At 37.2% G+C, this 144,179-nt stretch overlaps 1 protein-coding gene, 1 non-coding gene and 1 pseudogene across 2 annotated transcripts; 2 read left to right on the top strand and 1 right to left on the bottom strand.

Annotated features, from left to right (window-relative positions):
- Positions 1-6,494: 6,494 nt before the first annotated feature.
- Positions 6,495-8,894, bottom strand: LOC105863784 (band 4.1-like protein 2 pseudogene; annotated as a pseudogene).
- An 845-nt stretch (positions 8,895-9,739) lies between these two features.
- LOC105862956 (retrotransposon Gag like 4) lies at positions 9,740-107,592 on the top strand. Its single transcript, XR_012916000.1, has 3 exons — positions 9,740-10,957; positions 106,102-106,189; positions 107,497-107,592. It is a non-coding gene; the product is annotated as a retrotransposon Gag like 4 (transcript).
- Positions 107,593-133,143: 25,551 nt separating this feature from the next.
- On the top strand, positions 133,144-134,657 carry RTL4 (retrotransposon Gag like 4). The gene has a single exon (XM_075999492.1). The coding sequence runs from the start codon at positions 133,362-133,364 to the stop codon at positions 134,292-134,294; it is 933 nt and encodes a 310-aa protein (XP_075855607.1). The 5' UTR covers positions 133,144-133,361; the 3' UTR covers positions 134,295-134,657.
- The last annotated feature ends 9,522 nt before the right edge of the window (positions 134,658-144,179 follow it).

Consider the following 144,179-nt stretch of genomic DNA (forward strand, 5'->3'; position numbering starts at 1 on the left):
ACTTATCTAGAACTTACATGTATATAGGGCTCCAGGAGAACTTAACATGTATTATTTTGCATAAGCCTCACAACAATCCTGTAAGGAAAGTCAATTCTATTATCCACATTTCACAAGTGAGAAAACCAAGAGTTAGAGAGATTCTATGACATGCCCAAGGTCACACTGCCTTTCAAACCTAGCCAGGCTGACTCCAGACCTCTTAACTAGCATGCTTTTAACTGTACCAAACAGGTGGCAATGGGAAGTAATCAGTTATAGAGAGCAGAAGGATAGAAGGAGGGAAGCAGAGTCCCTTTCCTTGGCTGGGTGAGCACTGGGCTTGGCAAGTGTTCTGTGTCTTATGCTGGCTTTATGTAGAAGCAGTGGGTGCAGAGTCCCACCTGACCACAGTGTCCCTATAGAATCTAGCATTCTTTGCCACCTCTGTGGGAGTCTCTACTCCCCAGGAGGCTGGAAAGAGCAAGGTGGTAGGGTTTCTGCAGCGGCCATAGCCAGAAGCTTGTTCCAGTGTTGTCTATACACATGGCTGGCCAGGAGCTACATCTTAAAAGATGAGTTTGTCCTTGGCACTTCCTGTCCAATTTTGAGGGTCCCTGGCTCTCTCTTCTCAGCATCTTTTAGAAACCTGGTGTACATATGCCACCTCTGGGAGCCCAGATCCCTTCATGCTGGCATTCCTCCCATGGGCCTGCCATCCTCAGCAGTTCCCTCCTGCTAATAGCTCCTGATCCTGTTTTTGTCATTGACTAAGATGATAATGACAAATAGCTGATAATAGCTAACATGTATTAATCATTTTCTATGGGTGGGGCTCTATTCTAAGCATTTACATGCAACATCTCACTTAATTCTTACTACAATCCTATGCGTAGAACTCTTATTGTTCCTCCTTGATAGTGGAGGATGCTAAAGTTCAGAGAGGTTAACTTGTCCAAGTCACCCAACCAGTAAATGGTTAAGAAAAACCCACAATGAGATCTTTCTGTCTTCAAAGCCCATGCTCATGGGCATGTCCACTAGTCTATATTGCCTTGATAATATGTCAATAAGCAGGATTCCCAGTCTGCATGGTTAGCTGTTTCTTTCCTGCCTGAGAAAGTAACTTCACAGCAATTTTTTTTTCTTTAGAGGGTTTTCTCACTGCTAATGATCCCTTCTCAATGTCTTTGGAACTGTTGTACAGGCCCCACAGGACACACATTAGAAGATCCCCAGGATTGTTTTATTTTTAAATCTTTCTCATTTTCTCTCCATTCCTTTCTTCCATTTGTCTTACCCAAATTCAACACATGTTTCTTGTTTCCTCGAGAGTTTATATTCACATGTGATCCTCACTGTGCCATAGTTTGGCTAATTTGAACTTTGAGTGCTGCTAAACTTTCTTAATCTTGCCATGATATTCCTTCTGTTGCTTTTTCATTTTCCTTCTCTCAACAAGGACTGCCTGGCATCTGCCCTCACAATTGTCTCCCTGGCTTTTCCACTTCCTCCTCATCACTCACTCACAGGAGGGACTTGTTTACTGTCATACCATCCTTGTGAGGGACAGTAATAGCCATATTGGCTCCATTTGATAGTTGAGGAAACTAAGACACAGATGGCTTAAATGACGTACAAAGGATCACACATTCTCTTTGTCAGTTGTGAGGTCCTCCCTAGTACTATTAGATAAAAACAAAAGTAGGTGTTGAGAATGCCTGAAATCTGTGGGGGCTTCTAAAATATAATTTTGACTTAAATCACCATTTTCTGAATATTTTTGTTAAAGCACCAAGATTAGGATGGGGTGAGCTAAGATAGGGAGGCCTCTAAAAGAGACCTCTAAGCAGTCTCAAATCAGCTACCTAACTGAAAGATGAACGTGATACTTTGAACACCATTCAAATATAGCAAAGTAATTCACCTGCCACTCTGGGACAGAGCCCTGTTGAGACTTGATAACTTTTTTTATGATCTTCTTATTTCTGGGCTGAATCTCTCTAATACCATAATGAATGAGAATGTCAAAGGGAAACACAATAATATGTAGAAGTCAGTGCTGTGACTTCTAACTGAAGCATGAGCTATTGTGGGGAGGGGCCCCACCTTTTTATCAGTACTTAGCTTTACAATATCCTATAAGTAGGAATTATAGCTCTCTATTGGATAAAGGGATGGTGAGCAGGGAATTTGAGGACAGGTTGGGCCTAGGGGCAAAGAGACATATTTCCCTTTTCCTGGATACCAGACACACCCTCCTGGTCAAATTTTTCCCATTTAAGATGTTATTGGCATTCTCTGTGTACTTTCAGTACATGGCCTGCTGCCTGGAACATAGTAGAGACTTTCTAGGTGGGTGAGTGGATTTGGGCAACTATTGTGTGTTGATTGCTTGTTCTTGGTATCCGTTCAATGTGCCAGCCTATGCTGTACTTATCACAGACTCCTTGGAGCCAGTATTGCCCAAACCGTAGATGGAGTAAGCCACTGCACATAGTGTGGAAATACGGGGGGGGAGAGGGGGTTAGGATGATTCCAATAAACCACAAACAAAACTTCCTTGTGTTACCCAGGGCTGTTCAAATTGGGGCTTCTCTTCCTGTTGAAATGCAAATGCTCCTGGATTGTGCAAAGTGTAGGCAAGGGGACCATCTGTGCCTGTGCTTCACATATTGGCCTTATAAGCAGGGGACACTCAAAGCATTAGGTTAAATAAGACACATCTTTCTGGAGTGTCAATCTTTGAGATTTGAGGAAAAGGAAGTTAAGTACTTTTAGATGATTTAAATCATCATTTATATATTGAGGTAAGCATTGGTATTAGTGACCTCAGCTGCTATAACAAAATACCATAGACTGGGTAGCTTAAGCAACAAGAATTTATTTCTCATGCTATAGAGGCCTGGAAGTCCATGATCAAGGTGCTGGCCATGTGGATTCCCCATTGAGGGCTCTCTTTCGGGCTTGCAGACAGCTGTCCTTTTGCCATGTCCTCGTATTGCAGAGAGAGAGAGGAAGCAAGCTCTCTCATGTCTCTTCAAATAAGGACACTAATCCCATCCTGAGGGCTCAACCTTCACGATCTCATCTAAACCTAATTGCCACTCAGAGGTCCCATCTCCAAATACTATCATCTTGGGGGTAGGTCTTCAATATATTAATCTGGGAGGGGGTCACAATTCAGTCCATAGCAGTATCTAATAGAATAGTCTATTAAATTTATATATCCTTTTTTTTTTTTTACAATAAAATGAGAGACAGCAAAGAGATTCCAGTCTTGCAACAAATCACTTGTGGTCAGTGAGTATGACAAGGCTGAGAAGAGAAGGGCACTGAGAAGGAAGAAGAGGAAGAACTGAAAAGCTGGGGCCCTTGATGATTTTCTTCTCCAGTTCCATAGTTTGTTGGGAGGAAGGATGGCCTACCTGGGACCTCTTTTCCCATCTGATTCCCTCCACATTTCATTGGCCGTTTGTTGGCTATACTTCTAAAATCATCCTCAGATGAGTTCTAGAGAAACAGATTAATCACTGGATCCCAACAGGTTTCATTTCTGGGGATGGGAACAGGGAGCACTGGACAAGAATCCTGGCTAAGTAACCTCATTTAAACTTTCTGCAAAGTGCATGTGGAAGCAGCTACCCCTATAAGTAGCTTAGGCCAAGATTACTGACACTTCATTTCTTCCTCTTCTCTGTATTCAGAAAGTAACACCTAATGAGCACATACTCCTTTCTTTATACCTTGAAAGCCGAAATTAAGTGCAGCTTAAGTGGTATTTTCCACCCATTAGTTTATTTAGGATTCCCTGAGCTTTAAAACCTTTAAAACCTTCCCTGTAGGTGCTCTAGCCTGCCTCCTAACTCATCCTCCTTCCTTGATTTTTCCACATGTTCACATTTACTTCCTTTTAGTTCTTTTGCCCCCTTCCTTCATTTTCACAGAGATCTTCCCCTCTGCTATCCCTGTGAATTTAGGAAGACCTCTCACTTCAGAGTGACTGCTCTCATCTCAACCCAAACCAGTGTTTCTTGTTAATTTCACTCAATAAAAATAATTGATACTGGACATATGGTATTTTGTCCACAACCAATGCTACCTTAGTTCACTGGAATGAACTACTCCCTCTATAAAAATGCATTTATTCTCTTGGCAATAATATTAATAACAGCAACGACAGCCACCATTTTTAAACACCTATATTGTTATTTTTTCACATGTAATTATGCAAACAACCTTGTGTGGCTGGTATTAGTGTTCTTATTTTAGTATTGAGGAAACCAAGGTTCAGAGATGAAGTGGTTTGCTCAATATTTCTGCTAGAAAGAATCCTCTACTCAAAAATATCTCTGATGCTAGCTTTGCACAAAATTAGTCCTTGGGTACTTAATTAAAATTTTTATATTCCCAAGATAGGTAACCAATTAGCTTTTTTCCAGGCAACAAAGTGTAGTAGTTGAAAGCACAGGTCGTGGCATTGGACAAATTTGGATTTGAATTATGGCTCTGCTAGGTGACTTTGGAAAAGTCACTTCAACTCTCTGGATCTGTTTCCTTATCTGTAAAATGAAGATGATAGTTCCCATGTCTCAGAGTTATTATAAGAACTAAATGAGATGGTATCTGTAAAGTGCTAACAGATAAATGACAGCTTGTCATTAATAATCTAAGATTCAATTTGGAAGTGATACAAATCCTGCCAAGTAAGGAACAGAGCTTGATTTTCAGCTGCAGAAGAAGTTAAAGCTGTAGAAGAAGTTAATGTATTTTGGAGAAAATACCTCAGGACTCCTGGGAGAACTTTGCAAAGATTTCACCGTTAAAGACTGTGTTCATTCCCATAAGGAACGAGGCAGTAGGTTTAGAAAACAATTTGACCTGGTTTCAGAGGTCTTGCTGTATAATTTGAATAAAGCCCAATTCCCACATGGCCCCATGTCTCACAATGTTACAATCAATGAAATACAAGTCCCACATACAAACTGATCGAAGGGCAGTTGAAATCTTCATTGCAAACTCTCTCTAAAGTGCCAAAGATGGAGTACATTCATAAGGAACAGAGTTTTTCAAAATCTGTTTTTCTATTTCCTGCATTCTCAGTATGTTCCAGACACCACAGCTGCTTCTCAGCCCCATTTCTCCCCAACTCTATCTTCCCAAACTTCTCTCTCAAATAGAGCTCATGGAGACATTCTTGTCTTGCTTTCTGCCCCCATCCCTCTTGTCTAGATCAGCTCTTTGTTTCATAGGTTTACTTACCCAGATTCGACATCAAAAAGGAGAGTTGGGAACATGCTATGGACAGCCTGACCATCGTCAAGGAGTCTGAGTGTGAGTGTGTGTGTGTGTGTGTGTGGCTGGGTAGGGGTGGATGAGGAGGTAGATTGCAAGCATTTATCATTTAATGGCTTTTCTAGATTCAGAGCAATTTAACTCAATTGAAATTTTACACTTCCCCAAAATATGGTTGTTCAGACTAAGAAGGACTTTTTTTCTTTCTCTTTTGAATAGGAGTTTAGCAATTCACAGATGTAATACTGACCTTTGGGACTATTCTGATTGGTAGATATTTATGGTTTTTAGAAAAGAATAGTTACTCGATATAGTTCAGTGAAACAAAACAAAAAAACCTTCAAAATCCAGGGTTGTGGTAGCTGGGGGAGATAACACGATCGGCTCTGAGTGGTCTGATGTGGTGCTACACACCATATGCATGATCTTATTTAGTCTTCACAACACCCTGTGAAGGGGATACCATTATCTCCATTCTGCAGGTGAGGAAACTGAAACTTCCAGAAGTGAAGTATTTTGCCTAATGTCACTCAGAGGAAGTTGGGGCTTGGTCTCAGAGCTGTATGACTTCAATGTGATAAAGAGGAATAAAGCAACAATGCTCAAACAGTCTCAGAGTCAGTATCTATCTCCCTCTTTCTCTCTGTCTTGCTCTCTCTCATGCATATCCAGTCTGTGAGGGGTAGACTAAAAACAGGTAAGATAATGTGAAGGTCAAATCCAGTTATAGAGCTTGCAGATGCTGATGCTCTGGTGAAGACAAAGGAAAGAGAGGAGTGATTAAGGTACATAGGAACCAGCAAAAGTCACTCAAATGACAGAGCCATAAAGATGGATGCTAAAATGAAATTCAAGGAAAAAGCAGAGAGGCTGAGTAGTTGAGTATTCTCAGCATGGAATTTAAAGGAGAAAGAGATACCAAAAGGAAGTGGGCACATTTTGAATGCCTTCCATATACCAAACACTAGAATATATGTAAAGCTTAGATGACACTAATAGTTTATCTGCACATTGCCTAACATTTACAACAATCCTGTGAGAAAGCTATGCTCATCGTCATTTTACAGATTTGTATTTAATTCTTCAGACATACACATGTCAGTTACACGCCAAGCACTGGCTAGTGCGAAGAGAGTGTGATTCAGAGAGACTAGGGGCATGCGAACATCCATGGACCAGTGGTGAATGATCGTTCGAGCCAGTGTGTCCCCACAGGATCCTTAATCTGCCAAAGAGAGATTTAGAAGATGATAAAATGGCCACTTCATTTTGATGCTGACAACTTCAAGGCCATATGCTGAAATCTCCCCAGCAGAGACAGGAGAATCCTTCATAAGACTGTGGTCCACAACACCAATTGGAGCTCCATAAAGACTCCAGGAGACCTGTTTACTACTAGAAGCATGTTCAAAGTGTGGTGTTGGCCTATCTATGAGGGTGTTTGCCTAGCAAGTCTGAGCTTAGGTGCAGCCACTGTAGCAGAATTTGGACCCTAAGGTCAGGAACTTGGCCTTTGGTGGCTGTTGAAGCCTGTAGAAAGCATGATGCTCCACGCACACTTTCCTTAGCCTTTTCACTGCCCTGTAGTTGGCAGTTTGGATTCAGTGGTAACTGTTCCATCTCTGTAGGCCTAAATCTAATGTAGGAGTTACTGAACTTATAGGAAATTTTCAAGATTTTTCTCCAAGCAAAATGATTTGAGTCCCAGCCTGTCTTTTTAAATGAGGAGGCTGTCAGCACACATACCCAGCTTGATGTCCACACCTTCAGGGTCCTTGGCATCATGTAAGTCAATACCACATATGGGAAGTCCCTTTGCATTGTCTATGAACCAATAATCAGCTTGTGCTGGACACAAGCCCCTGTGGTTTTTGTACAGCTCTGCCACCACGTCTTCCAGCTCCTTATTCTGTGTGGGGGCAAAGTGATATTAACTGAGATCAATGCTGCCATGAACTTCTGGTTCATACTCTCCAAGTTCAGCCCGCAGTGTGTAGGATCCCAAGAGGGCATGAAACACAATGGAACAGGGCAGACGGCCATAAGTGATGTCTTACCGGAGCTGAATGCACAGCAAGTATCTGGTGATATCTTCAGTCAATTGAAAAAGATCAGGAGGATAGAACTTCACATTCAAAGTGAACAGCCAGGGAAGATTTTGAAGTTGTCTCTTTGTTTTTTATTGTGGGATCTAGCCAGTTTTTCTGCTCAGGATTTTCCTGAAATATAAGTCCAAAGTGATTGTTCTCCAAGAGATTGAGATGTTCACACACTTTGTGAAATAACACTTGTCCCTTAGCAGCTATACATAACAGTCACAGCTATATTCGGTGCCATCTAAGAGGATCACTTTACACTGGACACTTTTGGTCTTCTTGGTGCCTTTTTGAGAGGCCTCTGCTTTTAGCTCATTGGTCTGCACTTTCTTGGTCTCCCATTTTGCTGCTGCTCCTTCTGATTTGTCTTCCTATATTTCCTTTACCTTCTCCTCTTCTCTCTCCTTACTTCCTAATTCAGGAGGTTGTCTCTCAGCTCTGCTCACGGAAGGTTTTTATTCCTTGACTTCAACCTTAATCTCCAGGTGGCTTCCTCTGAGCCACTTCTTCAGCATCACCCTTGGCCTGTCTCTTTTCTTCTGGAAGGGTTTCCTCTTTATCTAAGACCTGTTTTTCCACGACCACATGGGTAGGCTCTTTTTTTTATCTCCTCCATCTTTGGCCACTAATAAATGACTTTTGTTTCTTTAGCCATGGGGGTATGAACTGAGAAATAACCCTTCTCTTAGATGGCAGTGTACCCCTGTCTCTTCTGGCAGTGTACACTACTTTCGCTTTAAACTGCAGGAGATGGCTGGGAACCTTTCTCCTTGGCATCAGATGGCTCATTCTGCTGGTTTGCTGCTACTTTAGGTTGCTCCTTGGTTACATCTGATAACTGGTCAGAGTCCTTCTTTGCTTTGGATGCAGAGCCTACTTTAGTAGTTATGGTTAAAGCTTATGCAGGCTGAAGATGTCATTGGAAGTTGGAGAAGCGTGTGGACCCCAGAAAGTTGTCTGCTACAAGACAAACCTCCAAAGCAGCCCTTCCTGTGTAGTCACTCTCTGCAGCTCACCTCCTCGTTCTGGAATTCCAGGCAGGCTCTCTAGTTGTGCTCTGGGTAATGGCAGAACCCAGCATGGAGAGAAGGCAAGCTGGCCTTGATGTCCTGACCCAATGTTCCTGATGCTGTCTATGGAACTCCTTGCAGTTCTTCCACCAAGAGACAGAGGGAGTGGGGTTGTGGAAGCAAATGGTGTGGGTGGCCAGCATGACCAGCAGTTTCTTGTCCATCCACTGGGGCCAAGTCCAGTAAGGGGCTCTCCTTGCCTGCCCTGCCCAAAGTGGCCCAGTGGCTCAGCCTACACAACCTGACAATGGGCATCTACAGAAAACCTGCCATTCATTGCATGCTGCTCAGCTGTGGGTCCCTCTCATGCACCTGCTGAGTCCTTCCTTGTCTTCCGCTGTCGTGCCCAGAGGTGGCACCGGCCACGAGTGGCCCCAGCTACCACAAATGCAGCCACATAGATTTGCAAGGCACAAAGTGAAGGCAGCGCAGTCCACGGAGGTAGCAGAGCCATGATGTCATCAGGCTGAGCTCCAGGCATGAAAAATTGAGAAGACCTTTTTTTGACAGTTGCTATGGTTTGAGCACATCCCCTCAAAACTCCAGGTGTTGAAACATACTGGCCAATGTGATAGTACAAAAAGATAGGGCCGTTAAGAGGTGATTTGGTGATGAAGGCTCCTCCCTTTGTGAATGGGATTAGGTGCCCTTATAAAAGAGCCTGATAGAGTTTGTCCCTTTCTGCCCTTCCACCTTCCACCATGTGAGGCCACAGCATTCTTCTCTTCTAGAGGATGCAGTGTTTGAGGCAGTATCTTGGAGGCAGAGACTGGACCCTCACCAGACAGTGAATCTGCCAGTGCCTTGATCTTAGACTTCCCAGCCTGCAGAACTGTGAGAAATAAATTTCTGTCCTTTGTAAATTACCCAGTCTTAGGTATTCTGTTATAACAGTACAAAGTGGACAAATACAAGAGTCCTCCATAGGAAAAAGATCAAGAACTGCATCAGTAGTGAAGAGGCCATTTTTTTTTTCCCCGTACCTTTCTCTTACTAGAAAGGGGCCAAATCCTGAGAAGGTAAGAATGGGGAAACAGAAAGAGCCATCAGAGAGTTGCCTGGTTTGTAGCTCCCAGTGTCACTATACGGATTTGAAACCTCTTCCTTTCCTCACACACACACCCTAACAAAGGAATGTCCAAGGGAACCAGAAGCTGTCCACTGAGCCCACCTTTGTTCCTGAGCTCCTGACAGGCATGAGGAAGTGGAAGGCAACACTGAACCATGAATTAAACAAAGTAGGATGAATTTGTGATTCTGTCTACCTGGAATTGCAGGTTCTCAAGGGGTAAAATTCAATCTTTCTATGCTCACTCACTTCTTGGTTTAATACAGTAATCAAATCTTCTCTGTATTGAAAGTGTTGATGTTTTCTTCCTCATGGATTTTTTGGTATTAATTTTGATTTTAAGAATTGTTGCATTAAACTATTATATGTTTTGATTACTGCTTCATTCTAATGCCTCATCCTAGTCCTGGCGCTGGCTTAAGCAAGTTTGAATGCAGGTGTAAGGTGTAAGGAAGGAGGGAAGAAAGAGACAATAAATGCTGTGCTCTAATTGAACTCTCAGGATCCTGTCCATTTTGTTTACAAAAATTGTTTTCTTCTTACTTCTTTAATTCTTCAGACCTCCTGGTCTTTGAAAAAGATGTCTGGTTTCAGCATTCCAAACTAATCATATTGAAAGCTGTGTTGTGTTCTTTACATCTACTAAACCTACCAGATAGGTATTATTTTCCTCATTTTGTATGTGAAATAAACAAAGATGGAGAGAGCTTAAATGACTTGCTAAGGACACACAGCTGGTGGAGTGGATGAATTGGTATTTCTGCCAAACCAGACCTCAGAACCTGTGGGGAAAATGCTACCTCTGTCTTCTGAGTAGTGGGTGAGCCATTGTGGTGGAACCTTGGAGAAATAAGAGACAGAAGATATTTGCATTATGATGTCATAGAGGCCATGGGGCCCCATGGAAACAGAAACAAGCAAAGATACTGGAGCCCTGGGCTCTGGGCTGGGACCCAGGGGAGATAGAGTATTAGGGTGCCCCAGAGGAGGTCACTGGGCCATTCCAGTCTTGTGCTGGGGGTGGACCTTTTCTGTCTGTGGAGGACATTTCCCAGAAATTAACACAAAGGATGGAATTAACAACGGGGCTCTGGTCAGTCCTGTAGGGTGAGTTGGCTGGGCCTCCTGTGACTTTGAACATCTGTCAGCTCAGTGACCTAGCTGGGAACAAGTTTGGACCAGACTACAAAGCCATAACAAGGCTGGAGATGAGGAACCCCTGGCCCTGAGCAGGGACAGGTTGTCTGTGGCTGGCCTGTATGACCAGAACAGACTCAGAAACTCAGGTTTCAGGCAGGTGAACTAGGCTGCCTACTCTGCTTGTTCAGAGCTACTGGGCTCTGGATCTCATTTCCCAGAAGAGACGGCAGCTCTGGGCCAATCATCTCCCCTCTGCTGAATGCCTGCCTTAGGCCCAATCGAAGAACAGGATGGTACCAGAGAAGGAGGTGAGAAGGGGTTGTATTCTGAATATATTTTAAAGGTGGAGCTGGCTTTTTGGATGGGATAGCAAGACAAAGGAGTCAAGGATGACTCTAGGATATTTGGGGCTGAATAACTGGAAGAACAGGAAAATTAGCCAAGATAGGAAGGCCAAGAGACGAGTATAGTCATGTGCTGCATGATGATGTTTCAGTCAATGATGGACCACATATATGATAGTGGTCCCATGGGATTATAATGGCGCTAAAAAATCCCTATCCCCTTGTGATGTCACAGCCATCATAAAGTAGTACCACAGCACATTACCTTTTCTTTGTTTAGATATGTCTACATTCAAGAATACTTACCATTGTGTTACTGTTGCTTACAGTATTCAGGACAGTAACATACTGTTCAAGTGTAGCCTAGGAGCAGTAGGCTGTACCATATAGCCTAGATGTGCGATAGGCTAGACCACCTACGTCTGTGTAAGTGCACTCTGATGTTTGCAATATGATGAAATGCATTTCTCAGAACCTACCCTATCTTTAAGCAATGTATGACTATCCATTCATGGAAGTAAGATTGGGTATTTTATTTGGAATGTGATAATTTGGAAATGTCTGTTAGACATACAAGTGGAAATATTGAGTGTCTTATTCAGGGGAGATGTCTGGGCTAGAATCTCAAATTGAGTGTTTTTATCACATAGCTCTTTTTTATTGCACTCTCATGTATCTAGACAAAATAGGCTTTTCCCCTTTATCCTGTTGTATTTTGCTTAAAAGTTTTCCTATCCCTAAATTATAAATATTTGCCTTTATTTTTCTGTAGAAAATTTTTTTTTTTTTTGAGATCGAGTCTTGTTTTGTCACCCTGGCTGGAGTGCAGTGGCAATAATCACAGCTTACTGCAGCCTCTAACTCCTGGGCTCAGCAATCCTCCAGCCTCAGCCTCCTGAATGAGCTACCATACCCGGCTTTTCTGTAGAAACTTATGGGGAATTTTTTAAAATACAGTTACTTCAACCTGTTTGGAATATCTGCTGTAAAGTGTAGTAAATCAATGCTAATTGTAAAATTTCTACTTTGAAGACTATTAAAGGTTTCTTCATGGCATAAAAAAAAAAAACAACTTGCCACACCCAGGCAGAGCCAAGCTGTGAAACTATGTCTGACTGGTTCTGGACCCTACCCTTCTGCACATCATATCGGAGGGGTTAAACGTTTAGAAAATAGGATAAAACTGGTCAAGCAATTCCCAGTGCTTGTTTCCAGGAAGTTAAGTACAACTCCCTAACACCATGTGGAATCCTAGTGATGGGAACTTTTTGATCCTGGTTGGCAGGAGCTCCTCGTCTCCCTTTGCTGTTTTGTTGGAGACGAGGATAAATGCTACAGAGCAAAAGAGATACTGCATTCATAAAAAGGCAAAAGGGCCAAAGAAGTAAATGATATAGTAGTGATGAGTTAAAGTGATCCACATAGAGGCTACATTAAGGACTTTTGAGATTGTTGTGTTGCTGAGAAATTGATAAGCAATGTCTCTTGGAAATTTTATTAGCTTTGGCAGCATGACAGATTGTAAATATGAGAATGCTTAAATGATACAGCTAGCTTGCTTGCAAGTTAGCACTACTTCCACAGCTGCTCTCTCATTGGAACCTCACAGACTGTTCTTTTGTTTTCCTCATCAATGTTCTCTTTACAAACATAAGGCATTAATACTGAGGAAACTGTTCTACCAGCCCTACTTTTCTCACACTCACCTACAAATTTTTAGGCCTTCCCAAGTTCTTCCCCTTTCCATGTATACTCTCTTTCTCTGCCTAAGCCCTTCTGGGTGATATTGATAGAGAGGTGTCCCTGTTTTTTCTGTCTTCTTAATGCACCTTCAGACTTAATTCCATGCCCCAAGATTCTAGGTTCTGTGGCTCTAACAGCATTCCTTCATATTGTAAAGCTGGGGAGTTGTAAAATAACTATGGCCTGTCATTAGCCATTAGCCAGGAATTTAATATTAATACATAGTGGCAGTTCTTACAGAAAACTCTCCTGGTAGAAGCCAGCAAGGGAAGTAGCAGAAACTTTATACTGCTGAGGAGAGAAAGCTCCAGAAGTCAGGCCTGGCATGGGGGTGACTTGGGAGGGGAACTCCCCCTCCAGGAGCCAAGTAACAAAGAGTTGACATTGGGAATGGTAGAAAGGTCCAGCATGCAACTTTGGCCTAGGCATCCCTCAGGAAGTGCTAAAGAGGAGGTGAGGTGGAATAGTTTGGTCCATAATCAAAGCCCATGGTTACACTGAGTGGTTCAAGGCCTCTTGATTTCTTATATCAAAATAGCCCTAGGGATAGAACCCAGAGCCTCCCCGACTCCACTCCCACTTCTGATCTCCATAGGACTGGGCACATGGTGCAAAGCCAGCCACAGCAGAACATTTACTTGAAATCTACTATTTTCTTTTCAAAAGTCATGTGAATCTGACATTCCATCTCTGTTCATTTCATTTTAATTTTATTCCCTTTTAGCCTCCTATCCCCCCTTCCCATTTTTTCTCCCAACATATGCAACTGTGCTCATGTGTTGTGGGTATCTTTTTATTTGAATGTATTATTCAAAAAGTATTGCTGTATGTACATATATTTTTAATGTAAGAAAATGGTATTTATTATATATCATCTGTGAATTTTACATTTTTCCTCTCAACACTGTGTATATAAGAACCATCCGTGCTCTTTGTGTACATCTAAAATGATACTACACTGAGGCATTATACTCCAGCATGCACGTAACCACATTTTGCCTGTTCACTTTCTCAGGGATGAGCACCCACAGGGCTGCCAAGTCCTTGCCTCCTTAGAAAGAGATGCAGGGAGCATCTTTCTACATGTCCTCATCTGGATTCATGTGCAAATTTCTTTGGAGTATATACCAGGAAGAGAATTACTGGGCCATAGAATGTGTGTTTGCTTCATGAGACTAAGTCATTGCCAGATTGCGCTCTGGAATGGCTACACCAACTTTGACTTAGCAGGGGAAGACAGCTTGTTCCTCTTTTCCCCCCTCTCTCCCAATCCTTGGCATTATCCAAACTTCTGATTTTTGCCAGCCTGAAATGTGTAAAGTGATAGCTCAGTGAATATTTTAATTTGCATGTCTGATTATGAATTATTAAGGTTTATATTAAATAACCAATCTGTAGTAAAGTTGATGTACTAAGAGTCAAGAAGGTTCAAGTTAATCCTGTTGTTTTGGATACCTAGAGCTTCTCCCTGGGTTAGGCATGCATCATTTTGAAAAGTGCAGTTATTAGCTGTGTGTTATTGGGAAGGTTGTTTTCCTTCTCTGAATCTCTATTTCCCCAACTATAAAAGAGGGCTGGACTAGATAATCTCTAAACGGCCCTAAAGGGTTTAATATTTTGCAGTTCAAATGATGTCATCTTCAACCATCAAATGCTGCACTATCCCTTCAGTATTAACCCCCTCCACCAAAAAAAAAATCCATTCAGTTCATTTTTCTACGTTGTAGCAATTTACTTTCCAATAACAGTTCACATCTTCTCCCAACCAGAGAAGTAAACTGTCTTTTTACACTCTCTCTCTAGCATGTGAACAGAATGACACCAATTTGTTCCTGCTGTTCTTTAGTCTCCCGCACAGCATTTGCCCAAATTACAGACCTATCAAACTCCACTGCCCCTAGTCGGAACAAGGGGAAGATTAAAAGACAAGCTTGAACTCAGCCACATGCTGCTGTAAATATGAAATGCAAAAAGGGGCTAATAATATGACATTATGGGCTGACAATCACATGGTACTCATTATTCTCTGTACCAAATGAAAGCCAATTCTGTCCCCTTTTTTGTGGAGGGTGGGAAGGAACAAGTAATGTCTTAGCCTTCCCTGATTCAGCCTTTAAGAAAAGAAAATAAACAAAGAAAACTAAACAAAGTCTTTAAAAAATTCAGTAATAATGTATTAGGTTGAATCATATGAAATTATAGTTTTGTAGGTAAAAACCAGTCAAACGTCAGCATGTTCATGTGGTTCAACTCAGTGGATGTGATACAGCCAAGTCTCTTAAAAATCCCAGAGAAGTAATTAACAATGACTTCATTAATACTACTCTTGTCTCTTTCCAAATGGGACTGATATGTATTCTTTGCCTGATACTCAGGGCTTAAACAGAGGAAACTATTGCTTTCTTGATGTTGAATGACTAATGAAAAGCTATGCTTCCCCCAGCTAGTTTGGCCATGAACACTTCCTTTCCTTCAGTACTGTGTGTGTTTGAAGACCATGCTGCTCACTGCAACTCTGCCCCCCAGGACTGTTGTCACAATCAAATATGATGGTGTCCACATGTGCTTGCTAATAGTTTAGAACTAATTGGTGGGCACACATGGGCACAGAGAGAAGTAAACGTTGTCAGAAATCAAGAAGGGGGAGCAGGGTAGGATGGGAGAAGTAAAAACCTACCTATCAGGTAAATGAACATTATTCAGGTGGTGGGCACCTGAATTATAGGCACCTATCTATTAATAATAGATCTGACTTAAGCATTATAAAAGCTTTCTGTGTAATAAAAACATTTGTACCCCCTTATTATTTTGAAATACAAGAAATATGATGGTTTCAGGTAAATCAGTGTATCTACTTTTAAAGCACCAGGCACATGCAAGAAATGGAGAGGAGCTACTACTTATTAAGTATGTGTCAGACATGGTGTTCAACATTTCAAATGCATCATCTATTGTAACCTTTGCAACTATGTGAGAAATGCACTTTTATGTCAATTTTATAAATGAGGAGGTTGAGGCACAGAAGTTAAATAACTTACTAAAGGTCACATAGCTAGTAAGTGGAAGGGTCTGGACTCAAAGTTCTGTCTGATTCCAAAGCTTGTGCTCTTTTCAATGCTCATTCTGCTTCTTATCACAGTCTTGAATGATTTCTAACTTTATTTGTGGCTGGTGCTTCAACAATGACATAGGAAGTTGCTAAAGTGCAAGAACTCTTGTATTCGAATCAGCTGATCATTGGTGCCCATTGCACTTATTTTAGAAATATTTATTGATCGCCTGTATATGTCAAGCAAAACATCACCAACCAAACCTCTACAAACATCCCTGACTTATGAATACCTTTTTTACTTGTGTTTCACTTTGCCCCCACCATCCAGGTTGCTTTCCGCTATGTATGCCAGAAACTTATCACAGACTTTCTCAACCCTGTATCCCAGAGACTTGGAACTTGCTCTTCCATCTATCTGGAACATTTTTCGTCTCATGCTAAATGTCACCTTATCAGAAAGGCCTTCCTTAAACATCTGATCCAATATAGAAGTTCCTTTCATTTTCTATCTTCTACTTTTCTTATTTTTTATCTATTGCACTTATTGCCATCAGTTTGTACAATGTCTACTTTGTTCATGTATTCCAAGCAATCCGGAACAGTCCCTGGCACACAATAAGTGCTTGATATTTGTTGAATGAATGAGGAAATGATTTTCACAGTTGAAGGAGATTTCATGTGCTTATGTTAATTATGCCATCATCATTTTGATAAGTGAAACAATACATGTATGATTAGGTTATTGTATAATGTTATTAGTAATAATTCTAAAATAGCTTTCATAAGAGCTATTTTTTTCTTACTGAAATACCTGTACTTCACCTTCCTATACTTTTTTTTTTTGAGACAGAGTCTCACTCTGTTGCCCCAGCTAAAGTGCAGTGGTATCATTGTAGCTCACTGCAACCTCAAACTCCTGGGTTCAAGTGATCCTCCCACCTTGGCCTCCTAGACTGCTAGGATTACAGGCATGAGCCACCATGCCCAGCTTCTGCTTCTTATTCTTTATGTGGCTTTTCATTTACCAACTTCTCTAAGTGTTACTCTTCAATTACATGGTAGAATCATTATAGATGATGTGATCTCAACATCCCCCCATGCAGACACCATTACCTTAATTACACTTTATAAAAAGCTTGACTTTTAATATCTACAAAAGAAACTTTTCCTTCAGAAACTTTCAAGCCTTGGGTTATTGATTAATGACAGCCAGATTTCATAACAGCCTATAAATAGAGAACTGAATCAACTTAAAACACCTATAATCAACCCAAGAGCAAAAGATGAGAGGAAAGGGAGAGAGAGAGAACATTCTGAAGTCTTCCTGGTTCTTCCAAGGTCAGCACTATAGACTAGTGCTGACATTTCCTTTGTGGGAGCTCAGTAAACAAATACTACAAGCTTGGATTGAACTAGGCATGCACGGGACCTGTGTGTGAGCCTTTCTTATGAGGACAAGAATACAAAAGTCTGACTTTGTAACCAGATTCAACTTTGTAGATTAACAGTTTATTATAAGGATACCTGATCTTTGTATGTCTCTTCTGACCCCATGAATAGTGAGGAGTAGTGAAGGTCCTAAAGTCTAGTTCTTTGCTCTCTTCATGCAGTGTGCGAATACCTCCTGCTTAGTCAGAGAATGAATCTCCTTCTTCCTTCCCTCCTTTGCTTCCTTTTACCTTGCTTCTTTAAAGGAAAGGCCATTCAAAATTTCAACAGCATAGACAAGATTAATGGACATATTGAAATAGCTGTACACTGTGCCCTTTCCTTCATGTGTAGGGCACTCTCCATAGTGACAAACAGCAAAACGTGATTCCTTTTTAAATATATATTTATTAAGATATAATTTAAGTAAAATAAAATGTGCAGGTTTTAGAAGTACAGTTCTGTGTGTTTTGATGAATTTGTACACCAGATAACTGACACCCTAATTAAAACATGAAACATTTCCATCTTCATGATAAATTTGTTTGGTGCCTCTCTCTACTCAATTCTTTCTGTTGCATGTACAGACACTAATCTGATTTTGCCACTATAGATAGATTTTTCCTGTAAGAGTTTACATAAATGGAATTATGCAGTATGTAGTCTTCTGTGTCTTTTTTCTTTCATTCAGCATAATGTTTTTAAAATCCATCCATGGTGTTGTGTATATCTCTAGTTTGTTCTGTTTTATTGCTGATAAGTATTCCTATTTATGGGAATCATTACAAATCATTACAATATGTGGTGTTTTGTGTCTAGCTTCTCCCACTGATAAATTTTTTGTAGAGACAAAAACCAAAAGAGTTTAGAAATTAAAGCTTGGGGAAAGAACTTCGAATTTCAAAATGGGATAGAGGGAGTATATGTTAGGGTCATCGCAGCAGCCAAAGTGGACTATTTTGTGATCAAGAGAGTGATCTCTGGGGGCCTTAAAATTGGGGCATATGCTGAGTTGGGATAAGAGGACCAAATGATCTGCGTATACTAGGGATGCAGGCTAGTCACCATTAGAAAATCAGAGTGGAGGGACCATGTTCTCTTGGAAGGACTGATCTTGATGTCTCCCTCTGGTAATTACTGTTTTGGGGTTTCTTGTTTTTGCTGAATATGCTTGTATTTGCTTTCTTTAGTTTTGCTCTATGGATCTTGAACTAAACCTGCAGTACTGTTGGATGTATAACCATTTTTGAGGTCATTTATTTCTGTATGCTGGGGTTTGGGTGTGGGTTCATATTAAACAAGATGTTCAACTCTTCCAGTTGTTTCTCAGTGAACATAGTTAATTGCCTTTGTGAATGCTTCTGGTGCTTGCCTTTAGGAAGGTCCTCTGAGCCTGACATCTTCTAATCTAGATGCGTTCCTATGTTGAGGTCCAATGGAAAGAAGCCAGCAAACTGTAGAAAAATCATTAAGTAATTTGCTTTCTGGGGGACAAGATGGTATGTTAGAGAGACAATAGAGCAGATGTAGTTAATGGTGGAGGTAGAAAAAAAAGAAACAGTGAGGTCTTTAGAGGGGTAGAAGCTACTCAAAACTATTAGTTGAGCTATATATCTGGAATTGAAGTTCAAGGTAAATAGCTTCTTGACTCTAACTATAGCTAATAAGTCTATGGCTAATAAGCTTATTTAACTATAAGCTTCAGTTTATAGCGTCAAACTCATATTAACACAAATGTCTTAAATTTCAGTTTTCTTACCTACTCCCCACCGTAGTATCAATGAAAAAGTAAATCTTGCATGTACTGGTTTGACTATCTTTAAACATCTTCACATCCTTAATTGTGTAGAAAGGGGTTTGGCTTTGCTTCTAAAAGAGGAAGGGGAGTAGGGGGATGAGTGCAGCCCAGGAATGATAATGGTTATTACGGGGCCATTAAACAATGGAGGGAGATTGAGATAGCTATCAAAACAACATCCACCTCATTGGGTTTGTAAGACCTGCTTTCAAAGAACTGTTTGTTTCCTTTTATGCTGGGTAACCATTTTAGGGTGGTATTTCTGAGGTTATGGACTCATAAATTGAATAGGGAAGCTTCCCTAGGTATAATGAAAAAAATAAAAATGACTAGTATACTTCACTACTCACCTGACTCTTCTGAGGCTCCTGCCTCCGGTATAGCATTTTTATTAAAACAGGAAAGGAAACTAACCTTTACTGAATACCTACAAAGAGAAAGAACTAACTGCTTTTATATGTGGCATTTCATTTAATCTTCTGATAACACTAAGAGATTCTATTACATTTTTGGATGAGAAAAATAATGGAGAGATTAGCAAATTGCCAAAAATCAATCAACTATGTAATAGTAGGATTGGAAGTGAACCCCGATCTTTTAAGTCTAAATCTCACACCTCATCTTTTATACACGACTCCCCTGCTAAACCAAATGTTTCAATGGATTGAACATTTAAAACGTGATTAATGAATAAAAACTCCCAGCCATAATCAGAAAGTGCATCATTAATTTATCAGTGACTATTTAATCCAACTATAGTTTTTCTTCCAGATTAGACTATAATGCTTGTTTCAACCCTTAATTTTTGTGGGCACATGTAGGATTCTGGAGGACTGCCAAGTATCTTGAAATCAAAAGATCTTGTAAAGCTACAAAGAGTGTAGCTTTTCCCATCTAATAGCTTTGTAGCATTTGCAGTGATTAAATAAGTCATAAATTTTCCAGGTGAGTCCTATAGGAAGTTTCTTATTGCTTCCATAACCCCACTTAATCAAGATCATTCTTCTCTAACCAATTTCAATATCACATCTCAAAGTAAGATAGGGACATAACCTTTTCATTAATGGCTTGTCTAAGGTTAGGCTCTTTTCAGTTTTTTGCTGTAGGGGGTATCTTAGAGTGATTAGATATGCATCCTCATTTTCTATTACTAGAGTTCTGTAATCTTACATAATAATGAGATTTCTTATTTGCATGACCTTTTAAATTAACAAAGCAAAGTACCTTCACATAAACTTTCTCATTTCACCCTTAATATAATTTTATATATTAATTTTGAATGTTTCATGTATAGATATATATAGATGAATATATAATATTATATAGATGTGATCATAATCTACACATTTATTTTTCCCTTTTCTTTTTTGCTTGGCTTTCCCTTCTCCTCTTATTTCCCTTTCATCAGGTAACCCATGCCACCTTTAGGATATATCCTTCCATATTGTCTCATGCCCATATATATACACACATATATGTCATTATTTTTAATAGGCTTGAATTTTACATGCACTTTTTGCATGTTGCTTTTCTAAATCAAGAATACGTTTGAAAATATCTCTCGAATAGCAGTAGTACATTAGTAGTTCTAATTGATAGATGATATTCTATGAAGTGGCTACAATATAATTTATTCAGCCTTCTCCCAATAGAAGAAACTCTCTAGCTTATTCTAGGCTTTTGTTTTTGTTTTTGTCACTATGAAGAATGCTGGAATAAATATGCTTGTACATATGCTTTTATTACAATGGAATAAGCTACAAGGATTGGGATTGCTGAATTGAGCAAGTTAATATTTTATTTCAATCGATGTTTCCAGATTGCTTTCTAAAAATGCTGTAAAACTTCACATTTCCACCAGTAATGTATGAGTGTCATTTGACTTTAAACTTTGTCAGTCTGAGGGTTTAAAGTATTACCTCATTTTTATTTTAATTTGCCTTTCTCTGACTGTAAGTGAATCTTTTTGTCTGTTAGTATTTTTGGACTTAATCTTCTATTAATTGATTATTCATTATCTTTGCTCATTTTTCTATTGAATCATCATTTTCCTTTCAATTTAAAAGAGCTCTTTGTTTTTATGCATAGTAACTCAGCATGCCACATTTTTGTTTATGATATTTTTGCCTATATTTTACTATATAGAATGTTTGAATTTTAAATGATCAAAGGTATCTATCTTTTGTTCTAAAGTGTCTAGCTTTCCTAGGTTTTTCATATACTCTCTAGTTTGTAACATGTAGTGTCCTGAATTTCTCAAATGATTTGATTGTATTATTATTAATATTTCATAAAGCTATAATCCACATACCATAAAATTCACTCTTTTAAACTATATATACAAAGCAGAAGTTTTCAGTATATTCACAAGTTTATGCAACTATCACTACTAAAGTCCAAAATATCTCCATCACTCTAAAAAGAAATCCTGTGCCTATTATGAGTGACTCCCATCTCCTTCCACCCCAAGTGGTATCAATTATTAATCTACTTTCTATCTCTATGGATTTGCCTATTCTGGACATTTCTTATAATTAGAATCATACAATATACAGCCTTTTATGTTTGGCTTCTTGCACTCAGTGTGCTTTTAAGGTTCATCCATGTTGTAGCATATATCAATACTTCATTCCTTTTGTGGCTGAATAATATTTCATTGCATGGCTTTTGTTTATCCATTTGTCAGTTGATGAATATTTATGTTATTTGCACATTTGGGCTATTATAAACAATGATGCTATGAATATTTATATGGACACTTTTCTATGAACATATGTTTTCAATTTGTTTGGGTATGTACCTACAAGTGGAATTCCTGGATCATATGGTAACTACATGTTTAACATTTTGAGGAACTGCGAGACTGTTTTCTAAAGCAGCTGACCCATTGTACATTACCACCCACCAACAGTGTAGGAGAGTTCCAATTTCTCCACATCCTTGCCAACACTTGCTATTTATTGTCTATCTTTTTGACAGATGCAGCTAGTGGATGCGAAGTAATATCTCATTGTGTGTTTGATATGCATTTCCCCAGTGACAAATGATGTTGAGCATCTTTCATGTATTTATTGACTATTTCTGTATCTCCTTTGTACAAATGTCCATTCAAAACCTTTGCTCATTTTAACTCTGTTATTAGTCTTTTTATTGTTGAGTTATAAGAATATATAAGATATATGAGACACCAGAACCTTATCATATATATGGTTTGAAAATATTTTTCCCAACTATAGATTGTCTTTTCCACTTGATAGTATTATTTGATGACAAAATTTTTAATTTTAAAATTAAATCCAATTTATCTGTTTTTTGTTGTTGCATGCTTTAGGTGCCATATCTAAGAAACCATTGCTGAATCCAAGGTCACTAAGATTTATACCTATATTTCCTTATAAGAATTTTGTTGTTCTAACACTTGCATTTAGATCTTTGATCAATTTTGAGTTAATTTTAGTATGTGGTGCATGGAGTCTAACTTAATTCTTCTACATGTGAATATCCAGTTGTCCCAGCATCATTTCATGGAGTAGTCATGGAACATATGCTAAAATCAATTGATAGTAGATATTAGGGTTTATTTCTGGACTTTTAAATATATTCCATTCATTTATATGCCTATCCTTATTTTAGTATCACACAGTATTATTTATTGTAGCTTTGTAATAAGTTTTTTTTTATTATTTTTTTTATTTTGGCATATTATGGGGGTACAAATTTTTTGAAAAAGGAAAATGTGAGTCTTCCAACTTTGTTCTTTTTCAAGATTGTTTTGGCTATTCTGTGTCCCATATGCATTTTAAGATCAGCTTATCAATGCAAAACAAAAAAGCTTTCAAAGGAGTTGAGTTGAATCTATAGATAAATTGTGGAATATTATCATCTTATTTTTGCAAAAATAAATTTAAAAGATACCAGATTAAATCTATACAGAGGTTTGGGGTATTGTTATCTTATTAAGTCTTCCAATCCACAAACACAGGCATCTTTCCATTTATTTACATCTTCTTTAATTTCTTTCAACAATGTTTTGTCATTTTCAGTGTACAAGTCTTGTACTTCTTTGGTTAAATTTTATTTCTAAATGTTTTATTATTTTTGATGCTATTAGAATTGTTTCCTTAATTTCATTTTCAGATTGTTCATTGCTAGTGTATAGAAACACAGTTGATTTTTATATGTCAATCTTGTTTCCTGCAATCTTGCTGACCTAGCTCTAATGGTATTTTGTGGATTCTTTAGGATTTTTCTATATATATGACCATATTATCTGCAAATCAAAATAGTTTCACTTCTTTCTTTTCAACCCTGGGTACCTTTTATTTCTTTACTTACCTTTACTTACCTTTATTTCTTTACTTACCTATACTTGCTCTGTATAGAACCTCCAGTAAAATATTGAACAAAAGAGGTAAAAGTGAGCATCCTGGTCTTAGTCCTCATCTGAAGGGGAACGTTTTCATTCTTTCACCATTAGGTATGATGTTAGCTGTGTGTTTTGTAGATAACCATTTTTAGATTGAGAAATGTCTCTTTTATTTTTAGTTTGTTGAGAGGTTTTATCATGAAAAGACATTGGATTTTTTTCAAATTTATTTCCATGTCTTATGAAATGATTATGTGGGTTTTTCCTTTATTCTATTTATATGGCATGTTATATTGATAGATTTTCATATATTGGGCCAACCTTGAATTACCCAAGATAAATTCCATTTGGTCATGGTATACTAGAGTAATACCAGCCTCATAGAATGAGTTGGCATCTGTTTTCTTTTCTTCTATTTGTTGATAGAGTTTGTTTTAATTTTTCTTTAAATCTTTTGCAGAATTCAAAAGTGAAGCCATATAGTCTTGGGCTTTACTTTATGGGATATTTATTAATTATTAATTCTATATATTATTATTGTTTTATTTGTATCTTTCTTCTTTATATGGTTTTGGTAGTTTGTGTCTTTCTAGGAATTCATTCATCTAAATTATCTAATTTTTTATTGTACAGTTATTCATAGTATTCTCTTATAATTATTTTACTTTTACAAGATTGCTAGTATGTCTCTTCTTTCACTCCTGATTTTAATAATTTCAGTCTCCTTTCTTTTTCCTTGATCAGTTAGAGATTTTTTAATTTTTCATCTTCTCAAAGAATGAACTTTTGCTTTTGTTGATTTTTCTCTATTGTTTTTTATTCTCTATTTTTTATTTCTACTATGTTTATTATTTACTTTTTTCTGCTTCTTTGAGTTTATTTTTAAATTAATTAATTATTTTTACAAATAATAATCATATAATGATGGGGTACACAGTAATGTCATTATATATGTATGCAGCATGGAATTAAGCTAATTAACATATGCATCACCTTAAATACTTATCATTTATTCCTTCTGTCTAACTGCAACTGTGCACCCTTTGACTTACATCTCCCCATTCTCCTCATCCTTAGACTCTGGTAACCAACATTCTATTCTCTGCTTTTATGTGCTTGATTCTTTTAGATTGCACATAAAGTGAAATTATGTGGCATTTGTCTTTCTGTGCCTGGCTTATATCACTTAGCATAATATCCTCCAGGTTGATTCAAGTTGTCACAAATGACAATTTCCTTCTTTTAAGGCTAAATAATATTCTGTTGTACATATACACCACATTTTTTCATTCATTTGTTGATAACACTTAGTTCAATTCCATATCTTGGCTATTATAAATAATTCTGTAATAAACATGGTAGTGCAGATATCTCTTTGACATACTGATTTGAAGTTTCTAGGTTATATGCCCAGAAGTGGGACCACTGGATCATATGATAATTCTATTTTTAGGTATTTGAGGAGCCTCCATACAGTTTTCATTAATGGCTATACTAACTTACATCCCCACCAATGGTGTACAAGGGTTCCTTAATTCTCCACATTCTCATCAAGATTTGTTATCATTCTTCTTTTTGATACTAGCCATTCTGATATGTATGAGATAATCTCATTGTGGTTTTAATTTGCATTTACCTAATGATTAGTGATGTTGAACATTATTTCATATATCTGTTCACCATTTGTATGTCTTCTTTGAGAAATATCTATTTAGGTTCTCTACTTATTTTTAATTAAGTTTTTTTTTTTGCTATTGAGTTTTTTAAATATTTTGGATATTAAACTCTTATCAGACATATTGCTTGCAAATATTTTGTCCAAATCCATAGAATGTCTCTTTATTCTGTTGTTTCCTTGGCTGTGTAGAGGCCTTTTAGTTTAAAGTGATCTCCTTTGTCTATTTTTGCTTTTGTTGCCTGACCTTTTGAAATGAAATCCAAAAGTCATTGCCTCAACCAATGTCATGTAGTTTTCTCCTTATTGTTTTCTAGTATTTTTATAGTTTAAGATCTTATGTTTAAGTCTTAATCCATTTCCTTGAGTTTAATTAACTTTTCTTTTCCTAGTTTCCTAAGGTGGAAGATTAGGTTGATTTGTTATCTTTCTTATTTTTTTAATATAAGTATTGATAGCTACAAATAAATTTTCCTCTTGGCACTGTTTTAGCTTCATCCCGTAAGTTTTGGTATGTTGTGTTTTCATTTTCATTCATCTCAAATTAGTTTCTAATTTTTATTATTGTTTCTCCTACTGTGATCAGAAAATATACTTTGTATAATTTCAATTCTTTTAAATTTATTGAGCTTTGTTTCATAACCTAATACTTGGTCTATCTTGTAGAATGTTTCATATGCACTTAACAAGAATGTGAATTCTACTGTTGTCAGGTGGAGTGTTCCATAGATGTCTTTTAATTCTAGTTGGTTTACAGTGTTGTTCAAATATTCTATTTCTTTGTTGATTTTCTATCTAGTTGTTCTATGATTGAAAGCAGAGTATTGAAGTTTTTTGTCCGTCCCCCCCCCCCAACCTGGGGGCAGCTGGGTTGGTAAATCTAATTATGGGTAAATCTGAGCATTGAATCCACTGAGCTCAGCTGGTGTGCAGTGGCTTCTGGCATTTGTCTGCCAGTACAGGCTTGTCAGGATTCTGGGGCAAGCAGTTATCTTGTTGAATTATGCAGAGAGTCAGGTAGTTGAAATGTAGATATCAGGCAAGACTGGTGATGCTTGTTGTGAAAATATCAGGAATGATACCCCGATCCCTCAGGCTAGATCAGACAATGGGTTGGACTTGTTAAAGACCTCTGTAGGTAGGCTGGGCGCCTGTAATCCTAGCACTCTGGGAGGCTGAGGCGGGTGGATTGCTCGAGGTCAGGAGTTCGAAACCAGCCTGAGCAAGAGTGAGACCCCGTCTCTACTATAAATACAAAGAAATTAATTTGGCCAACTAATATATATATATATAAATTAGCTGGGCATGGTGGCGCATACCTGTAGTCCCAGCCACTTGGGAGGCTGAGGCAGAAGGATTACTTGAGCCCAGGAGTTTGAGGTTGCTGTGAGCTAGGCTGACGCCACGGTACTCACTCTAGCCTGAGCAACAAAGGGAGACTCTGTCTCAAAAAAAAAAAAAAAAAAAAAAAAGACCTCTGTAGGCCCTCAGCACTGTCATATATAGTCATATATATATATATATATTTCAGAATATTACGGGGGCACAAATGCTTTGGTTACATACATTGCCTTTACACTGCCCAAGTCAGAGCTACAATTGTGCCCATCCCCCAGACAGCATGCACTGCACTGTTAGGTGCAAGTTTATCTATCCCCTCCTCCTCCCTCCCATCTGCCCGACACCTGATGAATGTTACTTCCATATGTGTGCATACGTTTTAATCGATTAGTATCAATTTAATGGTGAATACATGTCATGTTTGCTTTTCCATTCTTGTGATACTTTACGTAGAAGAATGGGCTCCAGTTCCATCCAAGATAATACAAGAGGTATTAGTTCACCATTTTTTTTATGGCTGAGTAGTACTTGATAGTATACATATACCACATTTTATTAATCCACTCATGTATTGATGGACACTTGGGTTGTTTCCACATCTTTGCAATTGTGAATTGTGCTGCTAGTTACAATTAAACATTCTAGTGCAGATATCTATTTTTATAGAATGTCTTTTTTTCCTTTGGGTAGATGCCCAGTAATGGGATTGATGGGCCAAATGGTAGTCATTTTTAGCTTTTATCTCTTTCTGCTTTCTTAAATTTTGTTAGTTTTTTACTTTTTGATGATAAATAAACTTCTTTATTTTCTTTTTTCTATGATGAAGACATTTAGGGTTACATATTTTCCTTGGACTACATTTTTCCATGTCTTATAGGTTGTAGTATCAAGTGTTCTCCTTTTGATGCCTTCTAGGTATTTTGTAATTTCATTTTCACATCATCCTGGAACCAAGGGATCTTTCTTAATTTGGTTTCCAAGTCATTAAGATTTTAATGTCCATCTTTTCATCTCTAATATCATTAAATTATGATCAAAGACTGCAGCCAATAAAATCCTTATTTTTTTCATTGCATTAAGGTCTCCTTGTGGTCAAGTAGTTGATCAATTTTGTTAAAGTTCCGTGGACTTACCAATGAATGTATTTTTTCTGTTTGAGGGATGTAATTTCATATATATAGTTAGTAGATCAAATTTGTTGCTTGTTTCCTTCTATTCCTCTATCTTTTTATTTTTTGTTTACTAGAGAAGCCTTATCTGAGAAAAGTATATATTGTCTGCCACTGTAATTTTATTTTATTAAGTTTTCCTTTTATTTTTAATAGTTATTGTTTTATATAGTTTTGTGCATATAAGTTTGTGCTGTTTACCATTACTTAACAACCATCTAATTCTGCCTTGTGCATTGAATCTTACATTCATTTTGTCTGATATAATAATTTTCATTTCTGCTTTTTCATTTTATCATTATAATCACTACCACCATAATTTAATTTGCTTAAATTATTTATTACTTTTTGTTGTAAACCTTTTTTGCCCAATACAAAAACCACTAGCCACATGTAACTATTTGTTCTTCTTCTTTTATTTATTTATTTTTATTTCAGCATATTATGGGGGATATATACATACATGATGAGTACGATGCGCACATGTAACTATTTGTATTTAAGGTATAATAAAAATTCAGTTACTCAGTTATTCTATTAATAGTCAAGTATTAAGTACTCAATAGCTACATCAGACTAGTGGCTACTCTATTGGACAACACATATATTGAACATTTCTACACCATAGAAAGTTCTATTGGACAGCACTGCTCTAGACTATGGGTTAGTGAACTTTGTATAAAGAGTAACATAATATATATTTTAGGCTTCATTCTCTCTGTGTTGCAGCTACACAAGCTCTGCTTTCCACATAAACCAGATATAATACATACATGAATGAGTATGTTCCAATAAAATTTTATTTATTGATTTGAACACTTTAATTTCCTATAATGTTCACATGTCACGAAATATCATTTTCTGGATATTTTCCAGCAATTTAAAAATGTAACAACCTTCCTAGCTCATAGGCCATGCAAAAATAGGTGACATGTCAGATGTGACCTCTTGGGCTATAGTTTGTCAACCCCTTTCCTAGTCTGTTACAGAGTTTTTCTTAAAGTATGTCCCTTTGGTGTTGAGTCCTTATTAAATATTTTAAATAAAGTCCCAGTCTGTCTATCCTAATCTTATTGTAATAATGACCATCTTCTCTTTCAATTTATTTATAGAATCAGACAAATAACAGATAACAGCCCAAGGCTTTGCTTATACTCTGCTGCCCATGGGCACTAGTACCCATTTGGTTCAGGAAAACTAATAGCTTGTAATTGGGAATTGAGGGAAGAAGTGTGATATTTAGTTCACCATGACCTCAGAATCTCTCTCGCCCAAAATTTAATCAGATCAGTTCATTATCAGAACATATGTGTTTATGTTATACACAGTCTCACACACTCTAAATAAAATTTTTCTCTGTCTCAGGAACACAATTTGGAGTAATTAAACTAAAAGTGGCTGACAAAAAATCAATTTGAGATTGATAACTTAATTAAGGATGAATTCAGGTAGTTCTATGGAATATATTACAGTGTTTAACTTTATCTGCGTTGTACAAATCATCTATTGATTATATTAACTAATTCTTTGAATGCGATATAATGTTAGCTCTGGAAGTAAGCCAATCCAACCTGTTTGTTTGAAAGATGAAAAAAATGAGGCCTGGAGAGTTTAAGTGATTATGATGGAGCCAAGAATAGAAACCTCAGCGCCATGATTCCTATTGTAATACCCTTTCTTTTTTTTTTTAATTTTTTTTTATTTCAGTGTATTATAGGGGTACAGATTTTAAGGTTTCAATAAATGCCCTTTCCTCCCCTCCCCCCACAAGTCTGAGTCTCCAGCATGACAATCCCCCAGATGGTGCACATCTCATTCATTATGTATGTATATACCTGCCCCCTCCCCCCTCCCACCTGCCCAATACCCTATTACTGTAGCACCTATGTGTCCACTTAGGTGCTGCTCAGTTAATACCAGTTTGCTGGTGAGTATATGTGGTGCTTGTTTCTCCATTCTTGGGATACTTCACCTAGTAGTATGGGTTCCAGCTCTAGCCAGGAAAATATAAGATGTGCTATATCACCATTGTTTCTTAGAGCTGAATAGTACTTCATGGTATACATATACCACATTTTATTAATCCATTCTTGGATAGATGGGCACTTGGGCTGTTTCCACAGCCTTGCAATTATGAATTGTGCTGCTATAAACATTCGAGTGCAGGTGTCTTTTTTGTAGAGTGTCATTGGATCTTTTGGGTAGATGCCCAGCAATGGGATTGCTGGATCAAATGGTAGATTCACTTGTATCGCTTTAAGGTATCTCCATATTGCTTTCCACAGAGGTTGAACTAGTTTGCAGTCCCACCAGCAGTGTAGGAGTGTTCCTCTCTCTCCACATCCACGCTAGCATTTATTGTTTGGAGACTTTTTGATAAAGGCCATTCTCACTGGGGTTAAGTGATATCTCATTGTGGTTTTGATTTGCATTTCCCTGATAATTAGAGATGTTGAGCGTTTTTTCATATGTTTGTTGGCCATTCTTCTTTCTTCTTTAGAAAAGTTTCTGTTCAAGTCCTTTGCCCACTTTTTAATAGGGTTATTTGATTTTTTCTTGCTAATTTCCGTGAGTTCTAAGTATATTCTAGTTATCAGTCCCTTATTGGATGCGTAGGATGCAAAAATTTTCTCCCATTCTGTAGGTTGTCTGTTTACTTTCATGACTATTTCTTTGGCTGTACAGAAGCTTTTTAGTTTGATCACGTCCCATTTATTTATTTTTGTTGCTGCTGTGATTGCCTTTGGGGACTTCTTCATAAACTCTTTGCCTAGGCTGATGTCTAGGAGAGTGTTTCCAACATTTTCCTCTAGAATTCTAATAGTTTCATACCTTAGGTTTAAGTCTGTTATCCAGCGTGAGTTGATTTTTGTGAGAGGTGAAAGGTGTGGGTCCTGCTTTAGCCTTCTACAGGCTGACAAAAAATCAATATCCAGTTTCCCCAGAACCATTTATTGAAAAGGGATTCTTTTCCCTAGCGTATGTTTTTGTCTGCTTTGTCAAAGATTAGATGGCTATATGAGGATGGTTTTATATCAGGATTCTCAGATCTGTTCCACTGGTCAATATTCCTATTTTTGTGCCAATACCAGATTGATTTAATTACTACAGCTTTGTAGTATAGTTTGATATCTGGCATATTAAGGAAGTCCCAGCTATAGCAGTCAGACAGGAAAGTGAAATTAAAGGTATCCAAATAGGGGCAGAAGAGATCAAACATTCACTGTTTGCTGATGATATGATATTATATTTAGAAAACCCCAAAGATTCAACCAAGAAACTCTTGGAACTGATAAATAAATTCAGTAAAGTCTCAGGATACAAAATCAATACACAGAAATCAGAGGCATTCATATACGCCAACAACAATCAAATTGAGAACCAAATCAAAGACTCAATTCCCTTCACAATAGCAACAAAGAAATTAAAGTACCTAGGAATATACTTAACCAAGGAGGTAAAAGACCTCTACAGGGAGAACTATGAAACACTGAGGAAGGAAATAGCAGAGGATGTAAACAGATGGAAATCCATACCATGCTCGTGGATCGGCAGACTCAACATCATTAAAATGTCTATACTACCCAAACTGATCTATAGATTCAATGCAATACCTATTAAAATGCCATCAGCATTCTTCACAGATATAGAAAAAATAATTTTACGCTTCGTATGGAACCAAAGAAGACCCCGAATATCAAAAGCAATTCTAGGCAACAAAACCAAAATGTAATGCCCTTTCTAATGCACCCCTCTGAGAACAAAAATGGTCAAGCCACTCTAGCTGAATGGGCAAGCCTCAAAAATCATTTGAAAATTAAAGATTTGTCAAAGAGTAAAGTCACGGAAAGGTTAATAGAATTGTTTATCCTATTACCATCTTAGATTATAAAGAATATAGGTCCTTCTTTCAAGATGCATTTCCCATGTCATGATTATATATGTAATTATAGATAAATCAACCAGTAAATCAATAATATACATAAATCAATTTATGTATATGAGAGTTAAACAGGTATAAAATATATGACATGGCTCCTATTGGAAGAGAGCTTATATTCTAATTGAGGGTCAATATTAGAAAAGCAAAAAAAAAAAATCTAGTCTAAGACTCCATAGTATAAGTAACACATGACTATGATAGATACTAAATTAGCTTGAAGGAGAGAAAGAGCTCTGTGGGTTGAAGACATCAAAGGATTCTTGGAAGCAGTAGAATTTAAAGGCATCCTTAAAGGAAGAATATGGATCACAGCTAGGATAACCATATAATTTATTGTCTAAACTAGGACACTTGAGAGTGAAATGAGGCATCATTAATAATTACATCAGGGTAATAGGTATAAACTGAGATTATCCCAGGTGAACAGGGACAAATGATCTCCATATTCATAAAGGCAGAGAGAAAGGTTCAGAGCATTCCAAATTAAGGAAACGGTTTAAAGGAAAAGGCTAAGATAAGAATGAGCTGTGTGTGTTCTGGATACAGAAAAGATGGTTTATATAAGGAACAAGTGAGAAAGAGGATTAGAAAGGCCCTTGGATGCTAGGCTAAGAAGCTTGATTTTATTCCATAAAAGTATAAACCATTTATGCAGGGATGATTTTCAAAATATTTAACAACCAGCACATCATGGGCACTAACAATGAAAAGACTAAGGCCATAACAGTGTGTATACTAGCTGAATATCTATTGTGAATATAAGATTTTCATGCAGGAGAGTGATATGATGAAATTGGCATTTTAGAAAAGTAAATGGGGCATGATGTGTAGAATCAATCACTGAAGAAGAGACAAGACCAGTGACCAGCAAATGTTTTTAGTAAAAGCCCAGGCAGTAAATATTTTAGGCTTTGTCAGATATATGGTCTCTCTTGCGACTCTGCCACTGTAGTGTGAAAGTAGCATTAGTCAATATGTAAATAAATGAGTGTGGTTGTGTGCCAACAAAACTTCATTTACAAAAAACAGACAGTAGGATAGATTTAGCCTGTGTGCCATAGTTTGCCGACCGCTGAACTAGAGGTAGAGGGACAGGTTAAATGGCAATTGCAGTAGTTCAGGCCTTTAGTCTGGGCTAGGTTTGTAGTCAAGGGAATCAAAACAAAGAAATCTAAATATATAAAATATATCTCAAAAATATTAAATAGTTATAGTTGTCTGGATAATCTGGGCAGAAATCCATCTTTAACAGTCTGAAAGAACCAAATAATTGAAAACAAAGTGTTTTCTCCTGTTGTCTGCATCTCCCCTTTGCTTTCTGATCATGTACACAGTTCTAGCCTTCAGAAAGGATGTGCCTATGCACATACTAAAGGGGTTGACAGGAATAAAGGCAAACAATGAACCCAGTCACTTAAACAGAGACCATTTAACCAGTTTAGCTAAGATTTTCACTAGAGTGGATTATGAATCCAGTAGGAATGATGAAGACACAACCACAAACTGAATGAATGAATCAATATATTCAGACGGATTATCAAGTACCAAAAATTAGCCAGAGAAAGTGGAAGAAATATCTGAGAAGATAGAAAATCTTTGAAACAAAGACCCGGGGGAATAGTAATGCTATCTTCTTAGGGAAAAAGAAAACACTTTTATGTCATTAGGACAAAAAAGCCTCCATGAAGCTTCTGATGTCTTCAGCACACAGCATTTTCTCTCTTTCAAGAAAGAAATAAAAGCATTTTAAACAAGACTAATTGAGCATTATGTGACATGAAATGAACTAAATAAAAAATAATTTATAAAATACTTGATGTGGGCAAATGGAAGTATTTAGAAGACAGAGAAAGATTATATCATTGAGACCTGACTGCGTGCAAAAAATGCAATTGTCAAATGATGGTTAAGTGTGGCTAACAAAGTTAGGTGGAAAAAGAAAGGGTGATACAGGAGGTTCTGGCAGTAAAAGAGGTTTACTAATCATCCATAAGAAACCAGGATCCAGTGGACACCTGAAACTATCCACTAAGAAATTAGAGCATCAAATCACCATCCAGTTATTTAGTCAGTGACCAACAACAGGTTGAGATGTCAATGAGATTGTACCAACATGGCACCAGAACGTCTGATCAGTTTGGTCAGTTCCCTCAAATAGCTGGTCCTTTTATGAGTGGGACTGGGGGATCAAATTACCTTTTGTTGTGTGATAAAATTCATCAGGTTGGTTTCATGAAATTGGCTGACCACACCATCCATTTGGTAACTGGGTAATTTGGTGGCCTGTATATATACAATCTGCATCACTTGCTATTCTGACTCCATTGTTTGGGGAAGATGACTGTAAGAAATTATTAACATCAAAAAATAGCTCCCTTATCCCAGTTCCTTATAGGATTCCAAATATATTATCACCAACAGAGGGAAAAAAAGGATAAGAATGACTCACAGTTGGTTCACAAGCAGCAAATGTAGAGGGTCAGATGAGTAATCTTAAAACTGAAAGGGAGGGCAATACATAGTACAGGGAGGGAAGACAGTAAACTTTTGATGCAATTCTTGGCACAATTTCTGCGTAAATAATGTTTCTTTTCCTGTACCCTCCCTACCCCCTCCTGGCCTTGTTAGGTGACAGGCTGATCCATTATACTACATGGTGCCAGTGACTAATAATAGCTTTAATGTATTTCTTTTCCAGAGGGTATTTGCTTTTTAAGAGGGGACTCTGGGGGCCTAACATAAAGAACCCATCTCTAAATGGAGAATTTCTGACACTGTGGTTAACCTTCAGGGAATTGAGGGGCACAAGTGAGGCAAATCTACCGAGTGTCCCTCAAATCACCCTATGTTGGGACACACCTACTGAGCATGAGTATAAATGCAGCATAGAATAATAAAAATCATAATATCTATCACACTAGAATCAGCATTTTTAATGAAGGGTTAAAAATATCATCTAACTCTACCATTCTCAACTCTGCATGCATGTTAGAATCACTTTGGGGCCTTTAAACAATAAGATGCCTGGAACCCACCTCCACAAATTCTGGTTTTATTGGTCTGGAGTGGATCCTAGGCACTGGTAATTTCAAAAAAACTCTCCAGGAGATTTTAATGTGCAGAGATATTTGAGAACCATCAACCTAATCCTAGACACTTAGGGGTTGGAAGAGACCTTACAAGTCATTAAGGCCAATCCCTACCTCTATAACAATTTTGCAAAGAGATTATCCACTTTTTGCTTGAACATCTCCAGGGAAAGCCTTCCTCCAGGAAGCTCTCCATCTCTGAACATGATGATCCTCATCAGCTACATCCAAGACATTCTTCTGGGAAGCAAGATAAACTATGAGAATGTCTCTTTTCTCTAAGGGCAATGACATACCCCAATCCTCAGTAATCAGGAGTCAAACAAATCTCACAAAATTCCTCTGGCACAGAAGAGAGAGAGAGAGAGAGAGAGAGAGAGAGAGAGAGAGAGAGAGAGAGAGAGAGAGAGAGAGAAGAGAAGAGAAGAGAAGAGAAGAGAAGAGAAGAGAGAGAGAGAGAGAGAGAGAGAGAGAGAGAGAGAGAGAGAGAGAGAGAGAGAGAGAATGTGTTAGTTTTAGCATTAGGAGTTCCAATAAAAAGGGACTTTGATGTCTGTCTATTCTTTCCCTGCAGTCTGTTCATCAGACCTAAAAAGCTCAAATGTCATGCATCTTAGCCAGGGCTAAAGGGATTAAAAATTAGTGGTGGCTTAGAACAGTGGTTTCCAACCATGACTGTAGATGAGCCATCTTTTAAAATACTTTGTACCTGTTCCTCTCCCTTCCCTTCTTTAGTGATAGCAGTTGGTACCTAACTTTGAGACTCTTACCTTGTTTCTCATCTTATTATCTCTCATTTTTGGAGATCTTGATAGAGAATTTAAATTATTTACTCTTCTATAGCAGTGTCTTCTTTAGTGTGTTCTGTAGCATATTAGCATCATGTAATGTTCATAAGAATTTCCTCAAACAAAAATTTCTATAGTTGAGCTGTTTTGAAAAATTCTGGTTAAACAAAGTTGAAATTCACTTCATTGTTGCAGGACTTTTCAGAGAGTTTGATATGCTTTGTCAATCTCCAAGAGCAAATCATAGTGCTTCGTAACTTTGGAAGAATTTTTTAAAAGGAAGCGGCAACCCAGGACTAGTGTATTGTAGAACATTCTTTGGATGGACAATTTAATGGTCTTCACTATAATCTGGATTGAGGAACATTAGTTTGGAAAGCATGATCCGAAGTGGTAGGAAACTTGGTGTTGAAAAGTATCTTGTCCCTTTGCTTGTGTTCTATAGCCAAACCTTTCCTATTCATGCTTTTTACCTCCACTAGGAAGACTCCTTTAGCCCCTCTAGCCAATACCGATCTCTAGAGTCTCTTTTTTAAACTCCTATGTGCTCACTGGCTATGGTGCTCTACTCCTAAATACTGGGTAATAAGTGTATTTCTCTCTAACTACTTCATTTTTCTTTAGCAAAGGGATAAGCTTTTTTAGGGAATAGTGGAACATTCTTTTTTTATATATATTCCACAGTAACTAGTCCAGTGCTAGCCTTAACAGTTTTTTATTAAGCAAATATTTACTGAACATCTACCATATGCCAGGCTTGAAAGTTAGCTTTTTTTGTATAGTAAAATCACATATCATTGTAACCAAACTTCTCAATTAATCCATATTCCACCACACTGCCAACTCCACCTCCCCTTATGTAGACACCCTCTTCTTTTACCAACGATTTATATGAGTTGAACCATACAAAAGTATTGTTATTTTTGACCCACAAAAATGCCAGTTTCCATTTCTATATTGTCTTTGAAAAACATATCATGCAGGAGGTTGTCTGCATTTAGGCTACCCTCAGCCCAGCCTCCTACAATTCTCTTATGTCCATAGCTGGCTGGTGATTGTGCTGACAGCTCCAGGGATGATGACCTACATTCTCTTGCCCTCAACCAGCAAGTAGAGCTTCTCTGGCGGTCACTGTTAGAACTCTAATGACACCCCAAACTGCAATTCCTTGAGTACAATCCCTGGACTACATAGAGATCTTACTGTACTCACTAATTCTACTAATACCCTTTCCTGGGACTGGTTGTAACACTATTGTGTCGATCTATTTCCTGACCCAGAACCTCAATTCCTGTGCTTAGTCCCCCTGTGCTCCCCAGCTATTTGTTTATCCTTGTCTTGAATCCCCAACCCGGACCTATGTTTGTATACTTGGACTTTATACTTACGTTTAGCTTTCTGGGTATCGATCCTTGACCTGTACCTCTACCTATGCTGGACCTCCAGCTAATCTGGAGTGTTGCTGAGTATTGCTGTCAGCTCACAAGATGGAATTGGGAACTTTGCCTATGCTCTTTCTGTTTCTTCTGACTCCACAGGTGCTATTCCCAGTGTCATCCTTATGACTTACTTTTAGTGTGTGAATCGGGTCCTCACTGGGCCTCTAGTCAGATTACTAGTCACAGGCCCACCAGTCAAACTTGCCCCCTGTTTCTGATCTTTCTTTGCTTGTCTTATTTTTTAAGAATCCTTGACCCAGGCATGACAGTCATTAGACTTTTTTCTAAAGCAAGATAGTAATTTAACCACTTTACGTTTCCAGCATCAGGTTTTATATAAGGGTATTTAATGAAATAGGAAAAAATGTTCATGATATATTATTAGGTTAAAAGTCAAGCTCCAAAATCTTGTGTACAGTATTATTCCATTTAAAAAAAATATATGTGTGTTACACACACACACACACACACATGCTTGCATATGAAAAAAAAAAAAGACTGAACAATTGTATATAAAAATGTTGACAGGTTTTGTTTGAATGATGGGATAATGAATTCATTTTTTCTTTCTCTATTTTCCAAATAATTTATAATGAACAGTTTGGATTTCTGTTCTTGAAAACATATATTATTTTTAAACATTTTTTTTTAAAAAGAGTTATAACTATGGTCATCTTTAATGTTTGTCACTATGGACAAAGACACTCTCCCCCTATTATAATCTCACAGAGTATTCCTTCTGTGGCCCAGCAAGCATCAAGTTACCACTGTCTTCAGCCCCTTTATAAGTATATTTCTCCCTGGAAGGAAGTGGCAAGGAGCCAATGATGAGGGAAAGACATACAGGAAGGGAAGAAAAATCTCAGCAATGGACTCAAATGTTCTTCTTCTTGTGAAGACAGAAAGGTCACACCATTGTGACACCCTCTTTTTTAATGGAAGGGGAATAAGAGAAAAGTGCTTGAAATCAGAGTCACAAAGAATAGCTGAGGTTCAGGAGGTGATAATATCCCCCCGTATTATGAAACACAGATCTTCTCTGAAGTAGCAGAGATCATTTTGCAATCACAATCCAGGAACTGAACTTACTGAAAACTCTGAAAGTGTGCAAAGCACCGAGGTATGCTCTAAGAAGCACAGGCAGGTAGAAACCTTGTCTCTTAAACTCTAATTAAGAGACGCAAGACATATAATCCCATGTAAGGGTCATATATAGAAATATCCAGCAAGGGATAATGAATGTCAAAGTGTTTTGTGTGCATGAAAACCTACCCAGATGCACATGAGCTGCTACTAGAAGAGTTTTTAGTACAGTGGTTTTCACAAACTTCAGTGGGCATCTGAACCTTCCAGAGGATGAAAAATATTCAGGTTCCCAGATGTCCTTCTCAGAAATTGTTCTTCAGAATGTATGAGGTGAAACCCAGCAACCTATATTCGGGTGATTTTAATGCTTGTGGTCTGCAGACTACACTCTGAGAAGCAGTGGGTATTAGTGGTTAAGAACCTGGAAGCTAGAGACAAATAAAAACCTGTTGGAATTTTGGCTCTCCCATTTACAAGCTATGTGTCTATGAATAAGTCACTTAAATGCCTGGAGCCTGTTTCTTCATAGAGATAACAAGAACCTACCTCATAGAGTGGAAGTGAGGAGTAAGACAATTCATGAAAAGCTTCGAGTACAAAGAAACACTAAACAAATTTTGTCTCCTACGAACACCAGCACTACCATCATCAAGACATATGCTAAATGTCAAAAGGGTTGCAAATATATGATATGCCATTGGGGTTGGAAAAAGGGAGAGATTGTGTCTTCTTTCCAGAATTATCAAGAAACTCTTCACCAGGATGGTGCAACTTGAACTGAGTTTTGAAAGGATAAGAAAGGTTTGGACCTGGCATGGTGGCTCACGCCTGTCATCCTAGCTCTCTGGGAGGCCGAGTGGTTGGATAGGTCAAGGTCAGGAGTTTGAGACCAACCTGAGCAAGAGCGAGACCCTGTCTCTACTATAAATAGAAAGAAATTAATTGGCCAACTAATATATATATATATATATATATATATATATATATATATATATATATAAATTAGCCGGGCATGGTGGCACATGCCTGTAGTCCCAGCTACTCGGGAGGCTGAGGCAGGAGGATTGCTTAAGCCCAGGAGTTTGAGGTTGCTGTGAGCTAGGCTGATGCCATGGCACTCACTCTAGCCTGGGTAACAAAGTGAGACTCTGTCTCAAAAAAAAAAAAAAAAAAAACAAGAAAGGTTTGGCTAGATGAGAATAGGAGAGGATATACAAAGAGAATGTAGAAGTCAAATTTGCCCTATTCCCCAGTTGTTTCACGGTCTAGGCCTGGAGGAAAGCAGACCACCTAGTCCAGATGCACCTAGATACAGTTAAGGAAAAACTTTGGCAAATCTGTAGTTGAGGTGAGATAGGAAACAAGAACTCCAAGACCTTGTATCCTTTTAACCAGAAATTGCCTCTAGGACTAATTGGACTATTTAGGTTGAACTGAAAGTAAAATTCTGTGCTATGTAACTGAGTGGCTCATTATCCATTAAATAAAATGCTACAGAATGTAACCTCCACTGAGATATCTCCAACCTGATGCAGAACTGGGTCTGACTTCTAGCTTTGCTGCTAATGAGCTACAGGACATTTGGACATCTCCTTAATCAATCTTCAGACTATTTCCTTAAGTGCATACTATATCTATAATATTTTTTCATGACTTTATACTTTTGAGTTTACAGATTTGGCATCCCAAAGATTCTTCTTCTCTCCTAATTATTTTCTATAATTAGAATAATTGTGGGAGTACATCCCTTGGTTCATATGGCCTCATGAACTAAATCCTAAGCCATATACTTTATATGATACACAGATAGGAACAACCTTTACTTTTCATCAAGATATAACTGTCCTGCATTCTAAGTATAATCTTACAGGGCAGGCATAAATAATCAAAACCTAGAGACACTTTGGTATGTGTCTTATAGCTGATATTAACTAGTTTTTTTAAAAAATTCTGGCCTTATGTTTTTATTAAAATGTTGCATTTCTGATTAGACATAGCTTCACAATTAGTTCAGGTGCTAGGATTTTGTTAGGTTGACTCCTGATTGATTCCTTTAGCAGTTAGATCTTCTCTTCCTCTCTCCTTGGTTAGCAATATGATCACTGCATTTTGATTGTCAAAATCAATTAAAGGAATAAATTTAATTTTGTACATATTTTTGTTCCAGATCATTTTAGGTGGTCCCTGCTATTCCTTTAGTCTCCTTTTCTCCTTTTTCCACATAACAAAAATTAACAAACAAATAGACAACCAAAAAAAAAAAAACAAAAAAAAAACCCAAAACAACAGAGAAAGAATGAACCTCATAGCTGTATCCCTTTGATAGTAACATAACTATGGCTGTATTGTTGCCATTAGAAAGTGGTACTTTTCTGCTTTTCAGATAGACCCGGCATTTGAATGTACTGTGTTTCTAGAGACTGTGTCTTAAAGTAGGTCCCATATGGCAAAATCCTATCTGGGCATGTGTTGAATCCTGATTGTATGTGCTGTTGCCTTTTTCTGTTTTCATGGACAGAAACCAAGGAACAAAATGGTTAAAGGCAATTACAAGTGAAATGAAGTCAACGTCCTGAATAAATAATGTGGTGAAGAATATGGAGGATACAAGGAGAAGAGATAAGAACTCCCTATGTTATTCTTCAATACTACTATTACCAATAGCTAACATATAGAACACTTAACCAGACACCTTTATAAAAACTTTAAATATACTTACTTCTTTAATGCTCACAATTCTATTAGCACATACCATTACTATCTCCATTTTAGAAATGAGTGAACTGAGGCACGGGGCAGTTGAGTGACTTACTCATGGTAACACAGCTAGTAGGTAGTAACACTGAGATGTGAATGCAGAAAGTCTGGCTCCAGAGTCCATGCTCTTAAATACTACACTATTTTAAGACAGAATTACATTCAGTTTAAACATTTATATACAATGTACTGTAAAGGATGTATAATGGGCTCTGATACCAACTTGTAGTTTTCCTTCTCTGGAGAAGGAATGTGACTCCATCTGTTCTGTATGCCTGATATTATTCTAGCCTTTCTCTGACTCCAAGAGGATGCCCTTTTCAGCTTCAGAATTTCTTATCAAGTAGCCTAACCAGTTGAAGATGGAGCTTACAACCTTTAAAAAGAAAGCGATCCACCCCTCTGTCTTTTTCTTCAAGCAAGGAAAGTAGTTGTCTAATCAAGGAGAGGTTCTGGTATGCTAGGGGATGAATGTCTAGGAAAGGAAGGCGAGTGATTTCTAAAAATTCATCAGTAAAAAGGACTCAGCAAAGAATAGAAGATAGTGTCTTAGAGTTGAAGCTAAAGTCATTTCCATGACTCCGACTACTACCTTTGCAGCATCTTTGGGCAATTATGGAATTGTTCCATGCCTCCTGTGGGCCAGCAGTTTTATCTTTTAAACCAGGCAGTAACTAAGGTATGTATAGTTTTGTTACCAGAAGTCTGCAGGTACTGAGATCGTGGCATTGAGGGGGGAATTACTTGAGAAAGTGTTGGCCAGTAGCCTCCTGAGGGAATATGATTGCATGGGGAAGGCAGTGCAGCATTATGGTATGGGAGGTGGACTGGAGCCAGGCTGCTTGAGTTTGAACCCAGACTCTACTACATACTGGCTGCATGACAGTTTGCCATTTGCCCCACCCCTCTTTGCCTTCGGTTTCTCAACAGTAAAATGGTGATGGTAATATAATAGTACCTAACCTACCTCATTGTGTTGTTATGAAGATTAAACAGATTAATATTTATAAAATTTTTATGTGCTTGTTACATAATTAGTGCCATGTGAGTGTTTATTAAGATAGAAATAGAACTCCATAAAGTTGATTTCCACATTATTACTTAATTTTTGCTCATTAAACATTTGTGTTCATTCATTCATATAAATGAAAATCTTTGTGTCTCTCCAATATTGCAAAAGAAGCTGTTTAGTGTTTCTAAGAGGAAAATTTTCCCTCTCTTAGCATTTTCTTCCTGCAATGATAATGGATGTCTTGAAAGCAATAACTTTTTATTCTGCTAACTGTTCTAGCTAGAAAACTGCCTTTTTAAACACTTCCAGTTACAAATCTAACTTTGTCTCAGAACAAAAGTGAGACAATAAATGTGAAAGTATTTTAAAAATTAAGAGGGCCTGAGATTCTGGTATTAAACTCTCTTTGAGGTCTATCCTTTGGGATGTCCAGTTTTTAAGGGTATTTTGCCCCAAACTACAAATGTGAACCACTAAAACCACTACTACTAATAATATGAATACTTAAGCCTTTCTAAGTCCTTATGATGTGCCAGGAACTGTGCTAAGGCTTCGCATACACTGTTTCATGTAAATGCTGTTTGATTGCTGTTGATTCTGCTAAGTCTCTGAGAACTGGTTTGTTCCTTTTCTTTAGCTGGAAGGAAACATGCAAGAAGTCACAAAAGAAAATAAAGTTAAGTTTTATTTTTCTGACAATGGGGGGAAAAGCTATTCATCTCCCCCTTTTTATGTCTAAGTTGTTTTAACATGCTTTGAATTGTTATTAATTACTTACATAACCTTGGCAGAGTTGGCATTTTTAATGATAACAACCTCATTTAATGATACAAGAAAAAAGCATCTTTAAGAAATGGAAGAGAGGCTCAGAGGAGCAAGAGAACAAAGGAAGGAGGAAGGAGTAGTAAGCAAAGGAAGAAAACTCTGTGACCAAATTATTAGATTCACAGGCTAGAAAATAATATTGATATTTAGGAAATCTCTATTTTCTCTCTTTTTCGTTTTGAATTAGGACAGGAAAGAGGGATATAATAAAAAGTGTTTGAATAAGCTCTGGAGTCAAAGAGAAAGACCAGAACCTTTCTTTCAAGCCAACAAAAGTCACCCTTTTGGGGTCATTGCTACTTTTCCAAGAGCTGAGGTGCTGGGGAATCCTACGTACATTAAACCCACTTGTTATTCGAAACAATTCTTCACTGGTCCCATGGGCCACCTCAGAAAAAAATCAAAGAGAGATAGCAGACAAGAGATATCCAGGACTTCATGATGTTTAGTTTTCTTGGCACTGGAGTAGGATCGTCCTTGAGGATTAATTGGATATTCGTCTAGCAAGCTGGAAGATCACCTTCAAGTAGCTGGTCAACCTGAATTCCATAGAAGATGCCTGTCTGCTTTGGCCATTTGGTCCCATTCTTCCATGAATCTCAGTCTTTTTTTCTCCCCAGGAGCATTTCGGTCTGCTTATTCTGTACAGCTGGAGAACAGACCAGGAATGGAATAATACCACATTTTAGGGCACTCATTTTCAGAGTGTTTAAATTTACCTCATGTAGGACAATGAGAATCATCTGTTCTCCCTTGAATCTCAGACATAATCCCCTAAACCATTTACAACTAGCTGGGAAGGTGCCCATCAAATGAGGACTGGATCTCAATGTTGATGTTACCACAGTAGCCTTCTGAATACACACAGAGTTAATTTATTGATATGCAGAAGCTCATTGATGTGTACACAGAGAGTAATTGAGATGATAATTTAAACATTGTTATAAACACTTGTGGGGGAGATCTTCCCTAGCTCCTGCAGAAGTAAGCCAGTCCACAGATTTCAGGCTCCAAATTGAGAGTCAAGAAATTGAGGCATAGCAAGCAGTCTCTTTATGTTCAAAATTCATGCTACAGACCAACCCATAGTCTTCTGCTTTTAGCTGTATTTCCTCTGGTCCAGACTGATTTGTAATGAACCTTTCTCATCCTTTGACTTAGTGCTTGAATCCATAGATGAAAAGCCAATTAATTGCAAAGAATAGAATCACACTTAGGCTAGTTCAAATCATAAAAAGGAGTTGTATTAGAAGGATAAAAGGGATATGGAAAGCTCTGGAAGAAATGAAGTGAAGGAATTAGCATGCTGTGTGCAGAAAATAACCAGGCAGCTATATCTTCCATTTGCTTTGTTTGTGCATGTTATATAGCTTCTTCTTTGTGTATATACATTCTATTCTACTGCTTTCTCTTTACAAATTAGCTTTCTTTGTTTACTCATGTTTCTCTGCTTTCCCATAACTTTGGCTAATAAGTGACTTTGTTTTGCCATAGCACTAACTCTGGCCCAACTCTAGATGACTTTATAGCTAATTCATTCAGGCACTGTGTCCAAATGATTATGTTAGCCTATTTTATTGATTGGTAACTCCTGGGTCATGTGTTCATCCCAATCCAAAACATGACCATTATCCTTTGTCAGGCACTAAGATTATATGACCAATTTCAAAGACAAAGGCTTTGGCCAGGTGGCAACTCATATCTACTATATGTGCCATCTGTGAATGTGCTATAGTCAGGGCTCCTTTGGTGACAGAAAGCATAGTTCAAACTAGTATAATCAGGTCATGTATCCACAAGTTTCAGAAGTATGGCTGGCTGGAACAGGGAATTCGAACAATATCTTTAGAAACCTCTATCATCTCTCAGCTCTGCTTTCCTTTGTGCTGGAAGCTATTCCCAACAAAGTGACAAAGAAGACCTTCAATATCTTTAAACTTACGTTCTATTAGCTTAATAACTTCAGCAAAACAAGCTCCTCATCTCTAATTATTTCAAGTGTCTCAGGATTTTCTTTGATTCAGCTGGTTTGGACCATCTGCTGACTCCCAAGCCAATCACTGTGGTCAGGAAAATATTGTACTTTTATGGACCAGTGCTGGGCCCTTTGCTTATTTCTGGACCTGGGAGAGGTGACTGAGCCAAAAGAAAGAGGTAGACCCTTTAACCAGAAAAGAAGATGTTGGGAAATTAAAAATAACCAGTGCCCACCTCATTGGTATGCATAATATTAAAACAAACAAAAAAGATTAAAACCATGTCTAAATGATTATCTCAGCCTATTTTATGTAACCACTGGGTCATGTGTTCATCCCAATCCAAAACATGACCATTATCCTTTTATCGGGGACAAACCTCATTTGCACTGTGCTCAAGCCAGTAGCCATCTAGCTTCAGGGGCAGCATGTAGGTTAAAACATCAAGTATGGGCTGGGTGCGGTTGCTCATGTTTGTAATCCTACCACTCTGGGAGGCCGAGGCGGGTGGATTGCTCAAGGTCAGGAGTTCGAAACCAGCCTGAGCAAGAGCGAGACCCCATCTCTACTAAAAATAGAAAGAAAACTAATTGGCCAACTAATACATAGCGAAAAAATTAGCTGGGCATGGTGGCACATGCCTGTAGTCCCAGCTATTTGGGAGGCTAAGGCAGAAGGATTGCTTGAGCCCAGGAGTTGGAGGTTGCTTTGAGCTAGGCTGAGGCCACAGCACTCATTCTAGCCTGGGCAACAAAGTGAGACTCTGTCTCAAAAAAACAAAAAAAAAAACAAACAAGTATGCTGCATTGATAGTAACTTTGCTAGTATCTCACCTATACATACAAGGTGCATATGTATGGCTGTACAAACAGCTCTGGTATAAATCAGAGTATGGTGTTTGGCTACTAGTTCTATGGCTAATCACCTTCTCTCTGGACCTCAATTTGCCAATGTGTAAATTAAAGTGGTTTTACTAGACACACCTTGCAAACACTGACATGTGACCTAACCTCAGGTGCTCAGACTGCAACCACCAGGAAGAATCTAAGATAAGCATTTAGACATGAACTGATCCTTATATACAGGGCCCAAAGTAATAGAAGGTAATTAGATCTTTGTTTATAAAATCAATACTATTCATATACCTTGAGCATGGGCCTTGTGCTTTACACTTTGTTTTGTAATTATAGGAATGGGTTTCTACTGAGTTATCCAAAATCACTTTCAACAAATCCTAGGATGGATCTGTGAAACAGCTGCTCCACATGTGCCAGATCACAATATGGTCAAAACCTCAAAGCCAATCGGCCCATTTTGTGAAAAGAAACCAAGATAAAACCAGTTTATCCATTAGAACTCTGTTTTAAGTGACCGAAAAATCCAACTCAGATTAATTTACATAACAAAAGAAATATGGGAGAGGAGGCTCATATAACTTAAAATTCCAGAGGTAAACAACGTTTGCTACAACAGCTCAAACAATGTCATGACAGCCTAATCTATCTCCATTTTTTTACTTTGAATTCTATAGTAGTGGCTTCATCTTCCTATTCCACATGGTGGATTCTTGGCAGCTCTTCCTCTCCCACCTTATGGTAGCAAAGTGATGGCTGAAATTCCAGATCTCTCACTCTCACTATGGTTTATAGGGGAAGACAGAATTTTTTCCAGTAGTTTCTGTACTAGTCCTAGTCGGTCTCCATCATTGGCATGTATTAGGTCAAGTGCTCATCCTTAAATTAATCACTTTGGCCAGGAGAATGAGATTTGCTGATTTGTTTAGGTCAATCAGTGTCCATGTCTGGATTTAGGGGTAGAATCAACTCCACCCAATCCATATTGACTGAAAGTCAAGGAGGAGTGAATTCCTCAAACGGTATTCCGTGCATCATTGATGGAAGAAGGGAATATGGCTACTGGAGAGGAAAACAGCAAATGTCTATTTTTAGCTAATGAAAAGAATAAGTCTACAATATATCAGACCTTCAGAATTATATACCTTATAATTAAATATAAGAAACTTTTTTATGAGAAGTGTTATGAAGAGGATGTAACTTTATTGTTTCACCCTTTTCTTCCTGCACAATGACTCCTGGGAAAACTGTGTAGCTTTTTTGGTACTTTCAATTACAAAGATAGCTTTATTTTGAACACCATGATTTTTTAGTCAATAAAAAAATCAACCAAGTTAAATTGAAACTTCAGTTTCACATGTTCTCCCTTCTCCTAGCTCAATTATCTATAGTCAGGAAGGGAATGGAATGTTCTCTCTTTCTCTATCTTTTGTGGCTCTTCCACTTCTTGTTGTTTCATCCTCCTAGTGCTTGGGACTAAAGAAAAATAAGCAAGTTTTTTTTTTTTTCTTAATTGACATTTCTGAAAGTTCTCTCTTGGCTAACACTGCCTGCCTATTGTGACAGGCATTGAAATCCAGGCTCTTCAATGAAGCAGGTTTATGGCTTTTCTGAAGCCACTTTCCCAAGTGCCACAACACCATACAGTTTCCTGATGCAGGCAATATATGTTACCCCTGAGCTGCACAAATGGACATTCTGAAAGCTACAATTTTTTCAAATGGGAGCAGCAATTTACTAAATCAGAGTGAAGTTCTTATAAAAATATGGAAAGGCCCAGAGGCTCTTATATATACTTAATGCAGAATAATCATAATAATAGCAATTGCAAGAAAGAAATATTTGTTATGTAAGCATCCTGTTTTAGCTCTCTTTTCACAAGTTGTATACATTAAGCCCCTTGTGTCTCAGCCTCATTGTCTAAACCTCATTCTGTCTTTTTCTTTCAGATTTCCCATCCCTTACTCATTGTTCATGCTTTTGCAGATATGGTTTTTACCGCTACTGATCCTTTCTCCTTTGACCTCTTCTAAATCCTGACTCCACTCTCACTTCCTCCAGGTCCTTTTAAATCAAGTTGTGAATTGGGAACACAGGATATTCTGCAGTTCCAGACTCAGTCCTCCTTCCCTGTCTCAGGCTTCTAGTGCTAGATTCCATTCATGGACCTGGTGTCAAGACCCAAATCCATAGTATAAGAATTCACACAAGGGGTATGTTCTTTAGGATTTTTAAAGTGTAATAGAATAGAACACAAATCAGAAACTTTAGAGATCCCAAAACAATACATACTCCAGTTAACCATTGTTTGCAGCTTACCAAAAGACCCCGATCAGAATAGTGCTAAGATTTCTTTCAGAGCATAACATATCTAGTGTTAACTTTTTTACTTTGATTCCTGTTTGTGTTCCTTTTACAGGTCTTTGAACTTTTTGTCCTCCTTCTGCCATCATTGTACTATATTATTATATATGTCTGCCTTCTGTTCTTTGATTCTCTTTCCTAGACTCATTTTAACATTTGTCTTTGTCTTTTTGTTCAAAAGAATATTATGGCAAGTGAATTCATCCTTCTATTTCTCTCTCAATAATTCTGTGGCATTTTTACTATTCTATGCTTCTAAAAAACTGGAGAAGAAACATTTCATTAAACCTGATAGGCACAATGAGTCATTTGAGATAGTTATGAGACTCAATTCATAATAGTATATCTTATTACAATGTCCCTGGAGTTATTTATGGCCTAGGAAGGCAGAGTACTCTCTGTGTTACAGAGGAGAAACAGAAAAAAATAAAAAAGAAAGAAAAATGTTCAGTTGTTCTAAATCAAATCAACTTTGAGTTAGCCAGCACATTAAAAGGAAAGAAAACATTCACAGCACTTAAACACATACACATACACAATCTTACATAAAAACTCATTCTAAAATTTGCCTGAGAGGTTATTTTCCCAATTGCACAGCTGTCTCTTTCTCTAGGGACAAAAGTCTCCCCCAGATATGTTGTTACTCCAACTGGGGAAAAAAGGACATGTGGTATATGCTAACACAATCATGCATGTGCACACTCACGTGCACACACACATACACACACACAATTAGCAACAGTTTTAGTTGATCGCTTTAGAAGAATTCAACTAACAGTCTCTCTACTCCTATTCTTGTCCCTAGGGTCTCTGTTTTTAGCCCTAGCCTGCTTCTTATTCGCTCACTGTCTTGTAATCTTACCCATGGGGATAGATAACTTTTACAGTTTACTTGTTGGTTTCAATCTCTAAAAAGTCTTTTTAAAAACTTTATAATTGGCTTTGCATACTTTTTATTTCAAGACTGAGAATTCTGGGCTGCATTATGATTCTGATTGGACAGCTCCCTCTTCAGAGGCAGCTCCAAGAGTTTGCTAAAAGCAACTTCATAGACTTCATAGTATTAATATCCTCCCTTCCTCTTTTCCTCCTTACCCTCCCCTGCAATGCACTTTTTTCATCCAGGGAAGAGATTCCTCTGCTAAGTCAGTGTGGAAAGTATCATGGAATATCCTCTATGAGAAGAGTTCTGTCCTCATGAATGTGTGATTAAGACCTTTTTAAGTCTCTGATACGTCTCTTCCCCCTCTTTCCTTTTTTTCCCCTTTATAGTGCCTTATTTTGGTTAATCAAATTTCTGGTATTAGGAGGGTCTATCCTTAAATCTGATGACTTATGCTCCTTTATGGCAATTATTAATACCAATTCAGCAAAAGAGGCTGACCCTTCAATTGGAATCGACTAAATTCTCTCTCTTTCTCTATTCCCCAGCTTCAACAGTCTATTTCTACCAATAATGGATGCACTCCCAAATGATTATGGACTCCTTTTTTCCCTCTATATCTGCTATCAAAGATTCAGAAAAATATTTACAAGACACATGCATATTCAGATCCCTTTTGTGTAAATGTCCTTCTGAGAAGTTACTTAGATATGACCCTGAAACTAGCGCTACAATATCTCAACCAGTGTTTCTGTAATGTCCTCATCAAATACATGGGTTTTGCATAGGAACTAGGATTTTTCCATTCACTCAACAGATAGATATTGAGCTCTTGCTACTGTTCTGGTTGCTGGTGATAGAGCAATCAACAAGAAATGCATGGTTCCTGCTATCATGGAGCTTTCATGTAGTGGCGGAGACACACAATAAATAAGGGAACAGATTAATAAGATCAGTTGTGGTAATGCTAAGCACTATGAAGAAAAGGGGATAGAGGTTCTCTAACTATCCACTTTACAGTAAATGGTTAGAGAAGGTCTCCTTGAAGATGTTAAAATTAAGTCAAGATCTGAAAGCTGAGAAGAAATGAACCATGTGAAGACCTGGAGAAAGACTGTTTTCAGGCGGGTAGAATAGCCCCAGTATGGATAAGCTTGTAGTATTTGAGAAACAGAAAGGTCAGTGTGGCTGGATCAGAATGAACAAGGGGGAGAGTGCTAATAAATAGCACCTCAGAAGTAGACAAGGGAAACTTCTGTTGAGTATAGTTTTGGATAAGTTTCATGAAAACACACATAGCTTAAGGGTTCACACAGACTAGGGTGACTTTTATAGTCCCCTTCTCAATAGGCTTTCTCAATTATTTACCTGTATCTAGAGTAACCAACTATTCTGGTTTTACAGGGATGTACTGGTTTTAGCACTGTAAGTCCATATCCTTGGAACTCCCTCAGTCCTGGGCAGCAGAGTGGTTAGTCATCTTCAGATCCCTTATCCCTAACATACAGAAATGCCATCCCAATGCCTGAGCTGTGTCTTTCTCAAGGTTGCATGGCAAAAGCACAAAGGGTGCCCTTCCTTCCCTTCTTGTATTTTAATCCTCAGTTCCCATTTTTCTGCTTCCAATGGAGGAGACAAAGTTATCTGATCAATGAAGAGTGGATAGGGGAGAGAAGATAGTTTAAGTCTTAAGGAGAGATCAGCTCTGAAACAGCCTATGTGATGGAAACACTTGGAAGTTAATGAAAAACAAGAAGGGGCTTGCAGATTGGCAGCAAAGGCCCAGTTGATGCCAGACTGTATGACTTGGAAGTGGACCAAGGTTCCACTTCTGCAAGGTTCTGTGATCCTTCCTATCTGTGAGGAAACCAAGAGGTACATTATCATTTCTTCCTAGTAAATTCATGGAGGGTCTCCAGGGGAATGTGCTATCTGCACTGAAATTAGGGCTGAGAGGACAACTGCTTTTAAATTAAGGGCAAGAGGGAAGTCCATTGGGAAATGGTGGGGTCACCTGTGAGATAAACTCCCTGCATATTGTGGTGTCATTTCTAAGAGTCCATAATAGTTTGCCAATTGATCACAGATGCAGGGAACCTTGTTACACTCATACTTATGCCAAGAGAAGGACCAATCAGTAGCAAGCTTCTGATTTTTGCATCCAAAGTGTAACAGTTGAAAAAATATAAGTAAGAGACCGAAGTTGAATCACAGCTTCTCTGCAAAAATAGGCACCTGCTCCCTGTTCAATTGCACTTTGTGAAATGCCCTTTAATTTAAGATGCTCCTGTTTTGCTGCTATTTTTTTAAATAAAAGCTTATTATCTGAAGGACCATTAACCTTCAGCACCATTGACATAAATATGATGCACTCTCCATATTAAACACAAACTATTCAGCAGCTCAAGGACTGACTCATAAACAGGACATTCAGGAGGTGACCACAATGAGATACATACCCAGATGGTGAGCCAGAGGCACTGATGGGGCAATGGATTTTTTGAGAAGGTAGGTGAAGATGGACGGGGAGCAAAATCATGTCTGATTAGTAAGGGGCTTTGCTTTAGTTAACTATGAAGCATGAATATTTGTTGTTTTAGAAGCATTAGTGTCAACCTAAGTATTCCTATCACTCAATACCATGGATGTCACAGGCAGGCACTCAGTTAGGACTTGTTGAATTGATGGAATGGGAAGAACTTGGATAATAGAAATCCACTTTATCTAATAGCTACAGAGTTAATTTTAGCAGAGGTTCTCAGCTCTGCTCAAAGAAGTAGATATGACTGACTTAGATGTTTTTTGTTTTTTTTCCTGTGGTTTCCCTAGCCCAAGACTGTAATTACTGTTAGACCATGGAGGCCATTGCTTAGGTCATTGTGTGGTTAGGAGGGTGTCCCCCCCCATCACCAGCACTCATTCATAAACATGAAGTCTGACTTAAATTCCAATATCCCAGCTTTGTTTCTCTGCCTTACGGCGTCAAGGCTTCAGAAATTGAATATTTATGTATAACCATTCTGGAAGTATAAGATTCAATGCTGTTGTTGGATTGGACATCAGCATCTTGTACAACTTAGTAAATTAGAACTGTATTCTGCATTCTAACAGAATATCTCACTAAGATCTGGGTAACAAAGATGGATCTTTTTTGATGGGGGTGGTGGTGATCATGGTAGTACGAGTGGTAAAAATCTGTCCCAAAGCATATTGCATTGCTGAAAAGAGCAGGAAGAATGACAGGGGCATCTCTAAGCACCTATAGTGCTAGAGGTTGGGAAGCAGGTAAGAGCAAAATGAAGAAATAGAAATTATAAAATTATCAGCAGATGAGGAAAAGAGAATGAACTAGGTTAAACAAAGTCTGGATTTTCTGCTGGTGTGGCCTAATATCCTACTGCCATGAATACTTTATGACACAACACCTTTCCTAAGGTCAAATAATTATTGATATTTATTCAATTCACTAACTGTTTACTGCCTACTTATAGTATGTTACACACTGTGCTGGGTATAGGTATATAACAGTGACAGAGCCCTTTATGGAGCTTATATTCTGGTAAAGTTTACCTATAATTGCAATCAGTATAATGGAATATAAGATGGTGGGCAGTTGTTAATAATTGTATAAAGGAACATAGAAGAGATGCCTAATCCAGCCTGGGTTAGGTTCAAGGAAAGCTTCCCAGAGGAACATACATCTAAGTTGATGCCTTCTGAAGGATCTGTAGAAATATGCCAAGGGTACATGATGGGGATCTGAAGAGAGTTCCACGCAGAAGAAACACCATATACAAAAGTCCAGAGACAAAAGAAGTTGACACTTTCAAGGAACTGAAAAGAAAAGTAGTCTGGTTGTAGCACACAGTGCAAGGCAGAGAGAGGTGAGAGATTAGGTTGGAGAGATAGGCAGGGGCCATCTCATGAAAGAACCATGTTAATGTATTTATACTTAATCTTAGGAGCTATAAGAAATCTGTTATTTCATATCAGCCTTCCCAGATAAACTTAGTTGGGGTCAGAAACTTTCAACTTATTTCTGCCAGTGTCATTCTTCTGGGTAGGAGAGACTGAGTTATAGATTAAGGCCTTCAAACAACCAATGTGAAATACTTTTTTGAGCAAGTTATTTAAATATAAGAAATTTGTAGATTCTCTGGGAGGATCACCTAACTCAAGCTAGAGCTACCCAGGGAGCTTGATATTGATAACAGAGATCTATCTAGCCCACAAATAGGACAATTTGAACTTTAATGCCCATTCTGATGTGAATACTCATAATTTTTGGCCTAGACCTTCAGCTTTTTACCCCTGTGGTCTTCCTGTAACCCCATTCTGCCTGCCCAAATGGACGTATATTAGGGAGGGACAAACTACATCCACACAGGCAATGGGTCCAACTTTTCACTTGGCTAAAGGTCATACTCTGTTGTCTTAGATAATGCTGTCTTTATCCAGCCAGCGGAATCCAAGTTAAGGTCCTCCTACCCTGCTTATTCATGCCAGATGCCCCTTCTGATGCCAGTCAACATGCCTAGTTGGGCTCCTCTGGTTGTTCAAGAAGTTTCTGTCTCTGGTGCAGAGCATGTACTGAATTAAAGACCCTATTTCTTTCCTTCACCTCAGATGCCCTCCTAGAAACTTAGATTCTGCTTTGAGCTGTTGCTTATACTAACCCACAGGAATTTTCAGCATCCTGAGCCAGAGAGGCATCTTTCTTTTGACCATTAAATAATATCAGGAAGTTGTGAGAGTTGAGGCAGTGTGACTGGATGGAAAGTGAATGAGCATCAGCAGATCTGAATGTTAGTTCAGTTCTGTCCTAGCCTGGCTGTTGGACTTTGAATAAGTCGCTTATTTTTGCTGTGTCTTGATTTCCTCTTGATAAAGAGGAAGTAATGGATGTGAAAGTACTCTGAAATGTAGAATGTTCAGGAAAGATAAAGAAATAATTAGTATAATTGCCACCACTCTCATCACCACTATCATCATCGTAGACAAGCCCGCCATATGCTACACAGATAATGCACTCACATACACGCATTGGCAGGTGCCTCCTCACAAGCCCTGACTATACCACAGGCCTCTTGCTGCCCAGGAGTTGCCTTCTGGGGAAGGAGGAGGTGGGATGCTAGAGTTTGCAGCAGAGTATGGGCTCATGTAATTCCATTTCTTCACCCAGACAACTGTTCTACTCTTTGGAGTTAAGTATCTGTTTATTCAATGGTTTATTTCACTAATATGCTAGACTACCATCCCAGGCTGTCTGACACACATTTCTCATGTGGCCCTATCTGCCAGATTCTTCCTTTGAAGGTATCCCTCCCCTTTTTTTGTATCCACAGTCCACAAACTTTTGCAAACTTGAAATACATTGTGTTTGTAGCATTTGCAAATGATATTTACAATATTTTTCTGGATGTACTTGATAGGAAAGAATAAAAATGATAAGAGTCTTCTTCGTTGGTTGAGCTAAGGAAAATGAAAAGGAATATGGCTCATTTGTGGGAATGCTGAGGTGGCAAATATCAAGGCTGGAAGCCTAATCTGAGGCAGCTTTTGCCAGCCCTATCATGGAATCCTGGTAGCCACATTCTGACCCCAGCAAACAGGGCATGGGCTCCTAGCTATGGTGGTAGTGGAAATAATTAGATAGTTGCCTTTCAGGTGGCTTTTCCTACATGGAGAATAGCTGAGAATCAAGGAATCTGTACAAAAGACTACTGATGGTCAAAATAGCTACTATATGCCCTTCACATCCTTTGCATGTGAAGAAAACCTCACCTTATACAATATAGTTTTATTCTGTATACAGTTCTAACACAATTCGTCACTTCCCTTCCCTGTATATAGCAAGTTAAAAACTATAAAATAAAAAGGGAACAGAGCATGGGACTCCCCAACTCCTTTTACTGGGTTATTAGTGTCAATCATGCTGATAGCTGTAAGAAATGACACACAGTGGAAACTGATAACAAAAAAGACACAAGAAAAAGAAAACTTGAGGTCTTTGGGACTTTGTGTACTAGGGAAAATAATACCTGTCCTAGTAGTTCCTAAAGGCATAATTGCCTGAAAGCACCATACTGTGCTTAATGAAGACGTTAAGTCATAAGACGTTAAGTCATCAGGAAAAAAAATCATCAAATATATTAATCTTCTGTTTCAGTAAATATAAATCTCTAACACAAGTTTTTTGTTTTTATGCTTTTAACTTTAAAGGAAGGCAGTATGTTGAGGAAAAAACCTTGCTAAAAATAAAAAATCCAAAGTTTCTTCCATCGATTGTTTTATTCATCAAATATGAGTTAAGCACTCTGCTATGTGCCAGGCACTGGGGATACAATGGTAAACAAGACATGGCCCCTGTCATGTTGGAGATCACATTCTAGTGGGGGAAACTGACAAGTAAACAAGCAATTAAAACACATAGCGATAAAGATATTAACAGGTGCTGAGAGACCACAGGGGAGGGACACTTAACCTGGACATGAGCATTCAAGGAAGGCTTCCTGCAGGATATGATGTCTAAGTTAATAAGTTAGCCAGATAAAAATAATTTGAGGTGAAGACTTCTATGCAGAGGGCACATTTTCAGTATACTAGACTGAAAATGAAAAAGAACATGAGTTATTTGTGGAAATCCTAGTAGCTTGGTGGGAAAAGAAAAACAAGTGCCAGATAATTGGTTAAGATGTTTGATGTTTTGCATGAAGAAATAGGAAGCCACTGAAGAATGTTAAGTTACTGAGTAACATGGATCCATTTTTAAAATTTAAAATACTTCTTCTGCCTATAGCATGGAGAATAGATTGAAGGGAGCAAGGCTAGAGACAGGGAGTACCATTGGGTGGCTTATTTTTAATGATCCAGTTGAAAGACAGTGGGTGTGTTGATGAAGAGAAGGTGGATTTGAAAAAGATTTTGAATGTGGCATTGTGAATGTCGGGTGAGGGAGAGAGAAAAGTTAGGAGTAATGCCCAATATTCTGGCATGGGCACAGGATAGATGATGGTAGTGCCATTTCCTTTGGTGGTCAATATTTAGCCACAAACTAGCTTTGAAATATGAGTTATTTTCCTCATTTTACAAATGAGGAATTTGGACTGGGTCATTGGTTCTCAATAGAAAGGATTTTCCCCCAGCTCTACTCAGGGTATATTTGACAAGGTCTGGAGACATTTTGGTTATCAATTCCAGGAGAGGGATTTACTGGAAATTGATGAATAGAGACTAGGGATACTGCTAACCATTCTATGATGCACAGGATAGCCCTTCTCCCTCATGATATATTATTTGACCCCAAATGTCAATAGTACCAATGTTGCAAAACCCTGGCCTAGATAATATGAATGACTTAGACTAGATAAACTCAGAGGTCTCTTCAAAGCTTATGAGCTTACAAGATAGAGTTGTTATTTATATTTTGACACTTTAGGGGATAATCTTCAATGACCTGGAGAATTCTGTTTTGTGGACCAGCTCGAGAAGTGAGGCATTACTAAAATTTAATGATTAATAATGATCAGGTGATATATGTGATTTGAATAATCTAAGCCAGTTTTTAAGAGTATAAGGGCAAATTATGTGCTCAAAGTACTTGGAATATGTGCGCACATGGCACCTAGAGTGTATCTGCAAATTTATTCTGATCTTCCAGAGACCTAGAGTGCCTCTTGTCCACATTCATTTTGACCAGTAATGTGCTGACATGTACTTTGGGACAGCAGCAACAGGTAATAAATAATGAGGACTGGTGGCAGCTCCTGCCTGAACTGTCTACCACCTGGAATTATCCTTGGCAGCAGGAGCCCTACTTATAGCTTTAGGCCCCATATATGGGACTACAGGCCAAACCCAATACAAGATCCACTCCAAGTCAAGATTTTTATAGTATTCTGGCTTAAGCTATAGGTTAAATTGTGATAGGAGGTGCTATACTTCCATTCTGTATTAAGGGCATGTCTCTCACCCTCAGGCCTGGACTATCCAGGGGCTTTCAAATAAAAAGGGAATTAAAAGCCATGTCATCTGTGGAAGGCTATGGAGCTCCCATTCAGAATCTTTGATAACCATCTGGGCAATGGGGTCCCTAACTTAGGTCTTCACAGCACATAATAGACATTCTGTAAATAAGTGCTTTTTTAATGAATGAATGAACACATGAATTCCCTATATTATAGTCTTTATTATTTCTTTTCTTCTACTTATTTTGAGCTTGGTTTGCTCTTGTTTTTCTGGTTCTTTAAGATGCATCATCTGGATGTTTATTTGAAGCTTTTCTATTTTTTTTGATGTAGGCACTTATTGCTATAAACTTTCCTCTTAGCACTGCTTTTGCTGTATCCCATAGGCTTTGGTATGCTGTAGTTTCATTTTCACTTTTTCAAGAAAATTTTAAATTTGTTTCTTAATCTCTTCATTGATCCATTGGTCATTCAGGAGCATATTGTTTTACTTCCATGTGTTTGTATGGTTTCCAATGTTCCTCTTGTTATTGATTTCTAGTTTCATTGCACTGTGGTCAGAGAAAATGCTTGTTATGATTTCAATTTGTTTGAATTTTTAAAGACTTGTTTTGTGGCCTAACATATGGTCTATCCTTGAGAACAATCCATGAGCTGAGGAGAAGAATGTGTATTTTGCAGCTGTTGAATGAAAATTCTGTAAATATTTATTATTATAGGTCCATTTTGGTCTATATTGCAGATTAAGTCCAATGTTTCTTTGTTGATTTTCTCTCTGGATGATCTGTCCAATGCTGAAAGTGAGGTGTTGAGGTCTCCCATGTATTGTATTGGGGTTTATCTCTCCCTTTAGCTCTGATAATATTTGCTTCCTATATCTATTACGAGTGTTAGGTGCATATCTATTTAGAATTGTTATATACTCTTGATGAATTGTCCCCTTTATTATTATACAATGACCTTCTTTTTCTCTTTTTACAGTTTTAGTCTTGAAATCTATTTTATCTGATAGAAGTATAGCTACTCCTGTTCTTTTTTGGTTTCCATTTGCATGGAATATCTTTTTCCGTCCCTTATTTTCAGTCTATGTGTGTCCTTATAGGTGAAATATGTTACTTGCAGATAACATATAGTTGGCTCTTTTATAATTTTTTATTGGTCCATTCAGCCACTCTACATCCTTTGATTGGAGAGTTTAGTCTATTCATATTCAGTGTTATTATTGATAGGTAAGGACATTACTGCCATTTTGTTATTTGATTTCTGTTTGTTTTGTGGTCCTCTTTAACTTACTTAATTCCTATTTTCCTTTGTTAAAATGGATTTTTACTGGTAGTGTGTTTTAATTTCTTGCTTTTTTATTTTTTGTGTGTCTGTTGTAGGTTTTTTGATTTGAGGTTACCAGGAGGCTTGCAAGGAACATTTTATAGCCAATTTTATTAAATATATGACAACTCTGTTTACAAACAAACAAGCAAAGAGAAATCTTATAGAAATTCTACTCTTTAACTCTATTCCTCCCAGTTTTTAACTTTCTGTTATTTCCATCCATATCTTTCTATACTATCTCTCAAAAAGTTGTAATTATTTTTGATAGGTTTGTCTGTTAGTCTTCCCACTCAAGATATAAGCGGTTTATACACTGCAATTATCACCAATAGAGTATTCTTCATTTGTGTATTTACTATTACCAATGAGTTTTATACCTTCAGATGATTTCTTATTGTTCATTAATGTCCTTTTATTTCATTTTGAAGAACTCCTTTTAGCATTTTTGGTAGGACAGATCTGGTTTTTATGAAATCCTTCAGCTTTTGTTTGGCTGGGAAGTCTTGATTTTTTCTTCATGTTTGAAGGATATTTTGGCAGGATATAATGCTCTTGGGTTAAGGGATTTTTTACTTCAGCACTTTGAATATGTCATGCCACCCTCTCCTGGTCTGTAAAGATTCCACTGAGAAATTTGCTGTCACATGTATTAGAGTCTCTTTGTATGTTGTTGCTTTCTTCTTGTTTCCCTTAGGATCTTTTCTTTATCTGTGACCTTTGGGAGTTTGATTATTAATTATCTTCAGGTAGTCTTGTTTGGGTTGAATCTGCTTGGAGTTCTTTGATCTTCTTGTACCTAAATATTGATATCTTTCTCTAGAACTCTAACAAGTTCTGTGTTATTATTTCTTTGAACAAACTTTCTTCCCCAATCTCTCTCTCTACATCCTCTTTAAGGCCAATAACTCTTAGGTTTGCCCTTTTGAGGCTATCTTCTAAATCTTGTAGTTATGCCTCATTTTTTTTATTCTTTTTTTCTTTTTTCTCTTCTGACTGTGTATTTTCAAATACCCTGTCTTTAAACTCACTAATTCTTTCTTCTGCTTGATCAATTCTGCTGTTGAGAGACTCTGATGCATTTTTTATTTTGTCAATTTTTCAGAATTCATGCTTGATTTTTTAAAATTTCAATCTCTTTGTAAAATTTCTCTGATAGGCTTCTGAATTCCTTCTGTGTGTTGTCTTGAAGTTTAGTGAACTTCTTTATAGCAACTATTTTGAATTCTTTGTCACATATCTCCATCACTCTGGGATTGGTCACAAGTGCCTTGTTTAATCTGTTTGGTGAGGTCAAGTTTTCCTGGATGTTCTTGATGCTTATAGATGTTCATTTATTTCTGGGCATTGAAGAATTAAGCATTTATTCTAATGTTTGCAGTCTGGGCTTATTTGAACCTGTCCTTCTTAAGAAGGCTTTCCCAGGTGTTCAAAGGGAATTGAGCACTGTGATCTAAGTCTTTGGCTACTGCAGCCATATCCCGCAGCGGTTGCCCCATGCCCAATAATGCTGTGACTTTTGCTCAGACTTCTGGTAGTACTGCCTTTGAGGACTTGGGTAGGATAAGAAAGAATTCCCTGGATTACCAGGCAAAGTCTTCCACTTTCCTCCCTCATTCTCTGTGCCGGGATGCCAGAGTTAAGGGAGGAGTGACTTGGGCAATTCCTCTTGGCTACCACTGCTGGAACTGTGCCAGGTCACACCTAAAGTCAGCCGAATCTCTCCCAACGCCTATGGTGACTGCTGCCTAGCTACCTCTGATATTTACTCAAAGCTTCAAGGCTCTTTAGTCAGCAGGTGGTGAATCCTGCCAGGATCGGGTCCTTTCCTTCAGAGCAGCAGGTTCTCTCCTGGCCTAGGGTAGGTCTAGAAGTGCTGTCCAAGAACTGAGGCCTGGAAACAGGGCCTTTAGGAGTCTGCTCGATACTTTATTTTATTGTGGCTGAGCTGCTACCCAAGTTCCAAGAGAAAGTCCTTTGTACTTTTCTTTCCTTGCTCCAAGCATAAGAAGACTGTCTCTTAGCTGCATTTATTGGAATTGGTGCAGGAATGACACAGGCACTTGCTTGACCACCACTACTGGTATCTCACTAAGTCAAATGCACCCCAAGTCCACTGGCTCTGAGCCAGCACAGTTGCAGGAGTTGCCCAAGGACTACAGCTTTTGTGGCCCTACTGCCTTATAAATTTATTACAGGCTGCTTTTTTGGCCAATGGTGAGGCAAGCCAGAACTCAGATTTCTCTTGCTGGGGCAGAGGATTCCACTTTGGCTAGGCTGGTGTAAATGTTCCCTCTGTGGGTGCCAGGAAAATTCTACCCCGTGTTGTGTTCTCCTGGGACAGGGGAGTCCTGAGTTCCAATGCAAAATCTCACAATCACTTTACTCTCCCTCACTCAGGCACACAGATTCTCTCTCCACCTGGCACTCTGTTGTAGCACTGCCAGGGGATAGAGGAGGGGTAGTGTAGGCAATACATGACTATCTGTCCTCCCTGTTCAGCGCCACTTTCCTTAATATAATGTTAAAACCAGGTACTGTGATCAGTCTTCTGATTTTTGGTTCTTCTCAGGGTGTTTTCTTGCATGGAAAGTTGTTGAATTTGGTGTTCCTGTGAGAAAATGATTGGTAGAAGGTTCTATTCAGCCATCTTGCTCCACCCACCTCCTCAGTCCCTATATTTGGGATGGGACAAAGGGAAACTCCTGGGTTTTGTGGTAGAGCAAAAGGAGGAAGACACATCTCTTTTTGTTTTAGCAGATATTTACTGGGTGCTCACTACGCGACAGAACTTTTTGAGGTGCGTAGTGGTTTTGAGCAGAGCAAATCTGATTTATGTTTTAGTATGATACCTCTGGCTACAAAATAGACGACCACCTAGGAGGCTATTGCAACAATCGAGGCAAATATAATGGTGGTCAAAACCAGCATGGTAGCAATAAATGTGGTAAGAAATGGGTAGGTTCTAGATATATTTTGAAGACAGAGCCAACAGGATTTCCTGATGTATTGAATGTGACTGCAAGAGAAAACATGATTCCAAGATGCCTCCAAAGTTTTGGACCTGAGCAACAAGAAATATGGATTTGACAAAAATTGCCACGAGGAATGCTGTGTGTAGGTTGGGGGTTCACTTTTGAAATTAGTTAGTTTGAGATATGTGTTGACATTCAAGTGAAGATATCAAGAAGGTAGTTGGTTGTTGTATGAATTAACTTTCTAAAGGGGTATGGAGTGAAAATATGAAAGTAATGAGACTATATGAGATTTTCAAGGAAGAGTGTACAGATAGAAAGAAGAACCAAGATCTAGACTGTGGGGGCCCTCAACATTAATAGGCCTTTATTATTTGACCAGGGACTAACTCTGCCTGCCTGTGTTTTGTGGAGTGAGCATAGCAGCAGCCAACCTGTCCCAAGCAGCCTCCTGAAAGGGGTCTGGGACATTAGAGTCCTAGTTCTCTGGACTATGTCCCATTATGCAACGCTCTCACCACAACAACAGCTAAATCCTCCATGTCATATTTAAACCTTAAGAGGTTACTTGGTTATAAATATTTATCATTCTCTCCAGGCTAATATAATGATTATTAATCCCAGCCAAATAAGAATCCATTCTTACCAGAGTAATGAGGAGATTTTTTTTCTCTGCATAATTCATATGCAAATATTTTGAAAAGCAGTTTGAAATGCAAGCTGCCACCTGTCAGTTTGCTCTTTGCAAGGGAGGGGAGGTACCATTGTCCCTGGATTCTGAGAAGAGCAAGCCTTGCTCCATGCATCTTCAGCTTATTGTTTGCTGACTGAAAGGCTCATATGGTAGGTGTTATTTTAAGTACAAGATCTGCATCCAAAGCTGTTGCACAGTATTTATCATCGTTGAGAAGAACTCTTCTCTTTCTTTGAGGTCACCCTTGCATATCTTCACTCTTATTGGGGTGCAGGCACAGAATTGGGAGCACAGATTTATAAATTAGGAATAGGAAAAGGAAAAGCAGCAAATATTAGGGCTGAATCATTGCTTCAAGGTCACCATGTTCCCTGCTCTGCCTCCCAGATGGGACCACACTCAGAACTGGTCCTAATTTCCTTGAAATTGTTTAGGTATATTTCAGATTGGCCCCGGGTTTTCAGGGCCCAACTAAATCAATGTTGATTTCTAAGCTCTGTGGCTCTGGTGACAATGGTAATTCACACAAGAGGAATCTTGCTGCATGGGTATACATACTTTCTAAGATAACAGTTTTCAGACAAGGATATATATACTCTTGAGAATACATTAAAACTTTCCAAGGGACATGCATACACAGTTTGAAGAAGATCAATTACCAGGTTCTCAATTTTCATAAGTGCTTTTTCCTGAAATGCATCTGTAGTTGAAGTGTCATACCAGTTTTCCTTTTGCTCATCTTCTTTCAATGTCACCCTTCAACTGCTCTACAAAAAAAAGGCACACCCATCACCCATCCCAAGTCTTACTCTAATGTAGTCTATCCTCTGACTATAATGGTAGAATGAAGCATTCTGGATAAAGGGCCTGGCAAAAGTATCACAAAGAAAACCTTGGTAAGAAAAGTCTTTTATAAGCTCTGCATTTACTGGTTGCCCACTACTTTATCTTCTCAATGTTAATTTCCACAAAATACATTAAACTGAAGTCTTAAAAGCAGAACATATGCTTATATATAGAAGTAGGACAAAATGTTCCCCAAATGTGCCATCTAGTACGTAATGCCTTGAACTTTAGAATATCAGCATCATTTCATTAGGGTCAATTTTTCCCTCTCTCTATTCATCTGTCACATCATTTAAAGGCACTTTAAAACCATCTATGTGAGAAAATAAAATTTGGCATGAGTTATTTAGATCCTATTTTATAGCCTATGGGGAAAATAATAATATGCACACATTTAAATTTTATGTTTTTAAGTCCCCAATTTTATGTAATTTTAGCTCCATAGATAAGGTGCTTCTAAGTGAAAGAGTTACATATTAATTATATAACATACATAACTGTTACATATTAGTTACATAACTAATTATGTTTTTAATTTTTATAATAAACTGCTATTATTTGAGGTGTATTGTACGTATGGAAAAGTATACAAACAGTATATGTACATCTTTATAAATCATCACAAAGTGAACAGACTCATGTAACTAATCAAAAATTAAAAACATTTCCAGCACTACAGAAACCCCCTTGAGCTTTCCAATCACTATCTCATTCTTCTTCCCTATAGGTAACCACTTTCTTAACTTATAACAGCATAGATTTGTTTTGTTTGTTTTTTACTGTTTATTTAAAGTGCATCATACCACATGTATTGTAGTGTACCTGGTTTCTTTTGCTCAACATTATATTTGCTAGATTCATATATGTTGTTTAGTGTAGCAGTGCCCACTTTTTCATTGCTATATAATATTCTGTTTTATGTCTATAATACAGTTTATTAATCATTTCTATTGTTGATGGAATGTTGGGCTGTTTCCAGTTTGGGACTATTACAAAAAATGCTACACATATGTGTCCTAAGGGTAAGAGGGTTTTCTACCCCTCACTTTGAGGGTTTTTATTCTACTCCTGCCCCCTGAGAAGCAGTGAGTTTTTGCCTGATCTTGGAAGAAAAAGTATTTGGTGCCCCACTACCAACAGTGTAACCTTCACTCTGTAGGAAAGAAGAACCCTGGAGAACAACTGGGCTTGACTTTCTGCCTGCAGCAGCTAATCACATACTGTACCACCAAGAAAAGAGGGACTCTCTGAGTCTCCTATCTGCCCCTAATCTTCTTCACAAGCACCGAGAGAGTTCCCTAGAAGAGAGCTTGCAAGCGAGTATGAACGCTTCTTGTGTCTAGGACTAGCTCTCCTAAATTGAGTCTCTAACCCATACTTGCCTTTTAAAATTTGATAACATTTTAACTTATTTTATCTTACCTGTATGTGTGGTGGCCACTTCTTGCTCTTGTGCTCTGCCAAAGTTGAAAAACTTCTGTGTTGTTTTTCTCCTTGGAGGCACTTGTCACTCTTTTGCATATTTATTTGGTTGCCTTGCACAACCTCGACTCTCTGGTAGGCTCAAGAAAATTTATTTTGTAGATTATCCATCTTCTCACTGTTAGGTATTTTTAGGGAAAAATTTTTAGGGAAAAATCTTCTGTTGTGGCTTTTTATGCCCTAAGATTAATGGAACTGTCAACTAATGTTACTATGGGCATTCTTTTACATATCTGCATTGTATTTATGTAGACATTTCTGTTTAGACCTAGAAGTAAAATTGTTGAGTCATGTATGTGTATGTTCAACTTCAGTGCACACTGCCAATCTCCCAAAGTGTTTTACCAATTTATACTCCCACCAGTAGTGTATGAGAGTACCAGCCAATCGTCATTTGTTGTTGTTATTGTTTTAGACATTCTCGTGGGCATGTAGTGGTAACTCATTGCAGTTAACTTGAATTTCTATGTTGAGCACATTTTCATTTGCACCTTTATATTTCATTTGTGAAGTTTCGCTTTAGTCTCTTGCCTATTTTCTTTTTCATATTGATTTGTAGGAATTCTTTATATAGCCTAGAAATGAGCTATTATAGTTACATGTGTTACAGATACTGTCTCTCACTTTGTAGCTTACTTCTTTGGAGAGGATGGCTATATACACACATAATGAGTGCAATGCGCACCGTCTGGGGGATGGACATACTTGAAGCTCTGACTTGGGTGGGGTAAGGGCTATATACGTAACCTAAACATTTGTACCCTCATAATATGCTGAAATTAAAAAGAAAACAAATAGTACCTTTTTAAAAATCAAATTCGTTGAGGCTTAATTTATGTATAATAAGTGCAATACAATACATATAATAGAATACACCCATTGTAAGTGCACTGTTCAATGAATTTTAACAAATGTATACACCACTACTATCAAGGTATAGAATGTTTGTATCACTCCAAAAAATTCTCTCCTGCCTCTTCCTAGTCCATCTCCGTTTCCCATACGTGGATCCAAGAGAACACTGGTCTACTTTCTGTCATTATACATTAGATTTGTCCTTTCCAGAGATTCACATTAAAAACATTATATAATATATTTTATTTATTTTTCTTTCTTTTCTGCTTTTTTTTCTTTTTCTTTCTTTTTTGTTTTTGGGTTGTTTTTTTTTTTTTTCGTTTCTTTTTTTGCTCATCACCGTATTTTTTAGATTCATCCATGTTTTATTAGTAGCTTGTTCTTTTATATTGTTGAGTAGTTTAATGTTAACTTTTGGTGCACACTTTTCCTAATATAAATTAGCAAATTTATCAATCATTTCCTTTATTGTTAATGTTTTTGAGTCCTTCTTGAGTATGATAAATATTTGCCTACCCCAAGTTCATAAAGATATTCTCCTGTGTTATCTTCCAGAAGTTTTATTGTTTTACCTTTCACATTTAGAACAAAAAATCAGGTACTTGGTGCATGGCCACTGACCTGGTGAATGAATTCTTTGCAATTGTACCTTTATGATAAAAACTCTTAACAAAATAGGCATAGATGGCTCATACCTTAAATTTATCAAATCCATTTATGTCAATTGCTATCAAGAATGATCAGAAGAAGTTTGCATTCACTTGAACAGACAGCAACCTACATTTATTTTCTTGCTATAGGCACTGTTAATTCATCGATTCTCTTTAATATAGTTCCAAGGATTTGAAATTTTTTGAACATTCTGAAGAGCATTATGTTGGTGCACAATATCAATGATGTCATATTAATCAGATAAGGTGATAAATAAGGCAAACATTTTGAAGACATCAGTAAGAAATGTGAGTAACAGAATGTAGGAGTTAAACCTAGTGAAGAATAAATGGTCTGTGACATTATTAAATATTTTAGGTTTCATTGGTCTGAAATATGTTGGAATAACCCCTTTAAAGTAAAAGACAACTTATTTAATTATACCTCTCACCACTAAGAAGAGAGGACAATGCCTGATAGGGGTTCTGGAAGCGGCATATTGCACATTTTGGAATATAGATGCTCCTCAACTTACAATGTGGTTACATCCTGATAAACCCATCTTAAGTTGAAAATATTGTAAACCAAAAATATGTTTAATACACTTAATCTACTGAATATTATAGCTTAATCTATACTACCTTAAATGTGCTCAGAACACTTACATTAGCCTACACTTGGGTAAAGTCATCTGGAAACATAATATATTATATAATATCAGTTGTATACCGTTGAGATTGCATAACTGACTAGGAGCTGGGGTTCACTGCTGCTGCCCAGCATCAAAAGAGAGTATTATGTCACCTTTATTAGTACTGGAAAACATCAAAATTCAAAATTTGAAGTACAGTTTCTACTGAATATGTATCACTTTCCACCATCATAAAGTCAAAGAATTGTAAGTCAAACCATTGTAAATTGGGTGCCATCTGTACTACTTCAATACATAACCTGATGACAGCAAAGGCTGACAACTTTTAGTAGGGTCCAGAGCAGGAAAATGCTCTGTAATGGGTCCAGGCTGCCATATAAGTGGCCCTGTTGCTTGGTATATATGGCACAGCAAACCCTGTGGTATTCAAGGTATCAGGGATGGGAAAAGATGCCATGTGGAATTTATCACAAGTTTCAGTAGCAGAATCACAATGTAGATTCCATGTGTTCTGGAACAAGGCCATTCCAACTAGAGTTAAAAATTATATATCATTTGAAAACGAGTCCCAGGCATTCTATCGTGTTTCCCTGAAAATAAGACCTACCCATAAAATAAGCCCTAGCATTCGAGTGCAGGTGTCTTTTTTGTATAGTGTCACTGGATCATTTGGGTAGATGCCCAGCAATGGGATTGCTGGATCAAATGGTAGATTCACTTGTATCGCTTTAAGGTATCTCCATATTGCTTTCCACAGAGGTTGAACTAGTTTGCAGTCCCACCAGCAGTGTAGGAGTGTTCCTCTCTCTCCGCAACCACGCCAGCATTTATTGTTTGGAGATTTTTTGATAAAGGCCATTCTCACTGGGGTTAAGTGATATCTCATTGTGGTTTTGATTTGCATTTCCCTGATGATTAGAGATGTTGAGCATTTCTTCATATGTTTGTTGGCCATTCTTCTGTCTTCTTTAGAAAAATTTCTGTTCAAGTCCTTTGCTGTTTATAGCAGCACAATTCATAATTGCAAGGCTGTGGAAACAGCCCAAGTGCCCATCAATCCAAGAATGGATTAATAAAATGTGGTATATATATACCATGGAGTACTATTCAGCTCTAAGAAACAATGGTGATATAGCACATCTTATATTTTCCTGGTTAGAGCTGGAACCCATACTACTAAGTGAAGTATCCCAAGAATGGAAAAACAAGCACCAGATATATTCTCCAGCAAACTGGTATTAACTGAGTAGCACCTAAGTGGACACATAGGTACTACAGTAATAGGGTATTGGGCAGGTGGGAGGGGGGAGGGGTGCGGGTATATACATACATAATGAGTGAGATGTGCACCATCTGGGGGATGGTCATGATGGAGACTCAGACTTTTGGGGGGAGGGGGGGAAATGGGCATTTATTGAAACCTTAAAATCTGTACCCCCATAATATGCCAAAATTAAAAAAAAAATTAAAAAAAAAATAAGCCCTAGCAGGATTTCTAAGCATTTGTGCAATAGAAGCCCTACCCTGAAAATAAGACCTAGTGCTGGGCGTGGCTACACAGCGTATCTGCACAACCCATGCATTTCATTGCAGAGTGGTAAAGAAGACCAGCAGCCCTTCTCATCTGCCCCATCATGACAGCTACTATCCCAGAGGTGACCAGAAAGGTGCGGGCAGCCCCACCAAGAAGGTCAGCTCCCCCTGTCAGGTCCCGGCCATCCTGTGCGTGCTGCAAGCTGAGGCTTTGAGGGGAAAGTCTCCTCAGTGAAGTGAGGAGCAGGACACTCTGCGTTAGGTATTGTGTGTCCCCAGGGGGAAGAAGGAAAGCCGTGGCTGCCATTTTACTATGATGATGTTCCAGAAGAAGATGACTTAACTATATTTGAATAAATGTAGATTGTTGTACCATATTTAAAAAAAAATAGCACATCCCCTGAAAATAAGCCCTGGGGTGACTTATTGAGGAAAAATAAATATAAGACCCAGTCTTATTTTCAGTGAAACATGGTATTTAGCCACAGTAGAAATGGAATGCCTCATCTTGGAACATTGAGTCATCATCTCCTGTGTCCAGATCTGCTCATTATGCAATGAGTTCTAAGAGATCCTACACTGAGTCATAATGTTTGGTGGACCTAGAAGCAATTCACTGTAAGATGGATGTGGTACATCTGGAATTGGTCATAATTAGGGCCAGAGGGCACAAAAAAGCTGCATGAGTAGATGGACCAGATTTCCATGTCATCAATTATTGTTGCACTTACACCTCTCAGTCAGCCCACACTGTGACCACATTGTTTATGGTGGTGGCAATAATAATGTATTCCTTATGATTGGCTGATAGGTGAGGAAAAAGACCAAGCTTCATTCATAGAAGGGTCACTTCAGTGTGTGGGTGCAAGCCAAAATGGTCTTCTGGTGAACTACTGCCCCACTCAGAAAGATAATGAGACTGAACACACTGAATCATCCACCTTGTCTGGAAGACAGGTTTCAGGGGATATTCTCCTAATGGACATATCTTCAGGTGGTACACCTACTCAATCATTTTATGTGGAAAAAAGAAGTGGCCTGAGTTAGAACACATAAGAACCTATGACTATGAAAGACTAAAAGATCAAAGACAAGAAATTCTAGGAAGGAGTCATGTGATATACCTATGGGAGTGTGCATCTGATATGAAGACCTTCAAACCACAAATTAAAGGCCACCAGAGATCATCTGCCATGAAATAGGCACTAACAAACAAGTAGACAGAATGATTTGGCCAGTTGATATTTCCTAGCGTCAGTCATTGACAGCTCAGTGTAGACACAATAGGAACATAAATGGCACATACAAGGTGGCAGGGGTGGAGGCTATGCATGGGCCAAATAGAATGAAATCTCACTAACCAAGACTGATTCAACTATTGGCCCTGCCAAAAGTCCAATCTGCCAGCAACAGAGGCCAATGTCAAATCTCCAATATAGTGCCATATCCCTCAAGAAGACCTGGTAGACTTTTGGTAACAAATTGATTATATTTGATGCCTTCCTCCTTAGAAGGGCAGTGATTTATGTTGCATGAAACTGACACATATCCTGGATATGGGTGTGCCTTTTCTGTCTCCAGAGCCTCAGGCATTATCATTATCTGAATGCTTACAGAATGTTTGATCCACTGACCTGTGATCCCACATAGAATTGCATAATACTATGAAACTTATTTTACAGCAAAGGAGGTGCAGCAGTGCATGAGTATAAGATCCACTGGTCCTGCCACATCCACATTACACAAAAGTTGTTGGCCTGATATAGGAATATAACAGCCTTTTAAAAGTGATAACCAGATTGAAGATGATTGCGTATGAGAATGTAGTGCCATCCTCCAGAATGTAGTATACAGCCTAAATCAATGGCCGCCATATGGTGCTGAATCCCTAACAGGCAGATTACATAGATATGAGAACCAAAATATGGAAATATGAACTATCCTTGCTTATCATAAGCTCCAAATCACCCACTTTGGAAAAGGTATGCTTCCTGTCCCTGCACATCTGAGTTCTGCAGTTTTAAAGGTCCTGTCTCCCAGAGGGGGATTGCTTCAACTAGAGTACATGGCAAGAGTCCTTTGCACAACTTAGGTTTTTCAGGCTTCTTATTCTAATAAATAAACAGGAAGAGAAAGGAGTCACCATTTTGGCAGGGGTAATTTATCCTGATCATCAGGAGAAGATAGAGCTGTTACTCAGTGAAGATAGAGAAAAATGTGTTTGACACTCAGTTAATCTACTAGAATGTCTCTTGTTATTCTCTTGCCGAGTTTTAATGGTAAGTAAAAAATTTCAATAGCCATGGGCTTTGAAGAACTTAGTGAACATGGGCTCAAATGCCTCATGGATGAAGGTCAGAATGACCACACCAAATAAACTATGTAGATTAGCAGATGAGCTGGCTAATGATGAGAGATATCTAGAAAAGGTAGGCCATAAATATCAGTTGTAACTGTGATACCAGATGCTTTGTCAGAGGCTATAGTTTATCCCACTAACCTTCATCTTGTAAATTCCTGAAGGGGGAAAAAAAACAACACTAACTAGAACTCCAGAACAACTGCCACCAGAACTGATTATATAAAGAATATGAATTGAAATGGTGCAAAGGGTTAACTGTAGTGGCAAAGGTGAATGCTGACATGTGCTACTCAATTCTCCTTCAGAACTGAGATACATATTCTTCACAACTACTAAGAGTATTGACAGCTGGATGCTCTCAGCTGAGTCCCTTTCTGGGAATAACTCTCCACTGAAAAAACCATATTGGCCTAAGTCATGCCTAACCCGCGTGGGCAGGTTGTTCCCTATGACAGTTGATCTAGAGATATAAAGGTCCTGCTTACTTGCTTGTAGATGGGATGACTCTGAAAGCTTATTACAGTTTCGTAGTACACTCTAGAATCACTAAAACTTTGTTGCAACTGCATCAGAGTTCAACTCCTTCTGCTCAATTCTTCATCCTCCACTTTCCACAAGTATTTTTTTAATATCTTTTATTTATTCATTTATTTTTTTTCTCTTACCCATTGGAAGCCAAGTTCTGTCTCCACAAGTATTGATCCTGATGACACTGACCAGTAAAATTCCTGGATACAAGCTCCATCCTCCTCTATTCCATTTTCCAGGGAAATTGATCTAAGATACTAGATATTTAGTTTTCTATGCTATTTTGATTGATATCTTTTAAGTTTTTTATAGTTATTTCTTGGTGGTTTAAATAAATGCATTTTACTTTTGTATATTGACATTATATCCAGCAGCCTTGTCAAATTCACTTATTAATTTCAGTAGTTATTCTAGAGAAGATTTTTCCTCTATTTTCAACCTACATAATTGTATTGTTTATGAATAATGATAATTTTATGTCTTCATTTTCAATTATTCTGTCTTTTATATCTTTTCCTTGCCTAATTGCACTGGCTGAGATATCTAGTACAAGGTAGTGATAGCAAACATCTTTACCTTCTTTCTGATCTCAGAGGAAAAGCTATTAATATAACATTTCACTATCAAATATAATGTTTGCTATACATGTTTTGCATAGACTTTGATCAGATTAAGAACATTTCTTTTTATGTCTAGTAATCTAACATTCTTTTTTGTTCCTAAGTAGGTGTTGCCATTTATCAAACACTTTTTATGTACCTATTGACATGATCATGAGATTTTTTTTCCTTTATATATTTTAATGTGATGTACACTAACTGATTATAGAACTATTTTTGTTTTTCTTGTTTTTAATTTCAGAATCTTATGGGGGTACAAATGTTTTCGTTACATGAATTGCTTTTGTCAGTTTGAGTCAAAGTTATAAGTGTGTCCATCACCAAGATAGTGTGCATTGTATACATTAGGTGTGAATTTACCCGTCCCCTCCTCCCCACTCCCACCTGTTTGATTTCTGTTGAGTTTTACTACCATATATGCACATGAGTGTTGATGAATTAATTCCAATTTAATAGTGAGTACATGTGTTTGCTTTTCTGTTCTTGCAATACTTCACTTAGAACAATGGTCTCCATCTGGGTTGTTACAAAAAAGTATTAGTTCACCATTTTTTATGGCTGAGTAGTACTCCATAGTATAGATATGCCACATTTATTAATTCACTCATGTATTGATAGGCACTTGAGTTGTTTGCACATCTTTGCAATTGTGAATTGTGCTGCTATAAACATTCGAGTGCAAGTGTCTTTTTGATAAAATGACTTTTTTTCCTTTGAGTCAATACCCAATAAGGGGATTGCTGGATCAAACGGTAGTTCTACTTTTAGTTCTATGTGGTATCTCCACACTACTTTCCACACAGGTTATACTAGTTTACAGTCCCACCAACAGTGTATAAGTGTTCCTTTCTCCCTGCATCATGCCAACATCTGTTGTCTTGGGACTTTTTGATAAAAACCATTCTCACTGTAGTTAGGTGATGTGTCATTGTGGTTTTAATTTGCATTTCCTTAAAGATTAGAAACCTTAGGCATTTTTTTTTATTTGTTTGTTGGCCATTAGTCTATCTTCTTTTGAAAAGCTCTGTTCACATTTTTGCCCACATTTGTGGAGTTGTTTGATGTTTTCTTGCTGATTTGCTTGAGTTCTTTGTAGATTCCGGTTATTAGCCATTTATTGGATATACAACATGCAAATATTTTCTTCCATTCTGTAGGTTGTTTATTCACTCTATTGATTGTTTCCTTGTGTGTGCAGAAGCTTTTTCATTTAATCAGGTTCCATTTATTTATTTTTATTTTCGCTGTGATTACCTTTCGGTCTTCTTCATAAATTCTTTGGCTAGGCCTATATCTATAAGAGTTATTCCAACATTTTATTCTAGAATTCTTTTAGTTTCATGACTTAGGTTTAAGTCTGTTATCCATCATGAATTAATTTATGTGAGTGGTGAGAGGTGCAGATCCTGTTTTATTCTTCTACATGTGGCTATCCAATTTTTGCAGCAACATTTATTAAGTAGGGATTCTTTTCCCCAGTGTATGTAACTTTTTGAGAGATAGTTTAAAGATAAAAGTTAAAGATAGTTAAAGATAAAACTAAAAATTCAGAGGAAGGATGGAGTTAAAGTGTAGAATTTATTTAAGATTTCTCTTTGCTTGTTTGCTTCTTTGGTTGTTTTGAAGTGGTTAAGTTGTTAAATATTTGAAATAATTGGTTATAAAATGCATTTTGCAAGCCTCATCATAACCTCAAATCAAAACACATATGACAGATACACAGAAATTAAAAAGCAAGAAATTAAAACATACTACCAGGCTGTGTGCAGCGGCTCATGCCTGTAATCCTAGCACTCCGGGAGGCCAAGGTAGGCAGATCCTTTGAGCTCAGGAGTTCGAGACCAGCCTGAGCAAGAGTGAGACCCTGTCTCTACTAAAAATAGAAAGAAATTAATTGGCCAACTAAAAATATTTAGAAAAATTAGCTGGGCATGGTGGCACATGCCTGTAGTCCCAGCTACTCAGGAGGCTGAGGCAGAAGGATTGCTTGAGCCCAGGAGTTTGAGGTTGCTGTGAGCTACACTGATGCCACAGCACTCTAGCCCGGGCAACAGAGTGAGACTCTGTCTCAAAATAAATAAATAAATAAAAATAAAAAAAATAAACATATTACCAGAGAAAATCACTTTTAACAAAGGAAAACAGGAAGAAAGATAGGACCACAAAACAACAACCAAAAATTAAATAACAACATGGTAGTATTAAATCTTTACCTATCAATAATAACATTGAATATAAATGGCTAAACTCTCCAAGCAAAAGACATGGAGTGGGTGAATGGATTTAAAAAAATAATAACAAACTATGTGATTTCTATAAGAAACCCACTTCACCTATAGAAACATATATAGACTGAAAATGAAGTGATGGAAAAAGATATTCCATACAAACAGAAAACAAACACAAAAAAAGCAGGAGTAGCATACTTCTATCAGATAAAATAGATTTCAAGACAAAAACTGTATAAAGAGACAAAGAAGATCATTATATAATGATAAAGGGGTCAATTCAGCAAGAACATATAACAATTCTAAGTATATATGCACCCAACACTGAAGCACCCAGATAAGTAAAACAAATATTATCAGAGCTAAAGAGAGAGATAGACCCCAGTAAGATAATCACTGGAGACCTGAACATACCACTTTCAGCAATTGGACACATCATGTAGAGAGAAAAGCAACAAAGAAAAATTGGAGTTATTATGTACTATATATCAAATGTACCTGATAGATATTTACAGAATGTTTCATCTAATAGCTGCAGAATACATGTTCTTCTCATCTTATGGATCCTTCTCAGTGATAAACCATATATTAGGCTATAAAACAAGTCTCAAAAAATTAAAAAATGTTGAAATCATATCAAGTATTTTCTCAATCACACTAGAATAAAGCTAGAAATGAATAACATAGAAACATTGGAAACTATACGAACACATGGAAATTAAACAGTATATTCATGAATCACCAGTGGGTCAATGGAGACAATAAACAGAAAATTTAAAAATTTCTTGAATCAAATTATACTTAAAACTAAACATCCCTATGGGATGTAGTAAAAGCAGTACTAAGCAGAAAGTTTATAGTAATAAGTGCCTACATCAAATAAGTAGAAAATCATCAAATAAACAGCCTAATGATATATCTTAAAAAACTGGAAAATCAAGAACACTCCAACCCCAAAAGTAGTAGGAAAAAAAAATAATAAATATCACAGCAGAAATAAATGAAGTTGAAACCAACAAAAATACAAAAGATCAATGAGACAAAAACTTTGCTTTTGAAAAGATAACGAAAGCTGATACACCTTTAGGCAGACTAAGAAAAAAGAGAGAAGACCCAAATAAATAAAATCAGAGATTAAAATGTCAATATTACAACTTTTACTGCAGAAATCCAAAGGATCATTAGAGACTACTTTTTTCCAATAAATTATTATAGAAAGCCTAGAAGAAATGAGTAAATTCCTATATACATACAACCTAATAAGATAGAACCAGGAAAAAAATCCAAAACCTGAATAAGCCAATAAAAAGTAACAACATAGAAGTAGTAATAAAATGTCTCCCATCAAAAAAAAAGCCCAGAACCTGATGGCTTCACTGCTGAATTCTGCCAAGCATTCATAGAAGAAGTAATATAAATCCTACTTAAACCATTCCAAAAATTGAGGAGGAAGAACTACTTCCAAACTCATTCTACATGGCCTATGTCACCCTGATACCAAAACCACAGAAAGACATTACAAGAAAAAAAAACCAAAAACCTATAGGCTAATATTGCTGATGAACATAGATGCAGAACTCCTCAACAAAATAATAGCAAACTGAATTCAACAACATTAAAAAGATTTTATTTATTGTGATCAACTGGGATTCATACCAGGGATGCAAGGATCTTTCAACATATGCAAATCAATCAATGTGATACATCATATCAACAGAACAAAGGTCAAAAACTATATGATCATTTCAATTGATGCTGAAAAAAACATTCAATATAGTTCAATATCACTTCATGATAAAAACTCTGAAAAACCTGTGTATAAAAGGAACACACCTCAACACAATAAAAGCCATATATGACAGAGCCACAGCTAGTGTTATATTAAATTGAGGAAAACTGAAATCCTTTCCTCTAAGATCTGGAACAAGCAAGACAAGGTTGCCCATTTTCATTTGTTTAACATCGTTCTAGCTAGAGTAATCAGACAAGAGAGAGAAATAAAGGGCATCCATATTAGAAAGGAAGAAGTTAAATTATCCTTTTTTGTGAGTGCCGTGGCGTCAGCCTAGCTCACAGCAACCTCAAACTCCTGGGCTCGAGTGATCCTTCTGCCTCAGCCTCCCGGGTAGCTGGGACTACAGGCATGCGCCACCATGCCCGGCTAATTTTTTATATATATATCAGTTGGCCAATTAATTTCTTTCTATTTATAGTAGAGACGGGGTCTCGCTCAGGCTGGTTTTGAACTCCTGACCTTGAGCAATCCGCCCGCCTCGGCCTCCCAAGAGCTAGGATTACAGGCGTGAGCCACAGTGCCCGGCCCTAAATTATCCTTTTTTGAAGAAGATACAATCTTATATCTGGCAAAACCTAGTCTCCACACCAAAAAAAAAAAAAAAAATAGCAGTTAGTACTGATAAACAAATTCAAGAAAGTTGCAAAATTGACATACAAAAATCAGTAACATTTCTATATGCCAACAGCATACAATCTGACAAAGAAATCAAGAAGATAATCCTATTTACAACAGCTACAAATCAAACAAACTAGGAATAAACTTAACCAAAGAAATTAACGATCTCTATAATGAAAACTATAAAACATTGATGAGAGAAATTGAAGGGGACACACAAAAAATGTAAATATATTTGATTCCCATGGATTCGAAAAATCAGTATTGTTAAAATGTCCATACTAACCAAAATAATCTACAGATTCAAAACCACCCCATCAAAATACCAGTGAAATTCTTCATAGAAATAGAAAACAAGATCCAGAATAGCCAAAGCCATTCTGAGGAGAAAGAACAAAACTGTAGGAATCACATTACCTGAGGTCAAATTATACTACAGAGGTATAGAAACCACAACAGCATGGTACTAACATACAAACAGACACATAACCAATGGAACAGAATAGAGAGCCCAGAAATAAATCCACACATCTATAGTGAACTTACCTTCAACAAAGTTGCCAAAAGCATACATCGAGGAAAGGACAGTCTCTTTGATGGTGCTGGGAAAACTGGATATGCATATGCAGAAAAATGAAACTAGACCCTTATCTTTCACCACATACAAAAATCAAATCAAAATGGATTAAAGACTTAAATCTAAGGCCGCAAATTATGAAAATACTAAAAAAAAAAACTTTGAAGAAATGCCTCAGGACATTTACTGGGCAAGGACTTCTTGAGTAATACCCTCAAAGCACAGGTAACCAACGCGAAATTGGTCAAATGAGACCATATCAAGCTAAAAAACTTCTGCACGGCAAAGAAATCAATAAAATGATGAGATAACCCACAGAATTGTGAGAAAATATTTGCAAAGTACCTTTCTGACAAGGGATTAATAATTACAATTGTGGAGGAGCTGTAATAACTCAATAGGAAAAAAATCAAATAATCAGATTTTTAAAATGAGCAAAGGATCTGAACAGACATTTCTCAAAAGAAGACATACAAATGGCCAACAGGTATATGGAATAATACTCAAAATCATTATTCATCAGAGAAATGCAAATCAGAACTACCCCAGTTAAAATGGCTTTTATCAAAAAGACAGGCAATAATGAATGCTAGCAAAGATGTGGAGAAAGGGGAACCATCATACACTGTTGCTGGGAATGTAAATTAGTGTAACCACAGTGAAGAACAGTATGGAAATCCATCAAAAAACTAAAAATAGAACTACCATATGAATGAGCAATTCCACTACTAGGTATATATCCACAAGTAAGAAAATCAGTATATTGAAAAGATATCTGCACTATTTACAGTAGCCAAGAGTTTGAATCAACCTAAGTTTAAATCTATGGATGAATAGATAAAGAAATTGTAGTACATATACACAATGGAATATTACATAGCTATAAAAATGAAATCCTGCCATTTGCAACAACATAGATGGAACTGGAAAACATTATGTTAAGTGAAATAAGCCAAGCACAAAAGACAAATCTCATGTGTTGTCACTCATATATAGGAGCTAAATATTAAAATCAGTTGATCTCATGGGGACAGCGAGTAAAATGAGAGTTACCAGAGGCTGGGAAAGATAGTGGGGAGTGAGTATGAAGGGGAGGATGAATAATGGGCACAAAATATAGTTAGATAGTCAGATAAAATCAGCAGTATTTGATAGTACAACAAACTGACTGTAGCCAACAATAAGTTATGGTATGCTTTAACTAAGAGTAGAATTGAAATGTTCCTAACAAACAAATGATAAATCCTTGAGGTGATTAATACCCCAATTACCCCATTTGATTAATACACATTGTATGCCTGTACCAAAACATCACATGTACCCTATAAATATATACAACTATTATGTACCAATAATAATTTCAAATAAAGACTTTTAAAAAAAGAAAAAAAATCTAAACCTCTGGCAATCACTAATCTTTTCTTGTTCCCTATAGATTTGGCTTTTCCAGAATATCATATGAATGGAATCATACAGTATGTAGCCTTTTGACTCTCAATTCTTTCACTAATAATGAATTTGAGATTCATTCAATTGTGAAGATGAATAATTTTTACTTTTTATCACAAAGCAGTATTTTATTTATGGAAGAACTACAGTTTGTTTATCCATACAGTCACTGAAGAAAGTTATATTGTTTCTAGTTTTTGTGATTATGAATAAAACCAGTCAAAATCTTTCTGTATGGGAATTTCATGCAAATATAAGTTTTTATTTCACTTGAATTGAATACCTAGGAGTCAGGTTGCTGGATCATATGGTAGAGGTTTGCTAAATTTTATAGACAGTATCCAAAATTTTCCAGTGGCTAAAATATTTTACATTCCCCATCATCAGTGTATTAGAGTTCTAGTTGCTGTGCATCTTTGTCAGCACTTGGTATTGTAAGTATTTTTATTTTGGCCATTCTAATAGGTGTAGTGGTATCTCATGACAGTTTAATTTTTATTTTCATAATGGTGAATGATGTGACATTCTTAATGTGCTATATGCCATTCATATATCTTTTTTTTTTTTTTTTTTTGAGACAGAGTCTTGCTTTGTTGCCCAGGCTAGAGTAAGTGCTGTGGCATCAGCCTAGCTCACAGGAACTTCAAACTCCTGGGCTCAAGCACTCCTCCTGCCTCAGCCTCCCGAGTAGCTGGGACTACAGGCATGCGCCACCATGCCTGGCTAATTTTTTTATATATATATTAGTTGGCCAATTAATTTCTATTTTTTTATAGTAGAGACGGAGTCTCGCTCAGGCTGGTTTTGAACTCCTGACCTTGAGCAATCTGCACGCCTCGGCCTCCCAGAGTGCTAGGATTACAGGCGTGAGCCACCACGCCCGGCCCATATATCTTCTTTGGTGAAGTATCTGTTCAAATCTTTTGTCCGTTTTTTACTGGTTTTTTTTCTTATTATTGAGTTTTGAAAATTCTATTCTGTAAACAAGTCTTTGGTCAGATACATGTTTTGAAAATATTTTCTCCCGGTCTGTGGCTTCTCCTTTCATTTTTTTGTTTGTTTGTTTGTTTGGTTTGTGTGTGTGTGTGTGTGTGTGTGTGTGTGTGTGTGTGTGTGTTTTACTTTAGACTATTATGGGGGTACAAACACTTTGGTTACATAAATTGCCTTTGCATTGCCCAACAAGCATACCCATCCCCCAAGCAGCACTCACTGCATCCATTTAGTGTGGATTTACCCATCCTCCCTCTTCATCTTTTCACTTTCTTAAGTGTCTTTCACTGAGCAGAGACTTCAAATATTGATGAAATCCAACTTATTAATTTTTTATTTTTTAGGATTATGGATTTGGCATTATAGCTAAGAAACTTTGCCTAATCTGTGATCCCAAAATGTTATTCTATATTTTCTTCTAAAAGTTTTATAGTTTTAGGCTTTACATTTAGGTATGTGATTCATTTGAAATTGATTATTGAATAAGATGCTAAGATACGGGTAAAAATTTATTTATTTATTTTTTGCAGTCATACTTTGTATGACTTGAAGCCAATGTTTTTGGCAACATTTGTTAAAAATACCATCCTTTCTTCATTAAATTTCTTTGTACCTTTGTCAAGATCAATTGACCATATATGTGTAGATCTGTTTCTTGATGTTCTATTGTGTTTACTTGATCTATGTGTCTTTCTCTCCACCAATACCACAGAGTCTTGATTATCATAGCTGGATAGTAAGTCTTCAAGTTGGATAGAATGATTCCTTCTACTTTATTATTTTGCAAAATTGTCCTGGTTATTTCAGTTCTGTGCCTTTCCATAGAACATTTTTATTTACAATGGAGTATTTTCTTTACCTTTTCCAAATGTGATTTGACACTTCACACAAGCTATCACACATGGTAGGGGGGGGAAATTGTAAAAACAAAATTTGATCTAGATCAAATAACTTAAATAATCCTTTTAGACATACTTAAGACTTTTGAATAATGATGCTTAGATGCTCATACTTTTGCATCTTCTGCACTACCTCCAAGAAGGCATTGGGTTTACCAGGGAGGGATGTTAAGTGACAACTGGAGGTTAGTTCCCTGCAAGTATACAGAAAGTTTTCAAAGAGCAGTTAGGGTAGTTTTAAGGGAATTAATGTCTAGATTTTCAACTTCCATATGAATTTAAATTTTTGAATAATAGACTTTATTTTTAGAACAGTTTTAAATTTATAGAGAAATTGAGCAGGTAGTACAAAGTTCTCCCAATACACAAAATTTCCCCTATTGTTAACATTTTACATTAGTATGATACCTTAGACACAACAAATGAAACAATATTGGTACATTATTAATATTTAAAGTTTATCCATATTTCCTTAGTTTTTACCTAATGTCCTTTTTCTGTCCTAGGATCTCATCTAGGATACCATATTACTTTTAGTTGTCATGTCTCCTTAGCCTCCCCTAGGCTGTGACAAGTTCTCAGACTCCTTGTTTTTTGATGACATTGACAGTGTTGAAGAATACTGATCAGGTTTATTGTAGGATGCCCCTCTTTTGGAATGTGATGTTTTACTCATAATTAGACTGAGGTTCTGGAATTTGGGAAGGAAGTCACGGAATTAAAGTGCCATTTTTATTACATAGCAACATGATTTATGACTATTAAAGTTGGCTTGATCACCTGGCTGAAACAAGTTTCTCCACATAAAGTTAATTTGTCCTCCCACCTCTACTTCTCATACTGTTCTCTTTGGACAAAAGTCACTATGCACAGCCTCCACTTAAGGAGTGAATCATCTATATATAGTCATCCCTCAGTACCTATGGGTGATTGGTTTCAGGATCCCCATGGATACCAAAATTTGGGGATGCTCATGTCCCTTATATAAAATGGCATATTATTTGCACATAACTATGTACATTATCCTGCATATTTTAGATCATCTCTAGATTACTTTTTTTAATACCTAATATAGTGTAAATGCTATGTAAATTGCTATGCTGTTTTGTTTTTATTTGTATTATTTTTATTGTTGCATAATTATTTTTAAAATGTTTTTCAAATATTTTTGATCTGTAGTTGGTTGAATCCAAGGATGCAGAACCTGCAGATTAAGAGGGCCAATTCCAATGTATTTGTAATTTTTTTGCAGAATTATTCTGTATCACATTTTAAATTCTTCCACATATATTTTAAAATCAGATTGCCAATTTCCACAAAAGTTTCTGGTCAGAATTTGGTTGTAATTGATTTAATTTATAGATCACTTAGGAGAAAACTGACATCTTAAAAGTGTCGAGCCTTCCAATCCATGAACAAAATATATGTTTCCGTTTATTTATCTTCATTGACTTCTTTCATCACTGTTTTACAATTTCCAGCATACAGATCTTACACATATTTTGGAAAGTTTATACTTTAAAATTTCATACCTTTGGTCATATTTTGCATGACAATGATTTAAAAATATTATTTCCAATTGTTTGTTGCCTATATATAGAAATACAATATATTTTTGTAAATCAACCTTATATCCTATATCCTTATTAAATGCACTTATTTCTAGTAGCTTTTTATAGGTTATTTGAGATTATTTTTACATAGGAAATCATATTGTCTGGTGATTGGAAGAGATTCACTTCCTTTCCAATCCAGATGCCCTTTATTACTTTTTCTTGCTTTATTGTATTGCTAAATCTTCTAATATTATGCTGAATAGGAGTGATGAGAATGGACATCCTTACTTTGTTAGAGTAAATTAGGGAGAAATTATTCACTCTTTCATCAAAATGTGATGTGAGCTGTAGGGTTTTTATGCATGCTCTTTATCAAGTTGAGGAAATTTCCTTCTATTACTAGTTTGCTTAGAGCTTTTATGAGGAATGGATACTGCATTTTGTTAAATGTTTTTTCTGTATCTATTGTGATGGTCATGTGGTTTTGCTTTCTTGATCTGAGGGGATGGTGAATTGCATTGTTTGTTTTCTGAATCTTATACGGACCTTTTATTTCTGGGACAAACTCCACGTGATCACATTGTCCCCTTTATATATTGTTGAATCAGATTTGCTAAAATTTTGTTAAGATATTTTTGTATCTATGTTTATGAAGGATATTACTCTGTAGTTTTCTTTTCTTATAATGCTTTTGTTTTTGATATCAGAGTAATGCTGACCTCAGGCTAATTTTAGAACAATTCTTACCTCTTCAATTTTCTGAAGGTGTTTTTGTAGAATCATTATTTCTTCTTTAAATATTTGGTAGAATTCTCTTGTAATGACATTTTGACTAGGGCATCTTTTTATGGGAAGGTTTTAGACTATAAATTAGATTCAATTTCTTTAAATGATGTAGGGCTATTCAGATTTTCTATGTCTTCTTGCCTGAACCATGGCAGTTTGTATCTTTCAAGGAATTTGTCCATTTCATTTAGGTTGTTGAATTTAGTGAAATAAAATCGTTCATTATATTCTCTTCTTTTAAATCTATAGAGTATTTAGTGATGTCACTGCTCTAATTTCTAATATTGATTATGTACATCTTTGCTTTCTTTCTCCCTCCCCCTATTCTCTTCCTTTTTTTCCCTTGAAGAGTCTGGCTAAAGGTTCACTGATTCTATTGATATTCTCAGTGAATCAGATTTTGATTTTATTGATTTTTCTCAATTGTTTTTCTGTTTTCTATTTATAGATTTCTGCTCTGGTCTTTATTATTGCCTTCTTTATACTTTGGGGTGCATTTGCTCTTCTTTTTCTAGTTTCTTAAGGGGAAAGTGGAATTGTTGATTTGATCCTTTTCTTTTCTAATATGGACATTTTAATGCTATAAATTTCCCTCTAGGTACTACTTTAGGTGCATCCCTTGAATTTTAATATGTTGTGTCTTCTTTTTCATGGAGCTCAAAATACTTTTTATTTTGATTTCTTCTTTTATCCCTATTTTTTTTTTGTTTTTTAGAATTTTTTCATTTAGCTTGCATGTATTTAGTGTTAGTGATTTCTAGTTTAATTCCATTATGGCCATATAGAATATTTTGTATGGCTTGAATCTTTTTAAACTTTTAGTGTCTGCTTTGTGGCCCAGAATATAGTTTATTGGGTAAAAATCCCATGTGAACCTAGAAAGAATATGTATTATGATGTTATTGAGTGGAATATTCTATAAATCTTAAATTGGACAAGTTGATAAATAATATTATTCAAGTCTTCTATATCCTTACTTTCTGTCTTTTGCTCTATTAATTATTGATGGAAGAATGTTAAAACTTCTGGTTATAATTGTGGATTTGTTTTGTTCTCCCTGCAGGTCTATCAACTTTTGTTTCATGTATTCTGAAGCTCTATTACCAAGGGCATAAATATTTAGGATTATCATATTCTGTTGATAACTTGACTCCTTTATCATAACCAAATGACATTCTTTCTCCTTAATTATGTGCCTTGATCTGAAATCTATTTTGTCTGATATTAATATAGCTATCCTATCTTTTTTTTTGATTAGTGTTACCATGTTATATCTTTTTCCATCCTTTTATTTTCAACCAATTTGTGTCTTTATATTTAAAGTAGATTTCTATTTTTTTATTTCAGCATATTATGGGGGTACAAATGTTTAGGTTACGTGTGTTGCCTTCTCCCCTTCTCACCCCAGAGTAAGAGCTTCAAGCGTGTCCATCCCCCAGATGGTGCGCATCACACTCATTATGTATGTATATACCCATTCCTTCCTCCCCCCTCCCACCTGACCGACACCCAATAAATGTTATTCCTATATGCCCACTTAGGTGTTGATCAGTTAATCCCAATTTGCTTGTGAGTACATGTGGTGCTTATATTTCCATTCTTGAGATACTTCACTTAGTAGAATGGGTTCCAGCTCTATCCAGGAAAATACAAGATGTGCTATATCACCATTGTTTCTTTTAGCTGAATAGTACTATCCATCGTATACATATACTACATTTTATTAATGCACTCATGTATTGATGGTCACTTGGGTTGTTTCCACAACTTTGCAATTGTGAATTGTGCTGCTATAAACATTCGAGTGCAGGTGTCTTTTTCATAGAGTGACTTTTGTTCTTTTGGGTAGATGCCCAGTAATGGGATTCCTGGATCAAATGGTTGATCTTAAAGTAGATTTCTTATAGGCAGCCTATAGTTGGATTTTCCTCCTTTTAAATCCAATCTGATAATCTCTTTTAATGTGGGTGTTTAGACCATCAATATTTAATATGATTATTGATATTATGGTTGAGTTTAAATTTACCTTCTTTTTATTTGTTTTCTACTTTCTTCATCCATTTTTTGTCTTTTCTACTTTTTTGCCTTTTTTGGATTGGATAAATTTTATGATTCTATTTTTGTCTTATTATATATAACCCTTTTTTGTGTTGCTATAAGGGTTATATTATACATATTTAACTTATCATAGTCTGTCTTCTAGTGCTTTTATATCACTTCACATATAGTATAGAAACCTTACAACAGTATTCTTCTATATGCTATTTTGTCATACTCTTTATTTCTACATGTTATAAACTCCAAAATACATTGCTTTTTTGTTTCAAACAGTTGATTACCTTAAACGTGACTTAAATGATAACAAAAAGTATTTATATTTATTCATGCTCTTACTATTCCTGGGGCTCTTCATTCACTTTTATAAATCTATATTTCCATTTGATATCATTTTACCTCTAAGCAAAAGACTTCCTTGCACATTTCTTATAGAATGAGTCTGTTGGAGATTAATTACTTCAGCTTTTGCACATCTGAAAAAAGTCTTAAATATCTCCTTTTTTTTTTTTTTTGGAAGATATTTTCTCTGGGTAAAGTATTTTAGTTTGACAGGTTTTTTCTCTTCTTATTTTTCTAATACTAAAAAGCTATTACTCTACTGTCCTCTTATGGTTTTGAAGAGATATCTATTGTAATTTTCATCTTTGTTCCTTTGCAGTAATGTGTCTCGTTTTTTTCTTGTATGATTTTCTCTTTATCATTTCTTTTAGCAAGCTATGACTTGCTATAATTGTCTTAATATTTATTGTTCTTAGGCTTTTTGACTGTCATAGATCTATGGATTTGTAGTTTTCATCAAATTTAGAACAATTTTGGAGACTATTTCTTCAAACATATTTTCTGCCTTTCCACGCTTTCCTTCAAGTACCCCAATTATACTTATATCTGTTTAATGACCACTTAAGTAATTTCACAGCTCTCTCCAATGCTCTATTTTTCCCAGTATTATATCTATCATGTTTCATTTTGAATCACTTCTGTTACTATGTATTCAAGTTCACTAATCTTTTCTTCTGTAATGTCTACTCTGGAATTAATTCCATTCAGTATATTTTTTATCTTATACATTGAGTTTACATATCTAGAAATTCATTTTGTTCTTTTTTATCTTTCAAATCTTGTTTTTGACATGCTCAATCTTTCTTCTAGTTTCTTGAACATATGGAATACGGGAAACTTTAAATGTCATTGTCTACTAATTCTGCCATCTGTATACTTCCTATGTCAATTTTGATTGTGTTTTCTTTCTCTCCCCAATATGGGTTATATTTACCTGATTTTTTTTCATGCTGGGTAATTTTTGTTTGGAAGACAGATATTGTGAATTTTACTTTGGTGGGAGCTAGATGTTCTTGTATTTCTACAAAGATTCTTGAGCCTCATTCTTGGACATGTGCTTCAAAACAGAATAATTGTTTTGGGTTGCTTTAAAGATTTAATACTTGTAGTTGTAGCAGTGCTACATGAATTCTCAGTCTTGGACTAATTATTTCCATTACTGAGGCAAGATTCTTCTATGTATTCTACTCATTCTGTGAGTCTTCAGTTTTTGTTGTTGTTGTTGTTGTTTTCAGTCTGGCTAGTGGGAACAGACACTATTCCCAGCCTTGTGTGAGCACTGAGCACTCTTGCCTATAATCATTTCAGATGGTTATTTCAGATGTTTCAGCACACACGTACACTAATCAGTGCTCTGCAGATTTTAATAGTTCCCTTTTTGTTCAGCTTTCTTCTTTTTGGCACTCTGTCCTGCAAATTCAAGCTGCCTTGGTTTCTCTCTCCCCAGACTCTCAACTCTGCTTCTTCAAATCAAGGCCATCAACCTTTACTTGGATTTCCACTCCTTGTACTGTGATTTGGAAACACCCTCAAGGCAGTAAGATGGGGCAATTATAGGGCTCCCCTTGTTTGGTCTCCATCTCCCAGGGATCACTGGATTTCATTATCTTATGTCTTATACCTTGAGAACTATTATTTCATATAGTTTGCTTATTGTTTTAGTTGTTTTAGTCAAGAGAAAAAATCTAGTCTCCGATATTCCATCTTAGGCAAAAGTAAGTGTTTTCTACACTTTATTTTTGAAAATCTCTTTCCTCTTAGTTCTTGTGATATGGCTTCCTCTTGATTATCCCCTTGTTTTTGTAACTACTCTTCTTCCACTCACTCCTTAGTTCTTATCTCTACATTCTCCTTCTGAAAGCTCATCTAACATTATGGATCTAGGTTCCATCCTTTCTGATGTTATATTAAGTATTCACCTAAATGCATGTATCTATTGTTGCCTAGAAAATTTTCCATTTGAATATCTTACTCTCATTTCAGTTTAACAGCTTAGTATTAATATATTACAAAGCACACTTATTAAGGTGTCAAAATGTCTGGATTCTAGTACCTGCTCTGCCACTAAATACTTGATTAGGTAATGTTAGAGAAATCACTTATACTTTCTAAGCTAAAATTTACTCACCGATAAGGTGAAGAATCTTGATTAGATAATTTTTTAAGTCTTTTTTCTAGCTTTAACATTCTTTTACTCTAGGTCACTCTGTTTAAAACTATTACATTTTCATTATCGTATCCACTTCCTGTCTGTGAAAGCTGGCTGCCTTTACCTCAAATTTGCATTAATGCCAGAGCTTCCTAACAAGCTCCCTTCCTCTATCACACCCTGTTTGACATTATTGCCAGAGTCTTCTTCCTTAAATACTGTTATCAACTCACATACTCAGATCCCTGTACAAGAACTTTCACTAACTCTGTTGCCTGACACATTAATCACCAACCCTTCTGTCTGACTTTTAAGAGACTTACCCCATATTTCCCATATAATCTTCTATCCTACTACTTACCTACATGAATTCTCAACCTCATTCTTGAGCACCTTTTCCCCATTCTCCATCTTCCTCTTCCAGCCTCTATACCTAGTGTTATTCTAGCTTGATTTACCTTCTTCTCCACCCATTCGAGTCCAAACTATCCCTTAAGATCAAACTAAAGTCTGTCTTACTCCAGGAAGTCTTTGCCTAGTGCTTCAGAACATACTGATCTTTTTAGTTTGTAAGCTGCTATTATACTTCCTCAGTAGACCTCATATCTAACTGCTAAGTATATGATTATTTGATACCTGGAATTTCTGTCTCCTCATATACAATTTAAGGTTCTTGGAGACGCAAACCATACCTCTCTTTCTCATAGTATCTTCCAAGCATGTGGCATTTATCAAGAAATCCTCATTGGTCAATGAAAAGCCCTTCAATTGAAGTTTAGTTCATCTCCTTGCTGAATTATGTGAGTGTGTTTGTGTGTTTTTACAAATGCAGGCTCCTAAGACAGTTTGAATTCATGTTTATCCATATTGTGCTGACATTCACATGTTCTTTCTGACCATCATCCATTCCTAAGTTTTAGAAGAAAATCTTTGATTAGTGAGCCTGAGCTAAGACTTTGGAATACAGACCTGTCTTGACGACAGGAACTGTGCTTGTATCACATCACCCATTCCTTAATGAACTTGGCAGCTCTTTCTTGGGAAATTTGTGAGTGAATAATTATGACAAAAAGGGAGAGAAAAGCTCAAAGCTCTAGACCTTGATGGCTTAAGAACAATTATCCAGTATTAACAACAACAAAAAAGGTATGACACAACTATGTCATGGTACTTCTAGGATGAGGAATCAGATACTGGCCAGGAACTGAAGAACCAGACAGTTTTAAGGAAGGGCAGAGAAAAAATTTTGTCAGCAGGCTTTCTTGGAAATGAAAGTGTGCTAAATAAGGGAAAGGAAGCAGGGAGCTGTGAAAGGATTTCATAGAAGCGAACGTCTTGAATTTGTTTTGAGTAACTTAGTATGCGGTATGAACAGTATTTTAAGGCTTCTGAAATCACACTTTGCCCTGTTCAACTCAGAACTCATTCTTAGTCTTCTGAAGTAGTGCAATGGAAGCAACTCAGCTTCTTGGTTTTTGTAGATGTGGTTGGAACAAATGCATTTTACCCCTTTGCATCCACAACTCCTTTCTGGGCCCCAAAAAATGCTAATAGTTTTGCTCTTGTTGACATTATTATTCATTTACTTGCCCCACCAAGTTGGCTTTAGTAAAAAGACTGCAATCCATAAAGCTATTTATTGTGCACAGTAACCATAAGTTTCACCTACAATCAGGTGTTTCACAGCCAGCTACAAGGAGATAAACAAATAAAGACATGTCTGTTAAATTGCTGAGAGACATTGGCCATCTCTTTTCTCACAGCTGGTTAATTAGGAAGTTCACTGAACTGACCCCTAAAGAAAGCTTTGTCTAGTGAAAAGATTGGGCATCACGAGACCAAGGCACAAACTGGATGTGTGACTTTTAGCAACCTACTTAACCTCTTTGTTTTAGGTGTCTCATCCATAAAATTAGGGGGTTGAACTGTACAGTCTCTAAGTACCATTCAAGAGTGATGTATGATATGATTTTGACCACTGTGTCACATCCAGTGCTCCTGATATCTGTCTCTCACTTAATGTTCTGTCTATTCTTGGATACTGAGAAATCTCTTCTCCTCTTACCTCCTGGACCAATTCTTGGTTAGGGGGTTCTTCTTTTTGTTTGTTAGTTTCAGCTCTCTTGATGGTTGAAAACCAGAAATGTGTTAAACATTCCTTAGTTCAGAGGTCACAGTTAGGCCATGACCAATACAGCTTATTGTTATATCTTCTAATTACGGTGTTTAGTTTAATTATTTTCCCTTTTGAACTTGGTTTTTGAAACATTGAATTAGTTATCAATATTTAAAAATCAAAAGATCACACATAAATATTCAGATTTCCAACATCTCTGAAAGAATCATAATATTAGGAAACAAAAGGTCCTCATTTCCATAAGGGATCAACCAGCTGGTATGGAGGAGTGACACCCTTATTTAGCTTAGGCTCTCCAGTTTGCATCTCTCATTATTCTCCCTTCCCATTGTCTTTCTGGTATTGAGGCCAAGTGTAGTTGCCATTTGTTATCATGCTTTGTGTTGCTCGTTCACTACATGAGACTCTCCAGTTTACTACAACCCCCATCACTTTGTATGACACTGAGGGTGAATGTCAGTTAGTTTGTCATCATATTTATTTACACTGTTGCTTTCATACCATATTTAAAAGGAAAGTGATATTTTTGTATCCATACTTCTATCCAAAGTAAGAAAACATACCAAACCAAAAGAGCCTAGGGTTTTATTTGTCCCACCCAATTTACAATTTTCTTATACCTTCTTAACTTCTGTTAGTGTTTGTGCTTGTAACCTATGCTCTAAGTTGAATACATCCTCAATATAGTCCAAATTCCCAAAAGGCATTCATCCTAGAAGCTGCCACTTTTCCTCTTTGCACCTCCTTTTTAGGCCTGCCTGTTCCATATAAAGAAGTTGGCTGGTGTGAGTTGATTTTTGTGAGAAGTGAACATTGGGTGTGAAACTATTAGAATTCTAGAGGAAAACGTTGTAAATACTCTTCTAGACATTGGCCTAGGCAAAGAATTTATGAAGAAGACCCCAAAGGCAATCACAGCAGCAACAAAAATAAATAGATGGGACCTGATCAAATTAAAAAGCTTCTGCACAGCCAAAGAAACTGTCAAGAGAGCAGACAACCCACAGAATAGGAGAAAATTTTCACAAGCTACACCTCCGATAAAGGGCTGATAACTAGAATCTATTTAGAACTCAGGAAAAGCAGCAAGAAAAAATCAAACAAACCTACCAAAAAATGGGCAAAGGATATGAACAGAAACTTCTCAAAGGAAGACAGAATAATGACCAACAAGCATATGAAAAAACGCTCAACATCTCTAATCATCAGGGAAATGCAAATCAAAACCACAATGAGATATCACTTAACTCCAGTGAGAATGGCCTTTATCAAAAAGTCCCCAAACAATAAATGTTGGCATGGATGTGGAGAGAGAGGAACACTCCTACACTGCTGGTGGGACTGCAAACTAGTTCAACCTCTGTGGAAAGCAATATGGAGATACCTTAAAGCGATACAAGTAGCTCTACCATTTGATTCAGCAATTCCACTACTGGGCATCTACCCAAAAGATCAAAAGTCACTTTATGAAAAAGACACCTGCACTCGAATGTTTATAGCAGCACAATACACAATTGCAAAGTTGTGGAAACAACCCAAGTGCCCATCAATTCATGAATGGATTAAAAAATGTGGTACATGTACACTATGGAGTACTATTTAGCTAAAAGAAACAATGGTGCTATAGCACCTCTTGTATTTTCCTGGATAGAGCTGGAACCCATTCTACTAAGTGAAGTATCTCAAGAATGGAAAAACAAGCACCACATGCACTCACCAGCAAATTGGTATTAATGGATCAACACCTAAGTGGACATATAGGAAGAACATCTATTGGGTGTCGGGCGGGTGGGAAGGGGGAGATGGGGATGGTTATATACAAACACAGTGAGATGTGCAACGTTTGGGGGACAGTCACGCTTGAAGCTCTGACTCGAAGTAGAAGGAGAGCATGGGCTATATACGTAACCTTAACATTTGTACCCTCATAATATGCTGAAATAAAAAAATAAAAAATAAATTTAAAAAGAAGAAGTTGGCTGGGGTGATGGAGTGGGAGGCGGAGGGGGGGGCGTTGTTGATCACCTACAACAGAAGAAGCCAGTTAGCCAATTTAAACTTCCGTATCAAAACAGAGAAGTATTATCCTGGTGTTGTTTCAAGGCAGAATGTTTGTTTGAACTCTACCTAAATCTGCCACATTGCTTCCAAAGGGACCATGGAGTAATATTGCAGATTTGCCACAAAGGCTTTGATAGTATTCTAGTCATAGCTTTGCACCATGGAAGTTTCTGTTCCCAGTCGTCACAGCCGAATTATGCTGATTTTCGGTAGCATTTCCTGTGTCCATTTTTCTGAAACACATGTTTAAAGAGATGAAGAAAGTACACAGCCTATTTAGACACTTCCTTCTAATAGTAATCCTGGCAATAGTTGCTACATTTCTTTTCGCATCAAAATCATGTGATAGAAACATGTTCCAAGGCCTTGCCTCAGAAATTCTTTTTTTTTTTTTAATTTCAGGATATTATGGGGGTACAAACATTTTGGTTACACATTATGACTTTGACACACAAAAACCGTGATTTAAGGCATGCTCTTTCCCCCCTACAATGGTAACCGCATCCATTAGTTGTGAGTTTACCCACCCCCACTGCCCAACCCCCAAAGAATGTTACTACCATGTGAGCACCTTAGTGTTGATCAGTTAGTGCCAATTTGATGGTGAGTACATGTGGTGCTTATTCTTCCATTCTTGTGATACCTGACTTCGGAGGATGGGCTCAAGCTCTATCCAGGAAAATATAAGACGTGCTAGATCACCATCATTTTTTATAATTGAGTAGTATTACATTGTATATATACACCATATTTTATTAATCCATTCGCAGATTGATGGGCACTTGGGTTTTTTCCACATCCTTCCAATAAGCAAATTGTGCTGCCATAAACATTTGAGTGCAGATGTCTTTATTATAGAATGACTTTTTTTCCTTTGGGTAGATACCTAATAGTGCTATTGCTGGATGAAATGGTATTTCTATTTCAATTTTTAGCTCTTTAAGGTCTCTCCAAAGTCTTTTCCACAGAAGTTGCACTAATTTGCAGTTCCACCAGCAGTGTAAAAGTGTTCCTATCTTTCCACTTCCTCACCAGCATTTATTGCTTTCAGATTTTTTGATAAAGGCCAATCTCACTGGGGTTAGGTGATATCTCATTGTGGTTTTGATTTGCATTTCCCTAGTGATTAGAGATGTTGAACATGTTTTATATGTTTGCTTACCATTATTCTGTCTTCTACTGAAAAGTTTCTGTTCATGTCCTTTGCCCATTTATTGATGGGGTTGTTTGATTTTTTCTTGTTGATTTTTTTTTTGAGTTCTAGATAAATTCTTGTTATCAGCCCTTTATCAGATATGTAGAGAGCAAATATTTTCTCCCATTCTGTGGGCTGTCTTTTCACTCTAATGATAGTTTCATTGGCTTTGCAAAAGCTTTTTAATTTGATCAGGTCCCATTTATTTATTTTTGTTGCTGCTGTGATTGCTTCGGGGGTCTTCTTCAAAAATTCCTTGCCTTGGCTCATGTCTGAAAGAGTCTTCCCTACATTTTCTTCTAGGATTCTTAAGGTTTCATGCCTTAGGTTTAAGTCTGTTATCCATCATGAGTTGATTTTTGTAAGAGGTGAGAGGTGCGGATTCAATTTCAATCTTCTGAATGCGGATATCCAGTTTCCCCAGCACCATTTATTGAAAAGAGATTCTTTTCCCCAGTGTATATTTTTGTCTGCTTTATCAAAGATTAGATGACAATATGCAGATGGTTTCATCTCTGTGTTCCTAGTCCTGTTCCAAAGATCTATATCTCTGTTCTTGTGCCCATACTATGATGTTTTAGTTACTATAACCTTGTAGTACTCTCAGAAATTCTGACTGAATAGGTCAGGGTAGAGCATATGTGTCTTTACACTCAACAGTTTTCTATGAAGGTGCTGATCCAGGTGACTAGTGGCTCACACCTTAAGAAACACTCATCTATGAAGGGTTAGCCATGCTGCCTCAGCATGGAGAGGGAAGCTTTGCCTTTTTCTTTAAATTTACCTGGATGAACATTTCAATAGTTTCTCAGTAACTCACTCTGGGGCCACACACTCAGAAAAGGAGTCAGAAACTAGATTAAGGCAATGTTACTACACTTTGAGAACTTCAACTAGAAAAACAAAAACTCTAGAGGACACAAATCAGCGCCTCCTTCCTCCATTTTTTATTTGGTTTTCTGATCACTATTAGGCATAGATCAGAAGGAAGTGGCAGTCCTTTCTCTGAATACTACAAACCCCCAACACACATAGGTGTCTAAAAAGCAAGGACATGGAGAAATCACATTCCAAACTTCACATCGACTGTTCTCCCAATTGTAAATGCAGGAACAATACAATAATACAATTCTTGTGGTGTTATTTGTTTTAGTGCAGGTGTTCTTTAAGTGAATGAAATGGATCAGTTCTCTTTCCAGGACATGATTTGTTCCTCTCTGAACAAAGTTCAGAAATTTACAGCAGCTTGTACTTAGAAAACTTAGATGCTTGAGGTAGTAGAGGAGGCTGTGCGTTCTAAATATTCATTAAGAATATATTTTCTGGCTGGTTTGATAGTGTATCTCCCAACACCAGACTAGGAGGCAAGAAGCCAAAGGAAGATTTGATTTGAGTCAGGGAGGTCAGGTATATCTTTCCTGAGAAAGTAAGGCATGATCTAAGATCTGGATTCTCATCAAAAGTTAATTAGGCAAAGGGTGTTGGAGATGGTGAGGGGACATTCCAAGCAGAAAGGGCAGCATATTTACAGTCCCTATGGCAGGAGGGGGCATGACCAGTATGAGAAATAGAAAGCCTTTGTGGTTGAATTGCAACCAACAAGGAAAAGAGTTGCAAGGGATGTGAAAAGAGAGGTAAGGAAAGCCAGATCATGCAGGGCATTACATGGAAGTCTATGTTTATCCTAAGAAATATGGGAGCCTACTATGGGTTTTTATCTTAGGGTGGGGTTGCCAGATAAAACACAGAACATCCAGTCATATTTGAAGTTCAGATAAATAACACAGTTTTTAGTATAAATATTTTCTAAGTATTGTATTGGGCATACATAAAATATTATTTGCTGTTTTTCTGAAATCCAAATTGTATTAGAATCCTGTATTTTATTTGATAAATCTGACAACCCTATCCTGGAGGCAGATTAAATTAGTTTTAAAGTTTAAAAAGGTCACTTTAGTTACAAGTAAAGAACAGATGGAATGGTGCAAGGCTGGAAGCAGTGAGACATTTTAGAAGGCTCTATTGTACAAATTTAGAGGGCAAATAATTGGTAACTTGGGCTAGGTTTATAGCAGTGCAGACGAAGAAAGAGGAAGAAGCAAAATAGTTAGGTCTTGGTGAAAAATGGGAAAGAGGGAGAAGGCATTATAGAGGATGATCTGTAGTGATATACCCTTTAGATTTCAGATTTTAACTATTTACAGAATGACCATATAATTTTTCATTTAGACCAGAACATTTCTGAGAATTAGAGGGGATGCTAACCCAGGATGTAGGGTTACCCAAGTAATTTGTACCTTCTCTCTTTGTTCTTGAAGAGTATCACCAGTGCATATTAATTGTGTTAATCTTTTGAAAGAACCAACTTTGGGCTTCATTGACCCTCTTAATTATATATTTTTTATTCATTTAATCTCTGCCCTTATTTATATTATTTCCTTCCTCCACCTTCTTTGGCCTGATTTACTATTGTTTTTTCTACTTTCTTGACATGTATACTTAGACCACCAATTCTCAACCTTTCATCTTTTTAGTATATGCATTCTAGGGCTATACATTTTTCCTATAAGAATGGATTCATCACATTCCAAAAGTTCTGAGCTACGGATTTCCATTATAATTCAATTAAAAATATTTTCTAATTTTTTTACTATGTTTTCTTTGATTCATGGATTATTTAAAAGTATATTTCTTAATTTTCAATCATAAGGGGAGCATTCTAGTTATCCTTTTGGTATTCATTGCTTATTTCTTCTGTGGTTATAACCTGTCTCATATGATTTCAATCATTTGAAGTAGTTGAGACTTGCTTTTTTGTCTGAAACATGGTGAATTTTGGTAATTGGTCCATGTGGATTTACAAAGAAAGTACATTCTGCGGTTGTTGGGTATAGTGATCTATAAATGTCAGTTAGATTAATTTAGCCAAGAGTGTTGCTCAAATACTCTACATTCTTACTGATTTTTCAGTCTGCTTGTTCTATCAATTTATGAGAGTTGTGTTTGCATGCTGTGACTTGTTCTGACCTTTTACTTTCAACCTTCTTATATCATTATAATTTAGATGGGTCTCTTATAAGAAATTTATAGTTGTTTTGTTTTCTTTTAAATCCAGTCTGATAATCTTTGTATTTTAATTGGATCACTTAGTCCATTTATATTTGCTATGATTTCTGATATATCTGGGTACAAATATATTATCTCATTTATTTTTTTATGTTTGATCTGCTTCAAGTTATTTTAACTCTGCTTTTTTGTCTTCTTTTAGATCGATTATTTTTCCATTTTTCCCTTTAGTTTTGTTTTAATATATTTTAATACCTCAGAGATAACATTTTTCCTTTACTTATAAATATCTAATATTAGTTTGCTCTTTTATCTTTCAGTGGACCATACAAGGAGCTTAGAACACTTTAAAGAGTTGTAGAAGATGATTCCTAGGTATTATTATCTTCATTTCATAGATGAAAATACAGATGTATAGAAGAACTAAGTGACTCTTTTAATACCCTTATAGCTAATAAATGTCAGTGAGATTTGAACTATGATAGCTACAGATTACACTCTCTGGAGTTATTCCTGTTCCATTGCTTGTACATATTTTTTTTCGTGCTCATGAGTCCATGGACTATTTTGTTCACAACAGCTTAGATGCACACACAGTGGTATCACAGCCTCTTCTTTTATTTTTAATTCTTACAGCTTTCTATCCCTTGCAGTGCATCTTCATATCTGTTATCTTACTTGATACTCCCAATAATTTTGCTAAGCAGGTAGAATAAATAGTATTACCACTTTTTGAAAAGTAAGAAACTGGGCTCAGAGAGCTTAAGTAAATTGCTAGGGCACAGGAAATAACTGATAAGGGTTCAGTCATAAAATCAAGCTCTCCTGATGTTATTCCGTGCTATTTTTATTGTATACATACTGGGCCCTGTAGTTGCCAATATTTTTATAAAATGTCTTTGATGCCATAGAGAAAACTTTTGGCAAATTTGGAGATGACAAAGAAGGGATAGTTATTGTGCTAATAGGGCAGGTGAAATGATTGGTCAAAACTAATAAGATGAAACTTATGGATAAATGTAAAGTTGAACAATTAAGTTAAAAAATCATTTACTTAAGTAAAGGTTATGAGATACAATGTGTAGATTAATGATGTAGAGCATGGGCTGTGGAGCCAAACTTAGGTTCAGATTCCCGTTCTAGCATTTATCAGCTGTGTGAACTTAGGTAATTCACTTTTCCACTGTACTTCAGTTTCTTCATGTGTAAAATTCATCACAAATATCTCCTATCTCACAGAAATGCTAGATGAGTTAATGAAATAATATATGGTGCTGAATACTATATCTGACACATAGTAGCACTCAAAAATATTACATATTAGTAATTAGATTCCAGCTGTAATATAGCCAATTCTATATGCCACTTTATCCTTTGATAATGACCCTAACAAGTTTGAACACAACCAGGATTGAGAGGGGACTAGAAACCATTCATATAAAAAATGACTGAAGAAACAGAATCTAGTCTGGAGGAGAGAAAACAAGAAAGATATACAATTGACCCATGAACCACATGTATTTGAACTGTGCAAGTCTACCTATACATGTATTTTTAAAAAGTAAATATATTGGGATTTTCTAGATACAAGGTCATGTTGTCAACAAAAATCGATAGTTTGACCTCTTCTTTCCTGATTTGGGTACCGTTTATTTATTTCTTTTTTTTCTTTCCTTTTATTTTTCTTTCTTCCTAATTGCTCTGGTTAGGACTTGCAGAACTACGTTGAATAGAAGTGGAGACGGTGGGCACCCTTGTCTTGTTCCAGTTCTTAGGTGAAATGCTTTCAACTTTTCCCCATTCAGCATGATGTTGGTTGTGGGTTTGTCCTATATGGCTTTTATAATTTTGAGAATGTTCTTTCTATTCCTAGTTTGTTGAGGGTTTTTGTTTTCATGTAATTGTGCTGAATTTTGTTGAATGCTTCTGCATCGATTGAGATGATCATATAGTCTGTTTTTGCTTCTGTTTATATGGTGAATCACATTTATTGATTTATATATGTTTGCAGGCTTGTGTCACTGGGATGAAGCCCACTTGGTCATGGTGGATTATTTTTTTGATGTGCTGTTGAATTTGTTTTGCTAACATTTTATTGAGGATTTTTCCATCTATGTTCATAAGGGATATTACTCTATAGTTTTCTTTTTCTATTTTGTCCTTTCCTGTCTTTGGTATCAAGGTGATACTGGCTTCATAGAATGAGTTGGGGAGAATTCCCTCCTCTATGTTATGGAATAATTTCTATAGTATGAGTACCAGCTCTTCTTTATAAGTCTGGTAGAATTTGGCTATGAATCCATCTGGTCCAGGGCTTTTTTTGTTGGAAGATTTTTTATTACTGCTTTGATTTTGTTGTTCATTACTGGTATGTTTAGAAGTTCTATTTCTACCTGATTAAATATTGGAAGGTTGCATGTTTCCAGGAATTTGTCCATTTCCTGTAGGTTTTCTAGTTTATGTGTATAGAGATTTTCATGGTATTGATGGATGATGTTTTGTATTTCTATGGTATCATTTGTAATGTCTACTTTTTCCTTTCTGATTAAGCTTATTTGGGTCCTTTATTTTCTATTCCTGGTTAATCTAGCAAGCAGTCTGTCAATTTTGTTTATCTTTTGAAGAACTTTTTGTTTCGTTAATCTTTTGTATTTTTTTGTTTGTTTGTTTTTCATTTAATTTAGTTCTGCTCTGACCTTTGTTATTAGAAAACCCCAAAGACTCCATCAAGAGACTCTTGGAATTGACAAATATATTCAGCTAAGTCCCAGGTTACAAAATCAGTGTACATAAATCAATAGCATTTCTATATGCCAATAACAGTCAAACTGAGAGTCAAATCAAAGACTCAATACCATTGACAATGACTATAAAGAAAATAAAATACCTAGGAATATATTTAACCAAGGAGATGAAATATCTCTAGAAAGAGAACTATGAAACACTGAGGAAAGAAATTGCAGCAGACACAAACAAATGGAAAAACATCTTGCTCATGGATCAATAGATTCAGCATTGTGAAAATGTTCATACTACCCAAAGTGACTTATAGATTCAATGTAATCTCCATCAAAATACCAATATCATATTTCACAGATCTATAAAAATGAATTATATGCTTCATTTGGAACCATAAAGGAGCCCAAGTAGCCAAAGCAATCTTAAGCAAAAAGAACAAATCTGTAGGCATCACATTACCAGACTTCAAACTATACTACAGGACCATAGCAAGCAAAACAAGATGGTATTGGTACAAAAATAGAGACATAGACAAATGGAACAGAATAGAGAATGCACATATAAAACCATCTACCTATACCCAACTGATCTTTGACAAAGCAGACAGCAACACATGCTGGGGGAATGAAGCCTTATTTAATAAATTGTGCCAGTGAAACTGGATAGCCACATTCAGAAGAATGAAACAGGGCCCCTATCTCTTACCACTCACAAAAATTAATGGAAGATAGATAAAAGCCTAAATATAAGTCATAAAACCACAGAATTCAGAAGAAAATGTAGGAAAAACTCTTCTAGAAGTCAGCCTAGGCAAAGAATTTGTGACTAAGACCCCAATGGTAATCATAGCAACAACAAAAGTAAATAAATGGGATTTGATTAAACTATAAAACCTTCTGCACAGCTAATAAAATAATCAACAGAGCAAATAGACAACCTACAGAATGGGAGAAAATATTCACAAGCTATACATCCAATAAAGGACTAACATCTAGAATCTACAAAGAACTCAAGCAAATAAGCAAAAAACAACAACAACAACAACAAAAAAATCTACTCGATATGAACAGAAACTTCTCAAAAGAAGATATAAAAATGGCCAGTAAACATATGAATAAATGCTCAATATCACTAACCATCAGGGAAATGCTAATTAAAATTCTAGTGAGATATAAACTTATGCCTGTTAGAATGGCTTTTATGAAAAAGTCCAAAAATAACAGATATTGGCATGGATGCAGAGAAAAAGGACTATTTATATACCGTTTGTGGGACTGAAAATTAGTACAACCTCTATGGAAAACAGTATGGAGATTCCTCAAATAACTAAATGTAGACCTACCATTTGATCCAGCAATCCCACTGTGAGGTATCTACCCAAAGGGAAAAAATGTCATTTTATCTAAAAGACACCTACACTTGAATGTTTATTGAAGCACAATTCACATTTGCAAAGACGTGGAATCAACCCAATTGCCCATCAATTCATGAATGGATCAACAAAATGTGGTATATTTATACCATGGAGTACTACCCAGCCATAAAAAGGAATTAATTAATGCATTTTGCAACAATTCAGATGGAACTGGAGACCGTTATCCTAAGCAAAGTATCACAAGAATGGAGAAACAAACACCACAAGTACTTGCTATTAAATTGGAACTAACCGATGAGCACACATGTACACAGAGGAGTATAAAACTTAGAGGAAATCAAGGAGGGGAGAGGTGGGAGGAAGGATGAGGCAAAATCCTACCTAACGGGTGCAATGAACACTATTTGTGTGATGGGCACACTTATAGCCCTGACTCAAGCATTACAAAAGAGATCCATGTAACCAAAAACATTTGTACCTCTTAAAACTTTGAAATTTAAGAAATGTAAATATATTGGAAAATTTTTTGGAGATTTCCAACAATTTGAAAAAACTTGAGAAAAACTGCATAGCCTAGAAATATCAAAAATGTTAAGAAAATGTATGTTATAAGTACGTAAAATATATGTAGATATTAGCCTATTTTATCATTTATTACCATAAAATATATACAAATCTATTATTAAAAGTTAAAATTTGTCAAAACTAACACATACAAACAAAGACCATACATGGTGCCATTTGTAGTCAATAGAAATGTAAACAAATATAAAGATGCAGTATTAAATCATAACTGCATAAAGTTAACTGCACTATTATAATAATTTTGTAGCCACCTCTTATTGCTATTATGGTGAACTCAAATATTATGAGTGTCTTGTCCACTTAAAATGCCAGGTGATTCTAATCATCTCCCTGTGAGCAGTTCCTCTCTCCAATAAATTGCTTATCACAGTAAAAAGTGATCTCTCATGCGGTTTTCATCATTTTTAGTGCAATGCCATAAACCTTGAATTACACCATGGGTCCCATACAAAGTGCCACTAGGTGATACTGGAAGTGCTCCCAAGAAGCAAAGGGAAGTCATGACATTTTAAGAAAAAGTTGAATTGCTTGGTATGTCCCCTAGACTGAGATCTGCAACTCAACCACAGTTGCCTGCCATTTCAGACAGACAATTTATCCTGTAAACAGATGGCGTGAACTTACGATATCCATAAATATAGTACAGTACTATAAATGTATTTCCTCTTCCTTCTGATTTTTTAAATAAGAATTTCTTTTCTCTAGCTTACTTTATTGTAAGAATACAGTGTATAATGCATATAACATACAAAATATGTGTCAATCTACTGTTTATGTTATCGATAATGCTTCCAGTCACTAAGAGACTATTGGAAGTTAAGGTTTGGGGGAGTCAAAAGTCATACACAGATTTTTTACAACAATGGGGACTGATGCCCTTAACCACTGCATTGTTCAAAGGGTCAACTGCAGTGCAAATTTTTGAAGACTTTTTTCCCCACTGTAAAAGATAAATTATGCTTATTCTGTGTGTCTCCAAGAGAAGCAACCAGAGCCAATGAGTGGAGGGTATGAAGGTTACAGGAGGCATATTTTGATTCAGTAAGCTACCTTATGGGATTCTTGTAAGCATTAAATGCAATAATTGATGTGAAGTATTTAGCACCATTCCAAGAACATAGTAAGCTCTCATTAAATAGTAGATGTTATTTCTTTTTCCTTAAAATAGAAAGGTAAAATCATCAGTAGTTTTGATCAGGGGCTTGTAATCAAATAGACCTGGGTTGTGAACCTGAGTAAGGTCCTTACTCTCTCTGAGGCTTAGGTCTTTCTTCTACAAGTGAAGGCTAGTGCCCACTTCCCAGAGTAATTGTAAATAGAAATCATAAATTACAGCATTTGATGTATAGTAGGAACTCAACAAACAGCTATTATTGTTGAGAAAAATTAAAGAAATAGAGTTGTGTCAACAAGAAAGAACTGTACCACCTACTCTTCTGCAAACTAGTAGAATATAAGAAAGTTAAGTGTGGCTTTTTTCCTGTAGTTTTTGAGCAAGAGACAGAAAAATACACTTTGTTGAGTATGTGATCCCCTTATTTACCCAGTGTGCTAAGAGAAGAGATGTTTGTGACAGAGCTTAGAATAAAACTTGGTACATATTATGCCCTAATAAATGATAGTTGAACCTGAATCTGGACACATTCGATTAGCCCATTGTGAATAATTAGATAGTCCATGTAATTTGTTTGCCATTGGGATTGTTTTAATTGGAAAATAGTACATGCATGCACATAGCAAAAAAAATTCAAACAGTATAAGGATATATGCAATCAAATTTAAGTTCAAAACTCACCACTATTAACTTGGACAAGTTAACTTTTCTGTGTCTCAGTATTCTTATCTGTAGGGTGAAAATCATATCAATACCTACTTTATAAGGTTATTATGAAGCTTTTACAATTATCCTCTTTGGTGCATCTGGACTTTATTTTGGCATAAGATGAAAAACAATGATCTACCTTTCTTTCTTTTCCACATGTCGAGCCAGCTGCTCCAGCACTATTGATTGAATATTCTATGTAAGCTGCAATCCTTGCTAGCTACCAGATGACTGATGTTCTATTGTTCTTCAACCCCAAATAGTGTGTGGCCCAATCCTAATTCATTTAACTCTCATTTTTCTTCTGCTTTTGACATGAACAGAAGGTGACTTGGGCAGACACATAACTTGGGAAAGTCACCTTCCCTTCTTATAAATGAAAAACACAGAGGGACAACGTGAGCGGTGTGGCATATGTCTAGGATCCCTTTAACGAACAGCCTATAAGAGTTATTAAAAGAAATAAAAATTTCCTATTGAAGGAAATATAAGCCCTTTCCTCACTTAATATCCCATTACATGGTTATATCATGAATAATTAAACCATGTCTCTCTTGTTGTATATTTGCACTGTTTTCTCTGCACTAGCTGTTATACATATTACTATGCTATTCTCAGACATATATTTTCTCTTAAGTAATATTTTTAGATATGGGATTTCTAAGTGAAATGATATGAGTTTTTTAAAAATTTTTATTGAAATATAATGTACTTACAGAAAAATGCGCATAGGTGTACAGCTTGACAAATTTTCAAATTTAACACTGCCATTTAACCAAACATCATATTTAGAAACAGAATGTTCATGCCCCACTCAATCATTCCTCCCTCTCAAGGGTAAGCCCCAACAGGACTTCTAGTGGTATATATTTGTTTTGCCTTATTTTTGAATTTCATATGTTTGGAATCATAAAGTAGGTAGTTGTTTTATTTCTGGCTCCTTTCATGCAACATTATGTTTGGAATCTTTATCCTCTTTGTTGTGTATAGTTATAGATCATTCATTTTAATTGCTGTGTAGTATTCCATTGTTTGAATATCCCACAAATTATTTATTTATTTTACTGTTAATGTGCATATGACATTTTTTACTACCATGAATGGTGCTGTTAAGAACACCCTAGTATATGCATTTCTGTTGAGCATATACTTAGGAGTGGGTGTATACCTTAGAAATCACTATTGTGTATAAAGCTTAGAAATTACTTAATCATAGAGTAAGGCATATGTGAAGCTTTTATGTATTTTTAAGCCAAATTGCTTTTCAGAAATGTATGTTTGTGGTGATGGAAAAATATTTTCACTCTTATGTGATAGGTACTTTTGAATTTAAATATTTCATTTAATGTTCATAATAACCCTATGAGGTAGTTGGTGTTATTCTTGTTTTATGGATAAGGAAATGGAGGCTCAGAGATGTTAAATAATCTCCCCCAAGATTGTGGTTAAAAAATGGCAGAGCCAGGAGTTTAACCCAGATTTGTCTGACTCCCAAGGACATGCCCCTTCTACTGTAACTCCTCTATTATTTTCATAGGGCTGTTATTGCAAAGCACAGCAAACCGAGTGGCTTAAAACAACAGAAATACTTTTTTTTTTTTTTGAGACAGAGTCTTGCTTTGTTGCCTAGGCTAGAGTGAGTGCCGTGGCGTCAGCCTAGCTCACAGCAACCTCAAACTCCTGGGCTCAAGCGATCCTTCTGTCTCAGCCTCCCAAGTAGCTGGGACTACAGACATGTGCCACCATGCCCGGCTAATTTTTTCTATATATATTAGTTGGCCAATTAGTTTCTTTCTATTTATAGTAGAGACGGGGTCTCGCTCTTGCTCAGGCTGGTTTCGAACTCCCGACCTCGAGCGATCCGCCCGCCTCGGCCTCCCAGAGAGCTAGGATTACAGGCGTGAGCCACCGCGCCCGGCCAACAGAAATATATTGTCTTACAGTTCTGGAAGCCAGAAGTCTGAAATTAAGGTGTTGATAGAGTTAGGTTCTCTCTCCTAGCTTTTAGTCACTACTGGCAATCCTTGGCATTTCCTGGTTTGCAGCTGCATAATTCTAATCTCTGTCTCCATCATCACCTGGCCATCTTTCATCTGTGCATCTGTGTCTTCACATAGTTGTCTTCCCTCTGTGTTTGTATGTCTCTGTGCCTCTTCTCCTGTTCTTATAAGAATACTCATCATATTGAACTAAAGACCCACCCTACTCCAGTATGATCTCATCTTAACTTGATTACATATGTAAAGACTATTTCCAAATCAGGCTACATTCATAGTTACCAGGAGTTAGGACTTTAACATAGTTTTTTGGAGGACACACTTTAATCCATACTCCTTCCTACTCCATTCATCATAGTGGTTAAAAATTTACCAGGTTGTTTAAAATCTCAGTTTTTATTACTGCAGATATGATGTCTGTGAGATATGCACCTGCAGGGACAGCACTTGTATGTGACTTGCCAGGAGAATGCAGTGGCTGGGCTGAGCTCAGTGCCAGGCTAATGTTCCTTCTACTTGGTGGGCTTAGCAACCCAAACATCCATGGCTAGTATTCTAACTGGAGCCATGCATTCTCACATACACTAAGAAAAGGGGATATAGGGACCAGGAAAGGCCCAGGTTAAGGAAGGCTATACCTATTTATTTATTTCTACAGATGGGCTGCAGTATCTTAGGAACCTTTCATTTCTATTATTGGTAAGGCAGGCTGGCCAAGTGATGCTATTTTTTCCTCTCACCAGAAATCTCTGTTTTCTCTCAAGTCCCAGCAGAATCATAATCAGTACTTGTGTTTTTTAATGAGCACCTTCCAAGGGCCACACACTATCCGAGAGATTTGGTACTTAGCATTTCTAATCCTTAACACAACCTTAAAGATAGTTATTCATACCAGCAAAGCCCTTGGAATTAGCCGTGATGGTCATAAAAGGTGGGTAATAGCACCTGGTAGACAATGTGATCCAATGGAAGAGGGCATCTATCACTGCAGGATGCTCTGTGGCAAATCAGATGGTCTTAATGTTAGAGATACAGTTAGGGGCTGAGAGAACTTGAGGAACTTTGCTTCAGACTGACTCCAGGAGACATTTTGAGTCTGGGCATCAGGTTTGGGTACCCAGTAGGATAAATCTGCTACATGCAGTCTCTCTTGAAAGTCATGAGGGACATACCATTCAGGTCACTTTTCAGAGAAGTGAGCACAGATTGAAGACAGAAGGGAGGATTATTGTGGTAGTCCCTCAAGATGCTATCTAGTCCATATCCTTACATTAGAGCAAAACTACATGTATATCAAAGCCCTAAGGACAAAGAACTCAAATTCAAGTTAAGTTTATGGGCAAATGGTAGGGGAGGACAGTACCTAGAAAACTGAAACTGGGAGAGTCCTTGTTTCGTGAAGCTAAAAATCGTAAACTAGTGACACAGGATTTGAATCCAGCCTACTGACATTTTTTGTTTACCCCACATATTTTTTTTAAATTTATTTTCTATCATCCAAAGAAAATCAGGGACTTTCATATAAAAGTCCGTGTCTATGGCTGATTTCTGAAAAGTATTTGGATCCACATTCCAATGTGGCTTGGCTGCAGCTGCTCCCTTTTAAAGGGCAGACTCCTTCTCATTTGTCATGGTCTTCTTCAGAGTTGATGCTTGGTCACTTTTTGGTGTTATCTGCTTGGCATCATTTGAGTCTGCGATCTGTACTCTAAGTCTTTGGCTCAGAAAGATTTGGAATCAGGCCCAATCCAACTGTCTACTAAACTAAAACAAAACAAAAAGAAAACACCACCAAAATATAGAGATCAGTTCTTTGAGGGGCGGTGGAAATGTTCTAAAATTGATTGTGGTGATGCTTGCACAAGTCCATGAATATACTAAAAAACATTGAATTGTATAACTTAAATGACTGAAGTATATCGTGTGTCATATCTCAAAATATTATTAGATAATAGAGATCAGACAGAGAGTTAGGGAGCTAGGGAGCGAAACACAAATGATCAATCAACTCCTCATTACCAATTGTTGTCACTGAACTCCTAGAAGGTCTCTAGTATTGCAATATTGGGATAGCAGCAGACTCAAGTGGTTAAAAGTGTAAAAACTAAAGATTAAAAATAGTACCTATTTCATAGGATTGTTAGGAGAAGTAAATGAGGCAATCTCTGCAAATCACACAGCGCTCTGCCTAGTTTGTGTAAAGCAATGGATGAATTACTGGTTACTATAGCATAGAAGAGACTTAACACTTAGCCTAATAACACTGAGATTGTGCATCTAGCCAGTACCCTGATCACAGGAGCAGCCCTTCCCAGAGCCTCTCCAAATGTCCAGTCAGCTCTAGTTGGCTACAGATCTTCAGCCAGAATTCTAGGAGCCTTAGAGGCTCTTACGTGATGAAGGAAAAAAATAGCACACGAACACCAGAGTATCTAGGGAACTAGGGACAATGTGTTTATGCTTTATTCAAACAATGCGATGTAGTAGAGTCTCCATAATGCTGAGAGGAGGAGATGTGAATTACAGTTCTGCTTCCACTCCAAGTTGGGTTCCCTTTTAAAAATACTATTTTTTTTTAATGTTTGAGTTTCCTCATATGTTGTAGGACAATGGTATTTATCCTGCTTACCTTAGAGACCAAATAAGAAAGAAAGCATGGAAGCTGCCTGGAATGGTACAAAATTCCATATAAGGTAAGATGTTTATTTAAGTATATAAATCAGTGGCCACAATCAGGTGACAGGCATATCCTCACTTAAATGCTAAGGGGGCTAAGACTCTTGTAACAAGAGAAGGGATGATTTTATGGTTTCTGACCCATTGTTTTTGTGAAGACTCCCTAAAGGATGGTGAAGCTCTTGACAATTAGAATAGATGCAGCACAGACTACCATATGCCATGAGAAAAAAGAGCTTCTGACCAAGAAAAATCATCAAACCACTGTCTATACCCTATTACAGAATGGAAAATGTCAGCTTCTCTAGATTACAGGGTAGGGCTCCAAAGCAGAGAAAATTATATTCACACCTAGAAATGGGAAATTTCTTCTCTGGGAGGATCTAAGCTATCATTAGGAGAGTGGGTAGGTGGTTGTGACATTTTTTTCTTCTTGATGAATCTCCTTATATTCTAAGAAAGGTTTAGAGATGGATTAACCCTGTTATATCTCTCCTGCCCCAGAGCTGTCCAGATAACTTCAAATAATTCATCCAATGGACATGGGATAGGCAGGGGCAATTTGCCAGTGAAACAGTTGATGGATCACCTTGATGAACTAAGTGCGGGTGTTTTTAGCTTGACTAGGGCCTGGAAGTATCAAGGCATGAGGGACAGCTGATTCCTAAAGCTTCCCACATATTCGTACAGTTGAAACTGGTAGACTAAGGAAGTCATCACCAGCAACTCCTTCTTACTCATTTGGTTATATCAAGAGATGTTTTAATATAAAAGAGTTAAAGGAGGGAGCTAAGAGAGGGGGAATAAGGTAAAAGTATTCATGAGACCACACAGGAAGAGAAGGGTGCCCTGCCAACAGGGAAATATTAACGACATGTTAGGCAGTGCAACAGAGCGATCAAGAGCGTGGGCTGTGGCACTAAACCGACCTGATTCATATCCTAAGTGGCTCTGCCACTTAGGTCCTGTACTAAATTTTAAAATGAGATGAGAACAATATTGATCTCTTGCAGTACTTGTATGGACAAAAGGAGAGTACATACTTAAAGCATGTAGCACATTTCCTGGCACAGAGGAAGTGCTAAAAGTAAGAGTAGTTATTATGGGCTCTTCAGCAGGCCATTCAGAGCCTTTCCCAATTTAACCCAAGCCAATACTTCTAGCTTCAGTTGCTATCACTCCTGGCCACGTATTGTATGCCTCGCTACAAAGGGCCCACAGGACTGTTCACCAGCCCCAGATTTAATCATACCTATCTACATCTTCCTGTCTTTGTTTATGCTGATATTCCTGCCTAATATATCCTTTTTCTCTTTTCTACCAGGTAAAAACCACCCATTGAGGCCCAGCTAAAGTTTCACTACTTTCCTAAAGCTTTTGCCTTCCTTTAATCCAGGTGGGATTAAAGCTTACTTCTTTGTATTCCTGTTGCATGTTTTATTATATAATGTGTTAAGTTCCATACTAGCATTATCAACAGCTGTACATGTTTTAGTAATCTCCATGAATTTGTGAGAACAGGAGCTCTTTTGTGTGTATTTTTATATCACTAGCACAGTAACTGGCATGTAGTAGGTATTCATTAAAGTTTGTTGATTAGAACTGAATTTGTCAATATTATTAACACCTATTCCACCTATTTCACAATAGGATGCCATGGAGAAAAAGTGTGAGAACATATGTGAAATCACTAAAAAATAGGATGCTTTGTACAAATACAAGGAATTAACTACTCAGAATTCATGCTGGAGAGTTTAAATAAAGAAAATTTTTCTCTAGTCCGGTCAAAGGATAATCAATATGCATATTAATGATCTCAGTGCATTTCCAGCTCATGAAGTGCCTTCTGAATTATCATGAAGTTTTATAAAAAATGTGTTCTGATTCTTTGATGTTTGGGAATTTGTGACAACATAACTGATATGGTTCCCTTGTGTAACTCGAATATTTATTAGATCAAGGTAGCTCAATCCCCAACTAGTGTGGAGAAATGGGACTTTGACATTTGTAAGAGAGAGTGGGAAAGTTAGTAACTAAACTACCCTCATCATCTGTAGTGAAAGCTGACATGAATGAGGCAAATACACCCCTTCCGGAGCACATATTGCCATTCCTGTCTATAGCACACATAGTTGATGTTCTTCAGTTTGGAATTTGGTTCCATACACTCTTTTAACCTTTGTTAATAACTTTATGAGTCTGATGTTGCTTTCCACTCCATAAGCTCTCAGATCAAGGACTTGGTCTTCTACTTTTGTATTATCTACCACAGTGCTTAGCATAATTGCTGGAAGCATTGGCACTCTCTCAGTAAGTACTGGTTGAACATAACTGAATTTAGGGAAATATGTAAAACAGTTAATGCATAGAATAAATAAATTAGTAAATAGTTTAGACCCAACAAAAACATTAAATACATAGGTGGATAATCTTGGAATCAATTTTATTCAATTCGGTAATATTTTAATAATTACTGACAGCATTTGTATAAGGTTGGTTTTTATAAAGTGCTCTTCTCATAAACTCTTCCTCTCAAAATAGCAAATCTGAGTGAAAGTAGATACTCAGGTGTTTAGGTGTCAAAGTGAATACAATAGCAAAAATTAACATTTATAGAACAACTACTGTAGAATAGGTATGATTCTAAGTGTTTACTATGTACTTTCTTATTAATTCTCTCAAGGACCTTTTGAAAAAGATATGGTCATTATTTTCATCTTATAGATCAAAAACTGAGGCTTAGAGAGGTAAATTCATTTGCCTAAGGTCACACAGCTAGTAATCGATGAAAGACAACTTCTCCACCATAAAAGGCTGAGTCAATGAACCTGCAAGGAAGTTCTACCACAAGAATAACTAGATAGAGCTGTTTAACAACACTCTTTGCAACCTCATATCTAGAAAATAATTTGAAAAGAGAAAAACAATAATAACTCACAATAGAATAACCAGAGCAATGAACAGCTGTTTCACTAACAAAAACTAATTCAAAGTTTACATGACATACTGGATCCAAAGCAGCAGCCCTGTACTCTGACAGTGTTTTTCCTTATGGGCATGATAAGCAGAGAGGGGATGGGTCTTGCTGTGGAGCTAAAGAGGATAACTTTATAGATAAACAAGCTTCCCCTGGAACAAGAATCAAGAAAAACCAGGCTAAAATGAGAAGTCAAGAAAGCACAAAATGTAAAGTACAATTGTTCGGTGTGAGATTTATAAAGCATAAACTTGTAGGTTTATTGCAATGAAAGCCTCACCCAGAGGTAAAGATACCTCACCTTAAGATGAAAGCCCAGGCCGGGCGCTGTGGCTCACGCCTGTAATCCTAGCTCTTGGGAGGCCGAGGCGGGCGGATTGCTCAAGGTCAGGAGTTCAAAACCAGCCTGAGCAAGAGCGAGACCCCGTCTCTACTATAAATAGAAAGAAATTAATTGGCCAACTGATATATATATATAAAATTAGCCGGGCATGGTGGCGCATGCCTGTAGTCCCAGCTACCCGGGAGGCTGAGGCAGAAGGATCGCTCGAGCCCAGGAGTTTGAGGTTGCTGTGAGCTAGGCTGACGCCACGGCACTCACTCTAGCCTGGACAACAAAGTGAGACTCTGTCTCAAAAAAAAAAAAAAAAAAAAAAAAAAGATGAAAGCCCAGAACTTCTTTCTGAAAAGATCCATTTTTAGTGCAACCTGTTTGAGTGGGTTGACTCTTGCATAAAACTGACTTATTTTATGATCTTTAAGCATGGTTTCATGCCCATTCAAGATTTCCAAGTGCTTGGCACAGGTGCTGCTCCTCCCTATTCTTGTGTCTGTAGCAAACATTGCAAATGGATCACAGCATTCTTTCTTATTATCTAGAATCACCCTCAGAGTCATTCTTGACATAGCACTGCAGGTGGCAACTACCAATCAATTAGATTTGACTTGTGAAATAAAACTGATTTGCTATCTATGACCCAGAGTACACAGATTATTTGCAAGTGGAGAGCTAGCTGGCACGATATACAGCAAACCCTAATAATGACTATGTCTGTAGTAACCCAATGCTACTCAGCAGCAGAAGCTTCTTTCCTTGGTCTTATCTTCATTTGCTGCTCTGGTCATCCCTGACCACCAGCAACATAATTTTTCTCAGTAACAGAAAATAAACTTGCTAGGCATGAGGTACCTTTAAGAGGACCTCGGGGATCAGGAGCCGTCCTGCCCACTGACTTGTTGCTCATCCAAGCCCTCAAATGCTGAGCAATATAAGGTTGAATATGAACTTTTAAGAGTTCAAATTTGGCTCATAAAATGCCCATTTATTCTCAGTTCTCTCCTATGCAGGGTGAGCTGACATGTATCTAAAAGAGCATTGGATCATGATTAAGATGATCCTGGCTTCTAGTTCTGTCTCTGCATCCATCCTTAGTTATAGTTCTCCTTGAGACCCAGCTTCCCTATCTGCATAATGGAGATAGTAATGCCTACCTTAACTACCAAGTGACTTATTGCGAAAGTGTTAAACTATTAATTTTATTTTTTTCATTTTTCATTCCATCTCACTACTACTCAAATATTTTGTCTCATTTTGCTGGGTGCAATTATATTTGACTCAAAAAGATATTTACAATGGGTGATTACTTTATAAGCATGTTTTGTTGATATTGTTTTATTTCATTTTGGGGGGGTATTTCTCTGATTTTTACACTAAAAAGTAAAATGACAGGAGAATGGATGGACTTGCTTTTTTAGCCATATGTCTGGTGATCAGTTCAGAGTATAGATAACAGAACTTGGTCAATGGGTGTGATTCATAATGTATGAGAGCAAAGCAACTTACTGATCAGCCCAAGTCCTTAGCTATGAGTTCAACAGGAGAGGAAGCAGAGGTTCTCAGAATCTACTGCTCAACATCACCTTTTCAAAAGTGCCCTGGTATGTAGCCCAGTGGTTTTCAAACTATAATTTCCAGTTTCCTAGAGATCCACAGGGATGCCTCAGGAGCTTCCTTAGATGCCTTCAAAAATGGTCTTGCTGTGAATGAATAACTTCAAAATTTGAATAAGTATATGATATGGTGTATCTTCTCTAGATTCAGATCCATATTTGATTCAAACCAGTACATTTATTAATTGACATCCTGCCCAGGTTCTGGGGCTGGGCTTATCTAATAACCTCCTTATTTAATATCTTACAACCTAGAATTTGACCTTGACTTATATGGATTGTACTTTCCCATGTTTTCTCTCTCTGCCCAGGTTCCTTTGCTAAATCTGGATCCTTAGTCCCTGTTGCTGAAAATAGACTTTAGTTCATGCACGTAATGCCTGGGATGATTTTGCAAACTTGTCTCATGGATTAATGAGAATCAACCATGTAAATCCAAAAGGAGAGTTCATTCCAGTGGAAACTTAATACTTCTAGGCTTAATATTAATGAAAAAACATAAATTAGCTCAAATATAGATATAACGACCCCAGGACATGCTGCAGAGGGTGTTCATGAAAAACCTTTAATACATATACTATTTACAAGGCAGTAAACACAGTCTTTGTTAATATCTTTGGGGAGCTTTGGCTTTGACAGAATTTTCATTTACAGATTCTCTTTGGTCTAGCTAAACACAAGCTGATTAATCTTTTGGACTTTGACTTATAGAAGAGTTCACAAGCATTGCAAAACACTCATTGAAAATATAAAGGTTGATTATCATTGTGTGAGGAGGTTGAAAATAAATCTTCTGGCAACTGATATATCTGGGTTTGCAGTTAATGACCTTTTTGGGTTAGTGCCCAGGACATAGATCTTTCATATGTATCTTTCTGCTAAGATTGCAACCAATCTGAAGCTGGCTGGATAGCGATTTAATAAAATGGCCCCATATGAGAAGTAGGTTAAAAGCACTAATGTCATAATGTCTACCTGGGAAACAGGCTTTCAATTGCCTTGGTTTTCTTTTGTATGGGGCATATACACAAAATGTAAATGTATGGGGCAGATAGGCAAAAAGTAAAGCTGGGAATTTAATTTTTTTTCCAAAGTTGTTATTTAAATTAATACATTTTACTTTTTACAGTAGTTTTAGGCTAATAATAAAATTGCGCAGAAAGTATGAAGACTTCCCATACACTCCCTTTCTACCCCCACCCCACACACAACTTCCACCACTGCTAATATCTCACGCCAGAGTGGTACAGTTGTTACAATTGATGAATATACATTGACACACCATTATGACTGAAAGTCTATTGTTGACATTAAGATTCACTCTTGCTGTTATGCATTCTATGAGTTTTGACAAATGTATAATGACATATATCCATCATTATACTATTGTACAGAATAGTTTCACTGCCCTAAAAACTCACTGTGCTCTGCCTATTGATCCCTCCCTCCCCTCTATCCCCTGACAACCACTAATATTTTTACTATCTCTATAGTCTCATCTTCTTCAGAATGTCATATGGTTGGAACCAAACAATATGTAGCCTTTTCAGGATTGGTTTCTGTCACTTGGTAGTAACGTGCATTTAAGTTTCCTTCATGTCTTTTCAGGGCTTGATAACTCATTTCTTTTGAGTGCTGAATATTATTACATTATCAGTATGTATCACAGTTTTTAATCCAGTGACCTACTAAATAAAGGACAATGACAATTATGAATAAAGCTGTGATAAACATCCATGTGCAAGTTTTTGTGTGGACAGAAGCTGTCAACTTCTTTAGGTAAATACCACAGGTGCAATTGCTGTGTCTTATCATCAAAGAGAATGTTTAGTTTTATAACAAACTACCAAACTATCTTCCAAAGTGGCCATACCATTTTTCATTCCCACTCGCAATGAATGAGTGTTCCCATTGCTCCATATGCTAGCCAGAATTTGGTGTTGTCAACGTTCTGGATTTTGGCCATTCTAATAGGTATATAGTAATATCCCATTGTTGTTTTAATTTGCAATTCCCTAATGATATATGATGTTGAATAGCTTTTCATATGCTTACTTCTATCTATGTATTTTCTTTGGTAGGATATCTGTTCAAGTATTTTGCTCATTTTAAAATCTGGTTTTTCATATTTTTATTGTTGAGTTTTAAAGATTCTTTGTATATTTTGGATAACAGTCCTTTATCCGATGTGTCTTTCACAGATATTTTCTCCCAGTCTTTACCTTATCTTCCCATTTTCCTAACATTGTCTTTCACAGAGCAGAAGTTTTAAATTATAATGTAGTCCAGCTTATCAATTATTTCTTTCATGGGCTGTGCCTTTGATGTTTTATCTAAAAAGTCATTGCCATATGTGAGGTCATCTAGATTTTCTCCTATGTTGTCTTCTAGGTGTTGTACTGTTTTGCATTTTTAATTTAGGTCTATGATACATTTTGAGTTAATTTTTGTTAAGGGTATAAGGTCTGTGTCTGGTTTCATTTTTTTGCAAGTGGCTGTTTAGTTGTTCCAGTACCATTTGTTGAAAAGACCATCTTTGCCCCATTGTATTGCCTTTGCTCCTTTATCAAACATTAGTTGACTATATTTATGTGAGTCTATTTCTGGGATCTCTGTTCTATCAATTTATTTGTTTATTCTTTCACCAACATCATACTGTCTTGATTATTGCAGCTTTATAGTAAGTTTTGAAGTCAGGTATTGCTAGTCCTCTGGCTTTGTTCTTCTCCATATAAACTTTAGAATCAATTTTTTGATAAACACAAAATAACTTGTTGTGGTTTTTAATTTGGGATTATGTTAAATCTATAAATCAAGTTGGAAAGAACTGCCATCTTGGCAATATTGAGTCTTTCTATCCATGAATGTGAAATATCTCTCCGTTTATTTAGCTCTCCATTGATATATTTCACTGGAGTTTTATAGTGTTTCTCATATGGATCTTGTACATATTTGATAAGATTTATACCTAAATATTTCACTGGGGGGTAATGTAAATGTAAATTTGTTTTTAATTTCAAATTCCAGATGTTAATTGCTGGTATATAGGAAAGAAATTGAATTTTATATATTAACCTTGTATCCTGCAACCTTGCTATGACCGTTTACTAGTTGCAGGAAGTTTTCAGCCAATTATTTCAGATTTTCTATATAGATATTATCTGCACAAATAAGAGTTTTATTTTTCCTTTTCTATCTGTATATATTTTATTTCATTTTCTTTTCTTATGTATTAGCTAGGGTTTCCAGTATAATGTTCAAAAGCAGTGAGGAGATGGAACATTCTTGCCTTGTTCTTGATCTTAGCAGGAAAGCTTTGAGTGTCTCACCTTTAACTATGATATTAGCTGTAGGTAAAGCTATAGATCAAGATGTTCTTTATCAAACTGAGAAATTTCTCTCTCTATTCCTGGTTTGCTGAGAAATTGTATCAAGAATAAGTGTTAGATTTTGTCAAATGCTTTTTCTGCATCTTATTGGTATGATCATGTGGTTTCTTTCTTCATTAGCCTGTTGATGTGATGGATTACATTAATTGATTTTTGAATGTTGAACCAGCATTACATACTTGACATAAATCATAGTCATGAATAATTATTTTTTACATTGTTGGATTTGACTTGCTAATATTTTGTCAAGGATTTTTGCATTTATGTTCATAAGAGATATTGGTCTGAAGTTTTCTTGTAATGACTTTTTCTGGTTTTGGTATTAGGGTAATGTTGGCTTAATTTAATGAGTTAAGAACTAGTCCCTCTGCTTCTATCTTGTGGAAGAGATTGTAGGGAATTGGTATGATTTTTGTGTCTTTAATTTCTCATAGACTTCACCAGTAAACCAATCTCTGCCTAGTACTTTCTGTTTTGGAGGTTATTAGTTATTCATTCAATTTCTTTAATAGATATAGACCTACTGATATTGTCTATTTCTTCTTGTGTGAGTTCTGGCAGATTGTGTCTTTCAAAGAATTGTTCCATTTCATCTAGGTTATTAAATTTGTGGACATAAGAGTTCATAATATTTTTTAATTATCTTTTCAAGGTTCTTGGGATCTGTAGTATGTCCATCTTTCATTTCTTATATTAGTAATTTGTATCTTCTTTCTTTGTTCTTAGATAACCTGGCTACAAGCTTATCTATTTTATTGATCTTTTCAAAGAACCAGTTTTTGGTTTCATTTTGTTGATTTTCTCTATTGATTTTCTATTTTCACGTGTATTTATTTTTGCTCTAATTCTTTGTTATTTGTGTTCTTCTACTGATTTTGGATTTACTTTGCTCTTCTTTTTCTAGTTTCCTAAGATGGAAGCTTAGGTTAATGATTTTAGATCTTTTCTCTTTTTTAGTATATGCATTCAATGCTATAAATTTCCCTTTACTTTTGCTGCAACCCACAAATTTTGATAAGGTATATTTTCAACTTTATTTAGTTCAAAATATTTTTAAATTTCTCTTGAAATTTCTTCTTTAAGCCATGTGTTATTTAGAAGTGAGTTGTTTAATATCTAAGTATTTGAGATTTTCCGGCTATCTTTCTGTTATTTATCTCTGATTTAATTTTACTGTGGTCTGAAAACAGACATCGTATAATTTCTATTATTTTAAATTTGTTAAGGGATGTTTTATGGCACAGAATGCAGTCTACCTTATTGAATGTTCCATGTGATCTTGAGAAAAATGTGGATCCTGCTGTTGTTGGGTGAAGTGATTTATAAATGCTAATTATGTTCAGTTGATTGATGATGCTGTTGACTTTAACAATGTCCTTGCTAATTTTCCACCTACTATATCTATCTATTTCTGATAGGAGTGTTAAAGTCTGGAACTAGAATAGTGGATTCATTTATTTTTTCTTGCAATTCTATCAGTTTTTGCCTTGGGTATTTTAACACTCTGTTGTTAGGCACATACACACTAAAGACTGCCATGCTGTCTCATAGCATTGCCCCTTTGTCTTTATGTAATGCCCCTCTTTATCCCTGATAACTTTCCTTGCTCTGAAGTCTGCTCTGTCTGAAATCAATGTAGCTACTCCCATGTTTTAAATTATTGTTAGCATGTTATATCTTTCTTCATCCCTTTACTTTTAATCTAAATGCGTCTTTAGATTTAAAGTGGGTTTTTTTGTAGGCAACATATTGTATGATTTTTTTTTCATTCCACTGTGACAATCTCTAGCTTTTAACTGATCTATTTAGATCATTGATGCTTAAGGTGATTATTGATATAGTTGGATTAATATCTATCATATTCATTATTTTCTATTTGCTGCCTAAACATTTCATGACTCATTCTTCTCTCTTTAGCACATTAATTATGTTTCTTTTTCTCTCTCTCTTTTTTTTTTTACTTTCTTTGCAGTTGCCCTAGTGTTTACAACATACATTTGTAACTAATCCAAGTTCACTTTCAAATAAAACTATACTGCTTCATGGATAGTGCAAGTTCCTTATGAAAATAAAATATTTCTGATTCCTTTCTCCTGTCCCTGGTATCATTGTTGTTATTCATTTCACTTATACATAATCATACATAATCATACATATACATAAGTGTATATAATCAAATATATTGTTGCTATTACTATTTTGATCGAATTGCTATCTGTTAGATCAGGGGTCCTCAAACTTTTTAAACAGAGGGCCAGTTCACTGTCCCTCAGACAGTTGGAGGGCCAGGCTATAATTTAAAAAAAACTATGAACAAATTCTTATGCACACTGCACATATCTTATTTTGAAGTAAAAAAACAAATGGGCAAAAACACCTGCATGTGGCCCACGGGCCATAGTTTGAGGATGCCTGTTTATATCAGTTGAGTGAAAAAATAAAAGTATTTATTTCACCTTCACTTACTCCTTCTCTGATACTCTTCCTCACTTTATGTAGAGCTAAGTTTCTGACCAATACTATTTTCCTTTTCTCTAAACAATTTCTTATAGCATTTCTTGCAAGGCAGGTCTACTTGCAATAAATTCCCTCAATTTTTGTTTGTCTGACAAAGTCTTTATTTCTCTTTCATTTAAGAAAAATATTTTCAGGGAATTGAGCTTTAGATTTTTAGGTTTTTTTCTCTCAATATTTTAAATATTTTACTCTACTCTCTTTTTGCTAGTATGGGTTCTGAGAAGCCTGATGTAATTCTTATCTTTGCTCTTCTATACATAAGATATTTTTTACCTCTTGCTTCTTTCAAGATTTTTTATTTATCTTTGATTTTCTGAAGTTTAAATATGATATGCTTATGTGTAGTTATAAAGCTTGGAATTTTAGAAACAAAATTATTGTTGTCTTCTGGGCACTCCAGAATTACCATGGATCTCTTCTGCACCAGCTTAGTGGGTCCCTGGGTAAAGCTACACTAATATTAGTCCACCACCTCACCACCAACACTACCAAGCATCCTTCCATAATCACAATCCCTTGCAAATGGTGGAGCTGTTCTTCAGAACATACTCAGATTGAATGTCAGCTGTGTATGCATTCATTCAGTTTTTTTCTCAAGGATACAGTTCCATTTTTTTTGAGTGTTGGTGTGATTATTTATTCTTTTAAATAAAATTTATTTTAGAACAAAATGTAATTCAAAATATAATTCAAAATTATGTGATGAAATACATTCTAATATGACATTTAATAACATGTATGACACCTAAAAGTAAATTTTAACTTTTTTCTATTTAACAAGTGTATACAGTTTAACTTACTGTTCAATTATGTAAGAAAATGCATCATTTATGGTACTTTTGTGCAGTTACTATCATTATCTCCTTGAGAGTTTTATGAAGTAGAATTGGTGTGTTTGAGGAGATATTTTTCTCATTGTAGGAAAATGTATTTTGTAAAGGAAACAAATTTGAAAGAAATGATTGCTAACAAACCCTCATGCCCTTATGACACATCTCCAGTAATTGGCTTCCCTTGGTTTTAAGCTCGTTCTCAGTAGGAGAAATGGAGGCAAAAGGAAAGTAGAAAGTTCAAAAGGTGCCAGAGAGGAGGCTCAAGGAAAATTGTGTGAGGAAACTAAAAAAAAATCCAAATGAGCCAAGTGAAATTATCTTGAGAACTATTGAAAAAGCATAAACAAAAGTCTTTTATAATTTCTTTAAGCCTCTTTTTTTGCCTGAGGATATAATTCATTGGGTTATTAAATCCAAACACACATACTTTAATTCTCTCTTTTGTTTCTTTTGGGAAGATATTTATCAAATGGGCATGCTCAAACTTTTCATGTTTTTGCATATTATTTTATTATAAATATCATGCCAGAGGTTTCTTCTTCTTAATGAACTTTATTCCATTCCCTTTTTATCAAAGCTAGAGGTGTTAAATAAGAAAATGAGAAGATGGAGTAAAATAGGTAGGATAGAGAAGGAATAAATATTTGGGAAAAAGCCAACTTCCTCCTGACAATGAAAAACAAATCTTCTCAATAATTGAAAGTGCTAGCCCCTCATCTCAGCTGTGGGCATGGGAGTTCAAGACTAAATCATGTTATTTTAAGAAAAATCAATAGGTCTCATAAAATTACCAGTCTCCTCATGAATACAGAACAGTATTTCTGAAAGCAAATATGATTTGTTGTTCTGTTCTACATGTGTATTTATACAAATCAATAGGAGATGTGGAATAACCAGAAAATTCTTTGGCAGCCCTTGATAAATCACTTTTCCTCTAACTGTGAGGGGAGGAAGAATTTTTTTTTTCATCATGGAACTTTCAGAGTAAATTTCCACTGACATCTCTAGCAACCCAAATGTGAGAAATATAACCCAAAGCCTATTTGGCATAACATTCAGTCTGTCCCTTTAGTTGCTAGACCCCAAACAGGTCCTAAACATTAATACTACTGCTGAGCTAGTTCCTCACCACCTAGACAAAGGCAGCAGTCACCCAAGAGCCTCAGCAGCAGTCACAGAGTAGCATATTAAAAGAGAACCATTGGGTTGGTATTTAGGCCATTTGGACTCAATGGCAGATGTTTATCCTTTGGATTTGCCATCTATAAAACAGGAACAATGTGTTTCACATATTAATGGCAGTACATGGAGATGATGAGCAAATTCCACAGAAAATCCTCCAAGTTTATTAAATCCAAACACACATACCTTATTTCTTCTTGGCCATTAGCTTCCGTCTGTTTTCCTATCTCAATCACAATTTGTCAGACAATGGATATAGAGATTCAGAGGAAACAAGTTAGGAACTCAAAGGAATCCACCACTTAAGAAGTTGATACTTCTCTTAATTCCAGAATATTTGTTTTCAGATCATCTCTGCCAGGCAGTTTGGCATAATTAGTTACAAATACAGGACTTTTTCTTAGTTAGACAGGAGGAATAAGTTTGATTTTTTTTTCAGATCAATTGCACAGCATGGTGAATATAGCTAATATTTGAGTTCTGTACATTTCAATATCACTAAGTGAAAAATTTTTAATGTTCTCATCACAAAAAATATTAAATATTTGAGATAATGGATATGTTAATTAGCCTATTTAATCTTTCCACATTTTATTTAAAAATACTAATAACATTTTGTACACAATAAATATATACAACTATAGTTTGTCAATATATAATAAAAAATAAAAATACCGGCCGGGCGCTGTGGCTCACGCCTGTAATCCTAGCTCTTGGGAGGCCGAGGCGGGCGGATTGCTCAAGGTCAGGAGTTCAAAACCAGCCTGAGCAAGAGCGAGACCCCGTCTCTACTATAAATAGAAAGAAATTAATTGGCCAACTGATATATATATAAAAAAAATTAGCCGGGCATGGTGGCGCATGCCTGTAGTCCCAGCTACCCGGGAGGCTGAGGCAGAAGGATCACTCGAGCCCAGGAGTTTGAGGTTGCTGTGAGCTAGGCTGACGCCACGGCACTCACTCTAGCCTGGGCAACAAAGCGAGACTCTGTCTCAAAAAAAAAAAAAATAAATAAAAATAAAAATACCAATAAAGAATATAGGGCTTTCGAGTCAATCTGCCAAGTTACTCATTGTGGGATGTTGGGTAAGCCACCTAACCTTTCAGAATCAATTTCTCCCTCTGTGAAATGAGGATAAGAATGACTTCATTAGGTTGTTTCATGATTACATGAAATTATAGATGTAAAAGAAGTATAGAGTTAGGCCCAAAATAAATTGTAAGTGGTAGTGGTGGTGGAGGTTGTTATATGTTGCCTTTCTTTGCCATCCATATCCATCAGATGTTTGATTTCTTCTAGCATTGTTGTTGCAGGTGGGCTTAGTACCCACTTTGCAAGCTGGTACAAGAGGCCATGGGTCTTCAACAATTAAGTTCCTATTTTTGTCATTTTTCGAAGATGACTTTTGTCTTTGTAATGACGCTCTTCATCTTTTTTGTTGGGGGTGGTAAAATAACAAATATTTGTTGTCTCATATAGTTCTATGGGTAAGGACTTTAGAAGCAGCTTAGTTGGATGGTTCTAGCTCAGGGTCTCTCATGAGTCTGTAGACAAAATATCAGCTGTAACTGTAGTCATCTAAAGGCTTGATTGGAGCTAGAGGATCTACTTCTAAGATGTCTCACTCACATGGCTGCTAAGTAGGTGCTGGCTATTGGCAGGAGGCCTCAATTCCTCACCATATGGACCTCTCCATAGGGCTATTAGAACATCCTCATGCATGGCCGCTGGCTGCTATGAACACAGAGGTAACATTACTACAGTTCCCAGCATGCATCTCTTCCCATCATTGCCTTTCCCCATTCCTGCTCCTGGATTCCCATAGGCTGGGACTTGTAGTTCCAGCTCATGGGTGGCAGTGGGGGCACTAAAGACCCCTTGAAATTTACCTTTTTTTCCCTAGTAGTCATTGAGACTACAAGTTCCAACTGAAGCGTTACTCTGACCCACTAGGATTTGCCCTGCTCAGAGTCACACATTCCTTCCTCCAGGGTAACCAACTGTCCTCCCAATGCTCCTTGGACCCCAGAGCTCCCCTGTCCTACTCAACTATATGAACACAGTTCATTTTAGGTCATGGTCTTGGATCCTAGAGATTTTACAGGGGATCAATGTATAGATTTATTTTAAGTCATGATTAGCTGGTTGTCATACTAACTACCTAGAGTTTTGAGCAAAAGTTCCTTCCTATTTAATCAGCTATTGGAGCCAGGAGCCACATAATTAAGTGGAATTGAGAGCCTGTATTTCATGCCACTCATCCTTAAGTAAGTGGTAAGGCCTTTAAGAGGGAGTGTTAACCTCTAGGATCCTAAACCCAGCAAAGTTTAGTCACTTCAGAAATAATGGAAGCTAGCTAGTAAGCTTTAAAATAATGAACTGTGGCAAAAATCAATGTCCTTAGAGAGCCCAGATCAGGAAAGTAAACCTATCAGCTTTCTCCAGTTCCTCATAGCTCCATTTCCTTATGATCCTCACCATTAGGCCTCAGCTCCCACTGATTATTGAGCCAATACTGATAAGGTTGTGAGAGCTTTCAGCAGATTAAATCCTCACCTACTAGTCAAAGTTTGGGTATGGGGAGCTGGAATGCAGTAAAACTCTATGTCCATGGTGAGGGTAAGGGCTGATTTTTAGCATTCCTCTATCCTCTGCAGTGATGGCCACACTTGGCTGAATTCCTCAAAATCATGACTTCCACCACAAACCCTCAGTCCTTCCTCTGGGGTTTGGAGTTGGATATGATAAAAAGTTAAGAGTTCCACTTCTTTCTCTAAGAATGACTGGAGTCAATTACTTTCCCTTTCTGGGTCTTAATCATCTTTCTGGAATGACTTAGAATAAGGGGACTTCATATGTTGATATGATACCACCCATATGCTAGATACTTCTATGATTTTGAAAAAAAAAATCTGCCAATACACCAGAAAAGACATTTGCATATGGGAAAGCTTAAAAGCCATTTGGACAGGAAAAAGGATGGAAGAAAGAGGAACACAAGTGTCCTCTGTACAGCTGCTGCTACCTGTGACACGTGCATTTGAGTGCACCTAGGGCAATGTACTGCCTCCACTATAAAGTCAACTGAAACCCATTTGATGGCTGGTGCTTTAGCCATTTCTAGGATACCGATTCCATTTTTTTGTTCACTGCGTAATGAACATTTCCTTGATGCAACTTCATCCTATTTCTTTCTTACATTATTTTTTGTGAAGTAGATCACATGACTTAGGGAAAAGTTACTCTAGCACAGCTCTGCAGGACTTCCCAGTAGACTGAATCCCTGAGGCCTGCTGGCAGGTCACAACCAGTTTCCTTTGCGGTGATACATCCTTACAGAAGATAGGAAGACTTGACAGTCTGACAGACACTTAAAGTGTGAAGATGAATAAAAGATACATCACTCCTGATGGGTATATAAAAAAAGCTGTCAGTTGATGTAAGCAGTATTCTAAAAACATACAGTACCATATCAGGGCTAGAGGGTGTTGGATACAAAAAAGGGTTGGCAGATGGACAATTTTTGATAGTCAGGTCTATGCGGATGTGAAAACCAAGCTGAGAAGAAGTTTGTTAGTCCTCATCTGCTGCCCTGCTTTGCAAATCATATTTGGGAGTTTTTATTTCTCTTTCTTTGACTTCCCTCAAGGCCTACATTATTAGCTATTAGGTAGGCTGGATGATGATCTTGGTGCTATGTCTAATGTGAGTGGCTGCAGGCATGAAATTCTAGCCAAAACATTTTATTCACTGGTGGTTGCCTTGCTTGAAAATCTACCATTAGAGCTTCTTATTTGGGGAATGTACTATCATGCAGACACTGGGAAAGGGAAACCTTCAACTTACTTTAGTAGGTATTGGTTTCTAGCCATTTATGGTATTAGAGTGTATGGATTGGAGGTCAGCCACAAGTTAGGTGAAAGGGCAGGATACAGAAAGGAAAAGTCAGAAGTCATAAAATTTTGATATTGTCTGCTTCACATTCTCATAGGAACATTTGAGGACATTCATATAACCTTTATTTGGTGCATGAATGTGCTTCAAAACATCTCTATGAAGTGTCCATCCAATCTCTACTTGAATACCTCCAGTGATAGCTCCTTTTTTAATGGAGAAGTTCATTCTATTGTTAGTTCTAAATTGTAGAAAGTTCTATATTATAGAATTATCAAATCCGTTTCCTTGCAGCTTTCATACTATTGATGTTTGTTCTTTGTATAATTAAATTGCCTTTCCCCCAGCCCCCATGAAGTCTCTCTGAATGTATAAAGGCAGCTTTCCTGATCCCTACCACCAATAAAACTTTTCCTCCCATTTCTTATAATAGTTCTCAAACGATATGGGTGTAGAGATGATTGTGAGCAGCCAATAGGGGAAAGAGCAAATGGCTCATGGCCCTGCAGGAGCATTTGTAAAAACACATACAAATAAATTTTAAAAGACTAAAAATGCCAAGTGTTGGCAAGGGTATATGACTGCAACATGAATACCCTGCTGGTGAGAATGCAAAATGGTACAGCGACTTTGGGAAACAGTTTGAAGCATCTTATAAAGTTAAACATAGACTTATCACATGACCCACTCCTAGGTATTTCATCCAAGAGAAGTGACTGTGCTACTCATTTCACAATGTATATGTATATAGAAACATCATGTTGTATACCTTAAATATATACAATTATATTTGTCAATCATATCTCAATAAAGCTAGGGAAAAAAGAAAATGTATGTAAGCATGCAGATTGTACACAAATGCAACTTTATTTGTAATGGCTTCAAACTGTAAATAACAGAAATGTCCATCAACAAGTGAAATAAGATGTAGTATATCCATATAACAATATTTTTGGCAATAAACAGAAATAAAGTACTGAGACATGCCATGATATGGATGAACCTCAAAAGATTATTCTAAGTAAAAGAAGCCACATATAAATGACCACATGTTGTATGATTTCTTTTATATGAGATTCCTAGAAAAGTCAAATCCTATATTAAAAGAAATTAGAGTAATGATTACTTTGGACTGGAGAAACTGACTGCAAAGGAACATGATGAAATTTTGGGGGTGGTGGAATTATTCTATATCTAGAATGTGGTGGTGGTTACTCAGATGTATTCATTTGTCAAAACTCATTAACTGTTCATTTCAAATGGATGAATTTTATTATATGTAAATTATACCCCCAATAGAGCAGATTTTCTAAAAGCCAGCTTTCTGCACGGGTAGTCATATCCCATTGAAGCCCCAGCTATACTTTTGGCACTCCAAGTGCAAATGACAGCAACATCCTGAATATAGAGGTCATCAAAGACACAGAAACACAAGAAGGTGGAAAGAGCTAAGCCTAACTGGAAATATGACCTATTAGCAGATGAGAGATGTAGACATGGCCTTGCTGAAATCTGGGACTCAAGAGAAAAGGACTTTGCAAAGGGGGCATTTTGAGCCTGTTATAAGCAAAGGCCATAAGTACACTGACAGTGTTTTCTCACCTGTGATGGATGTGAAGAAGGGAGCTGTTTGCTTGTCACCCATAAAGTGTCTTTCCCTGCAATATCTGTACTTAGAATGCCATCAGAGTTATCGGCCCTTCTAACAATAGTTTGTCCATTTACTTTCCTTTTTGCTCTAGACAAGCTTAAAGCAGCTCAAGAGACACTTTCCTTGAAAGGCTTTTTATTTTTGATCCAGCTGAATCTGTTTCAATCCTTAGTTGTTAGCCCTTAGAGGAGAAAAGACTTGCTGGAAATTTCACATTCGCTCTTATTTGATCATCCCAAGCTTATTTAAAAAAGAAAGTATGATCATTATTAGTTATTTTATATGTCAGGAAATTGAGGTATTTGAGGTTAAAAAAAAAAAAAAAACTTGCCCAAGTTCTCATGGCAAATACGTGAAGCTAATATTCTTTTTTTTTAAATCTTTATAAGTAGGCTCAAACACATCTTTATTAATCAAAATAAGAACGGTTACAATCAACACATTTTTGCCAATGAGAAATGTTTGTTTATTCCTGTAGTGTAAAAATCCATGCTTTGGATTTGACAAACTCTTGGAAAGTATCTTCTGCATCCTGCTAGTTGTGGAAGTGTCTTCCCTGCAAAAAGTTGTCGAGATGCTTGAATAAGTGGTAGTGGGTTGGTAAGAGGTCAGGCCAATATGGCGAATGAGACAAAATTTTGTAGCCCAATTCATCCAATTTTTGAAGGGTTGGTTGTGCAACCTGCGGTCGCGTGTTATCATGGCTAATATTCTAAACTATTAAATAGAATTGAAATCCAGATGTGATTCCAGAGCCTAGGCTCATAATCAGCACATCCTTATATTTCAGACTATTAAAGTGACAGCTGTCATTTATTAAATGGCTCTTATGAGCCAGGTACTGAGATCAGCAGATTGCATATATTATTCTGGAATCAGTAATTCCAGAATGTCTATGCTTGATGAGAGCTCATTATTGTTTCCTAGTGCCCAACACAATGGCTGGCACAATATAGATATTCAATAAGGATTTATTATATAAATGAACAAACAACCTTCTGTGATGGATATTATTGGCTCCATTTTGTGGATAAAGAAAATGAAGCTTGAAGAGATTGACTGGCCTGAGATTACACAGGTAGCAACTGGCAGAGCCCAAAACTCTATCTGTTCCGATATCAGGACATTGAAGAACATCAGCCAATGAAAAGGGCCAACTGTAACTGTAAGGGCACAGAACTAAGGTTGCTGCAGCTGCTGCTGCTTGGGCTGCTAAAGAGGCCCATCCATTCCCACCTTGTCTTTTCACAGACCCCAGAATTTGCTCCACTGCTCAAGCTTGTGGCTCAATTATGCATGAGGCGCAACATATGAAAGGTAAATAAATCTCCTGTCTTCACTAAAGGTATTTGAAGATACCATATCTTTAAACAACTCTTGTCTGGATTATTTTGCATTTGTTTTCTTGCCATGTCTGCTAGATAATCTTGACCTAGGGCCTGGGCCAATCTGAAACTCTTCTAAGAAGAGAGTAGCCACAAACTAAATGGCCTATTCATCCAAGCAAAACACATTCTCATGGGTTTCTGAGGCTACTTCCTCTCACTGCTCTGGCTAAGGTCATTGAAATCCACAGCTAGGACATCTGCCTTCTAAACATTGTTCCCACTGCCACCGCTCTTTTTCTATGTTTCTATCTGGTTAAATCAGGCATCTGTAATATGAAAACATGATGAGATACACTGGAGCAGGGCTGAGTTTTCCACTTACATCAGGGAACAATAAAAGAACAGATATATGGGGAATGAGGAACAGTAAAAACCACTTCTGCTAATATCTAATGCTAACGATGGCTGCCATGGACAGATCTTATAAATTCAAGAATTACTGAGTAACTCTCTATATAAGGAAGTGTGCCAGACCCTGAGAATACAGAAATGAAATTGAATAATTCCCATACTGATGTAGTTCACAGTCTAATAGGGAACACAGACATATAATAATTAATTATAAGTGATATGAGTGTTGCAAAGAAGAAACACTAGGTCAGAAAATATGCTAAGTGGCTTAGTGTAAGCTACTTGCTCCATACAAGACTTGGGTAGAATTGCCTTCCCCAGAACAACATGAATCCCTAGATAGAAACTGGGGCTAGTGACAAAGATGTTTGGTAGGCAACCTTCCAGTATCTGCAGATAATATGATGTTATTAGTGGCTTCTATTGTTGATGTTTGCTGGATACCAGGAACTTTACTCTCAACTCTATGAAAAAAAAAAATATATATATATATATATATAGTTTTTTTTCAATGCAGATTTTACAGATGTGAGAACTAAGGCTCAGAGAGGTAACTTGCCCAAGGTCTCACAGGTCGGGCTTTGATTCCAGACTGGGATTTTAATCCAACATCCATCTAACACCAAAGCCCATGATTTTCTTCCTACTGCTTCAAACTACTTCAAGGACATAGAGATGTTAGGAGCAAGTGTAGAGGATTCTAATCCCAATTCTAATACTAAATAATTGTATGTCCTTAAACAACTCTTTATCTGGAGGGAGTGTTGACTGCTTTGCCTATTTCACATTTTATTGAAAGTACAAATGGAACAGTAGGAAAATACTCAGATCACATAAAATGCTCTGTATGTGTGTGGGCTGTTACTGATTACTAAATCACATTATATGGTTGCTTTTGCATCATACTCTATAATCCCTGTATTGCTCATTGACTCATAGTCAAGACTTAGGAGAGAAAGGCTCACTGAGAAAGGTTTGGGAATTGGATCTTAGCACAGAGAGTCATAAACATGACTCAAATAATTTTCCATTTCCTGAGCCTCAAATTCTTCATCTGTAAATTTGGAACTTTAATCTGAGGCTGTTAGTAAGCTTCTTGTAATCAAAAAACATGATACTAAGTTGCTTATATTAAGCTTTCTCCACCTTGAGCAGGGCCACAGGTTGCCTGTGCACCCCAGGGACCTGGGAATGCTGAAAAGTTTGAGTCTAAGTGGGCTAGGCTCTGTCAGCTCATCATTTGCAAGTGGTGTTCAGCGCTAAGTGAATTGCACTTAATGAATTAAAGATGAAAGAGACAGCAGGGAGCACGAATGGAGGAGAAGACCTTTCATTTCAAGCTTAAAGGGCTCATTTTAAGACGATTTGGGATCTGCAAATCAGAATTTTCCCACTCTTTCCCTAATTGTTTACTTGAAACAGCATGACTGTTTAAACGATGGGAGCATTGGGAATGGACAGAAAAACCAAACTAAGCCCTCAAATTGATAAACAAGCCCTGTTGTATCTTAGCCACTGAGTCTCCTCCAGGAATGGGGACTGGAGGTAGATGAACATGATGAGTAAGGTTCAGGATGGCTGTGATTCTGAGAGTCAGATTCTAGATTACACATAGCTAACAGCTAGTTCCTCACCCACTTTTCAGCTGTGTGCTTGGGCAAATTATAGAATCTATGGGTTTGAAAGGACCAATTCCTCTTTATGATGCCTCCCTCTTCTCTGATTCTTGGAGTCCCCTACTCTAACTCCCCACCAGGCAGTAGTCCTAGCTCTGCTTATCCTCCAATTATATAGAACTCATAACTTACTACATGAAGACACTCATCCTATCTCCATCCCCACTCTCCCAAGTGCCACCTTAGATAGCTTCTTCCTTGTCTCTGAGAACAAGTATGCCATGTGAGACTCCTATAAAGACAATTCTTCATGTATCACGCTTCCCCCTTGTTCCTTGACTTGACTTAATATCTCAGTGTATTGGTTTTCTGACCTGGAAAAATTGCAATCAAGATGGAATAAAATAATATATATATTAAAGTGAGGTTTTTGAGATTTAAATCTCTCTACACTTAGATGGTGAAGCCCAGGGGGCAGGAAGGCTGAAGGAGCACATGTGGCTCCTTAACAGAGTTAGGCATATCCGAAAGGAAAACTAGAGAACTGTGACAGGGAACTTGTAGATAGTGTTCATAACTCTCTTAACTTCATAAGCAACTGGGCCATGGGTCCATCGGAGCCAGAAGGAAGATTGAAGCCTAAAGGAAGGTCTGAGGTGTGAGACAGAGCAATGGCCAAATGTACCACAGCTGGGCTGCTCTAGGTTTGATGGGGTGAGAATGGCTTTCCTACCTCATTCCCAGGCAGAGGAGAGCAGAGCATTGCATACCTCCCTGAAAGAACCACAGACCCCTGAGAGCAAGGTCAACTCAATTGCTACCCTTTCTCTTGCCTTCAAGCCAGCTACGTGTCATGTGCCTGAGCCAGGCCAGCGCCAGCCCACTGTTTTGAGGGGCCTGTGGAGCCTCAGACACAGCCTTGGAAGGAAGTAATCCACATACCATGCACTTCAGAAGCTGTTGTTCGAGCCAAGTATTTTCTACTTTCAAGAACGCAGATAATGCTGAAACAGAAAGGATCTTCTGAGAGTATTCAACCTAGATTTTCTCTAAAGTGTTATCAGGAAAACTTCCATATCGGCATCCTCTGTAGAGCTTGATTAAAATGCAGATTATACAGACCCCTCCCCCCATGCCCACTGAATCATGCTCTCCAGGGATGGGGCCCAAGAAACTTCACGTTAAATTCCTGAGAATCTCTACCAAATGTTGGAGCTCTGTGTGATCAGTCACACGATATTCACAAGGTAAAATCTGAAGACCTCTTACCTCAATATCATTTGAAGTGCCTGTAACAAACTCAATTCCTGGGTCTCCTTCTAATCCTCTTGAATCAGAATTTCTTTTTCTAAAGATTTCTTTTTATTTCAGCATATTATAGGGGTACAAATGTTTAGGTTACCTATGTTGCCTTTGCTCCACCTGAGTCAGAGACTCAAGTGTGTCCATCCCCCAGATGGCGTGCACTGCACCCATTAGGTGTGTATATACCCATCTCCTCATTCCCCCTCCCATCTGCCTGACACCTGATGAATGTTACTATTATATGTGCACTTAAGCATTGATCAGTTAATATCACTTTGATGGTGAGTACATGTGGTGCTTGTTTCTCCATTCTTCTGATACTTCACTTAGTAGAATGGGTTCCAGCTCTATCCAGGATAATACAGGAGGTGCTATATCACCATTGTTTTTTGTGGCTGAGTAGAACTCTATGGTATACTTACACCACATTTTATTTGTGTGAGGAGCCCAATCCTTTCATTGTACAGATAAAGAAACTGAGGCCCAGAGAGAAGGAGTGACTTGCCCAAGCTTGCACATCTGTATGGTGGCAGAGCTAGGTTCACACATAGGTCTCCAGACAAGTCTAAACAGTTTGCCTTTCTGGTCACCTCTTGAGGGTTACTTTATCTCAGTTTACCTTTTGTGGCCATAGCATTCCTTCGAAGGTCTAGAGCTCAAGTGCAACTGCTCTGGGTGGTGGCATGACCCTAGGTCAAAGCTCCTCCTCCAAAGGATTATGTAGAACAGCTTGAAATTAAAGCAATGTTAGGTCACAAATCTCTCTTATAAGCAACAGGGTACTCCTGTTGGCCCTTCTCCAAATGGGGACTCAGGGGACTCTAGAGTGGAGTACATTTATGTTCAGGGAAACTGTTAACCATGGCTTTGAGCCAAACTGAACACAAACACTAAAATGGCCTATAGTAATTTACTAATCCCATTTTTTGTTGTGTTTTTGCAGTGGAAACACATACCTATTAAGTAAAAGCTTAAATGTATATAGTTTTGTGTCAGACCTGATCCAAGCTCACAAGTCTGATCCCCCAAGTCTGTGTATTTGAGGTTCCAGCTACGTTTCTGCTTTATCTCTTCAAGGGCATGGTCTGGAACTCCTCCAGACTGGCTGAGTTTGCTCCAGGATCCTCTAGGGCAATCCAAATAGAAGGCCACTAACCTTTAAAAGGAGAGTAATTTCCAAAATGATAAGGCAAGGTAGATTTTCTTTGAGGTATTAAGTAATTGCCATTGACAACAGTGCTATTATATGATTTGCATTTGGGCTAATGCTTATAATTTTAGCAAGTGTTTCACCAGTGCTACATAATTAGGAAAATTAAATGCTATGCCACCTTGAATACATAATTCTGTAAAAAGAATAGGAGACCTCAGCAGAGATTCTGGAATTTCTGAGAGTGGAGATAAAGGGAAGAAGGCAGGGACAGGGAAGGAAAAGCTGTAATCACACCAATCAAAAGAAGAGTTTGGTAGAGGTCTGCAATCTTTTATCTCAATTCTAAAATCAAAAAGTTCTGTAAAATTGATGCAATTTTTTTTTCATGAATTTGGTGCCAGAACTCATTTGGCAGCAAAACTTGACCTGAATTGACATGAACTTAGTCTTTATCCCTTTTGGTGTGAATAATCAGACATATTTTTTTTTTCCTGCAGGAATGTTAATGGCTTAATTATGGAATATTTCCCCAGGTACCGCTGGAGGCATTATGTAATAAACAGTATATACTCCACATTACCTTTCTAAAATCTGAAAAAAGCATTAAATTCTAAATTCTAAAATTCTAAAACAGATAACAGACTGTGGATCTAGAATAATGATAGCTAACATTTATGGACCACTTGCCATATGCATGAAGTTGTGTTAATCTATTTTCATCTCATTTAATATTCATAACACTATGAGGCAGGTATTATAAATATGTCCATTTTAAAGTTTGGAAACTGATTCTCAAAGAGGTTAAATAACTTGCCCAGAGTAGCATAGCTTTTTTTCTAGCCAGGATTTAGACGCAGGTCAGCTTGACTTTAGAAATTACAAGTTTAATTCTTGAATTCTATGGCATGGGAGAGATGAGAAGCTGTGAAGGACAAGGTGAGGTCTTTGTGGGCTCTATATAGAGGTAGAATAGAGTACTATCCATTCTATGCCATTTGAGGGCCAACCTCCTACCCTTAAATAAATATGTTCCTTTCTCATCCCTGCTTGTCTGCGATGTGACTAATTTGGCTTTATTCCTTGAGGTTCATCTGGACAGTGTTTTGCACAGGGACCACCTGCAACAGAAATCAACTGGCCAGCTTGTTAAAGTACAGGACCAAGCTGATTCTTATACACATTAAAGTAAATGCTCGGAGAAAGGCCAATCATTAACCCTTATGGACTAACATCTTAGCTATCAGTTGACACTTAGCTGGAATGGCAGGAGTGAATTTATGGATGGGCACCTGGGAAGTGGAAGATGTCTGGAAGATTAGAATGGTCAGGAGATTAGAATGGTGAGATATGGAAAGGAATAAAGAAAGGAGGGTATGACAGTATCTCCCTTCTTTGGCAATATGTCATAACAGTAGAGCCTTATCACTGGGCATTGTTCAACTGCACTGGAACAATTTTGGAAGTAAATATTTGTCTTTTTGCTGTCTGGAACACCTATCTCATTGATACAACAACCCTATAAGGTAGACAAGATAGTCATCCTCATTAGATAGAAAAGGAAACTGAGACCCCAATGAGTTCTTCAAGGTCATCTAAATGATTAATGCTAGTGTTTGGATAAGAGTTTTTGACCCCCAATCTTACACTACTTGTCTTCCAATATTTTTTCCTAGATCCAGAGAGAAAGAACCATCAAATAAAACCTAGGGAATTGAGTCTTACATTTTAAAAGATTCAGTGATACACATTTTTTTGCACACTAGTGGACAATTTAAATACATTCAAACAGTATGCTATACAGAAGGAAAGGGCAATGAGAGGAATTGAAGTGCATAATAGTTCAACTGCTATGCCATATGTCTGGGACCTGTTTTAACTTTTTCTGGTTGCTTTATTTTTGTTATCAATGCAGAAAAGACTGCTGAAGATTTTAATCTTTTTACTTTAAAAAATATTCAGTTCTTGTTTGCTAGGTTCTCAACCTTACCTCTACATCTTGCCTGTGATGTTTTAATTATTTCCATGGTAACAAAATATGACCTCAGACAGTGACTAGGAAGACAGAAAAATGCATTAACTACCATCTCAGCAATCAAATCCCCACTGCAATCAGTCTAGGCTTGGGGCACTGAGGGTCAAGTCCAACTAGTGATTACTCCAATTTGAACTAAGTACTTTCTAGAGCAGTGATTCTCAAACTTTAATGCACATTCTAATCACTTTAAGAATCTTGTTAAAGTGTGAGAACTGATTCAGTAGGTCTGTGGTGGGACCCAAGATTCTGCATTTCTAACAGTCTCCCTGGTGGTACCAATATTTCTTGTTCTCAGATCATATTTTGTGGAACCAGGGGTATGACCCATAATCATGCTCAAGCAATACAGGCAAATGAGCACATTTGTGGTCTTGGAGGAAACGCTGTTTTGGACAGCAGCCCTGATGAGCGGGCCATCTCTGATATTAACTAGCTGTGCGATGTTGGGCAAACATCTTTACCTCTCAGGGTCTCTGTTTCTCATCAGCAAAATTATAAATTTGGCCTGAATGATCTCTAAAATCACTTTGGATGGTGAAATTCTTTGAATCTCTAATGAAAACAGACACTTTAGAAGAAGGGTTTGGTTGAGGGAAGATTGTCCCTATTTTACAAGGGAAGGGAAGAAGGAGAGAAAACTACTGTGATTGTTGTATATATCTTCTTAATTCCAACTCCTTTATGTGTTCTAAGGTAATTTATTTCTTCTGTATGTGCAGGATATTGGCATTCTCTATGAAGAGGCAACATTGAGTCATGTACAACAATTTTTGGCATGTCTCCAATTCAGCTCTCAGCATCCCCTAGTGTCTTCTTGATGGCTAACAGCTTTGGCTACTTGGTCTTGACACTGCTTCTCTGATCACAGAGCAAATCCACTGTTTGTCCATTCATCTCCAATACTGGTACTCCATTCTACTCATTCCCACTTGATTCCAGGAAATATAATGGAGAAGTACATGGAATCTCCACCTACCTTGCAGGCTGAGCCTTCCTTTCCTCAGGCAGAGAATCTGACTCTGCAACCACAAATGCAGCATCCAACCAAGGAGAACTCTGCTCTGAAAGACCAAGGTATGCCTGCCCTGGCCACCCCAGCGATGACTGTACCCTGCTCATTTGAGCATCTCACCAAGATTCATGATGACCCTGCCAGTCTTGCAGGATTCCTTGCTCAGGTGACTACCTACTTGACAGATCTACAGCTCTCCAATCCTTCAGATGATGCTCGGGTCAAACTCTTTTTTGGCTACCTATCTCAGCAGTTGGGAAGTTGTGGGGCCATATCTAGGCCTGACCAGAGAACTTTGCTAAAGCAATATGAGAACTTTGTTCTTGAGTTCCAGCAGTCATTTGGTGAATCCAAAAAACAGGAAATGAACCCTTTGATGAATACTAAGGTTGACAAAGGGGACAACTCCTCTCAACAGGACATTACTACTTTCCAGCTTTTTGCTCAAAATCTAAGCTGTCATGAAACCAATCAGAGTTGTCATTTCAAAGAGGGACTAGATGACTCCATCCAGGATGAAGAGAGTGTCACAGATATGATGGACAACCTCCCAGACCTAATCACTGAGTGCATTCAGTTGGACAAGAAACATAGTGACAGGCCAGAGCTCCTACAGTCGGAGACTCAGCTCCCCATGTTGGCTTCCCTGATCCAGAATCCAGCCCTCTCCAGCTCCACAGGTCCTCCACCCAAGGAAGAGCCTATACAGCTGCGGGGAAGCCAGCCACCTCTCACTCCAGCCAAACGAGCTCGCCAGCAAGAAACTCAGCTATGCCTCTACTGCAGCCAGGCTGATCACTTTACAAGAGATTGCTTTGCCAAACGTTCTCGAGCCCCAGCAAGGACAAATAACACAACTCACCAGTAAGAAGATCCCTGGAAAGTCACTTTGTAAACTTACATGCCTCTCACCTCTCGCCTTACTAATTTATATCCTGTAGTAACTTTTAAAATACAGGTGAGGGAATGTAATATCACTTTGTAGGTAGTCATGAACTGATGTACATCAGGGAATTTGAATGACAAGATCTTGTTCATTGGCAACTGACGCCTCACCAAACCTGACCCAATGATGAAAACAATTTACAGACACTTTCTCCAGTTTGTTCCAATTCCCCAAGAGTACTGAAAGCCTTCTGGCAAAACTTTGTCCAATCTCAGCCAATGAAAATGACTCTAGCAGTGCATTGGGAATGCCATCTTCACCAGTGAGTTCGATCTGGGTTGAGTTTGTTGGCCCAAGTCCTGTATCTTGTGTGTCTAGGATTGGGCCCAAACCTTTTACCCTCACTCTCATTGGTCTGTATCCTGTTGGTTTAGGATCTTTGGCTAAAGTCCTAATTGGATTCCCGTATCCTGCTAGTATTCTCCTAGAGTCTGGATCATGCTCCACCTATTGACTGGCTCTAGCTTCAACACAAAGCAACTTTCCTGGAACCACAACTCTGTCACCCTTCTATACAGCTATGTATTCTGTCGCCATCTAAAGACTACTGCTTGCCTAACAAACTAAGCCTCTTGGCTATTAACAAACCAGATTGTATGACCATTTGAACAATCTGTTTAGAACTGTTGGTCCCCTTCTTTGAGGGCCAGCCCTTCAGGCATGTACATGCTTTTAGCCAAGCCCTACCAATTCCAGCTTACTCCCCTCTTCCCCGACAACCCTACTTGAGGTTCAAACATGTCTTATGGCCAAGTCAAAATGTTCTAGAATAATGACCTCTGAAATATATTTAGTAAGAATAGAAGAAGGTGTCCCATCATAATTACTGTGTTTGCAGTGTGTCTTTGCTGCCTTGAACAGGGAACCTGGCCAAATAAATCTCCACTAAAGACTGACAGCCAGACCCTGCAGTACTCCCTGACACTAGTGGCCTTGATGTGGTCACCATCTAGGATCACTACTCATTGTTATTGATCTCTACCCTATGGACCACCTCCGGGGGCCCTCATCTAATTGAGGATCTTAAAAAAACAATGAACGACAAACAACTTTTCTGAACCATCTCATCTGAAAAATCCTGGGGAACGTACATTAACACTCTCTGTGCACAAAACTCAAGAAGTCGGGGTTTGATTGCTTTTGTTGTACTCTTGGCACATGTAAGCCCTGTATATAGATTCCTGATGCTTCTGAACAAAAATAGTATTATGCTGGAAAGGAACAACTCCCTAAAATGTTAAGGATATCCAGTGATGATCAGTGTTTGATGGTAATTACCAGCCTTCTGTTACCTGCTTCTTGGTGCTGCTGTATGTCCCCATAATGGATCTCCTAAAGAAATATTGGTAATCCCACATTCCCTAGCAGTCATCAAGAACTCTCAGAACATGAAATGCCATTACACTTGACTTTGTTTCTGGAGAATTGTGCTACCTTTGACAGTACTTAAACCCAGTTAGGACCTTACCACTCTCATTCTGTAGCACCAACAAGCAAAACTTTTCATCCATTAGTGCCTCTCTAACCACTGTGCCAATCCTTATTTGCATTCACAGGGAGTCTCCATTAACAACAGCTTGCTATGTATCCACATTACTCCATATACTCCCACAACAAAGAAACCTGAATACACATATACCAGTTATACCAAGAAATCCCCACTGCAATACTGGAATTGTATGAGATCCTCTAACACGTAGTTCTATTTGAACTTAGGGTGACTCTGGGATTACCTGGAGGTATCCTGATCTATCTCTACCAATTCTATAATAAAGGACTAAATAGCCTCCAGTCACTTTCCTTATGGACCCCAGTATGGATGATCCTGGAATGCTGATAAGAGCATTCAATTGGCTTGATCACCAATCTTTCCTTATCTTAGGGCCACATTTCATCATTGTGGGCTCTCTCCCAAAGATGTATCACTTTATTTTCTGTCTGGACCTTCCCTTTGCAGTAACATTACCTTTGTCCCCCCAAAATCTTCAAACTTCATAACTTCTCAGAAAATATTGATATCCAGGGCTATGAATTTCAGTTCACCTTCTTCTGAAGGCCTCTTATTGAGGTAATCCCTATCAAAGACCTCTTGTACACTATGTGATACAATCCAATAGTCACGCTGAGCATATGAATGGGATACTGGGATAATGCTTTATTGCCTACAAGCTAGCGATCATTTTACCACTTCAAAATTTTGTTATAGTGATACCATCCACCATACACCATCTATTTCAATGAGAATGACTAATTATTTACCATAAAGAGAGTAACAACAGTGTGTCCTTAGAACTTTCAGGTATGTAAATTTCCCTGAGAGTGAAATTAATTAGAATCCACAGAAAACAGATGAGATATAACCTACTCAAAGATGTAGTCAGCAACTTCAAAGGCTTGGAGAACTCCCAAATCCAATCAAGGTTGTAGCTTCAGGGATGTAGATCTCCTACATGATTGATGCCACTTAGCAAAATCGAATCTAATCATCTTATGATGAAGCTGAAGAAGGATTTGTTAATAATAGAATGGCATACATGGGACATAGAAAAGGAAGCATTAGAAAAACATAGGCATTGTTAATCTCTCTAGCCTTAGAGGTGAGATATTGATCAGCAGACCATTGGCATATCCACCCCTGCAGTGGGGTGGAGGCCCCAGGCCATCCCAAGTTGTGTCATTAGCCATTAAGATGGTCACCTGACTCCCTTTGCTCTGACTTCATGCTTTCCAAGCAATATAATTGTAATTACTTTCCTGTATAAACTCTGTTATGGGGAGAAAATTTGCTAATCAGCTGACATGAGTGTTCTAGCTTATTTGGCAGTTAATTCTCGTTATAAATGAATAAATTGGTGTTTGGCTTAAACATCAGTTTCTTGTGTGTTTCAAGAGCATAAATCCTCCTGATCCTAATTGCCTCTGAACACACTGAAAAAAAATAAGACTCTCACTATGCAAAGTCAGCACTGAAGTGTGAATCATCATGCGTCCACTGAAGATTGGCCTCCCTAGGAACCCTGCCCCAACAGTCAGGAAATTTCCCTCTTTATCTTTCATTTGTGTATAGCTGTAATAAAATTTCTAAATACCTACAGTTGCCACTTTCTGCACTTAACTCCACTCACATCCAGAGTCATGGTACCTACCATAACATCTTTTACAATACTTCATTGTTCAGTCCAACTGTCAGAATATACTGTCATTGATGAAACACATGACTATAGACATGGATCATGGAAAAGCACTGTTAGAAAGAGGGAGTACAGGATTGGCTTCACTCTCACCACCTCTGTTCTGTTCATATGACAGCACATATGACTCATGGTGTCACTGCCTTCACTTCTATCCATAAGAGTACAGCAAAAATCACTCTTTTCTGGATTCTGGAAGATCGTCTCCACCCAGCACCATCTTGCCTATGACCACAATAGTCATCTATGAAGTAAAATAAAGCATTTAAAGTACACAGAATTTCTACCAGCATCTTGACAAAATCTAATACCTCGTGCCCTTGAAATTGCTCTACAAGCTTGGGTCACATCTGTAATGCCCTCTACACTGGTGGCCTCTTTGATTGCCTCTTTATGAAGACCCAGACCTCAATAAACCAAGAGAATGGCAAAACTTTCAAGGCAATTTAGTGTCATGGATCTTCAATGTCATATTGGGGGACAGTCACTGTACACATTTTAACAACAAAAGTCTTACAAGTGAGTTACACCATTTAGTAGAGTCAGTAAAAGTATCTTAGTGAATGCATCTTTGAACCCAAACAATGTTGTTCAGTCACTGATTGCCACTATAGCTTTGAGCATTCATGTATTAAACTACTGATATTACTTCCTGGTATTGGCTTTGATTCTTGGGTCATTTCGAACTTGCTTCCTGCCCATTGACTGATAGTACTTACCCTGCATGGCTCTGGTTCTCTTATCTATTCAATGATAAGTCAGTTATGATTGTATTCCACCAACCCTAGTTGCTTCATATCAACCCTGTGAAGGACCGTGCAGAATTTTACTCTTCCCTATGCATAGAAGATTCATCCCTTTGGGTATAAAATTTGGCTTTTTAGACATCTAGGGAAAAGGAACCAATAGTTGGTGAATGACTACTTTATGCCAGGCACTGTGCTGAGTGCTTTAATTTATTAATGATGCTTATTTAACTACCACATTACTAAAAAATTGACTATCCATTTCTGGCATTTAATGTTCACCATACCTTTATGAGGTAGCTGTTATTAATTCAATTTAAAGATGATAAAATGAAGGTTTAGAGCAGCTAACTTACCTGCCCCAAAGTCACCAAGCTATTAATAGTAAGTGGCTGAACTAGAATTTGACAGCATATATTTCTAATGCTAGAGCCTTATGATTGCTGTTAGAGAAGGGAAACCCTCTATATCTCACCCCTTCTGATTACCCTAACTAACTTAATTACACTTCCTGTAGCCACTCCATACAGAGAGGCCACTCTAATAACTGGTATTCACATAGCCACCAGTTGAAACACATGTTCTGGACAGCAGCCTATAAAAGAAGTACAGAACAAATCAGTGCTTCCAGGATTTTGAAATCTCTTTTGTGTTTCTAATGAGTTAGAAAAAAAATTCCTTGACACTTCTAAAAATACACTGCATCTGCATTATCTGATTGGGTAGGCTTTTGCTTGCTGAGTCAGGATTCTAACAAAGGTTTCTGGCTAATACGAAGGCTTCATATTTCTGCAGCTCTTCATTCAAAGCCATTGAGTCTTTTTGAACAATGATGTTTAGAATGACTACAAAAATGCCAGGAGACAACAATCACTTTGATGTCTTCTGATTATTGCTATGTGCCATGGTCATGGGAAATTTTGAGATTAAAATAAGAGTTTGATTAATTCAGACCACAGTTAGTTAGCCATATAAATTTGAGAGCTGCCCCCATTGTATCAACCTCAGGGGATATCCAGTCTAACAGCCTGACTCTATGGAGAATTTATGGGAAAATAGCCTTTCTCTTTGACATTAATCATGAGTTTAGCAACAACTATCAAATATCATGTTTCCATTAATTATCTGTGATAATTCTATCATCCATGAGTCTTTTATTTGTTTTCAGCCTGTAACATCTCATGGGGCAATGGAGACCATGGGTTTACTACCTTCCATTTAAATCAGACTTCCCCTTACATTTATTAACTTCACCTATGTATATTATAAAGGCATCCCCCTCCCTATTCAGTTGTTCCAGGATATGGAGTCTGTGTGGACACTGATCACCTTATACATTGTTATAGAGGGTTCAAATAATAACAACAGTCACTGAGTGCTTATTATGTGCCAAGTATAAGGGTGATGGATTTGTGTGCATAATCCTCACATTAGCCTATGAGAAAGGCACTATTAATATTCCCATTTCACGGGTGAAAACAAATAAACTTATAGAATTTAAGTAACTTGTTCCAGGTGCTGGTTATTAGATCACAGAGCCAGGATTCGTATCCAGGTCTCTGACAGAAAAGGCCAGTCCCTGGGGCATCTGATTATTTAGATTTCTCTTCTACTATTTAAATGGTCTTAGTGTAGAGACTTACCTAGAAGCTTTTTGGTTCTAAATACATTTCTCTGGTGTTCCTTCACATCCAGATTGGTGTCCTGAAAAATCCTGATCTTTTTAATGGGCCCTCATGTGTTCATCCATCTACCAGTAATCCCTCCAGTGTGTCATTTCCAAACCTTCTCCTGCTCTACTCTGTATTTAGTGGAGGATAATCATTACAAATGTCCCAGCATTCCAGGTGTGCACACAAAATAAATTTTAACAAGATACAATTTTCTATTTTTTTACTAATGCTTCTTGAAAATGATATCCAATAATTTTTTGGCCTTTTTATGTTTTATCAGTAATTTGAGAGAAGAATTGTGGGCCCTTTCCTGAAGGCCACAATTCTCTTTCCTGAGTTGTAATGGATGGCACAAAGTCCATTATTTTAAAAATGTAGTTGGGATATGTCTTATTAAGTGCGTATCCTTAAAACAACAGTGAAGCTCATTTTTTTCTTCCTTCTCAGTGCTCTCAAAAGGTTTTCCTGTAGTTTTCTCCACCGGCTTGCTTAATAATAATAATCATAATAAATAGTAACTACTATTTATTGACAATTCATTAGATGTTGGGCATTGTGTTCTTTATTTTTATTTTCTCTTTTAATTCTCACAACAACACTCTAAAGTACCTGTTATTAGGATCCCCAGTATGCAGATAAGGAAATTGAGGCTTAGAATAGTTAATGAAATTGTCCATGGACACAAAGCTAATAACAGAGGCAAGATTCAAATCCATGTACATCTATTACAGATCATACTTCTGCATAGTATATTACTATCTATCTACAACAGGAGTCGACAAACTATATCATCTGTGGGCCAAATCTGGCCTACTGCCTATTTTTACAAATAAAATTTTATTGGAACACAGCTATACCCATTTGTTTTTACATATTGTAATGGCTGCTTTCATGCTGTGACATGTATGATCCACAAAGCCAAAAATATTTGCTATCTGGTCCTTTATGGAAAAAGCTTCCTGACCCCAATCTTACAGTATATTAAAGCATTAAATCAGACCAGTGCCTTGGGCATCTGAGTGTTCAGATTTCTCCTTTCAAATGGCCGATTTATCCATATTCTTTGTTTTCTGCCTCTAAATTAATTCTATATATATGATGAAATGATGGGGTTAAATAGTCTTGGTTTAGAGACATTGAACCTTTTTGGTAGACTAAATACATTTTTTTATTGCTCCTTTATGAGCATACTTTCTAAATCAAGCAACTCTAATAGATTAGCCAGGTATGGTTGTGGGAAACATTGGCTGTTTACCTCCTCAGCAAGCGTTCAACTTTTGGCAATAGCCCCTAATTTTCTTGTGGAGATCCAACTTCTTCCCCACTTCAGTCCACTCTACTGGCTGACATTCCACCTCCAGCCCCGGGACACAGGTTTAAGTCAATTATCACATGGCCTTCGCCTGGCCACTGTGATTATTCCAGGAGTGGGCCTGTGTCCTAAACTGATCCAAGTAGAGTTAATTTTATGACTTTTCTGGGGAATATTGGAAAAGTGCTCTCATTTTTTTTCTACTGGAATGGGATGTATAAGGAGTAGTTCTGATTGCTGGTGACAGCCATCTTTTGATTAAGAGAGGTGAACCCATTTGATTAAGAGTGGAGACATCTGAGGAAGCGTAACTGAGGGGTAGGGAGGAGAAACCAAATCCTGATGAGGGTTTTATGATTCACTGAATTAAGCTTCACCTGAAGATGTTCAGCCATGTGAGCTAATAAAATCCTTTTATAAAGGTACATTAGATAAGGTTCTCTCTTTTGCAGCCCAAAGAGTCTGACAGACACAATGATTTTCTCTTTCAAAACTATACTATTTTTAACCCAAATGCTTATATCAACTTGGATAGTGACAGCAAAAAGTTTTTAGTTGCCTAGTAACAGTGACAAAGTTCCCACATTGTAGTGGTGGTATTGGGCTAAAAACATGAGTCTTATGCACTGTGTCCCACTTTTAACCCTTTAATACAGAAACTCCCAGCTTCTCTGCCAGGAGAAGCCTTAAAGAGTCTCCTGGATTCATGAAATTTTGTTTGCGCCACTGGGCAGACACAGGCTGACCAATCACCCTCTAAATGGATTATAAGCTTCTGCCCCAAAGTTCTGCCATTACTTAATAAACAAATGTGAGATAGCTTCTTAGGGTTTGTGGGGAAGGTTGTGGCCCCGAATCTTTACCATCATCAACCCCTGAACCTTTGCCAAGTATGTGGCAAGATAACAAAGTACAGTAGTTAAGAGTAGGCCAACTCTGGAGCCAGACTGCCTTCATTCAAATGCTGGCTCTACGTCTCACTAACCACATGGCCTTTTGTAGTTTCCTTAACCTCTCTGTGCCTCAGTTTCCTATTCTGTATAGGGTTGTGATGAAGACTAAAGGAATTAATATTTATGCAAAACTTAAAATAGTGCCTGGCATGCAATAAGCATCATGTAAGTGTTTGTTAAATTAAAAAATTAATAAATGGCAGAAAAAGTTCTATAGACATTTTAAAGATATATGCAGAGGATCTATCAAAATATATATGGTCCCACACCATATAACACATGATGGAAACAATAGCACAGATAGCTTTGGATGAGAAAGGATATTTAAATTGATTCTCAGAATAGGTGAATCTGTCAAACTCCCAATACCATATCATGGATTTTTAGGACTATTGTAGAAGTGATCTTGCTTTTTAGACCACATATGAACAGAAGTCAATTTGAATTAAACATTTAGTCTTTCCCTTTCCCAGCCAGGAATGCATTTCTGTTTCTCTTCCTTTATCCTAAACAACATGGATCTCAATTTCAGAGATGTGCTTTTGTTTCATTTTAGGACCTAAGAAGAACTAAGTTGAAGATTCTCAAATTTATTCTGATGTCACCCATGTTTCTTACACTCCCTGAAGCCCACCGCAATCCCAATTCAAGTAATCATTGGACACTTAACTAACCCTGTGCCTAGCACTTAAGCCATAAGATGTGAGGGATTCAAAAGAGTGGAAGACAAGAGCGTGGGACTTGAAAATCTTGCAATATGAGTGAGAAGACAAGAAGGAAACATAACAAACAATGGAAGCGAATATCTAATTTGTTTCTAAACTTCAAGGTCATCAAGGTCCCCTATCAGGGCTTGCTCAGTCCCCAGGCCCTGCAGGCCCTGGCCCACTACCTGCTGGGTTCTCTTGTCCTTCCATATTCAGGCCTGCACTGAGCAATGCTGACCAAAGATAGGAGAGATTTAAGGAGATCCACCTTATTGCTACTACTTGTTCAACACCAGGGCTGGCTATATATAATTTGTGGGAACCAGTGAAAAATGAAGATGTGGAGCCTCTAGTTTAAGAAGTGGGGTTCCTGCTTTCTCGAATGGCTAAAAAAAAAAAAGAAGTGGGGGAAAATGCCATTAAAGGTACTAAAATGTAACACTTTTTCTTTCCTATATAGTTTCTTTCTTGACCTGTCATAGTGCACTTTTTTTTTTCATTTTTCAAAAATTTCAAACCTACAGAAAACTTGAAAGAAAGTGTGGTAGAAAGCGGGTAATTATTTGTATTAGTTTCCTGGAGCTGCTGCAACAAATGACTGCAAATTTGGTGGCTTAAAATAATACAAATTTATTTTTTCACAATTCTAGGGGCAAGAAATCTCTAGACTTCTAGAGATAGTGGTAGGGCCAGGATCCCTCAAAGGAAGAAGCATCTTTCTTTGCCTCTTCCAGCTTCTGGTGGCTCCTGGCATTCCTTGGATTGTGGCAGCATAATTCTAATCTCTGCCTCCATCTTTACAGGGCCTTCTTATTCCTTATGCCTCTGTGTCCTCTACTTTCTCTTCTGAGGACATCAGTCACTGAATTTAGGGGCTACCCTAAATCCGGCATGCTATCATCTTGAAAGCCTTAATTATATTTGCAAAGACACTTTTACATTTACAGATACCAGGAGTTAGGACTTGGATACATCTTTTGGGGGGCGCTATTCAACCCACTACAACCCTTTAGCTAGATTCACCAATTTTTAATATTTTGCTAAATTTGCTTTCTCTCTCTCTCTTTCTTTCTCTTCCTCTATCATTCTTATTCATTCTCTCTCTCTGTCTCTTTCTCTTTCTCTCTCTCATACACACACACACACTCACAAACCCCTGTCTCTCCCTGCAAATTGCAAATATCACCAGCACTTCAACTCTAAATACTTCAACAGGAATCTCTCA

This window comes from Microcebus murinus, chromosome X (genome assembly GCF_040939455.1).
Source record: "Microcebus murinus isolate Inina chromosome X, M.murinus_Inina_mat1.0, whole genome shotgun sequence".
Taxonomy (NCBI): Eukaryota; Metazoa; Chordata; class Mammalia; order Primates; family Cheirogaleidae; genus Microcebus; species Microcebus murinus.

Bases quoted from the DNA above. Each gene is read 5' to 3' on its own strand.
- RTL4 (XM_075999492.1), top strand. From the start codon at position 133,362: ATGGAGAAGTACATGGAATCTCCACCTACCTTGCAGGCTGAGCCTTCC.